This window comes from Cibotium barometz, chromosome 32 (genome assembly GCF_041138505.1).
Source record: "Cibotium barometz isolate CiBa-2024 chromosome 32, ASM4113850v1, whole genome shotgun sequence".
NCBI classification, from domain to species: domain Eukaryota; kingdom Viridiplantae; phylum Streptophyta; class Polypodiopsida; order Cyatheales; family Cibotiaceae; genus Cibotium; species Cibotium barometz.
The window spans coordinates 27,471,752-27,615,930 of record NC_141077.1 but is presented as its reverse complement, the minus strand read 5'-3'; the positions used below and the strand labels follow the sequence as shown (position 1 = coordinate 27,615,930).

The following is a 144,179-nucleotide window of genomic DNA, read 5'->3' as shown; positions in this document are numbered from 1 at the left end:
CTGACGCATGCGTGGGTATCTTGGGGCGACCGAGAGCCCCAGCATCGTATGGTCAGCACCCTCTAGGCTCCTTTGTAGGTCACCTAGCGCTTCACTCATAGGCTGCTTCCTTGGTCCCTCATCCACCATATCGGAGGCTCACCATTTAAATCAAACCGAGGCTAGTTAAGACCTTAGCCGACCTTGCTACGCGAGACGTCCTCCATTGACTCTCCGTCAGCTGTTGCAACTTTATCACTTAGGTATCCATGACCTCATTCATCACAAGATGGTCAAAATGCTTCCGCAGCATTCTTGACATAAAACAGTCCTTTTTATAGGTTTCATAAATATAGTTTCTAACGAACTCTCATCTTTCCACATGGTTCCACATCATTTCTCGTTATTAATTCACGTTGCTTATTCCACATTATTTCTCGTTAATTAATTCACGTTGCTTATTCCACATCCAGTCATATCTATTCCCATTGTCCTTCATCCATTCTCATACAATCACATCATATTACATCTTATCACATCTATCCATATCTATCCTCATTACATCACGTCACATCCATCCACATCACATCTCATCCATTCACATCTATCCAGGTCCACATCACATCTGTCCACATCACATCTCATCCATTCATATCTAATCAGATCCACATCACATTTATCCACATTACATCTCATCCATCTATTAACATCACATCACATCCATTTATATTCATTCTGATCCACATCTCATCACGTCACATCCATCCACATCACATCTCATCCATTCACATCTCATCACATCACATTCACATCCATTTACATTTCCTCACATCACAACCATTCACATCTACCCAGATCCACATCACATCCATTCACATCACTTTCATCCACATTACATCTCATCCATCCATTCACATCACATCACATTTATTCACATCTCGTTCACAGCCATTCTCATCTTATCACATCCATCCACATCACATCACATTCATTCACATCTACCCAGATCCACATCACATCCATTCACATCACATTCATCCACATTACATCTCATCCATCCATTCACATCACATCACATTCATTCACATCTCATCATCACAGCCATTCTCATCTTATCACATCTCGTTCACATCCATCCACATCACATCACATTCATTCCATCCACATTACATCACATTCATTCACATCTCCCCAGATCCACATCACATCACATCACATCTCATCACATTCACATCCAGTGTACGAATACTCTATTTTCGATACTGATAGAACTTTTCTAAGTTTCTGCCAATTGCTTGTCTTAGTTTAAGGCAGCTTTTTCTCGATCCCATTAAATCTAAGCATTAGAGTGTTGTTGAAGGTTTAAAAAGGAAAATTAAACCTTATCAAAATTGAATAGTAAAAAATCAGAAAGAGCATTTACGTATTGTATTTTCATTCCTTAAGCTTCATTAATGAGAACTAATTCTAAACTTCCATTTACTCATTGGATCCTCGATCCTCCCCAAGGATTCTAGATTCCCTTTTTTGAATAAGAATTATCCAAGTTTTCTCGATGGATATTTTCACATTCTTTCTCAAATTTCTCAAGTAAGATATATTCAATATTCTTCTTTTTGAATAAAAGATTCATGGGTTTTGCAAAAATCAATTCTACCCATATTCAATAAAAATGATAATACTCAAAATTTCACTTTTGATAAATACTCATAATTTGAATTATACCAAAAATTACTTTTTTAACATTTAACTGTTTGGATCTCGAATATCATGGGAATTCCTCTTTTTGCATAAAAATAAATTTACCAAAAATTTCTCTTTTCTCTTAATTAATTATTTATGCATAAATACTAAAAAAATAATTTTCATGAATATGATGAAAATCATTCTTTTTGCATCGGATGTGTAATCCTAGAATATGGTAGGAAGTCCTCTTTTAGCATTATGCATAAAAATAAGATATGTATTATTTTTTGAAAAATTTACCATAGCTTCGCTCTGCTATTACTAATAATTCTCAATTTTTCCTAAAAGAATAAAAGCTTGTAATGAAAATATGATAGAAGGTCTTCTTTTAAGCTTAAAATCAAACAATGTAATCAAATCATAATTTTAACCATAATTATAAACATAATTATGATTATTTCACTAGATTAAGCTAATTTAGATATTCCTCTTTTCCCAATTTATTAGGATAATCCTTTTCTCATTTAGAATGAGTTAAAGTGATTCTTATCTACTCATAAACATTTAAAAAGAAATAACCATTATTTTCACTAATCCAAAATCATGAAAATATCAATTCTTATCCTCTAGCTCCTCGAGCCTAGAGTTTAGATTTGAAATAAGAGACTATCATTGAGAAGCATCCTTTCCAAGAGATTTAGCCATAAATATGGCTACTCTTTTAGAGAGAGAGAGATTTACTTAGAGAGAGAGCTTCAGTTTGACTCAATTTGGACAAGATTTGGACCAGTTTGGCTCCCTTTTTGATCTAGTTTGTTCCAGGAGAGAGGAGAGATAAAAAATATCACATTTTTTAAATTAAAAAACCCAACCACACATGTGAAAAAGGTGCCTACCTCAAGAGTCTCTCTCTCCTTATTACAAAGGTGTTAAAAATGCATCATTTCTCCAAAATATCTCATTTTTTTTACTAATATCTCTTAATTTTTAACTAATAAACCTTGTACTTAGTCAATTCTTCATCTTATGTGAGCATTTACTCATTTTTGGTAATTTTCTTTTATCTTTGGATTTATCTCATCCCAACACTTGGATGAATCTGATTGGCCCATTGGAACCTTAATTGGACCATAATCCGACCGAACCCGTAAACTTGTCACATGGTCAGACCAAGGGGAAGAGACTTGCACTTGGATCATAGAGACCAACGCTTTTCTCCTCATCACACAAGAGGCACATCCGTTGATTCTTTTTCATAGAACAAGGACTATCCGAGATTTACTTCAACTATCATAATATAATAGAATTGAGTCTTATTTTTGGGATCCATCAGTCTAGCCTAACCCCATACAATCCCATGGGTTAGCCAACCGCCCAACCACTGTAGTGATAGGATCCATTTAGAAATCTGGTTATGTTTTGCCCCGGGTACAAGGGAAAAGAGTTCCCATGCCCCCTAGCCCACGCTTCAAGCAAACTTCAAGATAGTCACACCACTTACACACCCAGTATGAAATTGCCTGTTTCACAGATTCAGCTATCTTTAAAACAGTCTTTTAATGAAACCGTAATATTATTGATCATAATCCTCTAAAATATCTAGCTTGAATTCTAATTTGCAATCATTCCTTCACATCGGTGTACCTATGGCATCATTGGCACAACCAGAACGCTCACCACCTGCGCCTTTTTAATAGTTCCTAGCTCATAGTACCCGGAATTATAATCACATAAGAAAAATCCAGATGGACTCTCCATTGAAGATCAGTAAGATCAACCAACAGATCCATATAAAAAGGGCATGAACTCACTTGTTGAAGACCAGCAAGGCTAATCAACCAGATCGATGCCCGTGTGCAGAAAACAACTCTAAGTCCTTGTTCCATTTTCTTCCTCGACGCATGCGTGGGTATCTTCGGGTGACCCAGAGCCCGAGCACTGTATGGTCAGCACCCTCTAGGCTCCTACGCAGGTCACCTAGCGCTTCACTCATAGGCCGCTTCGTTGGTCCCTCATCCACCGTATCGGAGGCTCACCATTTAAATCAAATCGAGGCTGGTCAAGACCTTGCCCAACCTTGCTACGCGATACGTCCTCCATTGACTCTCCGTTGGCAGTTTTGCAATGTTATCACTTAGGTCTCCATGATCTCATTCCCAAGATGGTCAAAATGCTTCCCTAGCATTCTTGACATAAAACAGTTATTTAAAATCAGGTTTCATAATATAGTTTCTAAAACGAACTCTCATCTTTCCACATGGTTCCACATCATTTCTCGTTATTAATTTACGTTGCTTATTCCACATCCAGTCATATCTATTCCCATCGTCCTTCATCCATTCTCATCCAATCACATCATATTACATCTCATCACATCTATCCATATCTATTCTCATTACATCACGTCACATCCATCCACATCATATCTCATCTATTCACATCTATCCAGGTCCAGATCACATCTGTCCACATCACATCTCATCCATTCATATCTACCTAGATCCACATCACATCCACATCACATCTCATCCATTCATATCTACCTAGATCCACATCACATCACATCACATTTATCAACATTACATCTCATCCATCTATTCACGTCACATCACATCCATTTATATTCATTCAGATCCACATCTTATCACATCCATCCACATCACATCTCATCCATTCACATCTCATCACATCACATTCACATCCATTCACATCTACCCAGATCCACATCATATCCATTCATAGCACATTCATCCTTATTACATCTCATCCATCCATTCACATCACATCACATTCATTCACATCTTGCCTCACAACCATTCTCATCTTATCATATCTCGTTTACATCCATCCACATCACATCACATTCATTCACATCTACCCAGATCCACATAACATCCATTCACATCACATTCATCCACATTACATCTCATCCATCCATTCACATCACATCACATTTATTCACATCTCGTCATCACAGCCATTCTCATCTTATCACATCTCGTTCACATCCATCCACATCACATCACATTCATTCCATCCACATCACATGACATTCATTCACATCTACCCAGATCCACACCACATCCATTCACATCACATCTCACCACATCTACTCACATCTCATCACATTCACATCCAGTGTATGGATACTCTATTTTCGATACTGATTGTCCTTAATCTCCTCCAGCAATAAATCATCCACATCATCTGTAGCATTGTACAAGTGAGAACCCTTAACCTCCATGGCTTCTCTGATTCGGGGAAGATGAGGAGTAGTCGGAAGAAATGAACACGAATTGGAGCCTTTCTTAAGTAACTAGAGAAGCGGCAACTATTAGTAATATGAACATGAATTGGAGCCTTTCTTAAGTAACTGGAGAAGCAACAACTACTATTAGGAATAGTAAATAATCCAAATGAATAATAAGATATTCTACCACTTCCCCCATATTTTCCATTGATAATTCCATCGATTACCCATTGATCAAAAAATACGACTAGCTTACTCAGAAAGACATTGTAGTAATAATTGATGTAACCTCGATTTAGTGACCAACCTTGAATGAAATGTGCGGGTGGAATCCATTCACCGTGCGATAAGGGGAAAGCAATGACGCTGGAATGCACCTATCACACCGTGGATGGTATGGCCTTGAATGACTCGCACCGTGGACGGTATGGAAAGTGAGAAAATTTTGAGTGTAGAGCGTTTAGAGCGTAGCCTTCTACCTCAATAGGCTAACCCACTTTGTAATTCTCCCTACAAAATTTTGTAATGTTCCCAAATTCCTTTGTAGCATTTTCACACATTAATGAAAGCTTTTTGAGTTGTGTTACATTCTTTGTTGAGTCCAATTTTTTTTGTATGCTCAGTTTCAATGAACATTTCATTAAAAAAATATAAAAGCACTATATACACAGGAAAAAACACACACAAACACACACACACACACACACACACACACACATATACACACACATACATATATACACACATATATATATACATATACATATATATATACATATACATATATATATATATATATATATATATATATATATATATGTACACACACACACACACACACACATATATATATATATATATATATTTATATATACAAAAAAGGTAGAGCCTATAAAGTCACCTAGAGACCCTTATAGACGGCCTTATGAGCCTCAAGACCAAAAAAAAAAAATGCCATGTGCGCTACGGCGCGTTAATCGCTAGTTTGACCAAGTCAACATGTCGATTTCCGCGCCGTAGCGCACATGGTATTTTTTTATTTTTATTTTGATATTTTTGGTCTGGTGAGGCTCATAAGGCCCCTTAGGTGCCCTAACAGCCCCAAAATCTTATATATTTATATAAGATATTATATATATTTATATATATCTTATAATAGCCCCAAAATCTTATAATATCTTATGTCTTATATATATATATATATCCTATATATCTTTTATATATATATATATATATAGATCTTTCAATAGCCCTAGAATCTTATATATATATATAGGTACACACACACACACACACACATATATATATATGTATATATATACATATATGTACATATATATACATATATGTGAGTGTGTATACATCTATAAATACAACATTTTTTCGTACCGCTCTAACCCAATCTCGATTACTTTTTTTAATCACGATCTCATTTAAAATGAATCCTAAACAATATTTTCTATGAACACATGAACAAAATCTTAAAATTGCGAGGCTTGAAATGGTATATCACAAGTACGCCAGGAAAAATCACAACTTACAATGCACAACAAAATTTTTTTATTAAACTTGGAAGAGAAGTTTGCATTACATCTTTTTAATAAGCTCTTGGAAGAGCTCAGGAGAGAGAGTTCTAGAGGCTGGTTTCTGGCCTAAGCTTTGGAATATAACACTCGGCTCATTGATTCCTTGAGCCTGAGAAAGGGCACAATGGCCTAAAACTGAGCCGGGATGCTTTCCCGTAAAGCAATACAAGGCAGCTTCCCTAGCTACCAAAATACATTTATTTATGTTCGAGGCTAAGGGGTTCTCCGACAAGACTGCACTAAGTGCTTTACATTTTAGGATCTCGGCATAGGCGATCTCTGAATAGTCTAAATGAAAAACCCGCACTATGTCGGCTCTGAGGGCAGGTATGTAGTGCCAAAGAGATGCATCTCGACCCTCTGACTTTGGCCGCGTTCCTCCTACGCGCATAGCAAACTTGTCCACTTCAAAAGCAGTCTGTCAACATGTCAATATAGAAGTTAGGAAACGTGAAATGATACAACTAAAAATAATTTGCTTTACAACTAAGAAGTTAGGACATACCTCAGTTGCATCGTCACTTGCAACTAGTTGCTCATTTGTCAAGTTTATGCTTCCTTGGTCTTTGAGCATCGCCAGCAACCAAGGGCATGTATGGTTCAAAGGCAGCTACGCTCTCATAGAATTGCACATCTTGCTTTATTTCAACGAGCGCTTTGGCCACTACATCTTCCAAGGAACTGCTACCAATATCATATGCAAGCGCTTTTGTGAGGTTGTCATCTTCAAAAGAGATTTTCACTTTTCCTTTGTCTTGACCCCCAGCATTCACGGCAATAATAGACAGTGCCTCATCCTCGCGAAACCCGAGTGTCTTGGCAATGTCATCCAAAAACAAAAATTCTTTCCCATCAATAATGATTGGATGCAAAGACATGATAACAAGGTCTGGGACCTCCTCAAGTACTTCATCGCCCTCTAGAACTAGGTCCGGAACCTCCTCGAGGACATTCTCTTGTAGAGCCACCAATGCCATTGAGGCCTCCCATTGTTCTGTAACATTCTCTTCCTCAGCATGGGCCTCTTGGACCTGCTCCATTAGCTTTACTTTGCCCTTTTCTTTTTCCTTGCCACTTTCTTTCGCCACACCCTCTTGTAACAGAAGGACCAAAACCATGTCCCAGCTTAGGAAAGAAGTGCCGATGTTGCCCATTTGTAGATCCAAGAGTAAGTCTTCCTCCTCATTCCTGTAGTCCTTTTCTGTGAGGGATTTTAAAAACCTTGATAGGCGAAATCTAAAATTCTTGTCCTCCCTGAATATGTACTTTTGATGATGAGGTCAACTGGAACCCATAGGCCCTCATCACCCTCAAACATGATGGAGTACGTGCTGATGTGTTCATCCATATATTGAATGACATCTGTAAAAGCATCCGCGTGTAGATGCATTGTTGCACGCACATCAATTGCTCCCTCAAACATAGGGACGATCTCATCAATCCTATGAAGTAACTCAAGCTTTCCTAGCTGTGCAATAAGTGCGTCAAGTAGAGGTGCCATGACTATGAGTGATTGCAAGAAATAGAGAGTGTGTGATACAGAAAGGTGTGCGAAATTGAGAGCAAGTGTTAGGAGAGAACGATAATTGTCAATTGATGAAAATGAGTAAAGTATCGTTTATAAATGGGCGACCTTGTTATAAAATTTTTAAAAACTTTTAAAATTTTTAAGTACCAAATTTTTTTTAAAAAAATGGTATGCGAAAGCAAGAACGTATCCTTCCATCGCAAGGTCATTTCTAATTTACTAGTGGCTCAAGCCATAGATGCTTGTGTGACCAACCTTACACTATCACAAAAAAATAAAACTTGCACAAGACAATTGAAAAACCTTAATAAGACAGTGAGGCAAAAAAATTGAAATTGTATTTACTTCAATTCAAGATTACATATCCAGTGGTTATCTGATAGCTACACAGCCAGGGAAAGTAATTTCTCTACAAAGAAAAGATCGTTCCTGCCTTTTGCGCACTACTCTACCATTGATTATCATGGCAAAATCACCACTCAGTGAGAATCGAAGAACTAAGTAGTCACGTAAGTTGGCAAGGGACCAATCATCATTCACAGCAACATCTTCTACATCCCCACCTTGCATGGATATATGTAGCACACCTTGTTCTGTAGAGGTTGTGTTGGAGTCTAATGCCTCCCATTCTCCATTTGTAAGCTTCCATCGCCTGTAAGGAAACGCAATGGACAACTGTTGCTTGGCAATATGGTAGCGCATCACAACCTTCTCAACTATTACTCCACATCTGATGGTGTCTCCATTGTGTTGAACAACTTTTTTATCCCATGTAGGTGATAAGAAACAAGTCAGATCTCTCTCCCCCTTTGCAATCTGTAAAGTTGGGGTACGATGTGTGTCACTTGTATGGAACAGGTACACAAAGAGGTGTAGAGGTATGAAGCAGGTTATGGTTGCTTTGTGAGATCCATATGTGCACTTCATAGCATTTTGCACCTTGCTTTCGATCTGCAAACAAGCCATGGCCACTGAGGCATTGTCTGGAATTGGCCATTCAATAGATGTGAGAGTTGGCGTAGGTTTTGGAACTAATTTTCCAGTACCATTTGCTGTCGTGGGAACCACATATGTATCCTCATAGAAGAAGATGTTTCGTGCAAGAAGTTGTGCAGCTGGACACCCTCCAAAGATTAAACTACCAAGCTCCACATGGTATGCTTCAAAGGTTCCTGAAATTGCCTCCATAGGCTCCCACTCACTATAAGGGAAAAATATCTACGCAGAGGAACCCAAGAACAATGAAAGCAGTGCTCAGTATACCATTATTAGCACACAATTGATTTAAAAACAAGAATATAAAGTGGTGAAATAACTTACAATTTGCAGGAAATCGTTGACGTTGGTCATGGTCTACTAGTTTCAACTCTATTGCCTTGTAAACATGTTGGACCTTGGCTAGCTTTTTTCCATCACGATCTTGTTTGAGCTCCAATATCCGCCCTTTCCAATGGTGACTTTGTATATCAACGTATCGCTTTGACACCTTGTGGGTTCCTCTTGTACTAGGCTGCATCGTAATCCAATTCCACTTCTCGTATTGTTTGATGTTCCAGTGCCCATCCTCATCTTGACCACTGCTATAAGAGAGAGATTGAATACTGATCGGAGGCCTTCGAGCTCTAGAAGAAGACATCAGATGTATATATTAGGGAGATTATAAACCTTGATGGCAAAGGAAAATAGAATGGTGAGAAAAAAACTTAGACTAGGGAGATGTACAAAAGAGAAGGAGTTGTAGAGCAAGTTCCAAGGGCTTGGCTGTGCTATTACTGCACTTTGAAAGAGGATATTAGAGGGGGTGAGAGGAGACAATGAGTAAGATTATGAGAGCCAAAGCATTTGCAACTCAAGCTTCCATAGCTTGGCTCCACTGTTACACTCTGTAAAAGGAGGTTGGACAAGGTAGAAGGATGAAGTAAGGAAATGTAAGTGAGGATCAAACTTCCATAGCTTCTGAGAGGAGGTTGCAGATCAAGCTTCCATAGCTAAGATCTGCTGTTATACTCTGTAAAAGGAGGTTGGACGAGGAAGAAGGATGAAGTAAGGAAATGTAAGTGAGGATCAAACTTCCATAGCTTCTGAGAGGAGGTTGCAGATCAAGCTTCCATAGCTAAGCTCTGCTGTTACACTCTGTAAAAGGAGGTTGGACAAGGAAGAAGGATGAAGGAAGGAAATGTAAGTGAGGATCAAACTTCCATAGCGTCTGAGAGGAGGTTGCAGATCAAGCTTCCATAGCTATAGATCTAGGTTTCTGAGTGAAGAGAGAGGTAGATCAAGAGGTAGATAGCTAAAAGAAGTAGTCTAGAGAGTGAAAAACGCCCTGCTATGAGAAAGGGGGAAGAGAGAGCGTTTTGGAGGGAACGTGGGAGAGAGGGATAGTGGAAAGTGAAGGGGAATGTGCATTGATGAATGCATGGAAACTCGTTTTTGGACCTCTATCACTTTAGAGACCTTACTTAATGATGGCTGTAGGCTGCAGCTATCCTTTTCTATAAAAAAAAGGGAAAAAATTCATATACGTATAAAATTTTTAAGTTTTAGTTGATTTTAAAAATTAAAAAAGAGCCTATTTAGCCTATTATTCTAAGTTTGACCACTACCTTCTAGGCTCTTACAAACCATTGGTTTCAGTCCACATGTAATCTCCCTATTTGTCTATTTCTTAATCACCTCCATTAGGCAATGGCAAATTAAAGGGCCCAAAAAGACTCCATTGAGTTCCTAATGATTATAGAATTTGTTAAGAGCAAGCTTTACAAAGACGTGCAACGATCACTTCTACGAGGGGGTAGTCCCACACGGATAGTGAAAATTGTGCTCTACTACCAATAACTATTTTTGTGGAGCTTTTCAATGTCTGTGAGGCTAAAATTGCAAATACTATGCTCATTTGCAAAAATCTAGATTCTACATTCTTGGCAACTTTACTTGACAAGAGTTGGGATAGGAAAGTGCATGAAGAGATCCATTGCCAGATCGCATCACAGACAGTGAATGTTAAGTACATGATAGCAACAGAGACATTCATCATGTCATATTGGTACAAACGGTCTCGTTACATCAAAGGAGAGCTAGTTCCAATGGATCAGGACACGCGGCCAGTTTAGAGGGAAATAACGTGGTAGATATTGAAGTACATGATGCAGACTCAACCTTGCTCACAGTCATTTCAGTGCGGGAGCTATGCACTCCACAACATTTGAGGAAAGATATCATAGATGAATGCATAAATGAAATGCAAGCAGAGTTTTCTTTCTTTCACAATGGAAGAAAGGTGCAACAAAGAAGAGAAAAGATAATTATTTGCAGAGATTTGTAGAACACAAAGTAATTATCATTCCTATGTAACTTCATTACCCATGTACTTTTGATCCAAGACAATGTACTTTTTTATATTATCAACAATTTTGATTGCAAAAGACAATGTACATGATTTTTATATTATCAGTACTTATTTTTTATATTAGCAATGAAAGAAAGCTTGCAATGTATACGAGTCATCACTTTGATTTATAAGGAATTAGTGTATGTTCCAAAAACCTATCATCTACATCTCCCTCAAAAGGTAGGGGTGATATACAAGTGTGCTCTAGATTAAATATCCCCTTCTCAGGGGTATCATCTATCAACAAAGTATTATGTATGTCAATAGGAAGATGGATAATGGCAAAGGGCTTAATGTACAGCGGCACTCCCTCTTTGCTTGGATGAAACATACTGGGATGCACTTCACAAGCCCTTTGATCGTAGATAAAATAAAAGTTGCTTGGATCAAAACCTGTTTTTGTGCAAAGCACTCTGATCATATCCAAGTTCTGCTAAGCCATTGAGGACCAAATGGTAGCCTGGAAAAAATAGAGCACAAACTTGACAAAATCTGCCACTCCTGGCCTCAACATCATGCGCATATACCCTACACGAAATCTTCTCGCCCTGGTGATATTGAAAGGAATAGATTTCCTTCTAAGAAGCAGACCATTTACGTCTAGAATTATCAGTCTCTGAATTCAGAAAACATTTCAATTAGTTTGATAAGAAATGTTACAAACCTTCACTACTTAAAAATGTAGTGGGCATGTCTTTAAAGAATGTTACAAATAAATTGTCTACTGGCTCACATCAATCTTTTGAGGTGTATTTTCCACATCTCCATCTGTCCTTGAGCTCAACTCCCTCCTCCTCTTCCAACTCATTGTTTTGGTCTTCCAAAACATTCTCATCCTTCTTCTCCTCCTCACCCATATTCTCCACCTCACACTTCTCTTCCCTACCCTTCTCAACCTTCTCATCTTTCTTCTCCTCATCATCCATCTTCTCCTTCTCACCCTTCTCTTCCTTGCCCTTCTCAACCTCCTCTTCTCTACCCTCCTCCTCCTCACCCTTCTCTTCTCTGCCGCCCTCCTCCTTCTTCTCTCCTTTTCTGTCTCCTCACCGTTCTTCTCTTGCTCAACATTCTCCTCCTCCTTCCCTTGGTTGGGCTCTAGCTGAATAGTTCCATACTTGACGAGAACCTCAACCTCATCTGGGAAAGTAGGTTCGTTCTGTGGGGTCTTCCCCTCATCACATTTTTAGCAGATCATCCGTATCATGGTTACTCTATAGCGCTCCACAAAGAGGTTGTCGTGTCTTTCAATATTTGACTGTGGTGAAAGGGGAAAAAAATCATCAAGTTTAGTAGAGCATAAATTTATGATTGCTGAGGGGGAGAAATTATCAACAAGTTTTATTCCCTTGGTCCATGTAGGACTATGTTGAAACAGGTTGTCTAGTAGGTACTCTGCATGTATAATAGTTCTCTAGCCCCCACCACGAATAGCCATCTGTTTGATATGGCACAGATATTTCCTTGATTATAGAATAAAAAATGCCTTCAACAAGGCAAATAGGGCCAATAGCTGCAAGCATTCTCTTAATACAACTGTCAAGGCATACAAATTTAATAAGACACTAGAAATTGTAGAAGGACTTGGTAGAGTAACATAAATGAGCAAGACTCACAGTCTCAATTCAGAGTGTGTGCCTGGTATGGAATTCATAGCCTAGACAATCTTCTTGTCTACCTCCAAGCAGACAAGGCTCCAATGATTGCTGAAACATTAAAAACTTAAGTTATAAACAAGACATTAAATCAATCAAAATTTTAAATAATATCAAAAAATATGTATATTTACGTTGATTCATATGGAAAAATAATCGTGTTGACTTCCCTGAAGTTGCAGTAGGTAAACCATCTTCTTATGTTATCCGATGGAGTACTTTTGATCCTTAGCAAAGAAGCCAGTTGAGAATTAAGAATAAAAACTTTAGTCTGGGACTCTGCAGAGGGATCTTACACTTTACCAAACTGCCAAATAAAAAAATAAACATTAACACCAGAAATTATCAAACTTGAAGCAAACAAATACATTAGACTCAGATGAAGAAGAACTTACTTTAGACAAACATACAAAATAGAGTCAGATATCTGATCTCTCTCTCTTGCTTCAGTATATTTAGGTCCACCAAGTCAAGACTAAGTTGTCTCTCCCCATCATTCAGGGCTACGAAGACATATATACCATTCTAAAATTTTAACAATTCATGTAAATTAACAACATCTAATTCTGCAGTTTCCTCCTGGTACAACTTGTCTCTTGAAAGCTCAACCTCTGTAGGCTTCTCCATGGCCATTGCATTCTTCTGCTTCAGTGCTTCCTGCTGTAACCTAGCCTCTTGTTCAGCCCTGGCTCTTGTATTAACTTCACGTGTAACCTCTGTGATCTTTATGTCATCGCTCTGCTTCCTAAGGGGGTATCATAAGAATATCTCTCATTTTACGATCAATTATTTCGACAGGAAATAGAAGCTTCTCGAATCTCCATCTAACTCTCTTTAGAGTCTCCGAATCTTTAACCATGATGGTGATTCTGTGTGCGTGTGTAGCAACTATACACATATCATTGAAATATTCTAGAATAAAATCTTCGACTACCTCCTGAGAAGACAAAGCAAGCGTGTTCTCTTCCCACCTCATCTGAAGAGACCATTGATCACAAACTGATCTCACTAACCTCTGTAAAGGAGCCTTAGGAATACAGAGCTCAATACATTTTTGAGCTTTCCTAATCTCCCTTAAAATAGTTACCCTTTGAGAAAATCTACTACACCTGCCCTGTTTCAAAATATGCATAGGCTTTCCCTTTCTCCTCTGTTTAGCAACAGCTTTCGTACCAACATCGAGACCCTTGCCTTGCCTACGGGCAGTTCTCTTAGTCCTCTCCATACAAAAAACTACACATTTCAAAATATATCCATAAGCATATATATATATATATATATATCTGTCTTTCTCTCAAATACGCTTTATACACAAACACACACACACACATACGCATCCACATATACGCTTTACATTTCTATATAAACGCAAGTACAAGCATATGAGCAATTGGTCATGATAGCCTAAAGACGCAATGTCCCGTTTGCAAACCTCTTAGATTTTTATATTCACATCAAATGGCTACGAAGGTACAAGCATGAAAATATATGTATATAAGAATATATATATATATATATATATATATATATATATATATATATGTATATGTATATGTATATAAATAGATACGTATATATACGTACATATATATATATATATATATGTACATGTATATAAATAGATACGTATATATACGTACATATATATATATATATATATATATATATATATGTACATGTATATAAATAGATATGTATATATACGTACATATATATATATATATGTACGTATATATACTTATGCTTACGCCTTCGTAGCCATTTGACACGAATATGAAAATCTAAGAGGTTTGCAAACAGGATATCACATCTTTTGGCTATTATGGCTAAATTCTCGTGTGTGTGTGGGTGTGTATCTCTATATACACATACGCAACTATATTCGCAGCACAGCAGGTAGAATCATATAGAAATATGGTGCATATAGCCGAAAGATGCGATATTCACTTTGAGTAGCTACTAATTTAGGATCTTTTAATTTCGACTATTCGCTTAGAGTAGCTAGAATATATGCATCTAGTAGCCATTTAACGCGAATAAGAAAAAATAAGAAGATATATGCATCTAGTAGCCATTTAACACGAATAAGAAAAAATAAGAAGACTGGAAATGAGATATCATGCCTTTCGACTATCATAAAGATTTTGGTATATATATATATATAAATAGATACGTATATATATATGTGTGTGTGTGTGTGTGTGCGTATATATACCTATGCTTGTGCCTTCATAGCCATTTGATGCAAATATGAAAATCTAAGAGGTTTGCAAATGGGATATCGCATCTTCTTTCGGCTATCATGACCAAATTCTCGTGTGTGTGTGTGTGGGTGTGTGTCTCTATATACACATACACAACTATATTCTAGGTAGAATCGTATAGAAATATGGTGCATATAACCAAAAAATGCGATATTCAATTTGAGTAGCTATTAATTTTGGATCTTTTAATTTCAAATATTTGCTTAGAGTAGCTAGAATATATGCATCTAGTAGTCATTTAACGCCGCGAATAAGAAAAAATAAGAAGACTGGAAACGGGATATCGTGCCTTTCAACTATCATAAAGATTTTGGTATATTGTGTTGTATGTTAAAATATATTTAAGTATATTTCTTTACAAGTATGTCGATACAGTTGTCGTTGTACATATATGTATGTAGTAAACATACATATATTTTTATGTACAGGAACAATTGTATTATCAAATTTTTAAAGAAACAAGCATGAATAATGACTTCTTCACTCGACAGGTGTTACCCTTAAGAAATAAGGAAACAAATGTTCAGCCAAACTGAACTTGGAAAATTCTAGAACAGTTGGACTCAATTAGTGGCCTCCCTCACGTAAAAATAGACCCTTATTCTTTTGTATTCTCGTCTGTGAACTAGACCATGCAGTATTACATTAGAATAAGCATATTTTCTATTATCCCCTAAAAATCCTCTACAATTTGGAGAGATTGGAGCTTCTCTCTCTCTTCAACCTTCCTTGGAGCTTTCCTCTCAACATACTAACCAATTGATTATTTGGGAGCTTCTTCTAAGAATAGAGAAGCAAGTAAAACAAGAGATAAGATGTGACTTTATGGTTTTTTCTCTAATATTCTCAATGTTTTCACTTCTCAACCCCTCTCAAGCTTGAGAAGTTTTAAATGAATTGTTTTTCAATGCAAATTAAGCTTTCTAAAGAATTCTAATGATTAATCACAAAAAGTTTACATTCATGCTTAATTAGGATGCTTTTTATGTATATCTCTCTCTCCCCAAAAGAATGGTCATTCCTATGACCAATTCTTATTCAAAGGATGCTTCTCATTGATAAATTCTCAATTCAAAGATCAAACTCTATGCTAGTTAAGCTAGAGGTTAGAAAATGGCTTTTGTTTATGCTTTTATACTATTAAAATTATGGTAAAATTATGATTAATTCCATAAATTGGATTTAGGTCCAAATGATAGTTACTCGATCATAATCGTATTACTAAGTCTTATTCTTTTAGAAAATATTAAAAATTATCAGTAATAGCAGCGGAGCTATGGTAAAATTTTTGGAAAATTAATACATAAATCATTTTTATGCATAATGTGAAAAGAGGACTTCCTACCATATTCTAGGATTAGTCATCCTATGTTAAAAGAATAATTTTCATCACATCCATGGAAAATTAATTTTTAATGTTTATGCATAAATAATTAATTAGAGAAAAAGAGAAATTTTTAGTAATTTCATTTTTATGCAAAAAGAGAAATTCCCATGATAATGGAGATCCATGTATTTCAATGGAAAAAGAGAAAATTTGGTATATTAAAATAATGAATATTTTTATTTAAAATTAAAGAGAAATTTTATATAAATTATTTTAATAAATTTAAATGATGAAAGAGGAATTTCCATCATATTTGGAATTCAATCATTTAAGTGATAAAAGTGGAATTCTTGTCATATTTAAATTAATAGATATTTTTATTTAATTTTAAGAGAAATTTTAGTTAAATTTATTTTTATGCATGAGAAAACTTAAATGATAAAAGAGGAATTTCCATCATAATTAGAGTTCAATCATTTAAATGGTAAAAGTGAAATTCTTGGTATAGTTGGAATAATGCATATTTTTATTTAATTTAAAGAGAAATTTTAGATAAATTCATTTTATGATAAAAGAGGAATTCCCATGACAATTGGAACCTAATCCTTAAATGAGGAAAAGAGGAATTTTAAGCTTATTTAAAAAATGGATAATTATATTTAATTAAAAGAATAATCTTTCTGATATTTAAGTAGAGAAAGATTTGAATTAAATTTTAATGTGACAAAAGAGGAATTTTGCACCATAATTCCACCTAGGGAATTAAGGTTGAGAAATTAAATGGTAGAAAGAATATCTTTATATATTTTATGTGGTTAAATAACCAAATTGGTATTTACCCAAAAATAGATTAAATGGAAGAGGAGTATTTTCATTAAAACCCAATATTCTCTAATAAAACCATTTCTTAATCTACTATGGAAAAGAAAGAATGAAATTCACAAAGTTGGAATTTCCTTACGATTAAAAGTTCAGTAGTTGTTTATCTGAGAAAATCCTTGTTAGAACTAAACCGAATGATTTTGGTTAGACTACGAGAGAGGGACAGACAGTAAACCTACTTGTCCATCTCTCGATATGTGAATCAAGCAAAAACTTCGTGACCAATTCCTGTTCCTAAATACAAAGAATAGACTACCGTTGAATTAAACTAGTTTTTCTTTGACCGAAATCACCAAGAATCTAGTTGGACAATAAGTCAAATAATGGGTAGATCACCCTGATGATGAGAGATCAAGGATTCTCATTATGAAATTGGAAATTAAGGAAAAAGGGATTTTGTGGAACCAATCTCAAACTGGGAATTTTACTTGCATAGAACCTTTGTTTTCATTTAAAGGACTGTTTTACGCCAGAATGCTGGAGGAAGCATTTGGCATGTGTTTTACTAAGAGGAGGTTCGTTTGCAACAGCTGGTGGGGGAGTTGTCGAGGAATGTCGATCGGCAAAGCTTGCCGAGGTCTTGAGACCAGCCTCGGTATGGCTAAAATGGTGCGCTTCCGGTACGATGGGCGAGGATCGACGAAGCGGTCCCTGAGTGAAGTTCTAGGACACCTAAGTACGATCCTAGAGGGTTCTGACTAGGTGATGCATAGGCTCGCGGTTGCTAGGACACCCATGCGTGCATTGAGGAAGATTCGGATGGACTAAGAAGAATGACTTTTGTGAATCAAATTTTGATATTGGATCTCGTTGGTTGGCTAGCTGGTCTTCAACAACGGAGAGTCCAGAGGACACATTTTGTAATACAATGGACTCAGAATTTTGGTGGAGGATGATGATCAGTAATATTATGATTTTCATTGAAGGATTGTTTTAAAGAAAGTCAAATCTGTTATAAATGGCAATATCATATTAGGCGTGTACGTGGTATGCCTACTTTAAATTTTTCTTGAAAGCTGGCTAGGGAGCCTGGGAACTCTTTTTCTCGGTACCCGAGCAAAGCATAACCAAATCTTTATAAAGGAATCCCACCAATACAGTGGTCGGTGGGGTTGGCTAACCCATGGGCCAGTTGGCTGGATCGGGGGATTCTTGCGAAATAATTAAGATACGATTAGTTACGTTAGTTAGATTAAGTCCTGAGAAGACCCTTGTTCTGTGGGGGAGGGAATCAGTGGCTATGCCTCGTTAAGGAGGAAAAAAGCAGTGATTCTATGGACCAAGTGCAAGTCTCTTCTTTGATCTGACCATGTGACTTCAGGTTCGGTCGGATCAGTTTAACTAGTTAAGACTTTGACTCGTTAGATTAATTCCCCTGTTAGAAGATTTTACCTGGAGGAATCGCTCGTGCCTTCCAGGCAAGGGAAGTTTTTTCGGGCTCGGTTTCGGAGGAACCGCCGGACTAGTCTCTTGTCCGGACGTCTGCAGGCGAGGCCCTGAGTGTGGATCCCCGCCCTACACGAGAGGCTGACACTGCTTAAAAGTTTCACACTTCAAGTGTCGTAGAGGGTGAGAAACATTGATCGGTTTCTTTTGTGGGATCTTAAATCTCAATGCAGAAACCTTCTCTTTTTCTTGGCCTCCCATTTGTGAAAAGATAAAACTTTTAGGCTTCATATACTTGAAAAGACTCAAATGTAATAAATATATTTGATATGGAAGCCTTAAACCTTGTGCCAATCTTAAAAGTATGATTAAGGAAACATAAGCTGCTTCCTTGTGAACTAAACAAATTTAGCACCTTTTGCTTAGGGGATGGACTCCTTGTTCTGCTCACCAAATTTTCATGTCTTTGCATACATGAGACCCTCTGAGACTTTGCAAAAAACCCTATGTAATTAAATCCTTTAGAGATGCCTTGTAGCAAATTTTTGATATAGGTGTCATTATATTAAAGGGAAAAATGGTTTTTGCTCTTATATTAAAAACTTATGGAAGCCTTTAACTAAGCTTTTTGTATCCATTTGTCCAAAGGTTCTTTCCTTGCCTTGTCCTTTTTGTATCCATTTGTCCAAAGGTTCTTTCCTTGCCTTGTCCTTTTTGCGCAAGGGTCCTCCTTGTTGTTCGTGAATCTTTTTCCTTAAATTTGCCAAGATTTATAATTTTCCCTTGAAATTGACCAAAGCTTTGATATCAATATCAGGATCTTGGTACAAGGAGAAATCTCTCACCACGCATTTACCTTTCTGTCAACGGGACCCTTTTGTACTTCTTGAAGAAATAATTAAAAACTCATAAAATACATCAAAAAGTTAAAACAAAGACTTGAATTAAATTGAAATTAAATCACATAGCATAGCATAAGGCCAGAGAGATAGAATAACATCACCATCAAGACAAGGTTGCGTGCAATCTCCCCCCCATGTCGTGTAGCTCCACTTCCACGACATGAGTATTTAGAGAATTTTATTCATAAAAATAGCCCAAGGAGCTAAGAATAGATGTGCGTATAAATTGGGCTTTCTTTCCCCACTTTTAGGGTATTGCTTTACATATTTTTAACCATATAAAGTCTCCTAAGGTTTGTACATATAAAAACCTTTGCTCAAACATAATTACTAATGGGCCTTGTTATATAAAATAACTTTGTCAATATTTGCACATATATTAATCTTGTGCTCACTTGCACATTCCATTAAGCTGAATCCTGCACAAATTAAACGTATTTTTATACGATTATTAATTCATATATGTGCATATTTGCACATATATTAATCTTGTGCTCACTTGCACATTCCATTAAGTTGAATCCTGCACAAATTAAATTAAATGTATTTTTATACGATTATTAATTCATATAAAATATGATAAAATATATACATGTAACAGTCCTCCTGTTTGAGAAAGAAATTGTCCTCAGTTGTGTAAGAAAAATGTCCAAAGAACACGATTATTGATGCCATAACCTGCAAGGTAAACTCAGAGGTCCAAACATGGCTTAGAGGCACAAAGGCATGGCTCAGAGAATCTTATGGACAAGAATACCAACAAGAAAACTCGAGCGACATCAAAATTGGTGATTGTCACACTGATTATCAAATAAAAAATAACATGTACAAAAAGTTTAATACAAAAGAAAAATGATCATCATCTTCACACCACCTCTCAATCCACCAGTCTTATGACACCTCAATTGGTACCCTCGTATAGTGCGACACCTCAATCGGTACCCTCACACATCTCATGCAGTGGGACACCTTAATCGATACCCTCGCACTTCTCATTTGCTATACTCAAACACTATCCACATTAGTTAAACAATTAATTGAATACATCAATTAATCCCAACGTTGTTTAGAGATATTGACAACCCATAAATAATCAAATAACAACCACACACATGTTTGCCAGGCGTAAGTACCTCGAGAATCACCCCTCCATACGAACCAAGTGAAACAAATAGTGGAGGTAGCCACACACATGTTTGCTAGGCGTAAGTACCCTGGGAATCACCCCTCCATAAACCAACTGAAACAAATAGTGGAGGCCCACAACATACCATATACGGGCATCCCCGATATACAGCTGCATAAACGCATGAGAGGATGGCTTCATGATTGGTGTGGAAGACTAGATTTACACAAAATGCATATGCAGTGAACCGATCAAACATTAGGAAATTTCAGAGGTCATTTGGAGGGTCTTTTAGAGGAGGAAGAAGCAAACGTAACGTTAAAAAATAGCTTAATTCATTGAAAAAATTCAAATAATAGTCACGTTCACATTCACATTCAATGAGGGTATCTTTTTAAAAAATGATTGAGTACACATTCAATGCGAGTATCTTTTTCAAATGAGGTAGAGTTACTTTATTAAATACGGCCTTTTAGAGGAGGAAGAAGCAAACGTAACGTTAAAAAATAGCTTAATTCATTGAAAAAATTCAAAAAATAGTCATGTTCACATTCACATTCAATGAGGGTATCTTTTTAAAAAACGATTGAGTACACATTCAATGCGAGTATCTTTTTCAAATGAGGTAGAGTTACTTTATTAAATACGGCTTACGTCATCATTGGATAAGAAAAAGCACTTCGAAGCTAAACTTTATAGACACTTGAGTCTATACATTTCTTCTGATGGTATTTTGATGTAGAATTTGGTGCTTTTGACATCACCATTATATCCAAAGCAGCCAAAAACCCCCAAAAGGACTTTTGAATCACTTAAATCGGACACCTGGAGAGGTAGAAATGACCAAAAGAAGGGGAGAAGAGGCTTGTGCAATTTGGTGTGCATAGAGGCCTCTATTTGGAATGGATGCCTCTATGCATGCCAAATTGCCAAATGGAGGCCTCTATGCGCGCTAAATTGCACAAGCCTCTTCTCCCCTTCTTTTCGTCACTTCTACCTCTCCAGGTGTCCGATTTAAGTGATTCAAAAGTACTTTTGGGGGGTTTTGGCCACTCTGGATGCAATGGTGATGTCAAAAGCACCAAATTCTACACCAAATTACTAGTAAGTGTAGACTGTTAGGAGAGTAGCATCAAATTTTTGGAAAAGGTGCCATATGATAACGTAAGTGCCTTTTGCAAACCCGAAAAGTTGAGAGCGACTTGTAGCTAGTGCACATATTTCAATACCTTGTCAGATCCATTTTTTAATAACTTGCGATAGTTTCTTGTCAAGTACACATTTAATGAGGGTATCTTTAAAAAAAATTAGAGAGAGAAAATACGAGTTTGTGAATTTCTTACAAGGCCCTAGAAATGACCTCCAAAATTTCCTAATGTGAATGTATGTAAGACGAGTCTAAGTGTCCCATACCACATAGGCACGTTGTACATACACATAGGATGGTAGAAAGATAGAAGACATAAATGTGTATGGAGTAAGTATATGAAACCAATATGATGTCCCATATCACCAGATTAATTCCATACATCACTTCCTTCAGAATAAAAGTTTGAGGCAGAGCGACCAGTTCCCTCTAAAACTTAAATTCCGACATTCTTAGGTTGGGAGGAAGACATTATAGAAATACTTATGAAAAAGTTATATAAAAGAAAGTGAATATATATACATACCTCCATTGTTGGTGTCATTGAAATTATCTGTCAAAATAATTTTGACACTCAAAGAGGTGTAAGTTGTTATTACTTCTATGGGTAGGGTATATATAAAGTTATTAAACAAGATCTCATGAGAATCTTAACATCATAAGAATGAAAGTTAAATAGGTTATGGATATAAGGATAAGAAAATACTAACCTTGACTTGGAAAGGTTGTTTGAGGGAATGTGAGATTATAAATGAAGAATGGATAAAACACGAATGACTAGTAAAATGATTCTAACCATCTTGATTAAGTGAACAAGTCTAGATGATGAAAGATTAATTTACTTTTGAAGTTGAGATAAACTTGAATAATAAACATGAAACTTAGCCTGGAGTCCAATCTTCCACAAGAAGGACAATCACATCCAAATGTCCTAAAATATGCAATTGAAGGTTTCTTACCAGAATAACCTTCTTGAGGTGTCATATCCTTCACTACCTTTGTATGTAACTCTCGTTAAAGGATATGCACTGCAATGTTAACTGCCTCTACACACAAAAAGGATTAGCCATTCCTTTCCCTTTAAGAATACTCCATGTCATCTCCATAATTGTGTGATTCTTATGCCCTGCAATATTATTTTTCTACAGAGTATGAATTATTGTCGAATCTCTCTTGATCCCGTGCTCCTTACAATTGGCATTAAATTCACCCGTGTGAATTTGATTTGTTTCAAACTTCTCCAGCCTATTAGTCTTTGCGAACTATGCCATAATTTAAAAAAAACTCTAGCCTTATCCCAAAGTAAATACTTCCTACTGTAGTCATTATTCAGTACCATAAGGATCTGCACATGGACAAGCTCTAGAGGAGCCTTTTACAATTCTTGCTTTCTCTCTTTCTTGTTAAAATGTATGCCTATGTTGCTTTCCCATCATATAAGTCTCACATCCATCTGACATCTCAAAAAATGTTGGTAGATGTGCCACAATCCTAGTCCTTTGCATCTCTTTTAAGACTATAAAGCTTAGATCCCCAATTCTTTCATGTCATAGCTTGCTTGTCCCTTCATCTTCTTGGGCTATAAAAGCCAACAACTCATACAATTTATGGCATTGGATTCCTCTCCCTATTACTTCGGGGGAAGAACTTTGATGCACTTGTGTGCCAATTATTGGTGGTCCTCCCATCATCGCCATTCATATGATCTTATAGATTCTTTGTGTGAGATATGAACTGCTTTGTTGCTTCTTTAGAATGTTTTTCTGCTACAAGTTGATTCTCAAGGTTTCGTATCCTTGTTGGTTTCCTTGTCTCATACTCATTCTTAAGGACTTGCCATGATTTAGAAGCTGTGGCAGTATGCTATTTAAATCAAAGTTGTCACCAAATCAGTGATGTTGTGGTAAAATGCTTCAGAAGTTGTGGTAGAATACTAAATCAAGGTCATCACCGAAATATTTGATGTTGGTGTGATGACGATGGCACATAATGTATCTACATTTCTTCGCTTCCATGCAAAAACGAGAGCATGATGGATTTGTTAGATTTGGAGTAGGACCTAACTTTGTATCAACTTATAGATGTTAACCACTATTACGATTTCACACAATTCATATGATTCAAGAATATAGCTAATCTTAAACTTCCAGAGTGTCATTTGTCCCATCTAACTTTTCATTACCAAATAGTGAAGAAGAATGAACTCGAGCAGCTGCATTATTTGTGTAGGTTTGGCCCTCTCTCCAAATCTACCTTCAAATAGAAAACTCCCAAAACAAGATTGGCTAGAGCCTAAGTTGTGATACCATGTAATAAAAGACAATAGCAAAATAAGGATCTTCACAACACAAAGCACTAAATTGCACAAAGAATTGGCTTCCAAATTTGATCACAAATAGCATCCACCCATGTGCTTCGAGTAAGGAGATTTGATGGCGATCTAGACAGACTCTAGACAAAGGATATCTTGCTTACAAGCGTGTAATGAACTCAATGGTAAACAAGGCTCCCACTAGTTGGCATGGATGTAGGTCAACCATGTCAGCCCAACACCAACTTCGTACAAAATGACCAACTGACCATATCATCTGTATGTGACCATATTAGTCAACTCCAAAGGGAATTTGTACAGCTCCTATGGCTATCTGACATTGTCTGGACCCTTTATTGGGCCCTTTAACTTGAGAATAATGTGTTCTCACTTTGTTGTCCAGTGCTCAATACTGCAGTCACATGGACCTCACAAGCATACATCCTACTTGTTGGCAAAGTGTCGAGTAGCATATGCATCATACTTGGAAGAGTGCCAAGTCTACATAAGTAGTCTCCTAACCATCTAGCCACATTTGATCACCATCTAGTGTCTAAACTGGGAAGAACTACCGATGCCCGTGTGCTACATACCATATGGGGCCTTAAAAAATCGAGCACATCCATCACCCAGTGTAACAAGATGAGGGTAGAGTATCCAGTAAATGCTTTCAACATTTCTTTCATACGTTTGGAGGTTTTTGTATCAAATTTTTAGATCAAGACAACGAAGAAGAATGTGGAGGATCTATCTCATACAAGACGATGATTCTGGTAGAACATCAACAGTAAAGTCTCTCCTTTTGCTGGGTTGTAGAAGTATTCTGCAGCCCATAACTTATTCAATGTTGGTCAAGGGGATAGCACGGACCCCGGTTGAGAGTTTTTCCACATGGAACCAAATTAGAAAGTGGGTGGTTGGACAACTCAGTGTGATGTAGGCAGCGAGTGGTGCTTCTATGGCACATTATAATGTATTAACGAATAAAAATTTAGAATTTTCTCTATGGATTTGGGATGCTTTTATGATTTACATCATATCTTCTCATCACATAATTGAAGGTCTATTTCTCTTTGTCTAAAATTAGGTTATTGTCTAGTGGATAAGAAGTAGAGTGCTCGATGGATATAAGGATATATCCTTTGGTTGTAGCTTTGTAAGAACATGATGAAAAATCAAGTCTCTAGAGTGGAAGGGAGACCTTGTGTGTGTGTGTGTGTGTGTGTGTGTGTGTGTGTGTGTGTGTGTGATGAGTGATAGTGACTAATTGGGAAATACATTGTAATAGATGGAATAAGAAAAGACTTGAAATCATAGAAGAGTTCTATGGGATATTGTGTAATCTTAGAAAAGGAAGGGAGGCTTTCTTTGAATAGTTATATCTATACACGTGTGTGTGATTTCAAAATCTTGTGTACTATGTATTTTTTTCTTCAAAATTAATTTGGGGTTGTTAGAGGCATAGATGAAAGAAGGTGGCCATAGGCACATATGATACAAGGCGGTGTAGTGGGCAAGATGTGGTTTGTGATGCCGCACATTAGAGAGAGAGAGAGAGAGAGGGGGGCCTATCCAACATCACCATCCAAGTACATCTTTGGATGGGAGGATCATGGTGGTGGGGTGGCATAAGTGTGGTGCATAGTACGACGACCCATCACTTGCATTTCCTTCAAATGTCATCACCCTCTCTGTTACCCTCTTCTTCAACTATACCTACCATACCACCAACAATCTCTTTGTCGATGGAAGATCTCCATCGTCGAACCAACCAAACAAAAAGAGGCAACCCAATCTCTTCAACAACCATGAGATATATGGGCAGAGTATGCTCTTGTGCCAAGAAGCTCGTATACCCACCCTATGTACATGCCAATCAATCACAGGTGGTCCTCATGAAAACCTGACAAATGAAAGGCAAGGATCCCTTCAACAACTTTCCTTCAAAAAAGCTCCCAGATATTCACGTATACAACCTCATCACCCTCTCTAGTACCCTCTTCTTCAACAATACCCACCATACAACCACCAACCTCTTCGTCGATGGCCGAATCAATTGAGCAAAGAAAGGTAGTCCAAGCTCTTCACAACCATGAGATATATGGGCAGAGTATGCTATCATGCCAATCAATCACAGGTGGTCCTTGTGCAAACTTGACAAATGAAAGGTAAGGACCCCTTTAACAAGAGCTCAAGACACAACAATAGGAGTGTGACTATACTTCAATGACCAATACTACAACACGATTCCTAGCCCCATATGAGTAACCACATCCTACCTCAACAAGCATGTTGCTATTCAAAGTCTATCTTCCACAAGCCCTGAAGGGCCATCCAAAGTCTATCTCTGACAAGCCCTGCAAGGGTTGAGGAGTGGCCCCTTGTTGCTGATCGCTTAACCTCACAAGACAACTTCATCAAATACCTCATGGACCATCCATGCATCTCTGAATTGACAGCATCTTTAACAGCCAAGCTTGGTGATGCAAAGACGTGGTCACCTTTTAGGGAGGTAATGTTAACCAATCTGGTTAACAAGGCCTTGCCTCTCCTACTTGTGTAATATATTTTTCCATCTTACTTTTGCATAGTGGAAGCTTATATAAAACGTCACTTGAACAAGTAAAGCAACCTTACTATGTGCTAGGGGAAATCTATGTCGTCATGGATATACTTGCTCACGAGCTAGGCATAGTCGCCATGGGCTATTTTTAAGTCGTGGACACTAACCACTTGTATACTACACTTGTATATAAGGTAGTTTTGACATTAAGCAATAGGACACATCACTCCCCTCCTTGTGAGCTCTCTTCTCTCTTCTCCCTACTCTCTTGCATGAGTTCTTTTGGACCATTTCTTGATGGATACATGCTTGGATAGGAGTGGTTATAGGATCTCTCTTGCATAAGCTTTTCCTCTTCTTTTACCTCTTGCAAGTGAGATACATATTGTAGGGATTCTTCTTCTCACAACTCCATCAAGGTGGTTCAAGCTCTTACTCTACACCATATGGCTATGGAGCTCTTTGGTGTGAGACCAAGTGAAGATCCAAATGATGGGCTAGCCCACCCACAATCGAGAGCTATAAGACAAGTCCCCTAATCACACATGTTTGAGCAAGGCTATAGGTAAGGTTTGACAGAACACACATGTTTGGGCAAGGCTATAGTTATGCTTCCTAGGGTTTTGATGAAGAAGAATCTCCACAACATGAAGCAACACTGAAGCTCCTGAAGATCTAAAACGTGTACAAGGATTGTACACTTAAGCTTACAGAGAATAGGTTTCCCTTTCAGAGAGCGGGTGACCAATTGATAAACTACAAGATTTGGTTTATTTTATGAAGTTAATTTGGATATGGGGCTTACACTAGAGTCGTAGTACAGGCGACGACGTCTTTGTGAGTGTGTTGTGTACACGGACGTATATACAAATGGGCCATTATTTGATTACTTTTGATTAAGAGTGTTAACTGATTTCACTAACCATGAAAGCTTATGTTTAAGCTTGTCTCCAATTGATTGATTGATTGTGAGGAGCTCAACTTAATGGCTTATGTCTAGTGGGAATATCTAAGATTCATTTACGAGTATGTTATGTACTCGAGGCTAACCCTACGGTTGGGTTGACAAATCCTAGGGCTAGGTTGGTTAATCTATGGATTATCAATAAGCAAGCTCATTATAAGGATTAAGCCTCATAAAAGCTTCTAAGTTAATAATAAATCTCATAAGTTAATAGTCCCATATGTGTAGAGTTTATTGGCTATTGGCAAAAGCTATATAAGTGTGGATGTATTATGTGATGTGTGCACATGGGGTCCGTACCTAGATCACGAGTGCTAATCCACTCTGGTTAGTCCATCATGATGCAAACGATCTATTGATGGGTGGCCTGTTAGGGTTGGCCTTATGGGATGCCATGCCTGATTTGGTGTGGTTTGTATGGATAGGACTTTAGTCCCTATGCCTAGGGGTATCCGATGTCTCGGATCTATGGCTAGGTGGTGAGCTAGCTTGTCAAGCCCTAATTGAAAACTATCCATATACTTGTCTTGTGTTCAAGAGAGAATTTTGTCGGGATAACACAACTGTTTCCACCTCACCTTGGGCACCTAAGAGCCATGGCCCAAGGTGAGGATTCTACATGGCCCAACATTATGATGTGGTTTTACATATCCATCTAAGCCAAATGCTTCATCTCGGGCATTGTGTGTAGATAAACGTAATGAAGCACATGTTGCCTACCTATGCAAGCAATTAGCGTCAGAGCATATGGATGAGGTAGACTCCATGAAAAATTTCTTAATGTCCTTTTACGCCCAACCCTCAACACAAAAAAAGTTACCTATAAAAAGAAACGAGTTTCCTTATTTATTAATTGTGCCGCCAATGCTATAAAAATCAAGTCACCCAAACTCCAAAGGTAATTAAGGGTGGCCGACAGTTATGAAGAGCTATGTAACTATAATTTGTGCAAGGAGGGTTGACCCAAAGCGCTGTACAAGGTTGTTTCTCTAGAGAACCAAACGATTAACTCAATCTTAAACAACCAAATAGAGATTAGAATGGAAAGAGAAAATTTACCAAGCATTGCTTATCAATCCACAATAACCCTTTGCCTAGCCATGGCTTTTATACTATGTTGAAATTCATGGATCTAAGCAAAGAAAATAAGATAATGTCAAACACACCAAATCTATTCATAAAATTCTCTCACAAAGGTGAGACCATATATAGGCACAACAAAGACTCATCTCAACATCATTGCTTGCATCACATATGACCTTCCTTTACATCACTCAAATATTATCCATCCTAGTCACACTACATCCAACTCATTTAATAACTCCTAGACCTCGCACACTCACACATAAAAGCTCACCCCTGTTAGAGCTGCTTTTTCAACAATGCCATCTCAAGTTGTGAGTTATGTCCATGTCTTAACATTTTTATTTTTCCATAACCTCTCTCTCTCTCTCTCTCTCTCTCTTTCTTACTTCAATTTTCTTACACAAAATGCAGCTTGCATTCTAAGTTACTGTTTTGACAAGTCTCCTGAATTTTCAATTGTACACCTCCCAAGCTTTTGACTATGCAATTATAAGCTCTCGTTACTACAAGCTATTGAATATGTTGCAATCACCATTTAGACCCAAATGTAGTGTATTTGCACCTCATTCAAAATGCCTTTCAAGCTTAAAGTGAAAGGTTTTAGAAATGAAACTTTGACAGTAGTGTGAAAAAACTTTGCAAGCTCCTCAAAAACATTTGAAATGATGGGTCAAAACATAAAAAATTACTTATTTATTGGTTTCCACCAATGTGACTCAAACAAAAATGTTTTCACCTGCTCCCCTAACCAGAGGACACCATCTTTTCTTCACATTAATAAAACCCTTGTTGCAAAATGTCGTTAAAAATTCACGTTGAATGTGAATCATTTGGATACTGGCCAAAACCAACCTTGTACATGGGTGGAGATCACAAGAGCAATGAAAATACACAAATGACAAAGTTTTACTTACATTTTTTCAAGGGGTATTAAAGGCTCAAACTCGCAAGGTAGGGTAGCTTGGGAACCCAACCACTCCAGCAAGCCTACCAGCTGATGCCTTGTGTCTGTAAAGAATCTTAGAAGATCATGATTGCTTTGTACAACCTAAGTAGTACACACTTTCAACCAGGCATTGGGCAGTTTCAAGTATTTTATCAAGTTGGCCAAAACCCCAATAAGGTTACTGCGCTTTCATCTTAAGTTCCCTCCTGATCAAAATGCAACTTTCAGAAAGGCCTCATTTGTGCACCAGAGCTAGACTCCCAAAGGAGGATAAATGTACAGCACATAAAACACTTCACGAACAAGTAAGTTCATGCTTACGTGACCTCCCATGCAATGTGGAGTTGGAGAAAACCTCATCATTTGCACTGCCCCTTTGAATTGATTTACTGTTGTAGGTAAGGCCACCCATTGTCCCATTACTATGCTGCTGCTTGATAAGGAGTACAGTTGCATGCAACCTCAACTCCCTCCTCTCTTGCCCAAGTTACAAATATCATAATCCATGCACAAATACATTTCTTCTCATATCCTTTACAGTATCGCATAAGTTGGGATATTACAGGTGAAAACATGGCAAAGAACATAAGAGGAGTCAGCATTCAGGGGCATTCCTTGGGCCATCTCAAGAGGTGAGCACAGTTTAAGAAACCAAGTAGGTACCTCCATAAGAGAAATCAGGGAGCATTCCTTTCAAGTCCATGATTATTACCATAATCTGTACAGGGATCAAATGATAAGGCTTACGTACATGCCATTTCCCACATGATTCCAACTGCAAAACCGAACCCAGAGCTTTATACAAGCGGCCTTTGTGAGGAGATGTCATAACAGCCTCAGCTCATGTACTTCATAGCCTTCTGTAGACAGACTTGCACACGCCGATGCACCCCCCTGCAGCCAAGGCATGTGCGCAAGGACCACATATCTTGCCAACAAAATAATCATGTTCAACCCATGGTTTCACACATTCAATCACCTTTGGAGAAGATACTTCTTTATGCCAGATTTTGGCACCTTGAAATCCAGCTTTACCCTTTGAGGCTTCATGGTTAACCATCAAAAGACTTCTCTTCCACAATGGTTTGAAGCTCAGCAGTCTCTTCAGAGAAGGAATTTCTTGGGGTAAGACCCGTTCCACCTACATATTGCACAAAGGGATGCTCCAAAAGCTGACCAGCAGAAGGTCGTTTTGAAGGATTAACTTCTAGGCACCTTTTAATGAAATCCTTAGTGTCTTCGGAGAGAGTCTCAGGAATGGGAGGTGCCTCTCCATGCCCAACCTTCCACAATGCACGATGCTGTAACAGTATGTTTTGGAAAGAACTTAGTACATGCCTACAGTATGTTTTGGAAAGAACTTAGTACATGCCTACAGTAGAACTTCGTACATGCAGCAACACAAGATCCTTGCATTAGAGAAAAGATCCATAAGAGGTATACCCATTCCATGTCACCAAAAGGGGGACGCCTTGTCTCCATTTCAAGAACTGTGCATCCCAAACTCCATATGTCTGCTGGAAAGCTATACGTCTTCCTCGGGTCAATAACCTGCAAGCAACAAGAAAGCAGCAATAAGGAGCATAAACGGGTTAAAAGACTAGCACATTGGGGAAAGGGGGGAAGAGAGGAGGGGGGAATTCCCAATCTGGAAGACTCACAGCCATCTTGGTAATTTTTGTGTACAAGCATCTCTATCCCTGATATCACAGGTACGCTAGTCCACGCCTCAGAAACCTCAAGAGGCAGTCTTGCTGGATGTAGCTACAGGAACAGAGTTATCATTGCAAATGAAAGAATAGACTCTCTAAGAGCACCTCATGTTGGCATTGGAACCAAGAGACAGGGAGGAAGCAGCTTATTCAGTAATGGCATCTCCTCCTTGAATCTTGCCTATGGGTATGTTCTCTCTCCTAGCCCATCTTCAATATCGCATCTCGATTTTCCTATCTCGATTTTCTCGACCCATCAAAAAGGACACACTGCTTGCTCATTACAAATGTTGCTCCACACACCCCTTATCTGCTGGCCCTCATATAAATTGCATTAAAGCTATAGATTCACACCCAGCTCAAACTTGGTGCTCATTCCAGCCCATAGGCAGTGCAAATTATGAGGGCCCCAAATATCAATTCATTGTTATTCAATTTTACCAGCGTGGGGGGCATCCCAACCTAGACAACCAATTCCTATACAAAGGCAGGTCTTGGTCATTTGTAAACATTTCATCTCCAAGAACTAAAGTATTAATTTGCAAGGCAGCATGAGGTAGGAAGGAGGTGGACAAATGCAAGATAGAAGGGAGAGGGTGATCGCAAGATGAAGCTGTGATTGTAACATGCTTTCCCTTGTTGGTTGGGCACTAGGCGCATGGTTTCTAATAGGCCTGGGCACTGTAAACTTGCTGTTTGGAGACTGGGCAGCCTGTATGGGCTGCCCCATACTTGCCCTACAGCCATAAAAAGGCTGGACAACCTGCATGCTACCCCTGGCCTGTCCCTGGCTGCCCTACAGCCCTCCATGGCCTATCCATGGCTGGTGGGTACAGCCAGGGCCTTCCTGGCCCTCATGGGGGTGGTTTTACACTGTCCCCATGCCCACACAAGTACTTGGGGTAGCCCCATGGGCTGGCCCCTTTCCTATAGGAGACTCACAGCGCAGACTGGCACTGTTTCATGTGCAGGACGATGCACACCTGACCTTGGACTCATGTGCAGGACAATGCACACTTGACCTCGGACGACTGGGATGGAACCCTTGCTGACTCATCCCGGAATGGGCTCACAAGGGACCAGTTTACCATCCCAGGTCCTGCACCTTCTGTACAGATATGTCTACATGGCATCCAAGTGAGTGACATCCCCTTCTCCTTAACTTGACGGAAGCTGCATAGCCTCCAAATAATCCGTCATTAACGCCAGATAGTCCTCGAAAAACTCTTTGTCAAGCCATACCGCTTCGTGGGTCCCTCGGTCTTGAAACTTCATGAGGAACTGTCTGTGTCTTCGGCCTAAGCCATGCTTGAAACGGTGCAGAAGGATTTGTTTTGGAACCATAACTTCTGCTTCATCAACAATATCTAGTTCCGCCTCGTCTTTAACTTCTGAAGGGATTGGACCTGCATATGGCTTCAACCAACTCACGTGAAATACAACATGCATAGTCCAACTTTGAGGTAGCTTCAACTGCATGGAAACCTCATTGATCTTTTTCTGGATGGGAAAGGGTCCAAAGCTCCTGAAAGACAACTTTGGGCATCCCTTGCCCACCTGCTTCAACCTTTGCTTCATAATCCGAAGATAAACCCAATCCCCTTCCGAAAACTTCATATCCCTTCGGTCTTTATTGGCTTGTCGAGTATAGGCCTCTTGTGCTTTAGCCAACCTGTCTTTTACTGACTCTAAAATCTCCTAGTACGACTTCGTTACTCTGTTCGCTTCAGGTACTGAAGATGAGGTCCTGGTCAAAAACGATTGGAATGGTCTTCCAAAAGCTGCCTCATATGGAGTCCTGCCAATAGCTGAAGAGAAAGAATCATTCAAAACAGCTTGAACTAAAGACAAAAATAATTCCCACTTACCTTACTGATCGTGGACATAACACTTCAGCACATCAAAGGCCAACTGGTTGTAAATCTGTCTGGCCGTCTGTCTGTGGGTGAAATGCACTGGAAAAATTCAATTTAGTACCAAAGTTATCAAACAATGCTCTCCAAAAATGACTGGTAAACTTGACATCTCGGTCTCACACTATGGTCCTAGGAATCCCGCCAATCGGGTACCAATGCCGAATGAACAACTGGGCAACATCCTCGGCGGTCACATTGGCCCTGCAAGGAATAAACATAACAAATTTGCTAAATCTATCAACAATAGTTAAGCACTGAGTATTATGCTTACTCGGACTGGGAGGCAGATTCGTGACAAAGTCTATTGAAATATCTTGGAAAGGATCCTCAGGAATTGGCAAGGGCTGTAACAACCCTATCTTCTTTCCACGAGGAGCTCACCTTTTAACAAATATGACAGCGTTGTACATATGTAAACACATGTCACCTTATCTTTGGCCAATAATATTGCCATTTCAATTTCTCCAGAGTCGAATTCATGCCCCTATGACCACCAGTAATGGCGTCATGGGCATCATGGAGAAGGGTTGTCCTGAATGACTTCATGACACACAGTCGGCCTTCGTAGAAAAGCCAACCATCGCGTATCAGAAAGTGACATGGTCCTGTGGCATCCAATGCATGTTCCCACTGTGTACCGAATTCCTCGGAATCCGCGTACGTGTGCTTCATGTCATCTAGTCCTGTACCAACAAGGTCGAGTCTAGTGGTCTGAATCGAAGTCACTTGTCCCTTCCTGCTCAAAGCATCGGCCACTCGATTGGCCTTTCCCGGAAGGTACTCAATCATACCACCGAACTGTTGGAATATCTGGCTCTAGTGGTGTTGTCGATCACTCCACTGTGCACTTGGCATTGTCTGAATCCAGCGTAATGCTTGATGGTCAGAGCGAACCTCAAAGTCACAGCCATAAAGAAAATGTTTCCAATGTTTCAAGGCCTGAATAACTGCAAGGAGTTCACGATTGTAAACTGAGTAATTTTTCTCTACGGGCAGTAACTTATGAGACATGTAAGCTACTGGATGACCATTATGTTGTAACACACCGCCAATTGCGATGTTACTCGCATCGGTGATCACCTGAAATGGCTCGTCCCATGAGGCAAGTGCTAAACAAGGCGCTTTTGATAAAGCCACCTTGAGGTTCTTGAATGCCTCCAATGCTCGTGGAGTCATTCGAATCCGTTGCCTTCTTGTCTTCACACCCTTTAGCAGATCGGTGAGATCTGCCGAGAGGTCAGAAAACTTGTCTATGTGGGTAGAGTATACCTGGCATATACCCACAAAGGATCTGATGTCATATGTTGTCTGAGGTACTTCCCAATTGACAATCTCGGCCACTTTAGCCGGATCAAGTTGAATGCCTTCTGCACTAATTATGTATCCCAAGTAATGCACCTGGAACAAATAAAATTCCGACTTCTTTTCATTGACGTAGAGCTCGTTGCTTCCCAACAACTTAAGGACTTTCTCCACATCAATGTCATGTTGCTCAACCGTAGCTGAAAATACTAGTATGTCGTCCAGAAATATGAACACACACTTGCCAATCAAATCCCGGAACACGCGCATCATCATGCGGTTGAATGTAGCTGGGGCGTTCGTCAAGCCAAATGGCATGAGCACAAATTCATAGTGGGCCCGTTCCGTATGGAAGGCTGTCTTAGGGATGTCTCCCTCCACAATCCTCACCTGGTGGTACCCACTCTTTAAATCGAGTTTCGAGAACACCTTCGCTCCATTTAGCCTCTCGAGAATATAATCTATTCGAGGCATCGAGAATCTACTCTTGATAGTCAGCTTATTGAGTGCACGATAATTGACACACAACCGAGAAGACCCATCTTTCTTCTTGACAAATAAGATTGGTGCTGCAAATGGCGACACGCTGGGGCAGATGAAGCCAGATTGCAACAATTCTTGGAGTTGGCGGTCCAACTCCGATTCCATTGCCTTGGAAAGGCGATACGGAAACTTGCTCGGGGGTTCCGAGCCTGGGAGGAGGTCAATCTCGTGGTCCTCCGGTCTGGACGGAGGGAGTTGGGAAGGGAGACTGTTCCGAAGAAAAATCTTCTGGAACTTTTCATGGAGAGCCAAGTACTTCTCGGAAGCATTGGCCACCGTTTTGGCTGTCTGGATGTATATCATCGCACAATGTGCGCCTTTCCTAACTGCTCGCTTAGCCTACAAGTGGCTTATGAGCGGAAAGTTCGAAATTCCTGGTTCACACTTAATGGTCACTGGGGTGTTTGACACATTCCGATTGATTTGGAACGTGTGCTTGTCCCACTTGACATCAGGAAGAAACTTGTGAAACCATTGAATGCCCAAAATTATGTCTGCTCCTACAAGAGGGGCAAGTATAAAATCACGCACAAATTCTATGCCCTGAATAACTAGTTTAGCACCAAGAGCTTCATACTTGACGCTCATGGTCATGCCTGTGCTAAAACCCTCAACTTGTTTGTCAGGACGAAGCCGAGCGGCCTGTTCCGTGACCACGTCCTCCGTGTTGCTGCTATCAAATAAGACAACAACTCTCTGCCACCTATGTAGCCAAAGGACTTGAGCAATTCGTTGCAATCATACTCTTCGTCATGGGCGTCCTTTTACTTATCTTCGAGCTCCTGGCTAATAATTGCTCCAACTGAAGCATTGGGATTTGAAGAACTAGGGGCAGCCACTGGGGTCTGTGTGGGAGCTGGGCTCACCACGGAAGCTGTGGAGGTTGCGGCGGCGGTCTTTGGAGTCTTCTTAGGACACTCCCGAGAAGTATGTCCTTTTGTATGACAAAAGAAACATCTACTCTCCTCCTTGTACTGAGAAATCTTCTCAGCACTCAACTTGCCACTTGTCTTGTCTGCCTCCGCTTTCTGGTTTGGAGTAAGCTTAGACGCATTGTTCGAGTTCTTGGAGCCAGAGGCTCCCGTGCTCTGTCTTGGGAAAGACCCCGTTTGGTTCAAGCCTTTTTCCCCCGAGGCGGTAGCCTTGGGAGTAGCTGGCTAGGAAGTCTTGGGCTTGCCACCATTATGCTTCATTTTTGCACTCTGCGCAAGCGAGAGTGCGTCTTCGAAGGTGGCTGGCCTAAACATACGCACCTCCTAGTGGATTTGCGTGTCCAGGCCATACAAAAACTGCTCTTTCTTGTCCGAATCAAATAAGCCTAATTGCAAACATAAAGACGAAATTCTATTGGCAAACTAAAGGACTGGTGGCGCGTTCTGACGCGCTCCCCTGAACTCGTCTTCGAGTCGCTCAAGGTAGTGGGGCAGTAGAAACCGCTGCCTAAGGTTGTCCCACACATAAGCTGCCATACCTAATCTGGTGTGGCCATGAGCCCACTGAGTCCACGAAGAAATGGCCTCACCTTCCAAGTACCAACTGGCTAAGATCACTCTGTCAGTATCTGTCTTTCTAACTGCGGCAAAGTAAGCTTCAAACTGATGCAACCATGAATAAAGAGTTGTGGAGTTGAGTTTACCATTATACTTACTGAAGTTCATTTTCTCGAGAAAATGATTCGAGAGCGCCGCTGGTGTCAATCTGGCGTCCAAAGCAGCAAGGTAACGCTCATGTTCCATACATCGCATGGCTTCGTCATCACGTTGTCGGATCTCCAATGCACGCATCTGCAACTCAAGCAAAGAGCTCGGCTACGGTTGTGACCCCGCGAGAGGGTCCCTGTGTCGAGGATCTGGAATCTGGGATACGGAAGGAGAGGGAGGAGGAGGAGATGGAAAACGCGGCGCTGGGGAGCGGGTACACTCTTCCAGAGCCAGGATCTGCGCCTTCTGCTCTTTCAACTTGGTCGTCTGGTTCGCGATTGCTCGCATTATCTGCTGGAACATCTCTGTAACACTCAAGCCTGGTGCCCTAGCTGGGCTGCCCGATGCACTCTAGTCCCAAGGTTCTTGGTCTCTCTCGTCGTTGAAGCTCGCCATAGCCGGAAAACCCACTTCCTTTCCAGAGCGCAATCTGACCATCCACTATGTGTGTGGGAGACGTCTGGAGGCTGAAAACCAACCGTCCTTCGAGGGACAGGAGTCACTCTGAAAGGGGTAGTCCACTGGCGTCTGAAAACCAACCACATGAGCGAGAAAAAATTTTGGTTTCTTTGCTGAATCTTTGCACTTGAAGTAGGCTCTGATACCACTGTAACATGCTTTCCCTTGTTGGTTGGGCACTAGGCGCATGGTTTCTAAAAGGCCTGGGCACTATAAACTTGTTGTTTGGAGATTGGGCAGCCTGTATGGGCTGCCCTATACTTGCCCTACAGCCATAAAAAGGCTGGACAGCCTGCATGCTACCCCTGGCCTGTCCTTCAGCCCTCCATGGCCTATCCATGGCTGGTGGGTACAGCCAAGGCCTTCCTGGCCCTCATGGGGGTGGTTTTACACTATCCCCACGCCCACACAAGTACTTGGGGTAGCCCTATAGGCTGGCTTGGCTAGCCCCTTTCCTATAAGCAAACCCTAACTTGTCTCCCTAGCGCCGCGTTTTTCATCCCCTCTCCCCTTCCAAAATAGAGAAAACACTTTTAAGATAGTCCACTAATCAGTGCCCAATAGTGGGTGTAGAACTCTGTATCAAGATATGCTCTCACACACGCACTCCACACACACACACACACATCAGAGCATATATTCACACAAATCCCTTCGTACTGAGTTTCTGTCAAACCTCCGGAGATACAGCGCAGACTCAGCCATAATGAAGCCTAGCACTAAGGGAAGTAGCAAATAGAAAGAATTAGTACAACAAATAAGTAGTTGATAGGGCAAATGCACCGCTAAAGATAGAAAGAATAAGCATATAGCCCAAATAGTGTTGGTGAGAGCAGACAACATTGCTTAACCCCAATAGTCCTACATATCTCTCCCAAGAAAGAAAAAAAGAAGAAAGAAAGCTGTATTAACGTCTACTGGAGGCCGAACTCGACCTATGAGACAAATCAATGTACAACTGTGAGAGAGAGAGAAAGAAAGAAAGAAAGCTGTATTAACGTCTACTAGAGGCCGAACTCGACCTATGAGACAAATCAATGTACAACTGTCAATGTCTTCTGGATGTCCATTAAAAAAAAAGGACAAAATGAACATGAAATAAACTATGAAAGTACTGAGCTAGTGGGGGTGTGTGATGGATGGAGCACTACTGCTAGAGGCTCAGTATGCAACCTATATGCGCAGGGTATACAAGAATGCAATGCAGATCTGTCTAGCTCCAACCAGTACCATAATGGGGGTGTAATATGTGATACATAGGTGATTGCGAGGCAAAAATATCTCAGAGCATGATCTCCAAGTGTGAGTGTAAGTGAGCTAGCCGCTCCTGGATATGGTGCTGATGTCGAGCCTGTATCTCTGTGAACTCCCTCTGATGTAGTCTGGGAGTCTGGTAGCCTGGTGCTCTCGGTCTCCGTCTGGCTCGGAGGTCTGCGGCGCGCTGAAGTGTAACCCCCTCCTGTGTCAGGGTAGGCATTGGGATAGATCTCTGGAAGAAATCAGTGAGCTAGAGCTGTCGCCCACCTCTCTAAGATATGAGTCCGTAGTAGTGTCTCTCTGTGGCGCTGTGTCTCTAGCAAGAACTGGCCAAATCTACGCTGGTCTACGGACTCCATGATCTGGCGGAGTGAGGGATGTCCACTGAAGATGGTGGTGTCTCTCTCTCTAATGACACTATATGCTCTGCATCTGCATACATAATGTTCCTCACTCTCAACCTTCTCCTGGCATAGTCTGCATATCCTCTCTGCTCTGGGGATCCGTGCTGCCCTACCTGCCTCAATCTCAAGCTGGTGTGATGACACTCTAAGCTGGCCAATCACCACTCGGGCACTGTGAGGCATGTACACATCCATGTATCCAGGTCTCTGTATGAATCCATCCGCTGAGATACGCATAAACTGATCTCTGTAGTATAGCATCTTCCACAGTAGAGGCTGACTGGGTGTAATCCAAGTCTCTTGAGTGTATTGCTGCCATAAATCCTGCCGAAGGACTCTGTTCCTCTCACTGTGAGAGAGCTGGATGTGTGGTGCATGTATATCATACTCGAAAGGTGGTAGGTGATCTATGTCAAGACCATGCTAAGTGAGCCACTGTATCGTTTGTGAATACCATGATCTCCTATCTCCACTCTCTGCGAGCTGCCTGGACCCCTCAAAAGCTCTATGTGAGAGTCGATCTGATGGCATATCTCTGATCCTCTATATAAAGCAGATCGTCTGGAAGAGGGCCTCTACTAGCATAGGAGGTGCAGCAAACTCCATCCGGACAATGTCATGTGGGACGGAGGGTTTGCTGCGGATCATCCGTGAGAGCATGAGAATCTTAGGCCTCTCTATCTGAGACCATGTGGAGGTGGCGAGCCCAGGTGCCCATACTGCTGGAGTATACATCAAAGCAGGGGTGACTAGTGTGTCAAACAACCACCCCAGAATCTTAGGCCTCTCTATCTGAGACCATGTAGAGGTGGCGAGCCCAGGTGCCCATACTGCTGGAGCATACATCAAAGCAGGGGTGACTAGTGTGTCAAACAACCACCCCTTCGTGCGGGGCTCCTGGAAGTATGCCTAGTCACACTGTCTTTCTAGCATGGCCAGAGCTGCATACCCTCGTGTGAGTCTATCCCTGGCTGCCTGTGCCATAGTAAATCTTCCTGGCGGAGTCGTAAATGTAATCCCCAGGTACACATATGAGTCTACCACCTCTACCTGTCCTCCTGCTAGTGTGAAGATGGCCTGTCGTCGAACCGACCCTGAGGTGTGGAAAATCATGGCCTTGGTTTTCCCAAGGTTCACTGTAAGCCCCCTTTGTGTGCAGAAGTCATCGAGTGCATGGAGATGGTGCTGTAGTCCCATCTGCGACTCAAAGACTAGAATAATATCATCTGCATATAGCATAATGTGGATTGTGGTACCTGAGATGTCTACCCCGTCCCCACCACCGTGACCAATGAAGTCAGCCACCTCATCGATGTATAGCCCAAATAGTGTAGGAGAGAGTGAGCATCCTTGCTTCACACCTATGGTGCTAGCAATAACATCAGATAGCCCCGCGGGGCATCGTATGTGCCCGAAGACCTGCTCATATAAAGCATAGATGCCCCAAACCATCTCTGATGGGATCCCCAATGACTGTAGGCACTGGAAGAGTCTCTCTCGTGGCACCGTGTCAAATGCTTTGTGGAAATCCACAAAGTAGCACTATAATCTCTTCTCCCGCGCCCTAGCCTGGTCAATCAGACATCTCAGAGTGAATATATGGTCAATAGTGGAGAAAGCTCGTCGGAATCCAGCCTGCCCTAGTGCTCACAGTCCCTCCTTCTCTGCATATGAGCTCAACTCTGCCTCGAGCACTGCGCCATAAACTTTGGCCAATGTATGACCAATCATGATAGTCCTGTAATTGCTGGGGTTTAGCATGTCTCCTGCTTTGTGGAGAGGCACGATGGTGTGCATAGTCCACTCAGCTGGTAGGCCCTCCACTAGTGCCCTATTAAAGAAAGAAAGAAAGTTATATTAAACGTCTCCTAAAGACCCAATGGGTCTATGAGACCAAAGTGATACAATGCTATCCATGGTATGAGAGAGAAAGAAAGAAAGAAAGAAAGCTGTATTAACGTCTACTAGAGGCCGAACTCGACCTATGAGACAAATCAATGTACAACTAGTTGTCAATGTCTTCTGGATGTCCAGAAAAAAAAGGACAAAATCAACATGAGAGAGAGAGAGAGAGAGAGAGAGAGAGAGAGAGAGAGAGATTAAGTGTCTACTAAAGAACCGATGGGTCTATGAGACCAAAGTGATACAACAATGTCCATGGCATATCTCATCATGGGATAGAAAATAAAATAGAACAAAACAAAATTATCTCACCGGAGTGATACAAAAATGTCCATAGAAATCTCATCATGGAATACAAGTAGCATGAAACATGACACATGAGGAGCATCAATCCCCAATAAACCGTGTACCACTCTCCAATATATCAAGCATTGGGCTAATGAGGATGGCCGGGAGGTCTCCCTCTGCTATGTCACATGGAAAGGTAGCTCGATGGCAGTGGACCATGTCTTGGATGTGGTGGTGAGTGGATTGTGGCTGCCGTCCGGGGGTCCGGGGGGCTGTGGGCGCAAGGCACCCTGGAGTGCGCATGCCTGGTCCGAGGTAACTCCTCTTGGGCGAGGTGGGTCTGGAATAAGCCGAGGTGGATCCTCGGGATCCACTATGGGTGTCTTCCTCCTCAGTCCATAAGAAGTTGTTGATGGTTGGCTAGCGAGGGAGGGGCCAGGTGGTTTAGGCCTAAGCTCTCTCAAGAATGTGTCCTTGTGTTTGCGGAGCTGGAGTCAATGATCTTGGGGAGGGCGGGGCAGGGGGTGGTTAGTACTGCTAGAACAATGTTGTAATCAAACAAGAAACATGAATTTATAATATGACCGGTAATGAAACAAGAACCCTACGTAGCACTGGTCCGGGCAGTCAATGATCCTGGAGAGAGAGAGACAAAAAGGGGGGGGGAGGGGGAAGGAGAGTACTGCTAGAACAACGTTGTAATCAATGTGAAATTCAAACAAGAGACAACCATGATTATCATAAAAAAATATGTATTAGACTATACTATAAAATGCATGAGATAATATAATGTATATTTATATATTGAATATATTATTACAGTAGGATACTAATTTGATAGCATGTGATACTGTAAGATAATGTATATTTATATATTGAATATATTATTACAGTAGGATACTAATTTGATAACATGTGATACATATATAAAATATACCAACTCTAGCAACCAATACAAATATATATCTGTTATACGATTAATGTATTCAAAAATATATCTATCACCCACACACCCACACACCCCATATATATATATGGGGTGTGTGGGTGATAGATATATTTTTGAATATATATATATATATATATATGGAGAGAGAGAGAGAGAGAGGTATAGGTAGTTTTTTTTTTTTGGTGGGGGAGGGGGGATTCTGGTCCCTAGTGTGGTGTGCATTGCATTTGCATAGCATCTGTCTTGCTCAGTGTGGTATGCTTGTGCTTATGTGCAAGAGTTGTGAGACAAAGAGAGAGAGAGAGAGAGAGAGAGAGAGAGAAGAAGTGGAATACAAAGAGGAGGAGGAACCTCTCATGATTTCCATCATTTACGCCAAAACACGGCAGTGAATGAACAGGACGTCTTGAAGCTGCTCCAATCGAAAGATAGTGAAGAAGCCAACAGTTACTGTCTACGCCGAAGGTTTTTGTATCGTCTAGCTGTGGCCTTACATTCGTATGGAAGTTCAGCTTCAAGAACAGAATATTTGATTGAGAGGGCAGCTGAGCGGCTCGATATAAAAGTCAAAATCGCTGTATTCCCATCACTGATTTTACTTTCGTTCTCGGATCATAATGACGAGACAAGTGTGATCGACATCCTTGCAGAGAAGACAACACACCCCCTTTCGTTATCAGTGGAGCTGCTTGCAACAAGAGGTATTACTGTAAATACAGCAGGTACACTAGGGTTTCTAGCAAGTACTGCAGGTTCAGTAGGGTTTCCAGCAGGTGCTGCAGTACAATAGGGGTTCTTCCAGGTACAATAGTTTCCGCAAGTACTGCAGGTACAGAAGAGTTTCCAGCTGCCGGTACTGTAGGTACAGTAGGGTTTCTAGCAAGTGACTTGCAGGTACAGTAGGGTTTCAGCAGGTGGTACAGAAGAGTTTCCAGCCAGTACTGCAGGTACAGTAGGGTTTCAGCAGGTACTGCAGGTACAGAAGAGTTTCCAGCCAGCACTGCAGCAGGTGCTGAATTTGGGTTTGAGAGAACGAGTTTTCTTTGCTTTTGTACATGGATTTGGATGACCCGGCTGCTGCTGTTGGCGACATGGCTGCCAATAGCCTTAACATGGATCTTATTGAGAAGATGATCGAGAAGGATGTGGGTTATGCTTCAGATGCCTCGGAGCAACAAAAACGTCAAAGGCTTGATGTTGATGCAAGCTATACTCCGGTGAATGTTGGAGAGAATGCAGAGGAAAGTTCTCAGGCACCTTCTGTTAGAAGTCATCTCCTGTCTATTTGTATACACCAGGGCCTCTGTTGTGGGTGTGCCTGCCCGTATATCATTTTTCCACACTCCCCGTATTTTTTCCCTATTTTTCCCATTTTTTTCTAGTGGCTGGAGGGCTGCCAGTTGATGCCAGGAGCACTCTGAGGCTGGCCGACTGCATCTGTATCAGTCGTGGGCTGTAGGAGTGCTGGCCGACTTGTTCTGTCCAGGCGTGGGGCATCAGATGCTGGCCGACTACTATATTCAGCAGTCGTGGGAGTTTTGCTCAGTCATGGGCCCTTTCCAGTGCTGGCCGACTGCCCTCATGGGCTTGTATATATTGCCCCCCATCCTCCTCCACTTTCTCATTCAGTATCTTCGGGATCTTGTGTATAGAGAAGAGTTTACACACATCTCTCTGTGTTTCTTGTGCTAATTATTTTCTGCAGTCTACTTGCTCTTGTCTACCCAAGTTTGGATATCATTTCCGCTGCATATTCTGACATGGTATCAGAGCCCTAGGCTCTAGGAGATCTTGGGCGTTTTTTCTGAGCAAGAGGGGGAGCAACAAGTTGCTGATCGGTGGACTGTTTCGGGCTGAACGGGAAGTGAAGGTGCAAGAGGAAGGCGGGCAGAGGGGCTGGACAGCCACTTGCATATTTTCTGAAACAACTTTGCCTGTCTCACGGTCCCTTAGAGCAACTGAATGCTCCTCAAATTCCACCCGAAAGCCAGTCTTGCATACCTCATGCACTGACAAAAGATGAAAGCCCAGAGCAGGGACATAAAGAACACGGGAAGCATGCTTGCCCCCCTTGCCCCGTCGGGAATGATCTCCATCCGGCCCTCACTATGAATCGGAATAGTGGAGTTATCACCAATAAAGATACGACCTGACTGCCGTTTCAGATCCAAGAAGAAGTCACGGGATGGAGTCATGTGCCTGGAAGCACCACTGTCGAGAATCCATTCCCGAGTATCCTTTGCGGTGAAGCCAACTGCCTCCTCGCTCGAAGACAATGAATCATCGGAGTCCACCATCTCCAAGTGCACAAATGCCGGAGTCTTCGCAGCTGAGGCTGAGGACTCAGCACTCTTCCCTGTCCGCTTAGGAAACTTCCTCCAGTAGTGGCCTTTCTCGCCACAATCATTACACGATCTTTCGGCCTTCAGCTTCTCTCGTTCTAGATCAGGCTTCTTCTCGGAAGACTTATCTGGTGAAGCCTTCCCTTTGCCCTTGTTGGTATTACGGCCTTTCGACCGTTGGCCAATTAAGGCCTCCGAACCTCCGCCGTGAGGAGGGTTCGTGAAATGTTCCTCCTGGTCCAGGACCATTGGCACAAGCTCCTCCCAAGTAATGGTGCTGAGCCTGCCACTAGTGATCAACGAGGAATAGAAAGCGGAATACTGACCAGGCAAGTGGGAAAGTAACGTGATGGCCATATCTTCGGACGATATCTCTTTCCCAGCTTGAAGGACTTCCTGCTGAAGGGCCTGCAGCTTGTTAATGTGTTCCCGCATCGTCGAAGACTTTGCAGGGTTCATAACCCGCATCTGCACTTCCAAGGATATCCGCTTCATGGGTGACACCCTGTTGTACAAAGAAGCCAAGTGCTCCCGTATGCCTCTCGCCAGCGTCATGTGCTTCACATGGTTGATCACCTGTGGTGTGCAATTGAGGAATATAAACGACCGGACCCTGGCGTTGACACGGTCCCACATTTGTGCCTGTGCCTCTCAGTCCTTCCTCGTCGATAATAACTCCCTTCCTCAGCTTCCGGCCTTGGCACCCCTTTGATAATAAAATCAGCAAGATCATATGACTCCAAAACTGACTCCATCATGACCTTCCAGATGCCATAATTGGACCCGTCCAACTGTCGATCCACTGGGAACGTGGGAAGAGTCGGAATCTTCACGTGCTTCTCAGCCATCTCGAGTAAATCCGCCATCTCGGAGAGTAATCTGAAAGGGTGGGTGGGTGGGAAAAAATCTGAAAATCAGAAAATATGCAAGTGGCTGTCCAGCCCCTCTGCGCGCCTTCCTCTTGCACCTTCACTTCCCGTTCAGCCCGAAACAGTCCACCGATCAGCAACCTGTTGCTCCCCCTCTTGCTCAGAAAAAACGCCCAAGATCTCCTAGACCCTAGGGCTCTGATACCATGTCAGAATATGCAGCGGAAATGATATCCAAACTTGGGTAGACAAGAGCAAGTAGACTGCAGAAAATAATCAGCACAAGAAACACAGAGAGATGTGTGTAAACTCTTCTCTATACACAAGATCCCGAAGATACTGAATGAGAAAGTGGAGGAGGATGGGGGGCAATATATACAAGCCCATGAGGGCAGTCGGCCAGCACTGGAAAGGGCCCACGACTGAGCAAAACTCCCACGACTGCTGAATATAGCAGTCGGCCAGCATCTGATGCCCCACGCCTGGACAGAACAAGTCGGCCAGCACTCCTACAGCCCACGACTGATCCAGATGCAGTCGGCCAGCCTCAGAGTGCTCCTGGCATCAACTGGCAGCCCTCCAGCCACTAGAAAAAAATGGGAAAAATAGGGAAAAAATACGGGGAGTGTGGAGAACGGTATCTACAAGCTCTCTGCACTCTCCTCACTGACAGGCTCTCAGGTCGGAGATTTGTGGCACTTTCGTTTTGGCCACTTAAATGTGGATGCTTTGCGCCGCGCCTTCCGGGACCAGATGGTGGTTGGCTTGCCAGATGTTGGTAGTAGGCAAGGACGCTGCAGTTCTTGCATACGTGGTAAGCAGCACAGGGAATCCTTTCCGAAGCAGGCTTCCAGGCGGGCTTCGAAACCTTTGGAGTTGATTTACACTGACTTGTGTGGACCACAGCAGATACCATCCTTGGGAGGATCTCTCTACTTCATGCTGCTTGTTGATGATTGTACCAGATTCACGTGGGTCTACTTTCTTTCACAGAAGGACCAGGCTTTTGCTCGGTTCAAGGATTGGCACGTGATGGTGGAGAAAGAGTCTGGATTTCAGGTCAAGACTCTCAGGGCTGACAAAGGAGGGGAATTCTCCTCGACTGTATTCTTTCGGTTTTGTGCAGATCATGGCATCAAGAGGGAATTGGCCAATACCGGATCACCTTCGGAGAATGGAGTTGTTGAACATAAGAACAGGACTGTGGTGGAGATGGCGAGGACTATGCTGGAGCATCGTGATCTTCCTCGTCCACTTTGGGGAGAGGCTGTGGCAACAGCTGTCCATACCATTAACTGCTCTCCGACGACTTCTGTACCCCATATGACTCCATTTGAGGCATATTTTGGCAGGAAACCCGATGTCTCACACTTCCGTGTCTTTGGGAGTGACGTGTATGTACATATTCCGAAGAAGCAGAGGGGGAAGCTTGACTCCAAGTCCCGCAAGCTGGTATTTGTGGGGTATAACTCTCTTTCCAAGGGATACAGGTTGTATGATCCAGAGAGGAACGAGATTGTTGTCAGCCGGGATGTGGTCTTTGATGAGCATGTTCCAGCATCCACTGTCGAGGAGCCGCCACTTCTTGGAGATCCAGAGTCTGATGATGATTCCCAGTCTACCACTCCAGTTGATCCACCTCAGTCATCACAGGAGGTTGAGCCCGCAGCTGGAGTTGAGCCCCCGCGATCACAGGAGGCTCCACGATCTGTTCGAGTACCTAGGTGGTTGATGGACACCCTTCGGGAGTCAGGTGTCACGGAGCTACCCTCCGAGTGGACCACAGAGGACGGCCCTCGAAGATCACATCGAGTTCGAGATAAAAGCAACACGGCGGAGCTTCTTCAGGTGAACTATGCTCTTATGTCTCGTATCATGCGGGATAAAGAGCCCACTTCCGTCAAGGAAGCCCTTTCACAGGATACTTGGAGGGAAGCTATGCAGGTGGAACTTGACGCCATCGAGAAGAACAACACTTGGGAGTTGGTACCGAGGCCGTCGAAGCGGTCAGTCATTGGTGTCAAATGGGTCTTTAAGACCAAGTACGCGGCTGATGGGTCGGTGGACAAACACAAAGCCAGGCTCGTGGCTAAGGGTTATGCTCAGCGGCCAGGCATCGACTACGAGGATATCTTTGCACCGACAGCGCGGATGACCACGATTCGGACCGTTCTTGCCCTTGCTTCTTCTCAGAGGTGGCCCGTGTACCAGATGGATGTAAAATCGGCGTTCCTTAATGGTGACCTGTAGGAGGAGGTGTACGTTGAGCAACCTCCAGGCTTCATTGTTCCAGGATCGGAAGGGATGGTTTACAGGTTACGTAAGGCCTTGTATGGTCTTAAGCAGGCTCCGCGGGCTTGGAATCAGAAGATCGATTCCTTCTTTATTCGGACTGGATTCCAGAGATCGGTTGCAGATCCGAACCTGTATCTCTTTCGGGAACGCGGCATGGTCACACTCATCATCCTTTATGTGGATGATCTCATTCTCACCGGCGGTCATGTGGAGCACATTGGAGTGACGAAGGCTGCCTTGTCAAAGGAGTTTGAGATGACCAACTTAGGCTTACTCCACTTCTTCTTGGGATTGGAGATCTGGCAGACCCAGAGGGGGTTTTTCGTCTCTCAGCAGCGGTATGTTCATGAGTTGCTTGAGGCCTTTGGGATGGAGAACTGCAAGCCTATTACTTCGCCGATGGACCCGAACACAAAGTTAACCGTTACAGATCCTTGTGAGCCAGTTGATGCCTCGCAGTACCGGAAGTTGGTTGGTTCATTGATCTGGTTGCTGAACACCAGATTGGACTTGAGCTTCTCCGTGGGGCTGTTGAGCTCTTTTATGCAGACGCCATTGAAGACTCATTGGGACGCAGGATTGCGGATCTTGCGGTATCTGCAGAGTACGAAGGATCTGGGACTCTTTTACACAGGAGGGAATGGAGTCAAGCTCCAAGGTTGGAGTGACTCCGATTGGGGAGGAGATCCAGACACGAGGAGATCTACTTCAGGATACACTTTTACCCTCGGCTCAGGAGCGGTTTCTTGGAGCAGCAAGAAGCAGCTAACTATTGCCCTTTCTTCGACAGAGGCAGAGTATCAGGCTGCTTGTGGTGCTGCTTGTGAGGTTGTATGGCTGCGGAGGCTGCTTGGCGAGATGGGGTTTCCACAGAGGGAGCCCACAGTCATCCAGTGTGATAACCAGAGTTGTATAGCTATTGCTCGGAACCCGGTTTTCCATGCCCGGACCAAGCATATAGAGATACAGTATCACTTTGTTCGTGAGAAGATCTTGGCGGGTGACATCTTGCTACTTTATTGTTCGACGGAGGACAATGCGGCGGACCTCTTCACGAAGTCTCTACCTCAGGCTACGCTCAGGCGGCACTCCAGCTCCCTGGGGTTGGTTACACAGCCAGGAGCTGAGAGGGGGTGTTAGAAGTCATCTCCTGTCTATTTGTATACACCAGGGCCTCTGTTGTGGGTGTGCCCGCCCGTATATCATTTTTCCACACTCCCCGTATTTTTTCCCTATTTTTCCCATTTTTTTCTAGTGGCTGGAGGGCTGCCAGTTGATGCCAGGAGCACTCTGAGGCTGGCCGACTGCATCTGTATCAGTCGTGGGCTGTAGGAGTGCTGGCCGACTTGTTCTGTCCAGGCGTGGGGCATCAGATGCTGGCCGACTGCTATATTCAGCAGTCGTGGGAGTTTTGCTCAGTCGTGGGCCCTTTCCAGTGCTGGCCGACTGCCCTCATGGGCTTGTATATATTGCCCCCCATCCTCCTCCACTTTCTCATTCAGTATCTTCGGGATCTTGTGTATAGAGAAGAGTTTACACACATCTCTCTGTGTTTCTTGTGCTGATTATTTTCTGCAGTCTACTTGCTCGTCTACCCAAGTTTGGATATCATTTCCGCTGCATATTCTGACACCTTCTCCGGAGTTTGCACGTTTGCTGCAGATCACTGGTGAGCTTCTACAAGAATATGTGAAGGCAAATAGCGTGCAAATGGCTGCAGTAGATAATAGTGGTGTGGCTGATGTATGCATGGAGACTCCTTTGTTGCTACAACAGCTAGCAGATTTTCATGATCGTGCTGCTATCTTTTTCTTTACTGGGCGTATTCCATTGTTGCCTCGTCTTAGAGCATGGCTGGGCCGCTTGGTGTCGCCTGAGGCACTTGAGGAGATTTACGATGGTCCGAGAGGCTTTTATGAAATACTTTTTCGCACTTCAGAAGCTCGTAGGGCAGTCTTGGAGCAGGTGCCACTTTTTTTGAATGGGCGGTTGGTTCGTGTGGTTCCGTGGAAGCCTATGGCAGAGTACCAAGATATGTTGCGCCAGGCTTGCCCAGTTTGGGTTGAAGTGAAACAATTCCCACCAATGTTTTGGCGTGTTTTACTAGGTCTCATGCGAGGTGTCGGTGATGTCTTGGTGGTGCCTCGAATGACATCTAGAAACCGAAATCGTCTATGCATGTTGTGGAATACTGGGAGACCTAGGCCGACACATTTGCGTGTCAATATGGCTGGGCTGCAACCTTTAATGTATGAATTGAGGTGGGATACATTTGCTGGCCACTGTTTCAAATGTGGTGAGATGGGCCACTTTGTCTGCGAATGTCCTAAGAAAGAACAAGTTGTTGCTACAAAGGATATCCTTGATGGGCAGTTGCCCGTGGAAGATGAGCATGATGCTCCTTCACATGATGCCCAACACATGGATGTACATGTGGATGTTCAGAATGAGGTTGAGCAGCCATGGGTGGAAGTACGTGGTAAAAAGACAATTTGTTGCCCCGCGGGGGGATTTCTCAGATGCTATTTGGCGGGGGCCTTTGCGTACTCATCAGGGGCCCTTACATACATATGCTCGTCGCCCTTTGGGTTCAGGTGCCCAGCAACAGACCAGGATTGAGAGGCCGGGAGGCCAACTTTCTTAGGGTACAGGGCCTCTTGGGGTGGATAGAGTAGAACGCTATCCTATTAGAAGTCGCCTAACAAAAGAAGCACAACAACAATTGCCTCGTGTTTGGTTCGAAGGGTGAGGTCATCTCGCCATGGGATGGTCATTACCCTTTGACACGTGCTCGGGAACTCCAAGGGCAGTCTGAGATCACAAATACCATGTCTAAAAATGCAATGCTTCAAAAGGTTCGTGATTTGGCAGACTGTCCTGGGCCTAGTACACGGCCTTGTTGATTCCTTTTCTGGGAAGGCTTATGAAAATTGTACAATGGAATGTAAAGGGTATTTCTTCGCGCCAAAAGCAGTTCAGGCTTTGGCGTACAACTTTTTGTCATGGTTGGGATGTTTTGTGTGCAGTTGAACATAAGCAGCATAAGTTGGCTGGCAAAGCCTATGTATATAAGGGGTTTCATGTTTTCTACAGCGGACATCCTGCTTCGCAGTCAGGTGTTATGTTTGCTGTTCGTTCGCAGTTTCAGCCTTCTCTTGTGATTCAAGATGTTCATGGAAGATTTCTAGTGATACAGATTGTTTGGGATGATACGCCTTTATGGTTGTTAGGGGTGTATGCTCCAAATAATGCTCGTGCACGCCGTTTGCTGTGGAATGACTTGTGTGCTCTTTCAATCTCTCATCCTGGCTTTGTGATGGGGGACTTTAATATGTGTGTCTCCAGGGAGCAAGCCACGTCGCCTCATTCTATAATGGATGGCCCGGAGAGAAAGGCGTGGGAAGCTTTTGCAGCAAGGTCGCTAAAACAAGACATGTGGTCTTGGTTGCATTCAGATGAAAGGGGTTACACTTATGCCTCACAACAGTTTCGGGGCACTTATGCTAGATTGGATAGGATGTATATTTTACATCAAGATCTCTTTTTGCCAAAGGTTCTTACTATGATGGTTGATCAGCAACAGGTTTTGTCAGATCATTGGCCGCTTGTGTTTGAAATGGTCTATCATCCTGTGGATGCATATAAAGGCTTGTTGGGACGCTTGCCTTTGCGCTTAAATCACACTTTTTTGGAGCATGAAGTTTTTGATGTTTATATGCGTCAGTTGATACGACATTTCTCCACAAGAGTGTCCATGGCTGATTATCATGCTTGGCCAGTGTTCCTTACCAACACTCGGAAATTAGCACGGCATTATGGTCTTGCTAATGCCTCTATACAAAAACAGCATGTGGCTCTTCTTGAGTCGCTTTTAAAGGGCTTGCAGGCGTTCATGTTTACTGACTCTATGGATGCTGAAGTTGCGGATGCCATAGAATGGCTGAAAAAGGAGCTATCTAGGGTGCAGGAAGCACAATATGTTCGCTTTAAACTACTTGCACGTCTTGATGCTTTGCAGGATGCTAACTGTCAATCTCATCGCTTCTATGATAAGTTGCATCAAAAACATATGCGTGAAAATATTGTTAGGCTGATGGATGCCAAAGGCAACCTTGTTACTCAACCTTTTGAGGTTATTCAGCATTGCATCAAGTTTTATGAAGATTTGCTTGCCCCTCGAGAGGATGTCTCACCGGCTGTCCTGGCTGCAAGGGAGTCATTGTTTGCTGAAGTACGACATCAAGTTGACCCTGATGTGGCGGTTCAGCTTGATGCTCCTGTTACTCAAGGGGAAGTGGAAGCTGTTCTCTCCAAACTTCCCATGGGAAAGAGCCCTGGTTGGGATGGTTTGACAAATGAGTTTTTCCGAAAATATGCTGATCAGCTTACAGAGCCTTTGACGCTTATTTGTCAAAGGGTTTGGGATGAGGGATATATGCCTGCAGTTGGGCATACTTCGTTTGTTGCCCAAAGTCCCTTCGCCTACTTCTTTGGCTCAATGGCGCCCGATCTCACTTATGGGTATTATGTATAAAATCTTTACAAAGATTTTTGCCAATCGCTTGCAGAAGGTGCTTCCTACTCTTGTTCATCCATATCAATATGGATTTGTGCATGGTAGGAATATTTTGCATAATATTCTTAATGTTCAAATTGGAGTGGATTATGCCAAGGCAAAGAAGCAAGAGATTGTGATGGTGCAGCTGGATCTTGAAAAAGCTTTTGATCATGTCAGCTGGTCTTTCCTTTCTCAGTTAATGACAGCCATGGGCTTTGGTCCCAAAATGGCTAATTTCGTGCACTTACTTGGCTCTGGCTCTATCACGCGGATTATGCTCAATGGAGGACTTTCGGATGGTATTTCTCTCACTCGTTCTCTTCGGCAGGGCTGTCCTCTTAGCCCTCTTTTCTTTGCCATTGCCACTCATCCTATGTTATCTCGCCTAGATGCTATGGCATCGCATGGTGAAGTGGTTGGTTTGCATCTCCCTCATAGCAAGCAATTGGTTACTCAAGCCCTTGCGGATGACACTTTTATGTTTCTCAGGGCCGAAAAAGCCAATATAGATCGAGCAATGGAAGCTTGGAATAATTTTGCATTGGCTTCTGGGCTGAAAATAAATTCAACAAAATCAGCCCTCATTGTATCATAGTCTCATGGGAACGCCGTTCCATTGGTGTGGAACGGGGGAACGTGGAGGAATGGAACTTGGGAACAGCGGAACGTGGAGGAACGCTTTTTTAATTTTTTTTTCCATGAATCGCGAAGCGGCACCCCTTACGTTTTTTTTTTCCACGTTCTGGCCGCCGGCAGCGTAATAGCGCATCCTTCTTTCTTTTTTTTTGAATAGAAGGGTTACGGATGCCCAAAACGTTTTGGGCACCCTTTGTATTAAAAAAAAAAAACGGATACCTGCAAGTAGCGCCGCCGCCGACCCCTTAAAAAAAAACATGGGGAAAAAAAAAAGATTATGCAACGTTTTTTTAAAACGTTGAAAGACGACCTGCCAGGCTGCCCTACAACGTTCAAAAAAAAACGTCAATATCAACGTTTTAAAAAAAACGTACCTCTCTGAGAACTTATAAAAACCTACAGAGTGCACACTGCAGCTGCAAGTACAGTGTGCATAGCCAAGTACAATCTCTCTCTCTCATTATTCATAGCCAAGTACATTGTACAATCTCTCTCTCTCTCTCTCTCTCTCTCTCTCTCTCTCTCTCATATAATGCCTCCTAAGGGAACCAAGAGAGCCAAGAAGAACGAAGCATGGACATGGTGGGATGAGGTGGATATTCTTGAGGCCAATCAAGGCGGAGGAGCTAGGAAGTGGAAATGTCGCTATTGTGGCAGCACCAAACATGGGGGAGTCAACCGAGTTCGAGGTCACCTAATCCATGAGCCGGGACAAGAAATCCAACCATGCTTGTCAATCTCAGCTGAGAAAAAGAGAGAGCTAGAAGCTAGGCATAATGAAGTGATTTTTCGTGCTCCTCCTCCAAGAGCTATGGCTGCGAACCCATCATTCTTTACTACTCCTTCAAGCAACTTCTCCACATCCGTAGGCTCTTCTTCCGTGCATCAACCACCACCCCCCAAAGGCACGCAAAGAACTCTTGCGGGTTCTTGGAATCCATGCAAACGAGAAGCCGTGGATGCAGCTATTGCAAGGTTCTTCTACCATGACCACATCGCTTTCAATGTGGCAAGGTCCCCTTATTTTCGGGAAATGGTTCGTCTCATTGCTGAATTTGGACCAACCTACACTCCCCCTTCTTCGGAGAGCCTTCGAACCACGCTTTTGGCAAAGGAAAAGGAAGCTGTTGAGCAAGCCATGCAAAACGTCAAGGAAGGGTGGCAACGCAACGGTGTGATGGATGGAGTGATAGCCAATCTCGATCCATCCATGGCATCATCGCATACTCTCGAGGGAACACATTTTTTGTGTCTTCCCATGATGCCTCTCCAACGGGCAAGTATGCCGACGTCATCGTGGAGGAATGGGCAGAGGCAATTGAGCAAGTGGGTCCTCAAGATGTGATCCAGGTCATTGGTGATGGGGAGGCCTCAAATCGAGCTGCAGGCGACCTTCTTTTGGCAAGGTATCCACACATCACATTCACTCCATGCATTGCACATGGCTTGAATAATCTTCTGAAAGACATTGATGGTCTTTCATGGGTAGCACCATGCATAGCGAAGGGAAAAGACATAGTTTCATTCATCACTCGGCACACATTTAGCCTCTCCGAGTTTAGGAAAAGATCCCCAAACTTGGATCTTAAAAAATATTCGGAAACTCGTTTTGCATATAATTTTATTATGCTAGAGAGGCTAGTTGCACTCCATAACATTCTCAAGCAGCTTGTAGTGAGTGATGAGTGGAGCACGTGGCCCACTGCCCGTAGCACACAAGGAACAACTTGTTACACCCACATCATGGATGCTCCTTTGTGGGTGAAGATTGAGCATGTTGTCAACATTACGAAGCCCATTATCTACATGCTGCGTATGGTGGATGGGAAAAAACCTTGCATTGGCAAAGTTTATGAGGGCATGGACAAGATGGTGGAGCGTATCCTTTCTTTGGAGCCCGACACAACAAAAAAGGCAGAACTTCAAAGTTTGTGTCAAGCAAGGTGGGACCGATATCACTCACCAATGCATGCAGCTGCATTTGTGATTGATCCAGAGTTTCAAGGCAAAGGCCAGGAATCGGATGAAGAAGTCACAAATGGCTGGGACAAAATCCTTGCCAGATTGGTGCCTGATGCTACGATGAGAAGCAAGATTAGAATTGATTTGGGGAAAGTACAGAGCAAAGACAGGTAATTTTGGTTCAGCAGATGCCCAGCAAGATAGGACACTTATGGGAGGTGCTCTTTGGTGGGAGAACTACGGATCGGGTACTCCAGAGCTACAACGGCTTGCAATGCGCATTCTCAGTCAGAATGCAAGTTCTTCTCCAATTGAGCAACTATGGAGTGTTTTTAGCCATGTTGCCTCGAAGAAGAGAAATCGGCTACTCACTACCAGAACAAATGACCTTGTGTATGTGTCAGCCAACTTGCGACTATTAGCCCAGGTTGCTAGTGGTGACTTTGACCATGAGAGCTTCATAGATATGGAGCCACAGTCTGAGTCGGATGATGACGACCCTCCACCTCCACCTCCACCTCCACCTGCATCGATGCATGATGCATCTATGGATGATCTAGCTGACATCTTTGCACCTATTTGATATCACCTAGGACTTTAGGTTTCTTTGTTCTTAGCTAACTAGCTTTCACTATGTGGCTGTACATTGTACAAGCTATTGTACTTCTGGTTTTCTAAATATGAACAAGGTCATTGAGTTTGCTATCAAATTCTTGTCTTTTTTTGTCTACTTTCAATTGTATATTTGTCTCTTTTTACCTGCTTTTAATTGTATATTTGTCTACTCATGTGTATTGAAATATGATAACGTGTCGTTCCGGATCCCGTTCCGGATTGCAAGGGGTCCCATTCCCGTTCCGGATTGGCCCCTCGTTCCCATATCCGTTCCCGTTCCCTGGTGACTATGCATTGTATGCACAGAATTTGATCTTGAGGCATTAGGGTGGCAAGGCCGTGTGGTGCATACAGGAGACATTGTTCGTCATCTTGGATATCCGGTGGGTGTGGATGTGGACCCCCAAGCGCTTCTTGCTTGGATTTCTGCTCGGATCTCCGATAAATTTGTGTATTGGAAAGCTCAAGGGTGGCCTATGCATGTGAGGGTTAAGGTAGCTCAGGTTATTATGCTTAGCATGATTTCCTATTTTTTGCCTTTGCTACCTTGGACACACAAATCTCTCATCCGTTTGGTTGCTCCCATTCGGTTTATGCTGTGGAAGAGGCAAGGAAATATTATGGGTCAAACATGGATAGCTTGGAATCACATTACGACGCCCAAAAGAATGGGTGGGGCTGCTTTACTGGATGTCCGCTTGCATATGGTGGCGCGTAGGTGGGCGCTTTTTCAGGATATGTGTTTGCAGGAGCAGCCTTGGGTATTCATAGCTCGTGACTTGATTGAGTTGGAGGGATTGTCACATGGGCGGACACGTGTACAGGCTTCATGGTGGGACATTGTGAATGCGGCTCATCCTGTCCGTATTCGCTCATCACACATTTTATCGCATATTCTCCTTTCTTGGCATGAAGTTCTACTGTTGGCTCGGTGGGATCCTGGTCATGAAAGACTACTTTTGAACTCTTTGCAGTTCGAAACATTTGTGGAGTCGCGTGTCATTGTTTGGCCAGACAGAGATGCTTCACGCATACGACTCAACCGCATGGTCAGGCTAGGCTTGGTTAGAATCCGAGATGCTGTGATACCTGGTCGTGACAGGCCATATTCGTTTCGTCGTATTCGGCAGCACTTTAGGGTTCCTCGGACATTTCAGCCACTATGGGTTGACATCATGCATGCAGTTGAGCCTTTTACTCCATTGCCTCAGCCATCTGCAGATCAGCCTTGGCTTGATTGGGCACTATGTAAATCTGGTGACTTGATATCACTCTCAGCTAACCAGGTCTATCATAAGCTTGTATCAGAGAAAGATTGGGTTTCAGCCAAGGCCAATAAGGTGTGGGGATTGCATAAGTCTAAATCATGGTGGCAGAAAACTCTTATGCGTGGTTGGTAATCTAAACTCCCTTACCAAGGTAAGGTTTTCATTTGGAGGATGTTGGTGGGAGGGTTACCTACACGGGATCAGCTGAGCCGTCGTAAAATTACACTGGCCTCTTGCTTCTTCTGCATGACATGCACTGAAACAGTTATGCATCTGTTCATGAGTTGTCCAGTGGCCCGTCAGATTTGGTCTTTTGTCTCTCGCGTTTGGGAGGCAGTAGAGAGGTCTACTGTTTCGGCTCATCAGTGGATATTTGGGATTTGTCCTCAAGTCATTACTTCAGACAGTCACCTTGTGATATTCCATTTCCTTAGATGGACAGGACTTTGGCATATTTGGACTACACGGAATGGGTTCATTTTTGATTCCTTGTCTGGAATACATGGGCACATTCTACGTATCCGCGGTTTGCTGCTTTGGCAGTTTTCTTCTCTTCTCTCAGCTCAGCTACTGGATGCAGATGTTATTTCGTTATGGTCTACGGCGGCTCGGCTGGCTCATCTTTGATGCTTTTATCTGGGATGCTTATTTGGCTAGGAGGCTTTCTTATTAGTGTACAGGTTTGCATGGTCACGATCCTTTAGAGGATCTTTTGTCATGTGGCTGATGTACATTTTACATATAATATAAAACACCATTTCACGAAAAAAAAAAGAAAAAAAGAAAAAAAGAGAGAGGTATATATATATATATATGGAGAGAAATGAAATGAAATGAAATGAAATGAAATGTTATATTAACGTCTTCAAAAGGCCATAATGACCTATGAGACCAAAAGTTACATCATGGTGGATCTGATACAATGTCTGGATAAAAAACCCCAGAAAATGAAAAGAGAGAGAGAGAGAGAGAGAGAGAGAGAGAGAGAGAGAGAGAGACTGACCTCTGGAGCCATCCAGTATGCACTTCCCTTGCAGGACTTTAGTTCATCCAATTGTGAGATCTATAGAGACATTGCAAGCTTTAGAGGGACAACAAAGTATCAAGCAAGAGAGTATCAACCCTTTAGGTGGCAACAATGGGGGGGGGGAGGTGGGGAAGGAAGCAGGAACCTGTTTTGACAATCCAAAATCTGCAAGCTTAATCTTTCCATTGACATCCACCAATATATTAGCGCATTTGATATCTCTGTAAATAAGAACGCCAGAATGGATGTGTATGCATTAGTCTATGCCCCACCCTTTATGTCCAGAACTCTAATGAGTGTACTACAAAAGAGAAACATCAGCAAATCTACAAAGAATATATAAACAACCTGTGCATGATTTTTCGATCATGCAAATACTTCAATCCACTCAAAATCTGCCGTGTGTATAGCCGTATTTGAGAATCAAATAAATCATACTTTTGATAGAGAGAAGCAAGTGAGCCTTTAGTGACAAGTTCAAGGAAAATATACAGCTTGTCAGGTTCCTGTGAAAAACAGTCCATTGAAAGAGTTATGATTCTAGTCAAGGCATGCATAAACCATGGACCAGAGCCATGGCATACCAAACACAGCCCTCCAGTAGGAGGCTCTATTATGTGTCAAAAAGCAGCAGATTAAAAAATAACTTGAGGACAACCCGGCAGTGCTTACCAATCTCTAACACACCTCCACCTACATCTCCTTCACTTTCTGCCTTTGGCCCATTGCTCAGCCAATCCATGCAGCAATTTTTATCTTTTATTTTGCGAGGAACACTCATTTTTTTTCACCTCTTTGTGGAGTGAGGAGGAGGGGTAGGCCAGAATTGAAACTGCTTGTGCAACGAGAAAGGTCACTGCCTTATCCATCCAGCTATTTTCCCCAACCCTCAATCCATACAGAAATTGGATAAAATCATGTGTAATAGATTAACATTATCCTCCATAATTCCCCTACTATCAATTCCCTTTTGTCTAAACAACAATGCCCAAGTCCAAGCCCACCACGAGAGCGTCACTCCATGAACCAGGGTAACTTCATGCATACTTTTTTCTAAACACCTCCACAAAGCAGAGTCCCATACAGAACCTTAGAAAAACGAGAGATTCAAAGAAAAAAGGGGAAGGGGAAGCGAAAGGGGGGAAAAGGGGGGGGGGGGGGGGGGGGGGAGAGGGGGGAGGAATTCAATTAGTAATCCGTGCTCAATCAAGGTCAACATACGCAGCACCCATTATATGCCACACTAGGTGTGTTGCCCATGATAGCCAAGATCCCAAACGATAAAACCACCATCCAAGTTCTTCAATTGAGAGAATAATTGCACTTATTTCACACAAAAAGAAACACTCACCTACGCTCTCTCTCGTATATGTGAGACATGGCATAAGCTAGTGCCCGCTTCCGCACAAGGGACCCTTTGTTGGTCATGCCCATCACTCATCCCCGTCCCTCTTCGGACAATCCCACGTGCCCCCACCTGGGCACAACAGAGCCCTCTCAGCTGGTCGACCTGAGCCCTTCCACATTTTTTTCTCTGTCGATTTTAGATTTTCCCCAATTTGGGGCAAAACTCGATACATAGCCGGGTTTACCATACCTAGACGGGTTCCACTAGGAGTCAACTTTCTGAGACAAGACCTGCACATTAGGAATACGTGGCTCGGGAGGGGTAGCTGCCCTTTTTAGACCCCACCTCCGACAAATTCTCAACATTGTCCACAAGGACGAGGACGCACAATATCTTTGGGTGTGGCTACTACAGCTTACTGGGGACAGAGTCATCCATTATATGGAGATATTATGGAGTTCTCACAGCTGGGGAAAGTCCTCCTGCTCGAGGAATTCAATGCCAAGACAAGGAATCACCAGGTCCCACTACTTGATCTAGGCGACCCTATCAGACTACACGAGTTGGACATCACACCGACACGGCTACAAAGATCATCACAGGACCGTGAGGAGGTCGCTGTGTATGGGAGACATTTCCTAAAGCTGGAAGCTTAGATGGTAGACATTTGCTTCTGTCCCCCTACCCGGAGGTCACGGTGTATGGGAGATAGTTCCTAGAGCTGGGAGCTGCATATGGTAGACATTTCCCGCCCTCACATCACAGCTCACCAGCATTCTCCGCACATCTGCTACCGCTTCTTTCATTTGCATGCGGCAGTCTACCACCAAGCCACCCTACCCCAAAACTGTTGGTATGATGAATGCCCAGCCACATGCTCCCGTCTTAACCATGAGGTATGCATTGGGCAAATCACGAAGCGCCAAGTGCAACGGATTTCTCAGCGCATAACCCAACGCAAGCAATAGGAGTTCTACGCTTAGAAAGATGATGAATTATACCGACTCTTCATAGGGCTGAGCTGCAAAAAGGCTTGGAGGAAACTCCAAGAACATCGCCCCCCCACACCTATCACCTACCCGGACACATGGCACTCCTATGCACGCTCCCTCTATCATATCCCCCATCAACCACCTCTACCCCCACCTCCAGATCCCCGCCCCACCACCTCCACCTTCTTCACAAAGGGTAGGCCATCTGTAAACTACGTAATAAGAGGGCACAGGATCACGAGGGACTCACTGCCAAGTACATCTCACATGCTGATGATACCCTGGCGCCCCTACAACTGACCCAAACAAGTAGTTTCAATCCTGACTTCACATAACAAGCTTTGCTAGGAACAACTAACCTTTTGAGTACCAAGATATCGAACAATGTTCTCATGTTGAAACTTGCTCAACAGCTCAATTTCCTGGAAAAAATAAACAACAAATCTTATCATAAATGTAATGCCTAACACTTAAATTAAAGATAGTCCAACATATGTTCACGCTAGCACAGAAAGAAGTCATTGCATGCAAAGTTCAAGTTAAACAAAAATTACCTGTAGCATTGATTAAAAGATAGTAAGGACACCCATGCACCCCAAATGAGCAGCCCAAGCTGTAGAGAGGCACAGAGGCAGACCCCAAATACCTCACAACCCACCATCACAAGTTTCTTGCATCCCGACCAAGGATGGAGGCCCTCGCCGACGACCATGAGATAGGCTTGACTTGGATGCCCCTCAACGGACTAGGCAGCACACACAAACAGCACATGTACCATAGGTGTCAGTGGTCACCCCCCCTCTCGGGCGTTTCCCTGGACAGAATGATCCAAAGCAGCGAGCGAGATGCCCAAGACCCACTAGTCCAAGGAGATGCTCCACCCAACAGCTTCAGATCCAATAGATCCTCCAGAGTTGTCGGAGTGCCCCTCCACAAGCAGTGGATGTGAAGAGCCTCTGTACAATCAATGATCTTGAAAACCCACTTTGATCCCCTTACATTGTATCATTGTTGCATTGTAACACTACTACAGGGCTGTTGTTTTTCTCTCAGATCTAATTGGGTTTTTTATCATGTTTTTTCCATGATTCTATCATTTCATGGACACATTATGCAGATGACATTGTCTTGATCTCAGATTCAGCCGAGGGTTTACAGAGACACTTGGATGCAGGGGAGAGGTTTTGCATAGAGAGAGACCTTACCGCCGTCAACCTTGGCAGCCCAAGGTCATGGTCTTTTAACCCATCGTATAATATTGCATCACGACTATCCTTCTTGTACAGGGATGTCCTTGCAGAGATTGTCAAGAGGTATGTATACCTTGAGGCTCGGAGTGATCTTTATGAATCCCCGCTTTTGCATGACCATGGCAGCCACTGACCGACTAGCCAAAGGCCATGCATCTACAGAGGCAATGTTTATTGGGTATTTGGAGATTCATGTGTGAAACAGCCCTTTTATATGTTTGTGTGTGAACCACCTCTTAGTATGTGTATATGTGCCTATGTGTGTGAACAAGCTCTAAAGGCTTGATAATATGTGTGTGCGTGTGTGTAGTAAGCAATGATGTCGGCACACATGCCATGTGTCACTCCTATAGTGTGTGATTGACTCAAAAGATAAGGCTCTAAGCCTATAAAAGGATTGAAAAGATAAGGCTCTAAGCCTATAAAAGCATTGTACTTGGTCAAGGATTTACAACACCACCATTAATCTAGTCAACATTGAGTCGTGCAACACTCCGAGTACTCTCTCTCATAGTGAGAGGAACAGAGTATTGAGACAGGATCTATGGCAGCTCTATACACGAGAGACATGGATATCGCCTACACAGCCTCTTCCACCGAAGATGCTATACTACAGAGATCACTTCATGAGTATCACTGATGATGGATTTATAGAGAGGCCTAGATACATGGAGGGCTTTTTACCACACGGCTCCCGAGTGGCTATTGGTCAGCTCAGAGTTTCATCACACCGATTGGAGATTGAGACTGGCAGAGCAGCACGGATCCCCCGAGAGGAGAGGGTATGCATATTGTGCAGAGAGGAGGTGGAGAGTGAGGAGCATTATGTATGCAGATGCAGAGCATATACAGCCATCAGAGAGAGATATCCCATTTTATTCAGAGAGCCACATTCCCTACGCCAGATCTTTGAGGCAGCAGACCAGCGCATACTGGGGAGATACATTCTAGACATACAGCGCCACAGAGAGACATTATTACAGGCTCAGACAGCTCCAGAGGGGGGGCGACAGACACAGATTACTACATTTTTTCAGAGATCCATACCCCTCCCAGCCCCTACACGGCAGGGAATTACTCTCCAGAGAGCAGAGACACTTAGAGCCCGCAGGAGACAGAGGACACCTGGCTTTCGGACACCACGCCTATACCAGAGAGAGATGACAGAGATCAGAGCTCAGTTTCACAGAGAGGGTGCGGAGCGATTGGCTCGCTTCAGAGCACACCCAGGCATGTTCTTCAGGGAGCTGTGGACACCCCCTTCACTAATGTATACCATTTTATACCCCCAGTATGGTACAGGATGGAGCTAGCTAGGTTGCATATCATGATTGTATACTCCATGCATATAGCTTTGCATTCTCCTAGTAATAGAGCTCCATCCCCTGCACACCCAGATTCAGCTTTTTTATTCAGTACTTTTTCATTTTGTTGGGATGACAGAGGATACCCCATACATGTACTCCGATTTGTCTCATAGGCCGAGTTCGGTCTTTTGGAAGACGTTAATAAAATCTTTCTTTCTTTCTTTCTTTCTCTCTCGCTCTCTTCGCACCCACCTGCGACTTGCGCGCTGCGCTGGTCGGCTCCCCTTATCCCACCCACCTTTCCTCAGGCCCCCTGCTCGCGCTACGCGCCGGTGGCCTCTCCCTGTTCATATCCACCCGCTCGTGCTGCTTTGCTCGGGAGCCAAGCATCCTCTCGTTATTTATAACGGGATGCTACAGTGGCCGGGATCAGGAGGGCTGACATGCTTCCCACATGGGGGTCATACAAGGACCGGAGGCACGGTGGTAGACTACATTATGGGGTCTTTGGAGGCATCACAGCTTGTCACCTCATTCTCCATTCCACCTCGTCCTATTGGGGCAGATCAGCCGGATCACCAGTATCACCAGCCCCCCACATACCGACGCCACACACTACCATTTACTTCACATGACATGGCAGACATATACACTGGCAGAGTAGAGGATGGGCTCCTACTCATGGATCCCCTGGCACCTATGGATACCATTACAACCCAGCTGGCATCACTCCTACACACGACTGCATTACAGAGCTTCCCACATCGTGTCCACTCAGGAGAGCCTGCGAGATCTGGGACTATGCCCCAGAACAAATGGTATGATGACGAGTGCACAGCCATATACTCACAGCTCCGCATACAGAGAGCCTTGGGAGCCATCACAGAGCAGGAGTCGAGGAGAGAGATGAGGAGACTTACTCGCTGCAAAAGGCGGGCATTCGCAGAGATAGAGAAGCTAGAGATCTTTCATTTCTTCATGAGTTGAGATAGCCCTATCTCATGGCGGCACTTCAGAGAGCCTCGGACACCGACACCTATTTCAGACCCACAGACATGGCACACATATGCAGAGGGCCTATACCACGCCCCACAGCAGCCACCTATACCTCAGCCACAAGAGCCTCGACCTACCATAGCTAGCTTCTTTACCCACTCGATGGTAAAGGAAGCTATCCGCCGCCTACAGCATGGATGGGCCACCGACCATATGGGCCTGCAGGTTGAGCATCTCATATATGCAGTAGATTCTTTGGCTCCTTTTCTTGCACACCTGTTTAACAGGGCACTAGCAGAGGGTTTGCCTGCGGAGTGGATGATGCACACCATTGTGCCGATTCACAAAACAGAGGATATGCTCGATCCGAGCAACTACAGGACGGTTATGGTTTCCCACGTGTTGGCCAAACTCTATGGTGCAGTGTTGGAGCAAGAGCTTAGCTTATATGCTGAGCGAGCAGGTTTACGCTCATCAGGGCAGGCAGGCTTCAGGAGAGCTTTCTCTACCACTGACCATGTATTATACACGAGAGACATGGATATCACCTACACAGCCTCTTCCACCGAAGATGCTATACTATAGAGATCACTTCATGAGTATCACTGATGATGGATTTATAGAGAGGCCTAGATACATGGAGGGCTTTTTACCACACAGCTCCCGAGTGGCTATTGGTCAGCTTAAAGAGTTTCATCACATCGATTGGAGATCGAGACTGGCAGAGCAGCACGGATCCCCCAAGAGGAGAGGGTATGCAGATTGTGCAGAGAGGAGGAGAGTGATGAGCATTATGATAGTTTATTGTTGCTTTTTCTTATTTCATCCATGATGAGATTTCATGGACACTATGTACACATCATTTTGGTCTCATAGACCCTTTGGGTCTTTTGAAGACATTAATATAACTTTCTTTTCCCCTACTACTTTATGCAGATGACATCGTCCTCCTTTCAAATTCAGCCAAGGGGCTTCAAAGACAGTTGGATGCCTTACAAGACTTCTGCACTCAATGGGACCTCAAGCCCCTAGACGTCGTGGCCACGATCCCCTCATCAACTCCAAATCTAGGACATGCTCCATCGCCATCGTGCTACCTTTCCACATAACGTAGCTGAGGGAGACCTCTCGGCCATACTCATAAGCCCCATGCTTGATATTTTGGAGAGTGGTATACCATCTATTGGGGGCTGATGCTCCTCTCATGTTTCATGTTCCTCGTATTCCATGATGAGATTTCCATGGACAGTTTTGCATCACCCCCTTGACATAGTTTTGATTCGTTCTATTTGATTTTCCATTCCATGATGAGATATGCCATGGACATTATTGTTCAGTTTGGTCTCATAGGCCCATTGGGTCTTTAGTAGACACTTAATCTCTCTCTCTCTCTCTCTCTCTCTCTCTCTCTCTCTCTCTCTCTCTCTCACACACACACACACACACAAGGGAAGGAGAGAGCCCATTGCTTTCTCTCACTTGCCAAATCTGGTCAATACTCATCAACAATAGTCAAAATGAATCAAAACTGGTCAAAAATCGCTGGTCAAAAGTTGGTCGATGCAGGTCAATTCTGATCAAACCTGAGCGGATTGATTAACACATTCAACTTTGGTCAAACCTGCAAAAAACTGGTCAAACCTGTTGAGATCTGGTCCAAAGCAAGCCAAAACTCATCAAAAACTCTGAGGGGAGCTTATAGGATCACCTTGGAGTCCAAGGCATCAACCCACACTAGAGATGAGGCTGCAACAATAGATAGCAACTCTCTTAACGCTGAAATTAACAAGGGAGTAGCTCTTTTTCTTTATTTCCGAGAAAAGATCCTTTCATTAGTTATATAAATAAAAGCCCACTGGGCTACAAAACCCCTCTCCTGCTCATAAGAAGGCAGAGCAGAGATCCAATCAAGGCAGCTAGGGAGACTCTCCCTAGGTGCAGAAAAGTACAAATAAAAGTACAAATAGCTGAGAGGCTATATCATACAATAGGAGGGGGGAAGATCCAAACAGGTGGCCTGTAGTGCCAGCGGGGGGTACCCGCGTGTAGAGTATAGAAAAGGCCATTGCGCCAAGTGGTGTGGAAGGCCTAGCGCCGCAAGATCGCTCGATCCGAGTCGCCCCGGATGCGGTCATACTGTCCTCGTAGGGTGTGAATCAACTCCTGCCAGATAGCCCGAACAGTCTCTGCTGGTGGCTCCAGTCTCCCCTCAAAGGCTCTGAAACAACGGGCTCTCCAAGTGAACCATATGGTGAGGCTGCTGAGGAGCTCCCATCGCATATCCCTCTCCTGTGTCCAGCCGGCTGTCGAGAAATCCAGTGAAGGAACAAGGCAAGGATGGCCCCCAATGAATCTGATGGCCTGGCTGTCCTGCTCCGTCTCGTATCCCAGAGCTGGCCCTGACGAAGTCGACCAAGCAGCGGCTCCCCACGTATACAAGCCCTCTGGAGAGAGGGGGGCCAAAATGCGCAGCATCCTCAGCCAAATCTGCTGCGCCTGTGGACAGTCCCATAGGCAATGTCTCTGTGTCTCCAATGGGTGGCCGCATCGGACGCAGGCCGGCGGAAGGCCACTATAGACAAGCCATGTGCCAACTGCAGAGCCTCTGTGGGCAACCAGCCACTAGAAAGCCGAGATCCTGCATGCCTATCTGCTAGCCCAGAGCCTGATCCAAAAATCCTCTAGGAACTCCTGTAAGAGTCCCTGAAGCCGCCAGTGCTCCGATGCAGCTGGAAAGACCGTCCTCCTCGCAGTCAAAATATGCCGCCCCAAACGAACAGTGTACCGGAAAAAGGTGATCTCTATGGCCTCGGAGGACGCATAAGGATCATGCCACTCGTACTCGCCAGGGTCCCACTGGAGCCGGGCCAAGGAGCGCACAGCATATGCCCATATGCGCCAATCAGAGTCCACATCTGCAGGGTCTGGATCAATATGCCACTTCCGAGAAGCGGCGGCCACTACCCGTATCCTCTGAAAGATGCACTCTGCAACCAAAGGAGACCCCGCCTCCACTCTCTAAGTCTGCCCTCATCCTGTATCTCATAGTAGAGGCATCTACCATCCTCAGTGCAAGCTCTAACAGCAATCAGGATCTACAATTGTGTAAAGGCTCCCATCCACCGTGGGGCCGCTGGCTCGAAAGGTGTGAACCACTCCTCAGTGAGTGCCTCCTGAATGTCATCCCTCATAATCAGCCCCCCTCTGAAGTGACTCAGCCTCTCCGCCTGGATCTCCTCCGGAGACTGCAAAAGGCCTGCCAATCTCCAAAACTGCGCACTGGGCCTGCTGCCAATGGTCCCCAGGCTAGACGAGGCCGAGAACCCAGCATATGACCCTGCTCTGTGCGTACCGCGAGGCTCCAGATGAGCGGCTGTCTGGCCCGCTCCTCCTCACAAGTGGGAGGTCTCTGAGAAAGCCCCGTTCTTAGCAACTCCCAAGCTCGCAGGATACTCAAGGCAAATCTGTCCTCCCATCCTCTACTGAGGACTGTCCTCATCTCTGTGAAGATCCACCGAATCTCTGGTGCCCAAGTGTCCCCTGCTGGGGGAGCTCTAGCCTGCAGCTGCTGAAAAAGAAGCTCCTTCCAAGGCTCATCGCCTGGAAGCAGCCCCCGAACAATAAGCTTCCCCAACAAGGCTCTACTCTGATTAGCTAGATCTATAATGCCCAAGCCCTCTTGATCAGCCTCTGTACCTGGCTGATGCAAGAGCTCGAGAAAATCCAGCAAGACGTGATATAGCACATAGTCGCTAAAAGCACCTGATTTGTCACCACCACCCTCCCAGCCAAGGATAGCCGAGCTGTACTCCAATATAAAAGCTTCTTCCGAATGCTCAGAAGAAGCGGGGCGATCTGCTGCTCAGGTGACAAATCAAGTCCAATCTGGCATCCCAGATACCGCATTGCTGTGCCAAGAGGAATCCATCCAAAACCTGGGTCTGGGCTCCATGCCGGAGCGGGAGCGCTACTGATCCAAAAAGCCACTGTCTTGCGCCAATTGATCAATGCTCCCGAAGCCACACCAAAAACCTGTAGCGACTGCTCTGCCCTCTGTAGATTGGCCTCCTGGCCATGTAGAAACAATCCCGTGTCATCAGCAAACTCAGAATCGAGCAGGTCCTCTCCCCGGACCGGAAGTTGGAGTCCTCTCAAACCAACCTCCTCTGCTGTCAGATACATGCTCATAGCCTCTGCAAAGAAAAGAAAAAGGAACGGGGCGAGAGGGCATCCCTGACGGACTGATCTGGTCAACTCAAAACTCGGCCCCCGTCCTCCTGCCATCAACACCTGGATACGAGCTGTGGAATATAGAGCCGCCACTCCTCGAATCCAGTCTGGCTCAAAACCCAGGCGAAGCATAGTGCCCTCTAGAAAACCCCAATTGACTCTATCATATGCCTTCTCAAAATCGAGAAGCATAACGACCAAGTCCTCACCGAGAAATCTAGCTCGGGCTGTCGCCTCCCAGAAGGTGAAAATGTTGTCAAGGATACTGCGCTCCTTGACGAATCCTATCTGGGTAGCATGAATCAAATCCCCAAGGAAGGGTTGGATCCTCAAACTCAAGGCCTTTGCTAGGACCTTGTAGACAGTATTGAGGATCCTAATAGGCCTCCAATGCCGAATATCATCTGACACTCCCTCCCCAGTGAGGATAAGAAAGATCAAGCCCTCTGAAAAACTCTGTGGCATCACCCCAGTGTCAAAAACATACTGAAAACCCCTGCGGAGGCCTCGCCCCAAAAGGTCCCAATAGCGCATAAAGAAGGCAGGTGTCAATCCGTCCTCCCCAGGGCAACTATGACGCGGAAGGACCCTCAAAGCCTCAACAAGCTCATCCTCTGAAAGGGGCTCACCCAAAACTGTGCGCATACGATCTGTGACCCTCCTCTGCACATGGGCCCACACAGTCTGTCTCCAAGCATCACGTGCCTCCGTGGCTGGCTCCGCTGAAAGCAGGTCTCTATAGAACTCAGTGGCAATAGCTCTAATCTCCCCGGGCTCAGTGGCTAACGATCCATCCTGCCTCCTGAGCTGGCGTACTCCTGCTCGAGCATGGCGGGGTCCGGTGATCTCAAAAAACTCCCCAGTCACTCTATCACCAAGCTGCGTCCACTGAGAGGCCTGGCGATGTTAGTAGAACTCGTGTCTCTGCTCCTCTGCCTCTCTAACCTCCTGGCGTGCCTGGCTCAGCTGGGACGCCACCCACTCACATGTAGGCTGCTGCTCCTGAAGACGCTGGAGCGAAGCAAGGCTACGTCTCAAGCGACGCTCCCGCTCTCGTGTCTCTCCCAGTCGTGTCAAGGCTGTAGCGTGCAAAAAAGAGCTGAGCTCGATGAGTCCCTGGGCACACTGGCCTGCTGCATCCAGGTCAAAGCTCTGGCTATCATGCCATATCCTCTCAATGTCCTCAAAAAGACGGGGGTCTGTAAGTATCCTCTCTGGGATCCTCAACTGCAAGCTGGTCTCCCGTGTCCTCTTCTCGAGTGTCAAAATAACTGGCGCATGGTCTGAAAAAGAGGTGCCAGCAAGAATGCCAACGGAGCCACCACGCTCCCCGAACCTGTTGCCCACATAGAAGCGATCAATTCGTGAAAGATTAGTCCCTCCCTGCCAGCGATCCAACCGAGAAAAACTAAGACTGTCCTGAGAACGGGAGAAAGCCTCATGCTGCCATGCATCAGTGATCCGCACTGTCATACAAAATTGCTCCCAAGCTGCAAGCTCCGTGCCGTGCACTGTAACATGACTGCCTCCCACCCTATCGGCCGGGTCCTCAAGCATGTTGAAGTCTCCCCCGACACACCAATGTGCGGCCTCGGGCAATGCATCTGTAACAAGGGTCCAGAACTCTGCTCTGGCACTAGCATGATTGGGCGCATAGACATTGAGCACACCAAAATGCTCATCGTGCATCCTCAGAATAACATACTGCGCTCTACCAGGCACAATGACCCCGCGATCCACAATGGCCTACGGCCATACATCCGCAATGACCATACATACTCCTCCCTCCCCACCCAAGGGGCCAAAACCTGCAGACCAAAATGTGTCCCATCTACCAGGCATCACCGAACCATATCTCCGAATCCTGCTCTCACTCAAATGGTACTCCTGCATCATCAGAATATCAATACTGCCCCCAACCAGGCATCTCTGAAGCTCCTGCCTCAAACAACCACGATAGCGTACATAGTGTGCGCCGCCAAGGCCCTGTACATTCCATGAGATGATCCTCATGGATGACCTGCTGAGGTGGAGGCTATCTCAGCCATACGGCGGGCCTTCGCAAGCGGCTTGGATGGAGAGTAATCCCCATCCGAGCGGCTACGAATTTGCCCACCCGGTGTGCTGCAAGAGTCTCGGACCAGGCGCCAGTGGCTGTGTCCCATAGCGACTGTCTCCCGCTCGGAGAGAGACACCTCATGTATGCATACATAGCCAGGGTCTCGCGCTAGGTTCCCGGAGGCATCTGCACTCCCGGTATCAAAGAAATGTGCCAACTTCCAAATGAATGGGAGAGTTAATTGTTAGGGTTTCATGTGGGAGACATACACACAGAGAAGAAGGGAGAGAGAGAGAGAGAGAGAGAGAGAGAGAGAGAGAGAGTTGTGGGGATAAGTCAACTCATGATATGAGTGTGTGACTCCCCTATCACACATGTATATTGCACTAGTACACATAGTGCACTTAGTACATTAAAAGTACTAAGTGTACTATGTACTAAAACTTATGGGCTTGTACACACTATAAGGGTGCGCATAATGCCTTTACCCCAACAACCTCCCACTTAAAGGCAAAGTGCCCTTAAATGAAGGAAAAGAAAAAAATCAGCATGTACATGATAATATACAAGGCCATATCAAGGCTGAAACTGGCCTCATCCAATGCCCATCAAGTGTTTGCAATGAGCAAACCGCTCCGGAGGCAAACTCTTTGTCAACAGATCAGCCGGGTTGTCATCCGTATGAATCTTAACAAGCTGAATTTGCTTGTTCTCTATCACTCTGACTGTCACAATGCAACAATGGAATATCCCCTGTATAACCCAAATCAACCACTAACCGAGATAGCCATAATGCCTCCTTGCAAGCCTCTGTGGCTGCAATATACTCGGCCTCTGTAGTAGATAAGGCAGTGCACTTTTGCATCCTGGATATCCATGACAAAGCACCTCCTGTGAATGTAAACACATAACCGGTAGTAGACTTCCGGTTATCTAGATGACCGGCATAATCCGAATCCATGTAACCATGCACTAATGCATCCTGTTTGCCAAAGCAAATGCACATATCCTGTGTGCCCTTCAGGTATCTCATGACACCTTTCACTGCTTCCCAATGCTTCTTGCCAGGGTTGGCAATGTATCTAGAAACCACTCCCACTGCAAATGCAATGTCCGGCCTAGTAGCAACCATGGCATACATGAGACTGCCACAAGCTGAAGCATACGGAATCTTGGCCATATCAGCCCTGCCACTATCTGACTGTGGGCTGTCCATAGCACTGAGTTTCACATATGGAGGCAAAGGAGTACTAGTTTTCTTCCCCCCATCCATATTGAACCTCTGCAAAACTTTGCCAATGTATTCCTTCTTAGACAAATACAAGACATGTTGATTTCTGTCCCGAAGTATCCGCATACCCAAAATGTGATTTGCATCACCCAAATCCTTCATATCAAAGGTTTGATGCAGCCTCTTCTTCAAGGCATCCATCTCCTTACAAGATTTTCCGGCAATCAACATATCATCAACATACAAGATGAGGATCAATAGACTGCCATCCCTGTTTGAGCCCATAAAGACTCTTTTTCAGCTTGCATACAAGCTTCTCCTTTCCATTTACTGCATAACCCTCTGGCTGTTGCATATATATCTCCTCATGGAGATCACCGTGAAGAAAAGCAGTCTTCACATCCATCTGAATCAAATCCAGATCATCATGAGCAACCAAAGCTAATACAGCTTTAAGTGTGGTCATTTTGACCACTGGAGAGAAGATCTCATCAAAGTCCACACCATATTCCTGCTTGAAGCCCTTAGCCACTAACCTGGCTTTGTATCTTGGCTTTGCATCTGGTGCAACTTTGAGCCTGTAAACCCACTTGCATGGCAAAACCTTCTTGCCTGTAGGTAAATGCACCAACTTCCATGTTCCATTTTTGTGCAGAGAATCCATCTCTGACTTCATGGCACACTCCCAAAGAGCCTTGTCTGCCCTCTGTAAAGCCTCCTTATAACATGAGGGCTCCCCACAGTCAGTGAGCATCAAGTAGTCAACCCCTGGAACAAACCTGTCAGGGGCTCTGGAGGGTCTTGTGGACCTCCGTACCCAATGACCATCATTTGCAAGTTGCTGTCCAGCCTGCATATCACCTATTGGTGGCTCCTGTTCCATGCCATAAGGCTGAAAAATCATGCCCGGTATCTCCTCTAACTGTGGGATATCCATAGGGATATCTTCTGCCATCTCTGGCTATCCATTTGGACCATTTTCAGCACCATTTAAGGGCTGGTTTTGCTACTGTAATGGCTGATTTAAAGCCCTTGGTTGTTGTCCATGATGTCCATCATCATCAAAGATGACTCTGCTAGGCTCCTGTTGCCTTGCAGGCTCCTTATACATGCATGTTTCATCAAAAATGACATCATTGCTGCGTATAATCTTTCTATTCACGGGATCCCAAAGTCTATACCCCATTTCACCTCTGTCACCATATCCTAGGAATATGCATTTGTGAGACTTAGGATCAAGTTTGGTGCGCATTTCCCTGCGTATGTGCACGTACGCAACGCAACCAAACACTCTCAAGTGCTTGTATGACGGAGGCTTCCCTGTCCATACTTCCTCTGGCACTTTCCCACCAAGCCTCGTGTTAGGTGACCTGTTTATAAGGTGAACGGCTGTCATAACAGCTTCAGCCCAAAAACCATGAGGTAATGCAGCATGTGACAACATAGAACGGACCTTCTCCTGAATGGTCCTGTTCATCCTCTCTGCTGTCCCGTTTTGTGGAGGATCATAAGGAGTAGAGAGCTCCCTCTTGATGCCTTTAGCATCACAAAAGTCCTGAAACTGTTTGGACATATACTCTCCACCATTGTCGGAACGCAAAGCCTTCAATGTTTTGCCAGTTTGATTCTCAACAAGAGCAACAAACTTCTCAAACACTGAGAATGTATCACTCTTCAAACGAAGAGGATAAACCCACACCTTGCGTGTGGCATCATCAATAAAAGACACAAAATATTTTGCCCCTCCCAAAGAAAGCTGAGGCATCTCACATACATCTGTATGCACAAGCTCTAACTGAGCATCTTTCTGTCCAAGAGCTTTCTTGTGGGGGCACTGTAGTTGCCTACCATATATACAATGCTCACAAAACTGAAAACTAGAGAACTTTAGAGAAGGCAAGTAACCAAAACGAGACAATTGCTCCATTCCTTTGACACTCATGTGTCCCAACCGGCTATGCCACATAGAGATTTCCGGCAGCTCGGTTGCATTTACATTAGCATGGTGACAAACACCTGCATGCATGAAGTAAAGAGTGTCCACCTTAGAGCCTCTGGCAACAACTAGTGAGCCCTTACTAATCTTCCACTTTCCACGACCAAATGTGGTAACATAATTAGCATCATCAAGCTGTCCAGTAGAAAGCAGGTTCTTCTTGATCTCAGGCACATGCCTGACATCATGGAGCATAAGCTGTGAGCCATCTGAAAACACAAGCCTCACATCACCTCTGCCAAGAATCTTGCATGCATGGTTATCACCCAAATAAACTACTCTTTCATTGCCAGCAGTATACCTGACAAACAAGTCTCTGCAACCTGTGACATGAAAGGAGGCACCTGAATCAATGATCCATGAGTGCATTGCATGACCATCTCCTGCAAGAAGTGAATGGGCATCAAGTGAAGACGTGAATAGGACCTCATCCTCACTGTCACCTGCATGTGACACATTGACTTCTTCAATCTTGACTCCACTTTTGCCCTTTGGCTTTACATCTTTGGCTTCATCTTTGTCTTTGTCTTTGCCTTTTCCCTTTTCCTTTTGATCATTTTTCCATTTGTAGCATTGCTTTTTGATATGTCCTTTCTTGCCACAATAATGGCATTCCAAGTCCTTTTTGGAGCGGGACTTGCTCCTTCCCCGTTCTTGGATTTTACCCCTTTGCTGGGATCTCCCACGTGGATTCATTGCATTGGACTTTCCAACAGAGTTGTTTTTCCTGTTCATCTCCTCTTGAAGAAGAGCACCCTCCACATCTGCATATGACAGCATAGCATTTGAATTGCTAGTGGCTGTCCTGAATGTGTCCCAACTCTCTGGCAAAGTGCATAAGAGAAAAGTGGCTTTGAACTCATCGTCCATTGCCAACTTTTGATTTATAACTTGGCTGACAATACCATTAAACTCATTTAGATGGGCTGCCATAGACGCCCCTTCCTTCATTTGAAGACCTATGAGTTTCTTCAACCAATACACTTTGCTTGAGGCACTTTGCTGGGCATACAAGTCCTGCAATCTTTGCCACATTCCCCAAGCTGTCTTCTCTTCACGAATGCTGAAAAGTAAAGTGTCTGACACAGACAACATGATGGTGGATCTTGCCAGCTCATCCATATCTTCCCACTCTTCAGCAGTAAGAGAAGCGGGCATTACACCCCTTTCTTTGATAGGCTTGTGCTGCTTCTTCTGGAGCAACACATTATAGCACTGGGTTTGCCAAATATCATAGTTATGTGAGCCTTCAAGCTTGTTGATGTGAAGCAATGAAGAGCTCTCACCTGTGGTTGCCATAGCAATATGCAACCTGTCAATGCCTCACTCCCTGCAAAATGTGCAAACACTGCACCAAAAGCACACAAAGTGCTCACAGTTGTTCTCCCAAAGTTTATCTCCCACTGCGGAAGCACGAATGCAACTTTTCTCCCACTGTATGTGATGAAATCACCAAAATCTGGTTGCTGCAGATTTAGGACAGCACCTTAAATGTGCTCTGTTCCCCTTCCAAAGCACTGTACAACAGTACTAAGTGCTCACCAATGATGTACCAAACCTGTACCGGCAAGTACAGCAGCTGAAATTGAGATTTTTGCTCACTCAAATGATTCAAATCAATGTGCAGCCATGCCAAAACTTGTACAAAGCTGTACCAAATCTGTACCAGCAGGTACAGTAGCAATAAATGCTCTCTTGGCTGTCCAAATGAGTGAAAATCAGACTTTTACAGTCCCGAACACTGCATACAACAGTCCCGAACAGAAATTGGGCAAAAGCCCCTTGACTGCAAGCTGATTTCTGAGGATTCAAGGCATAAAAGTCTTGCCTGCTGTTTTGCTAAGCTCAACAAGCATAAAATCTTGAAAAGCCCCTTGATTTAAGATCAATTTCTGATCATACATAGTACATTAACGCACATGAAGGCATCCAGAGTCTTCACAGTGCTTCCCCCTGGCCACATATACATCCAGTACATAAAAACCCCTTGATTTACAGGCACCTTGAGTGCTTGACAGGCATCAACACGTTGCCCAAAGCATCAAATGCGAGTGCCTGCATGCAAATCAACCCAATCGGCACAAAAGCCCCTTGATTTGCACTGCAATTTGCTGCAATTTTGCCTGAATGTGCGATTTCTCACATCATACAGCATGTATGAATGCTTAATTGCACAAATACATCAAAAGCCCCAAATTTTGACATCCAATTTCCTGCAAATTGATCCTGATTGTGACCAATGTCACCCAATTTTGCCAATTTTGCTCAAAAATTGAGCAATTCGGCACCTGTACCTGCTCAATTGATTGAATTGATAAGAAATTTCCAAAGAATTGAAGCAAATACCTCTTAATTTTTGAATTTCTCTGAGATTTGCAGACTGAATTTTGTTGTTGCAGGAGAAGGGGGGGGGCACGTCTGATGCTGATGCTGTTGCTGCTGCAGTGTGTTGATGCTGATGCACCTGCTGCTGTGCAGGTACGGATGGCTGGGCAGCCCACGTCTACGCGTTTTGCTAGAAGCGCACGCATGCGTACACCTGCAAGCGTGTCGTGTTCGCCTGCGTATGGACGCCCGACTCCTCGGCTGCACGCGCTGGTGAAAAAGGCCTATGACCTCCCACGTGTGCGACGGAGAGATCGCCGTCGTCGCTTAATGTTGCGCCGACTTCGCCTATTCACAAGCAGTTCGAGAGAAGCTCCGCCAGCCTTACGCTTCGCCCCCTTCCTTGTGCGCCACCCAGTCGCTCGAGCTCGCCTTCACGGGGACACGTAAAGCTGCCTCCGCCTAGTAGCCTTACGCTTTGTGGCCAAGCGTCTACACGCTTCCCCACGATGTCCACCTGCCGTGCGCTGTTGTGCGCTTGGTGTTGCTTCTGCTGCTGTGGGCGCTGCTGCTGCTGCTGTAGGCGCCTGGCTGCGCCTGGTTGGCTGGGCAACCCGCTCAGCTGCCTGGCTGTTGGCTAGCTGCGCTAGGCAGCCTGGGCAGCCTTAGCTGGGCTGCATGGACTGGGCAAGGCAACCAGTTGGGCAGAATGGACAGTGCGACCAGTAGAGAAATCAGCGCCAAGAGGGAGAGGATCAAGACAGCTACCTAAGCTCTGATACCAGTTGAATGGGAGAGTTAATTGTTAGGGTTTCATGTGGGAGACATACACACAGAGAAGAAGGGAGAGAGAGAGAGAGAGAGAGAGAGTTGTGGGGATAAGTCAACTCATGATATGAGTGTGTGACTCCCCTATCGCACATGTATATTGCACTAGTACACATAGTGCACTTAGTACATTAAAAGTACTGTCAAATCCCCACGGATCCCCTCGTGATCGATCTTGGTTCGAACTCGAATCCTGCAAACAAACGAACAAACAAACAAGCAAGGGGGTGCAGGCCTGACTCACCTCCCAACCATGACAGCCGTGGGCGAGCCCACAGTCTTGGCTGTCCCCACCGAGCCACGAGCTGAGCTAACTAGGTTGACGTACCGACCAATCTCCTCCTCGCGACGTCCCATACCGCCACGAAGCTGCCCTCGCGGGCCTCGAGATTGCTGCCGGCCTCGGCTTCACAAAGCAAGTGCACGTCTGCACTAGATCCAGGCTCCAAGACCATAGAGCTCTCACAAACTCGCGAGACTCTCTATATTACAATAACTAACCTTGGCCACCCTTTTATAGGCTCTTGGCCGGTCATCCGGCGTCCACACTTGGCCGCCCGCCCGTCCATACTTGGGTGCCCGCCCGTTAGTATATCCCTAACTCAGCTCGTCAATCAGCTTGCCTAGTTCCAAGCTTTCCCAAGCCTCGAAACTAGTCTTGCATGCGTATAGCACACGGTAGATACCCACTGTGCACATGACATACTCCCCTTCCTCTAAGAGCTCACTCCTGAGCTCACTAAAAAGCCAGGGTAATCTCTCTGAAGAGAAGTCAATGTCTCCCATGTAGCGTCCTCCTCAACATGATCCTTCCACTTGATCTTGTATTCTGTGATAAGCGTATGACGCAATCTTCGTTCACGAAAGCCAAGAATCTTTTTAGGTTCGTGCTGAACAAATGTCATATCCTGGACATCTATAATTTCTTGAGGAGTAACTAACTGATCTGCTCCACCCAGTACTTCCTTAAGTCTACTGACATGAAATACAGGATGAACTTTCACATGAGAAGGCAAATCCAATTCATATGCAACTGAACCAATCCGTCGTGTAACACGAAAAGGTCCACAGTATCTAGGGGATAATTTCGGAGATCGACCTGTCCGTAAAGTCTCGGAATCTTTCGGAACTCGCAAATACACCATCGTTCCTTCAGAGAACTCTCTAGGTGAACGATGTCTATTAGAATAAAACCTGTCGCGGTCTTGAGCACTTCTAATAGATTCCTTTGCAACTTGTAACATTTCCTGCATATCTTGCAAAAAATTACGTGCAGCATCATGCTGAAGTCCTGAGAATCCTACTGTTAACAGGTGATCTTGGTTGAAAACCATACATAAGCATGAAAGGACTAAACCCTGTACTCGTATGCTTAGTACTGTTACATGCAAATTCTAACATAGGAAGATAATCCTCCCATGAACTCTGTCTTTTGGATACATATGCTCGAAGCATATCCTCCAAAATCTGATTCACTCTTTCAGTCTGGCCATCAGATTGAGGATGATCAGAGGAACTCAAATTCAAAGTTGTTTCCAACTTCTCAAAAACAAGTTTCCAAAAATCACTCGTAAACTTAGAGTCCCTATCCACTGACTATGTCCTGCGGTAACCCGTACAGTCTAAACAATTGCTCGATAAACTGCCAAGCTAATTGCGTAGCTGTAATAGTCTTCCGGGTCGGTAAAAATCTAGCCATCTTTGTCAAGCGATCTACCACAACCCAAATAGAATCGTGGCCTTGATGTGTTCTTGGCAATCTGGTAATAAAATCCATGGAAATACTTTCCCACTTATTACCTGGGATTTGCAAAGGATGCAACAACCCAGCCTGTCTAAAGCATTCAGCTTTATTTGCCTGACAAATCTGACACTTGAGAACATAATCTTCTACATACCCTTTCATCTTCGGCCAATAAAAAGTGTGTTCCACTAATGATAGCGTCCTGTGTACCCCAGGGTGTCCAGCAGAAGGGGGCGTCGTGACACTCCCTCAGAATCTTGGACCTAATGTCCGGGATCTGTGGTACACAAATTTTGTCATTACGGAATAGCAAACCATTCCGAATCATCCACTGACCTCCTGCAGCCTGAATGGTAGACTGCGCAGTCACCGAGTCTTGGTCAATCAATGAGCTCCCGTCCTGGATCTTCTGCCAAAATGGACCAAAATAACTATCAGTCCTGCAAAGCCCTCTCAATGACTGAAATAAGTCAGTAGAAATCTCGGTGAACGACAAAGTATTCACCTCTCTAATCCGACTAAGCGCATCTGCAATATTATTCATGGACCCTTTCCGATAACGGATCTCAAAATCAAAATCTTGCATTAACTCTGCCCAACGAGCTTTCCTGCCTCTCAAATCATCCGCATCACACACATACTTGATTGACTGATGATCAGTCAATACCACAAACTTGGAGCCATATAAATAATGTCTCCAAACCTTGAGAGCATGAATCACAGCATAAAGCTCCTTCTCAAGGGTTGGCCAACGAGATTGAGTGTCGTCTAGCTTTTTACTTTCAAAAGCAACCGGTCTACCATCTTGAAATAAAGCAGCCCCGATAGCATAGTCACTGGCATCAGTTTCAAGAACATAAGGCCGCCGACTAGGATCAGGCAATGCTAAGATAGGTGCTTCCTTGACTTTATCTTTCAAAAGTCTGAAGGCCATATCCAAATCGTTATTCCAAGTGATAGGCTGATTGGACTTACGTCCACGACCTTTCAATAAGTCGGTCATCGGTAGTGTGAGTTGAGAGTACTCCCGTACAGATTTTCGAAGAAAGACAACAAAACCGAGAAAAGAACGAAGTTGTTTCACTGTTCGCGATATAGGCCAGTCCAAAACCTTCTGAACTCGGTCATAGTCAATGCTCAATCCATCTCTAGTGATCTTGTGTCCCAAGTAAATGATGTCGGTCATAAAGAACTCACATTTACTCAACTTGGCATATAGTCGATTCTGTCTTAAAAGAGATAAGACAATCGTGAGGTGTCTGACATGATCCTCAAGAGTACGACTATAAATCAAAATATCATCCAGGAACACCACCACAAATTTTCCCAAATGTTCACGAAAAAGATCGTTCATCATTTGCTGGAAAGTGGCTGGAGCATTGGTTAACCCAAAAGGTAATACGAGAAACTCGTAATGGCCATACCTAGTCCGAAAGGCGGTTCTTTCGACATGCCTTTCATGAATACATATCTGGTGATAGCCAGTACGTAAATCGATCTTCGTGAAATATTTCGCTCCTGCTAACCGGTCAATTAGGTCATTTGATCTAGGGAGAGGATAACGGTTCTTAATTGTCAGCTTGTTCAATCTTTTGTAATCTATACACATTCTCCAAGTATTGTCCTTCTTTCTCCTAAGCAACACAGGTGCACCCCCAAGGTGATTTACTTGGATGGATCTGGCCCATCCTCAAATAATCTTCGAGTTGTTTAGCCAACTCATCTTCCTCAGCTTGGCTCATCCTATAAGGTGGAATACTCACAGAATGAGCACCAGGGATCAAGTCAATACGATGATCTACTGCCCGTTCAGGTGGTAAACCCGATGGCAATTCCTTAGGAAATACATCTTGAAACGAATCAAGTATCTTCTGTAATTCTTTGCTTTCAAACACACTTAATTCATTCACATCCATGGAAGGGATGAGAAAAGAAGAAAGTGGAATCAATACACAATGGAAAGCGGTATACAAAGAAGAATCCATTATATTTCCAAAATCAATAGTATTTACAAGAGGTCCCTGAGAAGGATGAATACAATCACCTAAAATACTATACTTGGTGTCCCTATGCTGAAAAGAAAAAATATGACTAGACCAATCTATCTGGACATCAAGAGTCTTAAACCACTCAATCCCTAATAACAAGTCTACATTTTCCAGATGCATAACATAGCATTCCAGAGTATCTTTGTAGTCCTGAATCTGGATTGGAAGCATCTCCACCTTGCGATCCCAAACTTGTCTTCCCGCAGGTAGACATACCTCATAGGTACGGTCGCTGAGTGTCGTATCAAGACTCAATTTCTGCACAAGTTTGTAGTTGACAAAGTTATGCGAACTGCCAGGGTCTAGAAGAATGTGAATTTTATGGCCATTCACTTCTCCATAAACTCGGAGAAGATCATGCATGCCAAATACTTTAGAATTGAACAGACAATCAGAACAAGTACTAGGGCGAGAAAGTACAGTAATTGACGTACCTGTCAAAGACAACTGGTTAGCTGCCTTCGGCTTGGTTCCTGCGTTTGACTTGGTACCCTTTTGCTTCGGGCACTCATTACGCATGTGTCCTTTTTCTTCGCAGATAAAACAACGTCCTTCTTTCTTGAGCTTTAAAGCCCTAAGGAGTCGTTTCTTCTTCGCTGGTGTCGAACTTGTATTCTTCGAAGGTTGGTCCGAAGACTTGCCTTCAGTCGTGTTAGCCATAGGTGCGGAGAACTTTCTTTTATGCTTGTTCCCCTGCTCGGTAACGGGTTTCGACTTGGAAGAGACCATCGTATCATCATAGATACGAGCTGAATGAATGGCGTCGTCCAAAGTTTTACATTTGTTATTTTTAACCTGTAATCGGTACGAGTCGGGTAAACCAGTTACGAAAAACCCCAAAAGAGTAGTGGGATCCATCTTTGTAGCCTTCATCTGCAAGTCACGAAACTTCTGGAGGTAGACCTCATAAGTGAGGTGCTGCGAGGTCATGGTCAAAGCTGAAAACCGGGCAACAACATCGTAATCATCCTCTTTCTTGAGGAATTCTTTCTTGAAAATATCTTCAAATTGTGCCCAAGTCGTTGGCTTAGGGTTCAGTTCCTTCCACCAAAGCAAAGCTTTGCCGGACAGGAAACCTGCTGCTAACTGTATCTTCTTTCCATCATCATATGGATGAAACTGAAAGTGAACTTGCCACTTGTGTAGCCACGTGTCCACGATCTCCTTGGTTCGCTGCTTTTGCTCGCCCCCGAACGGTTCCGGAGTAATATTGGGACCTAAAGCTGAAGCCAAGGTATCCATTCCCGAGAAAGTAGAGAGGGTAGTGGTCAAGAGAGTGATGGAGTTCTGCAAAGCCTGCATCTGGGCTGCGATTTGTGCCTGACGTTCCGTCGAAGAAGCTTCGAGAGCTACTTTGAACTCTTGGAAATCTGATTTTGACACAAACTCGTCAAAAAGATCGGCATCGGTTCCTTCCGTAGCCGGCAAGCCTTCGCGTTCCACGAGTGGCTCCAACTCTGATTCTTGGGTCGACATCGTGAAGAGGGTACGTGGAGAGAAAATTTAGTCTTTGCACAACAAAAGTGCGTGAGAACTTGAGAACTCGAGAGATGTGTGGCAAGAAGCCCACTAGAGGGGTTTATAAAGGTTTCCCAAAAGCCAAAAAAACTCGAAAAGCTATGCTTAGCTTTTGCTTTAGCTTTTGTGTTTTTTGTTTTTTTTTTTCTTGAATATATATATATATATATATATATATATATATATATATATATTTATATATTTATATATATATATATATATATATATATATATATATATATATATATATATATATATATATATATGGATATATATATTCGCTTTTTCTTTAAAAAAAATAAACACCTTTGGAAACCTTGGAGAGGGGAGGACTTTTAAACCTTTTTTTTAAAAAAAATTAAACTCCCCTAAAAAAAAACAAAAAACGAAAGCAATAAAAAATGTATGCTTTCCTTGCGTTTTTTTTTTTTTCCGCTTCCCTCCTAATCTGGTGGCGTCACCCCGTCGGCCATCTCACATGGCGGCTACTGGCGTCACCTGCTTTCTTGCGCCATCCTGCGCCTGCCGTTGGCTGCTGGAACCCCGTCGGCTGCTGCTGCTGGAAGCCTGCGCTGGTCGCCTACAAGTCATGGCTGGGCGCCTGCGTAGGCCTGGGTGCTGCCCGCCTGGCCTGTGCGCCGGCCTGGCCTGGGCACCAGCCCAACGTGCCTAGCCTGGGCGCCTAGATGGGCCTGGCTGCCTGGCCGCCTGGCTACACAGGCACGTGCGCCTACCTGCCAGCCGTCGATAGCATACCAACGTCCCCGCCAGCGCACAAACCTGGCCGCCTGTAAGCGATCCAGCCAAACAATCGAACAGCACAATCTCTTGCTCTCTCTCTCTCGTGCGCCAAAAAGCTACGAAAAGCATTATGCTTTTTTTTTCTTTTTTTTTTTCTATTTTCTCTCCCTGCAAGTTATGCGACTGCACACAAGGTCTCTTCTTTGCAAAGCAATCAACCCTATTAAAACTACCATCTCCCATCATCAACATGGGTTTCTTTGATGAAGAAAAAACACATACAAATCTGAAAACTGCAGTATGCACAGAAAAAACAGCAAGCTTTTTTTAACACATACCGTACTTCGACCTCTTCTTCTCTACCTACCGACTTGCTCGTTCACGAGGTATGCTCTGATACCACTGTCAAATCCCCGCGGATCCCCTCGTGATCGATCTTGGTTCGAACTCGAATCCTGCAAACAAACGAACAAACAAACAAGCAAGGGGGTGCAGGCCTGACTCACCTCCCAACCATGACAGCCGTGGGCGAGCCCACAGCCTTGGCTGTCCCCACCGAGCCACGAGCTGAGCTAACTAGGTTGACGTACCGACCAATCTCCTCCTCGCGACGTCCCATACCGCCACGAAGCTGCCCTCGCGAGCCTCGAGATTGCTGCCGGCCTCGACTGCACAAAGCAGGTGCACGTCTGCACTAGATCCAGGCTCCAAGACCATAGAGCTCTCACAAACTCGCGAGACTCTCTATATTACAATAACTAACCTTGGCCACCCTTTTATAGGCTCTTGGCCGGTCATCCAGCGTCCACACTTGGCCACCCGCCCGTCCATACTTGGGTGCCCGCCCGTTAGTATATCCCTAACTCAGCTCGTCAATCAGCCTGCCTAGTTCCAAGCTTCCCCAAGCCTCGAAACTAGTCTTGCATGCGTATAGCACACAGTAGATACCCACTATGCACATGACAAGTACTAAGTGTACTATGTACTATAACTTATGGGCTTGTACACACTATAAGGGTGGGCATAATGCCTTTACCCCAACACCAGAGTTAGCCTATCACGTCTGTCATCTCCAAATCGCTCACATGGTGAGAAAACTCAACTGCCTGTGTCTTCAAAATACTAAGAGCGAGATCCAGAGTCCACTCCCGGTCGCAAAGAGGGAAGGAGAAGGCCACCGTTGAATCAAGTGCCTCCTCCCCAGGGGCCGGAGGTATCACCACATGAACTCTGATGGGTGCTGGCTCATGGGGGCCCTCCGCTCCAAAAAGGCGTGTAAAGGAGTAGTCGAAAGCCTCCGAGCGCTGTCTAGTGTCGAGACTACTTAGCCGACTGCGGATAGAGGATATCCGTGAAGCACGAATCCGCATGGTAGGTCTCCTCTGCGGTGCATGAGCAAGGTCGGTGCTCAGTGCCCGCCGGACTGCAGGTGAGCGCCAGGGTACTGCCAGTGCCTCCCGGGGAGCTGAGGCGAGCGGAGGGGGAGGAGGGGGGGGAGAAGGGGGTGGGGAAGGAGACGCTGAAAAAGCGGGAGCGGGAACGGGAGGAGGCGAGGGTGGAAGCAAGGCGGGAGGGGAGGGCGGGGATGGGGGGTGGAGGAGAAGGGAGAGGTGTTGGCATCTCCTGATCCTAAGTCTGCGCTGGGGTCTCCTCCTGGAGGGGAGCAAAGCTGTTCCTCACTGGAATCCAATGATGCTGAGGCTGTGTCTGCTGCTGCATCGGTCTCTGGGCATGCTGCTGTGGCTGTCTCCCTCTACGGCGCCCCTGTCCAGGCTACCAATCAGAGCTCTCTGTGGGCTGAGCAAGTGTCCCGGAGGCTGCCTACCGAGCCGCATCTGTGGGCGGGCCATCGGAGGTCTGCCGCTACTGCGGTGAAGGTCGGGGTCTCCTGCGAGGGCAGGCCTTGGCCAGGTGGCCGACCTGCCTGCATATAAAACACTGGTTCGGGAGCCCCGAAAACTCCACTCTCTGATCGATCCATGCCCCCCCTATCCTAGGTAACTGAATGACGTTCGGAAGGGAGGAGATGTCAGGAACCAAAACTCTGACCGAAGGAAGGTGAGCTGCTCTAGCCACCACTGAAGCTGCTGTGGGGCCAGTCTCAAGCACCGAGCCCACCAATGATCCTATCCTAGAAAGCAGCGGAAGGTACTCGCGGCGGCGAAGTCCAAGAAAGCAAACTGTGACATGGAATAGGCGCTCTCCCTGCTCGGCCGCTGCTGGGTCGAAACCATGCTGCCAATGTCTGAAGAAGGCCCGAGCGCCCCTAATGTCAAGGGGACTCATGGCTAGGACCTGGGCCACGCTCTGGGCTGTCTCAAACTCAATCTGGTAGTGTTCGCGACCCAGTAACTAAACGTCCAGGATCTTGCCGACATCTGCAAGAAGGCGGGCCTGGAGAAGATCCCAGATCTCCCCTCTGCTGGGGCGAGTGCCAACTATACGGCAAATGGTGGAATGTGCCTGGAGGCGTTCCACCTCTGCGGCGAGGCTCGCTTCCTCTTCTGGCAAAAGAGAAAGCCTGATGGGGGTATCCTCAGGGGCGGGCGAGGGGGCTGCGGAAGAGTCCCTCTGAGGTGGGGCGGGAGGAACCTCCATCAGAGTCTGAAGCTGAGTTGAGGGCGAAGCGAAGACGGAGGGTCCTACAAGAACCAGCGGAGCGGGGAGGGGAAGAGGGGGAAGGGCGGAAGACAGAGGGGGAGGGGCGGAAGACAGAGGCGGGAAACGGGCGGCGGGGAGCGAAAAGGGGGCGGGAAAAGCGCGAAAGGGGGGCGGGGGTAGGTAGGGGGTGGGACGCGGAGGAAGGGGGGAGCGGGGGGCGTGAAGGAGACGGGGGCAGGCGGGCAGGGGCGATGGGCGCGAAAGGGGGGGCGGGGGGCGCGAAGAGCACAGGGGCGCGGAGGGGGGGTGCGAGCAGGCGGGGAGAGGCGAAGGCTCGAAGGCGGGGAAGGGGGGTGTGAGCAGGCGGGGAAGGGCGAAGCGAAAGCTTCAGCGAGCAACAATATGCCGAAATGGCGGGAGTAGCTCTTTTTATATTTTGAATTTGGTTTTTTCCCCCATTCTTTTCAATTTTTAAATAAAAACGATAAACATAAGCCCATGCTGCTTCTTGGATCTACATTTATCAGAATCAAGCAACAAGAGACTCAAAACATTCCTCTTTCGGAGCTCTTTCATTTGGCTTAGCATTAATGAAATCTGCCTTTTTTCTTTGTGCACATGTCTAGTGACAGAGATAAGGGCCCACTAACACACACCTCCATATGAGAGTCATGTTGCTCCCTTTCGTAGAAGACTTCTATGTTCAAGAAGCTACTGGTTCTGCTCTTCTGGCTTGTAAGACCTCATGGTGTTCTATATGGTTCACTGCCCTCATGGTTTGCTGGCCCTCTGGTTCTCTCTTTATGTTGCCTTTTGTTTTTATTACTCAGTGTTACATAAATTCTCTTTTCCAGTGGTGGGCCGGCCAACCGAAATCCCTCTGAGGCTTATCACTCCCTCTCTGGAGAACCTCCCCCCACAGCTAGCTATCCCATGCAGGACCACAAGCTTGTGTGTGTGAGCTAGAAACGCATACAACTTTGACATATTGATGTTTTATCTAGCCTTCTTAGTGTTCTTGAACATATAAAATGAATCAAGCGCAACACGTGACCATATTTTAAGGCAAGTCAGAATACCTGTTCAAGCTGCAAAACACATTGCTGAGCCCTGCTATCATTTTCTGATAGAGAAACTTCTTTAACTGCAAAATACATTCCATCCCTGCCACAAAAAACTAGAGATTACAGATGTAATTACAGATTTTCAACACAAAAAAAGTTGGTAAAACCTTTTCTAAAGGCCTTCTATTTGTAAGCTTTTATGGTTGAGCTGCACAGTTAGCATGACAGCAGGCTATGCAGGAATGTACATTTCCATGGTGTATTGTGTGTGCAGAGAGATAGAAAGAGAGTGAGATGTGACAAAGCTTCAAGAGATAATGTTTGCATGACTCAAACGATATATATATATACCTAGATGAATCCAGGAACATGCCCAAATTCACCTTTTAGGAACGTGCATGTTATATACTCATGGTAGTCAATCCACAAAACTATATAACTATCAACTTCATTATGCATAGTATGGACTAGATACTACGACATCCCCACTAACGTCATCAGTGCCCAATAGTGGGTGTAGAACTCTGTATCAAGATATGCTCTCACACGCGCACTCCACACACACACATAAGAGCATATATTCACACATGATGATTGTTGATTGATTTCTTCAATGAAGTACATGCACCTTTATAGGTTACAAAGGTTGCCTCAATGACATCACTGCACACACAAATATCTAGATATTATTAAAACCCCTCCAAGAGGTGGTTTTCACAAACAAACTAACACTTACACACTATGTTGACCAAGTACACGACGACTGCATTTCCACGAGCCTAGGACGAAGAATTGGCCTTTTGACACCCTCCTCACACAACCTTGATGTATGGAGAAGCTTTCTGGGGCCAGATTTATCTAATGAGCATTGGCAACAAGTTGAGAGGCCCCAAGTCATGTTGTTCTCCCGTATGATCCACAGCAAACCATCAATCCCACACAAGATTATCCATGCAAAGTTTGCTGCACCCTTGACGGTAGTGGATGCACTCTTACAAACAATCACGTACCTCCATCACATCACTGAAATGGATCCCCACAGGTACCCAAGGCTTGCCTTGGAGTACTTGAGACAGCTAGCAATTGAGGGCCACCCTGGAGTATGGTATGCCTGAGTGTTATGTACCAAGCACCAACCCTTGGGGTTAGGGACTAATCTAGCAAGGTTAGGGAAGCCTTGGGATTAGGGAAAGCATGCGTTCAAATTTAATAAATCCAAGGTTATTGGCTATTTATGATTAGATTGTTATTTATGAAAGCAATAAGCACTATATAAGTGACTCTTGGTTTCTTGCTGATTCATTGTGGTCTAGACCTTGACCAAGAGGCTCACTCCTGACATGGCGGATCATGGGTAGTCTTTGCCGAGGGCCCCTGTGTGGGCAGGCATTGGTGGCATGGGACGCCAAGGCAGACTGGCATGGACTTGTGGGAGTGGTTCACCACTGGCTCGGGGGATGTAGAGGCATCATGTGGTGCAAGTGCTGTGAGCAGCAGGCAGCTGTCTAACATGACTGGATATGCATTGATTGATCTAGGTGCCAAAAGCAACCAAGGTTGCGCAAGACAATAGCCTTACTTGGGCAAACCAACAAAACTGATGTGCGCAAGGCTGTAACCCTGGACCAGGCCATACAGGTCTGTACTGAATGGCGCTGGTCAACAAGCCATACAGCAGCAGCAGCAATTGGCCATACAGAGGCTAAATTGACCATACATTGGGTAAGACCAGCGCATAGGGTGTAACATGCGGAAGCATACAGACAGGATTATACTTCAGATAACGAATATTTAGCACCTTGGTTCCAGATGATTGCACAATGTAGCGAAAGTAAGAGAGCAAGAGAGAAAGAAAGAAAGAAACTTTTATTAACGTCTTCAAAAGACCACTAGGGTCTATGAGACAAAAAAGGTGTTACAAAGTATCCAATTGTTACACTAATCCTGGTAAAACAGAAAAATAAAACACTGGAAAAAGACTACTAGCTACAAATACAAGTAGCATCCTCAGGAATACAATAACATGATGACCCAAGGTCCAAGGAACATCAAGCTAGGGTGGCTGGTGGAGAGGTCTAATCATCATCCTCAGGAACTGTGTAAAGGGGGAAGAGAGAGAGAGAGAGAGAGAGAGAAAAAGAAAGAAAGTTGTATTAACGTCTTCAAAAGGCCAAAATGACCTATGAGACCAAAAGGTTACATCATATCCATGAGGTACATCATCCTGGGTACCAAATAGTAATAAAGAAAGATAACAAAAATCTAGAACTGATCAGGTACATGAGTAGAGAGCTCTCATATCACCCTAATGCATCCCTCATGGGCCGCTATGACATGGTGCTCAAAGAGAGAGAGAGAGAAATGAAATGTTATATTAACGTCTTCAAAAGGCCAAAGTGACCTATGAGACCAAAGTTACAACCATGTGACATCTGATACACTGTCTGGAAAAGAAAAGAAGAACTGAAGGTAAGTATCTAGCCCTACAATAAATCAGTAGGGAGCATCCCGAAGCAGCAACTAGGGAGAGCGGGAAGCTAATGCTACTAGTCAAAATGGGGTACATGAGTACATGGATACATGAATACATGAATATGGGGGAGTACAAAAGTGACACTGAGTACAACAGTATATGGTTGGAGTGGTAATCATCCTAGGAGCTCTAGCATGGGTCTTTGCCGGATGGCCTGGATATCTGCCATAGTGAGATGCCTGGTCGGACGAGCCCGATGCCTCGCGATGATGCTCTGAATCCTCCGGTGTAGGCAACGTCTCCGCCGATGTGAGGATCCGCGAACCCTCGGGCGTCTAGATCTACCCAACTGGATAGCTCTCTCAACTAGAGTCCCACAGGGTGCCCACTGCTGGGCTGTTGGCTGTGTGTCCTCCCGAGTAGTCCCTCTAAAGAAGTCAGTAATCTGTCTCTGTGTGGACTCCCTGCCAGTCGGGCGTCTGCTCCTGATAATGGACTCTCTGAGCCTGCGGATCTCCAGGAGATAAAAACCCAAGCATCGCTGATCACAATAGTCCATGACTCTAGCCAGTGGTCCAAATCCCTCTCTCAAAAGGCAATGGTAGCGCCCTCGAATCTCATAATATGCTGTGCAGCGAAAGATGTAGTGCTCCGCCGTCTCTAGCTCTATCCAACAAATCTGACAAATCCTGTCCCCTGGAGCTATGCCTCTAAATCTGCCCGTCTCTGTGCGGATCTGCCCAATGGCGCACCTCAATCCATGAGACAGAGAGAGAGAGGTATTAACGTCGGTAGAATGCAACACAAGGGCATATACGACCAATAGTGGGACTTGAACTCGGGTGGATCATGGGCTTAATAAGGGCCCTCGCACTAGCCAACCTGCCCCACTTGTGGGTGGCAATAAGGCACAGTACACCCGATTGGGTCCCAAATACCTCTACAAGGCTCCCACCAAGGATGGTGTATTTGCTTTATTGAATGATGAGAAAATAACGCAAATCTATAGATCTTCTCGTGGCTCTAGACTTTCAGCCTGTAGATGATCTGACTCTTGGCCTTCAACCTTCACCTTTGCTTTAGGATTCCCTTTGGCTGTCCTGGCCCTTGGAACGCTTCAGCACTTCATGAATTGTAAGATGACCAGATGAATTTCTAGACAATGCTTATATAGCACCTAAATCTACTGGTCGGTGGATCCATACAGGGGTCGGCCTGTTTTAATGCTCCACGACCTCTTTATATTCCCTAAAATAGGCACCTTTTTCTCATTTGTGCTGGCCGCCTTTTCCTACTGCTGTCCAGGCTGCTTAGCAGCCATTGTGCCTTGGCCACACTGCCTAGGCTGCCTGTGAGGCTGACAGATAGGCTGTCCAGGCCATCTAGGCCTAGCCAACAGCCCTCCAGGCCATCCAGGCGTAGCCGCCTTGCTGCCCAGGCCCTCCAGGCCTGGCTGAAAGCATGCCCAGCCATGCTTGGCTGTTGGGCGTTGGCCATGGGCCTCCTTGGCCCTAAAGGGTGAACCACAAAGGTTGTTAGTAGTCATCTCCTGTCTGTACCATAGTGCTCACAGTGGGCCTTTGTTGTGGGTGTGCCCGCCCCAGAGCTCTTATCCTTTTTTCCCATTTTTTCCCGTGTTTTCCCTATTTTTACTAGTCGTGGGGGGCTGTCTGTACTGGCCAACTCATACTATGCTGCCTGACTTTTCATGTTGCTGGCCGACTGGATTTTTTCCAGTCGTGGACACCTTTGTGGGCTGTAGGCATGTTTTCCACTGGCCGACCTGCTGCCCAAGGTGGTATATATAGCACCTTGTCCCCCCACACTTCTTTGTATCATCTTGTACCGGTTTGCAGTTGTATATAGAGAGTTCATGGTGGTATATATAGCACCTTGTCCCCCCACACTTCTTTGTATCCTCTTGTACCGGTTTCCAGTTGTATATAGAGAGTTCATACACCGCATCTGTCTGCCCTCAGTTCAGGCTGAGTTTGTCTTTTTTGTGGGCACATCTTCAGCGTGGAGTTCTGCATTTTCCTGCTCTCGGTTGTTTGTCTCATATCCGCTGCGTATTCCGACATGGTATCAGAGCTCGAGGTTGCGTGAAGCCCTTGGAGATATTAGAGACCTTGTGGGACTGCTGAAGACCTTGAAGACCTTTGGAGAGCTTGTGAGAGTATCGGGACTGTTCATGATTGGTGCTGATTGGAGACTTCGGTGGACTGTACGGGACGTGGAGAAGCGAGTCAAAGCAAGGAAGGGAGCTCCCTCTTCAAATTTTTTCCCACCCACCCTCCCTTCACAAGACCAAGATCACCCCCCGAGATGGCAGCAGATTTGCTTGAGATGGCTAAGAAGCACGTGAAGATCCCTACTCTCCATACATTCCCGGTGGATCGACAGCTGGACGAGACCAACTACGGCATATGGAAGGTAATGATGGAGTCTGTCATGGAGTCTTATGACTTGGCTGATTTCATTGTGGTTGGTGTTCCACGGCCGGAGTTGGAGGACGGGGAGCTTTTACCCTCTACTCGGAAAGAACGGGAGGCTCAGGCACAATTGTGGGATCGTGTCAATGCCCATGTGCGTTCTTTCATCTTCCTTAATTGCACACCACGGGTGATTAATCATATCAAACATATGACGTTGGCCAGAGAGATTTGGCAACATTTGGCTTCTCTGTATAAAAAGGTATCACCCATGAAGAAGATCTCCTTGGAAGTGCAAATGCGGGTGATGAATCCTGCAAAGTCTTTGGACGATGCGGGAGCACATCAACAAGTTGTAGGCTCTTCAGCAAGAGGTTCCTCGGGCTAGGAAGGAGATATCTTCAGAGGACATGGCCATCCCTTTGCTGTCTCATCTGACCTCTCAGTATTCAGCTTTTTACTCCTCTTTGATCACCAGTGGCAAGCTCAGCACCATCACATGGGAGGAGCTTGTGTCTATGGTCTTGGACCAGGAAGAGCGTTTTACGAATCCTCCACAGGACGGAGGTTCTGAGGCCTTGACTGGCCTGCGGTCGAAAGGCCGTAGTAAGGGCAAAGGAAGTCTTCACAGGAGAAGTCTTTTGAGCAGGAGCCCGACTTGGATCGTGACGCCTTAAAGGCAGAGAGGACCTATAATAATTGTGGCGAGAAAGGCCACTATTGGAGGAAATGTCCTAAGCGGAGCACCGAGAAGGGTGCAGATTCCTCAACAGTAACTATGAAGATTCCAGCTTTTGTGCACTTGGAGATTATGGACACAAATGCTTCATCTTCTTCGAGCAAGGAGGCGGTTGGACTCACCACTACGGACACTCGAGACTGGATTCTAGACAGTGGTGCTTCCAGACACATGACTCCTTCCAGAGAGTTATTACAGGATCTTCGAAGGCACGCAGGTCACATACTGATTGGTGACGAGTCCACTATACCTATTCACAGTGAGGGCAAGTTAGAGATCGTTCCTGAAGGCAGAGGGGGGAAGCATTCCTCCCAGGTTCTTCTTGTCCCATCTCTTGGTTTTCATCTGTTGTCAGTGCATGAGGTTTGCAAGACTGGTGTACGGGTGGAGTTTGATGAGCATTTTGTTGCTCTATGGAGCAAAGTAACAGGCCAAATTGTATGGGAAGGCGGAGTGGAGAATGGGATCTACAAACTCTCAGCACTCTCTCTTACAGGTTCTCATTTAGGTGATGTGGCAGTTTTGTCATGACCACTTGAGTGTGGATACGCTACGGCAGGCTTTCCGGGACCAGATGGTGGATGGCTTATCAGATGATGGCAAAAGGCAGGAACAATCCAGTTCTTGCGTTCGTCAGTTAGAGGAGCCTTTACAGGTAAACTATGCTTTGATGTCTCGTTCAGCAAGCTCTTTCCAAGGGACTTGTAGGAAAGCCATGCAAGTGGCAGATGGTGACTTGCAGGAGGAGGTGTCTGTTTAGCAGCCTCCAAGCTTTGAGGTTACAGGTTCAGAGGGGGTGGTTTACAGGTTTCGGAAGGCCTTGTATGGTCTTCAGCAGGTTCCCAGGACTTGGCATACCAAAGTTACAGTTGATGCATCCTTGTATCAGAAGCGGTTTGGTTCATTGATTCGATTGCTGAACACCAGATTGGACTTGAGCTTCCCAGTGGGGCTGTTGAGTTCATTCATGCAAATGCCTTTGAAGACTCATTGGGATGCAGGATTGTGGATCTTGCGGTATCTGCAGGGTATGAAGGATCTTGAACTCTTCTATGACACTAGAGGGGGAACGACGGATGGAGTCAAACTCCAAGGTTGGAGTGACTTGGATTGGGGCGGAGATCCAAACACGAGGAGATCTACATCAGGCTACGAATTTTCCCTTGGCTCAGGAGCTATATCATGGAGCAGCAAGAAGCAGCCAACTATTGCCTTGTCGTCTACAGAGGCCAAGTACCGGACTGCTTGTGGTGCTGCTTGCGAGGTGGTGAGGTTGCAAAGGTTACTTGGCGAGATTGGGTTTCCACTGGTGGAACCCACGGTCATCCAAAGTCACTTTGTTCGTGAGAAGGTTTTTGCTGATGACATCTTGCTAGAGTTTTATTCGACAGAGGACAATGCGGCGGAGCTCTTCACGAAGTCTCTCCCTCAGGTGATGCTCCAACAGCACTCCACCTCACTGGGGTTGGTTCCGCATCCGGGAGCTGAGAGGGGGTGTTCGCAGTCATCTCCTGTTTGTACCATAGTGCTCACAATGGGCCTTTGTTGTGGGTGTGCCCGCCCAAGAGCTCTTATCCTTTTTTCCCATTTTTTCCTGTGTTTTCCCTATTTTTATTGGTCATGGGAGGCTGTCTGTATTGGCCAACTCATACTATGCTACCCGACTTTTCTATTGTTGGCCAACTGGATTTTTTCCAATCGTGGACACCTTTGTGGACTATCAACTTGTTTTCCACTAGCCGACCTGCTGCCCAAGGTGGTATATATAGCACCTTGTACCCCCACACTTCTTTGTATCATCTTGTATGGGTTTCCAGTTGTATATAGAGAGTTCACACATCTCTGTCTTGTGCATCTGTCTACCCTCAGTTCAGGCTAAGTTTGTCTTCTACGTGGACACATCTTCAGTGTGGAGTTCTGCGTTTTCATGCTCTCAATTGTTTGTCTCATATCCGCTGCGTATTCTCACAAAGGTTTCCCCCAACTTAGGCAAGGGATACAAACCCTTTTCTGGAGTAGCCCCAAGGGCTGCCCCTTTCTTCTACATGCAACTACTCAGATGCCTGGTATCTGGCTACAAACCGAACACCTGTCATCATTCCAAAGGGTGACTCACAGTACGAAGTGGCGCTGCTTCATGTGCGGGACTTGCACACCTGACCAAGACTATGTACGGGACTTGTACACCTGACCTTGGATGCGTACAATGGAACCCTCACTGACTCGTCCTAAACTGGGGCTCACAAGGGACCAATTTCCACTCCAAGTCCTGCACCTGCTTGTATAGCCCGTATGTCACCATTTGGCCCCTTCACCAGTCTTGACCAATGTTTCACACACTGAGCAGAGCCAAGGAGTCCATGGGGATTTTCCACAGAAGAAAGCTGGAGCATTTACCGGCAAAGTTTGGCCTGAAAGATGGCTACAGAGCATAAGCAGCATGGGATTTTATTCATCAAAGTGACTTGTAAAGTTTGTAAGTCAGTGTGCTCACACATCATTAATGACGGAATGGACATATTATTTTGGGCATGTTTATGTGGACAGAAGGAGGCGCCTGGGAAAACTTGGACTACAAGCTTGGAAAAAGATTAAAAGTTGATATTTTGGGCTAAAAGGAAAAGCACGGCTATTATTAAGCTAGTCGACTCTTCTTGTGCTGGCCGCTGGTGTTGTTTTCTTGCACTGGCCATACAACAAGCAATAGCTTTCATCTCTCTTCAATCTTGATGTGCTGGCCGTACAGGTGCTGCTTGCTGGTCGTACAAGATCTGGCCGTACAACGACAATTCTCTCTCTCTCTCTTCTGGCCTTGTCATGGGCAGATTTTGGGGCTGTTTTGGAGGAATCTGGGACGGTTTTGAGAGCTCATCTGGGGCTGATTTGAGGCTCCTTTTTGGGGTTGTTTTGGCGCGGAGTTCGGGGCTGTTTTTGGCTCCGTACCAGGTTGATTTATGGATTGTTTGTGAGCTCATTCATGGACTGTTTTGAGACGGTTTTCGGATGGCTTTTGGTGCTGTGTTTGTATCTAGGCACTAGATAGGTATCTGGGCAAGAGATTTGCTCATGCTTTGTGGAAAATCCGGTGTTTTATGCACCCGCACCTTGGTTTATTGTAAAATCTTCTCTCTCAATAAGGAAGTTCCTAGGGGAGCGGGGGGCGCGTTCAACTCAGTGCAATGTTATTGTATTGTTTATGGTTCTTCCGTTATGTTTCCATGCTCTGTCTCGTATTTGAAGTGTTGGTCTATTATTGTTCCGGGCCCCCCTAACTAGTTTCAATGGTATCAGAGCATAGGCTTTCTCAGAAGCAAGAGGCTTCCTTCCAACAATGAGAAAGAGAAAAGATCAAAAGTGGGGACTACACTAACCAACAGTTTTGCTATTGAGCTGCAATAGACAGCTTGGTCTAAGGATTTAAGGATTCACAGATTTTGTCCTCGGAATATGGAGTTGGTTCTATGTGCCCAAGTTCAGCACTCTTTCCATATGGATATTGTGGATTCTATAATCAAGGTTACAGACAAGTTATATGGAGCTATATCTCAAGATATCTTATGAGGAGATAATTCTTTTGGCTTCATGACGTACCTGGCAAAGAAAAGCTAAGTATACTTTGAGTTTTGCGAAGTTGATGATTTTTCGCAGTTTATTGCAAGTGTTTTTGGACACTTAACCCTGCCCGTACAAGGAGAATTGTGTGTTGTTTGTTTGCCTTGAACTGTTTCAGGTAAACATTATGGTTAAAAGCCTGGTTTATATGGTTTTTCATACGGATATGTTCAACGATTATGGATTGAGTTTTTGGCATATCTTTGTTTGAGGATTTATACATATATGATGGTTTGGCGCATCTATATAGTTATCATTGGCTCCTTTTGCTTAGATGGAGCATGTTTTTGGCTCCCTTTATTTGGGATGCAGTGGACTCATGGAACTCATGGATATCTCATGGATCGAGGATTTTTCTATGGATTTCTTTTATCGGCCGAAACGCCTGTAAAACTATCTTTCGTAGACATGTTTATGGACGACCAGGATATTTATGCATGTGACTCATTCTCATCTTATGTTCAACACTTGAGCCCAGCTCTCCTTCCAAGTCTGTGATCAGAAAATCACCACGGAGTGCACGTGGTAGAGTGAACTTAAGCCCACCTCTCCTCAAAGGTGTGTGGTCGGAGTACCAACACGGAGTGTATGTGGTTGAGTGAAGTTGAGCCCACCTCTCCTCCATAGTGTATGCTCTGAGCACCAACATGGAGTGCATGTGGTAGAGTGGACATGACGCCTCGTTGGCAGGGGACTTATGTCTATGCCAAGGGTCATGTGGACTACATCTTGTTGGCAGGGGACTATGTCTACGTCAACTGTGGATGTTATCTTGGATTCACCCACGGAAGGGTGGTAACCCTAGTGAGTGATTTCCTGAACTCATGGAAGGGTTGTAACCTTGGTGAGTATTTATCAGCACTCATGGAAGGGTAGTTGCCCTGGTGAGTGAAGCCTTGTGGAAGGGGAAACCCTAGCAAGCATGTTTGGTTTCATGGAAGGGTCGTTGCCCTGGTGAACCATATGGACATGTGAAGCATGTTTGGCTTGGGCATGCGTATTGTCAAATCCCCAAGGTCTCCTAGTAGAGCAATGCCGAAACAAGACCCGAAACCTGCAAAACAAAGCCATAAACTATGAAGGGGTGCAAGCCTGACTCACCACCCAACCATGATAGCCGTGGGCAAAGCCCACAAGACCTGGTTGTCCCCGCTGAGCCACGAGCTGAGCTAACCAACAAGACGCACCGACCAGTCTCTACCCCATGACGTCCCATACCGCCACGGAGCTACCCTCGCAGGCCTCGAGACTGCTGCCGGCCTCGGCTGCATGAAGCAGGTGCACGTCTGCACTAGATCCAAGCTCCTAACCGCATAGCCTCACGAGACTCTGACTAACTGACTGACCTTGGCCACCCTTTTATAGGCTCTTGGCCAGTCATTGGGCGTCCACACATGGCCGCCCGCCCGTCAGTCCATCCCTAGCCCAGCTCGCCAATCTGCCTGCCTAGCTCCAAGCTACCCCAAGCCTCAAAGCTAGTCTTGTGTGCGTGCTGCACACGGTAGATACACTCTGTGCACATGACATACCACCCTTCCTCTAAGAGCTCACTCCTGAGCTCAGTAAAAACTCAGGGTAATCCCTCTAAAGGGTAGGCAATGTCTCCCATGTAGCGTCCTCCTCAACACGATCCTTCCACTTGATCTTGTATTCTGGGAGTAGCGTATAACGCAACTATCTTTCACGAAATCCAAGAATCTTTTCCGGTTCGTGTGGCACATGATTTCTTGAGAAGTAACTAATTGGTCTACTCCACCCAGTACTTCCTTAAGTCTACTAACATGAAATACGGGATGAACTTTCACATGAGAAGATGCAAGTCCAATTCATATGCAACTGAACCAATCCGGTGTTTAACCCGAAATGGTCCGTAGTATCTAGGGAATAATTTCGAAGATCGGTCCATCCGTAAAGTCTTGGAATCTTTCGGAACTCGCAAATACACTATCATTCCTTCAGAGAACACTCTCGGTGAACGATGTCCATTAGAATTAAATATGTCTCTATCTTGAGCGCTTCTAATAGATTCCTTCACAACTTGTAACATTTCTTGCATGTCTTGCAAACATACAGTCGATTCTGTCTTGATATAATCAAGACAATCGTGAGGTGTCTAACATGATCCTCGAGAGTACGACGTAAACCAAAATATCGTCCAAGAGCACCACCACGAACTTGTTAGCACATTCATCCCCAAATTCTGCTCTTTTATGGTGCCCATTTGGTCCCTTTTGCATGGCCCTTGCTCGTGGGCTGGCCACCCCTTTTTCTACTATTCTTCTGGCATTTTTCCCAGTCTTTCTGGCATTTACCAATCGGCCATGTCCAGTAGCTCCAGTCGGCCTGTTTTGCAGCTCCAGTTGGCCAGCATTCCCTTACTATAAATAGTGGGTGCTGGTCTCTCTTTTCTCATTCAGTCTTGTACATATTTTGCTCCCTCACTTATGAGACTATCTGTGTCTCTTGCTTGGGACTGTTTTGCTTCAGTATATTCAGCATAGTTCTCTGCATCTCTCTCTCTCTCTCTTGAACTCTCTGTTCAGCACATTCTAGTGCCACTTTGCTTCTGCTCTGTGCACTCTTTCATGGTATCATCGCTCCCGGTTTAGCAACCTCTTTGCTGCCCCAGATTCAGCCCTGTTTTCAGCACCTTCTTCTCTGCGTCTTTTCCCCCAGATCCACAGCCTTGCTGCTGCGTTTTCTGGACAGCAACGTCTGGTCACTTCTCCTCTAGTTTTGGCTTCTCCAACTGCAGCCATCTCGCGTTTTCTGATCAGCGTTTTTCCCACTTGGAGATTGGACAATAGGCGGCCTGTTTTCTACAGGACAGCAGCCTTCTGTGCTGCGTTTTCCTCTCCAATGGCCCTTTCCCCTTTGCAGAGGGGGCTTGTGGTATTGCAGGCTTTGGTGGCACTCTTGGTACCTGTGGAGGACACTTCTTCTTCAGAGTTTGTGCATTTTTTGAGATTGAGCCCAAGCTTTTGTGATGGCTGCACCGACTTCTCTTAATATGTTTGCTGAGTCTGCCAAGTTGGATGGTTCCAACTACACCCTATGGAAGGTGAAGGTGAAATCGGCCTTGCGTGGCATGGATCTCTGGGATTGGCTTGTTACACCAGCCAATGCCACCCCTCCCACCCTTGCTTCCGGTGGTGCGACTCAGGCACAGATTGATATTTGGCAGTCGAATGATCGACGCGTTTTCTCCTTTCTGATGTTGAACTGTCAGGATGTTGTTCTCTCTCATGTGCGGACAGCAGATGCTGCACATGAAGTTTGGAAGGCTTTTGCAGATCTCTATGAGATTAAGTCTCCGGGTCGGATTTTGGCGTTGCAAAAGCAACTTACGAACTTATCAGTTTCTGCCTTTCCATCTTTATCTGCTTTCATCTCGAAGATGAAAGATCTCCAGGATGAGCTTGCTGTTTGTGGCAAGGACATCTCCACTAAGGATATGGCTATTCGGCTGCTCTCCAAACTTCCAGAGAGGTTTGATGCATACTTTCAATCTCTGGTTTCTTCTCCTCGTCCTGTTCCAGTTACTTGGGAGGAAGTTCTCCCCTCCGTTATGCAGATTGAGTCTCGCTTTGAGGAGCAGACTGGCACCTTTGGTGGCCCTGATGGAGCTTTGGCAGCACGAGATAAAGGGAAGAATCGACAAAAGAAAGGAAACGGGGGTTCTGACAAGAACTCCAAGGATTCCGACAAGGATAAAGACAACAAATCTTCAAAGAATAAGGACATTGAATGTCATTATTGTGGCAAGAAGGGTCACAAGTCACCCCAATGTCACAAGAAGAAGCGTGATGAAGCAGCAAAGAACTCTTCCTCAACGGCGGTGTCTCAACCCAAGAAGAATGATGGCATTCTTCTCTTAGCAGGTACTCGGCGTATACTTGCTCTTGTGACTTCTCATTCACGGTCTTGGATTGTTGATAGCGGTGCTACTGCTCATATGACACCCCATCGAGATTGGTTCGAGGACTTCACTGCCAAATCAGGCGAGATCACTCTGGGTGATTCTTCTTCTGTGCCAGTGCATGGTCATGGCACTATCCCCATCTTCTGTTCTGACGAGGACAAGAGGTACTTCTCTGACGTTCTGTATATTCCAGATTTGGCTTTTAACCTTTTGTCAATGAGTGCTCTTACAACTCAGGGTGCGGAGGTGCTCTTTTCTCGTTATGAGTTCACATCCCAGTTGTGTGGGAGAAACAGGAATTAGGGTTTAGAGATCATTCATGGGAGACATACACAGAGAAGAACAAGGGAGAGAGAGAGAGAGAGAGAGTTGTGGGGATAAGTCAACTCATGAGGCATGAGTGTGTGACTCCCCTATCACACATGTATATTGCACTAGTACACATAGTGCACTTAGTACATTAAAAGTACTAAGTGTACTATGTACTATAACTTATGGGCTTGTACACACTATAAGGGTGGGCATAGTGCCTTTACCCCAACAACCTCCCACTTAAAGGCAAAGTGCCCTTAAGTAAAGGAAAAGAAAAATCAGCATGTACATGATAATATACAAGGCCATATCAAGGCTGAAACTGGCCTCATCCAATGCCCATCAAGTGTCTGCAATGAGCAAACCGCTCCGGAGGCAAACTCTTTGTCAACAGATCAGCCGGGTTGTCATCCGTGTGAATCTTAACAAGCTGAATTTGCTTGTTCTCTATCACCTCTCTGATGAAGTGATACTTCACATCCACATGCTTCGTCTTTGCATGAAAAACAGGGTTCTTTGCCAACTGGATGGCACTCTGACTGTCACAATGCAACAATGGTATATCCCCTGTATAGCCCAAATCAACCACTAACCGAGATAGCCATAATGCCTCCTTGCAAGCCTCTGTGGCTGCAATATACTCGGCCTCTGTAGTAGATAAGGCTGTGCACTTCTGCATCCTGGATATCCATGACACAGCACCTCCTGTGAATGTAAATACATAACCGGTAGTAGACTTCCGGTTATCTGGATAACCGGCATAATCCGAATCCGTGTAACCATGCATTAATGTATCCTGTTTGCCAAAACATATGCACATATCCTGTGTGCCCTTCAGGTATCTCATGACACCTTTCACTGCTTCCCAATGCTTCTTGCCAGGGTTGGCCATGTATCTAGAAACCACTCCCACTGCAAATGCAATGTCCGGCCTAGTAGCAACCATGGCATACATGAGACTGCCACAAGCTGAAGCATACGGAATCTTGGCCATATCAGCCCTGTCTCTATCTGACTGTGGGCTGTCCATAGCACTGAGTTTCACATATGGAGGCAAAGGAGTACTAGTCTTCTTCCCCCCGTCCATATTGAACCTCTGCAAGACTTTGCCAATGTATTCCTTCTGAGACAAATACAACCCATGCTGATTTCTGTCCCGAAGTATCCGCATACCCAAGATGTGATTTGCATCACCCAAATCCTTCATATCAAAGGTTTGATGCAGCCTCTGCTTCAAGGCATCCATCTCCTTACGAGATTTCCCGGCAATCAACATATCATCAACATACAAGATGAGGATCAATAGACTGCCATCCAAAGCTTTCTTGGTGTACAAGCAGTGATCTATGTCACTTCTCCTGAATTTCTGTGATTTCATGAATGTATCAAATTTATGATACCATTCTCTTGGTGCCTGTTTGAGCCCATAAAGACTCTTTTTCAGCTTGCATACAAGCTTCTCCTTTCCACTCACTGCATAACCCTCTGGCTGCTGCACATATATCTCCTCATGGAGATCACCGTGAAGAAAAGCAGTCTTCACATCCATCTGAATCAAGTCCAGATCATCATGCGCAACCAAAGCTAACACAGCTCTAAGTGTGGTCATTTTGACCACTGGAGAGAAGATCTCATCAAAGTCCACACCATATTCCTGCTTGAAGCCCTTAGCCACTAACCTGGCTTTGTATCTTGGCTTTGCATCTGGTGCAACTTTGAGCCTGTATACCCACTTGCATGGCAAAACCTTCTTGCCTGCAGGCAAATGCACCAACTTCCAAGTTCCATTTTTATGCAGAGAATCCATCTCTGACTTCATGGCACGCTCCCAAAGAGCCTTGTCTGCCCTCTGTAAAGCCTCCTTATAACATGAGGGCTCCCCACAGTCAGTGAGCATCAAGTAGTCAACCCCTGGAACAAACCTGTCAGGGGCTCTGGAGGGTCTTGTGGACCTCCGTACCCAATGACCATCATTTGCAGGTTGCTGTCCAGCCTGCATATCACCCATTGGTGGCTCCTGTTCCATGCCATAAGGCTGAAATATCATGCCCGGTATCTCCTCCAACTGTGGTATATCCATAGGGATATCTTCTGCCATCTCTGGCTGTCCATTTGGACCATTTTCAGCACCATTTAAGGGCTGGTTTTCCTGCTGTAATGGCTGATTTACAGCCCTTGGTTGTTGTCCATGATGTCCATCTTTATCAAAGATGACTCTGCCAGGCTCTTGTTGCCTTGCAGGCTCCTTATACATGCATGTTTCATCAAAAATGACATCATTGCTGCGTATGATCTTTCTATTCATGGGATCCCAAAGTCTATACCCCATTTCATCTCTGTCACAATATCCTAGGAATATGCATTTGTGAGACTTAGGATCAAGTTTGGTGCGCATTTCCCTGCGTATGTGCACGTACGCAACGCAACCAAACACTCTCAAGTGCTTGTATGACGGAGGCTTCCCTGTCCATACTTCCTCTGGCACTTTCCCACCAAGCCTCGTGTTAGGTGACCTGTTTATAAGGTGAACGGCTGTCATAACAGCTTCAGCCCAAAAACCATGAGGTAATGCAGCATGTGACAACATAGAACGGACCTTCTCCTGAATGGTCCTGTTCATCCTCTCTGCTGTCCCGTTTTGTGGAGGATCATAAGGAGTAGAGAGCTCCCTCTTGATGCCTTTAGCATCACAAAAGTCCTGAAACTGTTTGGACATATACTCTCCACCATTGTCGGAACGCAAAGCTTTCAGTGTTTTGCCAGTTTGATTCTCAACAAGAGCAACAAACTTCTCAAACACTGAGAATGTATCACTCTTCAAACGAAGAGGATAAACCCACACCTTGCGTGTGGCATCATCTATAAAAGACACAAAGTATTTTGCCCCTCCCAAAGAAAGCTGAGGCATCTCACATACATCTGTATGCACAAGCTCTAACTGAGCATCTTTCTGTCCAAGAGCTTTCTTGTGCGGGCACTGTAGTTGCCTACCATATATACAATGCTCACAAAACTGAAAACTTGAAAACTTTAGAGAAGGCAAGTAACCCAAACGAGACAATTGCTCCATTCCCTTGACACTCATGTGTCCCAACCGGCTATGCCACATAGAAATTTCCGGCAGCTCGGTTGCATTTACATTAGCATGGTGACAAACACCTGCATGCATAAAGTAAAGAGTGTCCACCTTAGAGCCTCTGGCAACAACCAGTGAGCCCTTACTAATTTTCCACTTTCCACTATCAAATGTGGTAACATAATCAGCATCATCAAGCTGTCCAGTAGAAAGTAGATTCTTCTTGATCTCAGGCACATGCCTGACATCATGGAGCATAAGCTGTGAGCCATCTGAAAACACAAGCCTCACATCACCTCTGCCAAGAATCTTGCATGCATGGTTATCACCCAAATAAACCACTCCTTCATTGCCAGCAGTATACTTGACAAACAAGTCTCTGCAACCTGTGACATGAAAGGAGGCACCTGAATCAATGATCCATGAGTGCATACCATGACCACCTGTAAGAAGTGAATGGGCATCAAGTGAAGAAGTAAATAGGACCTCATCCTCACTGCCACCTGCATGTGACACATTGATTTCTTCAATCTTGACTCCACTTTTGCCCTTTGGCTTTACATCTTTGGCTTCATCTTTCTCTTTGTCTTCGCCTTTTCCCTTTTCCTTTTGATCATTTTTCCATTTGTAGCATTGCTTTTTAATGTGTCCCTTCTTGCCACAATAATGGCATTCCAAATCCTTTTTGGAGCGAGACTTGCTCCTTCCCCTTTCTTGGCTTTTCCCCCTTTGCTGGGATCTCCCACGTGCATTCATTGCATTGGACTTTCCAACAGAGTTGTTTTTCCTGTTCATCTCTTCTTGAAGAAGAGCACCCTCAACATCTGCATATGACAGCATAGCATTCGAATTGCTAGTGGCTGTCCTGAATGTGTCCCAACTCTCTGGCAAAGTGCATAACAAAAAAGTGGCTTTGAACTCATCGTCCATTGCCAACTTTTGATTAATGACCTGGCTGACAATACCATTAAACTCATTTAGATGGGCTGTCATAGACGCCCCTTCCTTCATCTGAAGACCTATGAGTTTCTTCAACCAATACACTTTGCTTGAGGCACTTTGTTGGGCATACAAGTCCTGGAATCTCTGCCACATTCCCCAAGCTGTCTTCTCTTCACGAATGCTGAAAAGTAATGAGTCTGACACAGACAACATGATAGTAGATCTTGCCAGCTCATCCATATCTTCCCACTCTTCAGCAGTAAGAGAAGCGGGCATCACACCCCTTTCTTTGATAGGCTTGTGCTGCTTTTTCTGGAGCAACACATTGTAGCACTGGGTTTGCCAAATATCATAATTATGCGAGCCTTCAAGCTTCTTGATGTGAAGCAATGAAGAGCTCTCACCTGTGGTTGCCATAGCAAAATGCAACCTGTCTCAATGCCTGACTCCCTGCAAAATGTGCAAAAAAAAACTGCACCAAAAGCACACAAAGTGCTCACAGTTTTTCTCCCAAGCTTTATCTCCCACTGCGGAAGCAAGAATGCAACTTTTCTCCCACTTTATGTGATGAAAACACCAAAATCTGGTTGCTGCAGATTTTGGACAGCACCTTAAATGTGCTCTGTTGCCCTTCCAAAGTACTGTACAGCAGTACCAAGTGCTCACCAATGATGTACCAAACCTGTACCGGCAAGTACAGCAACTGAAATTGAACCTTTTGGTCACTCAAAACAGTGTACAGCCATGCCAAAACATGCACAAAGCTGTGCCAAATCTGTACCAGCAGGTACAGTAGCAATAAATGCTCTTCTGGCTGATCCTGATTGTGACCAATTTCCTGCAAATTGATCCTGATTGTGACCAATGTCACCCAATTTTGCCAATTTTGCTCAAAAATTGAGCAATTGGGCACCTGTACCTGCTCAATTGATTACTGTACTTGCTCAATTGCAAATCCCAAAAAAAAAATTGAAGCAGAATACCTTGTAATTTTCTGATTTTTCTTCAATTTGCAGGAAAGGGGGGTGGTGATGCTGCTGCAGAAAATTTGATGCTGTTGCAGAAAAGGGAGGGAGGCTTCTTGCTGATGTTGCTACACGCTCAGGCTGATCCAAACGCTGCAGAGCTTTGTGGACAGCAGCACGGAAGACCTCAAGAGGGCAGTCGCAGGCACAAGGTGCACAAGATGTAGAACTTGCACCTTCCACGAAGCGCCAGCAGCAGCTTTTGAAGATGCCCTCTGCGTGTGGACCTCCAGTGCTGAAGGCCTGTTCCGCCTGGCTGCTGCAGGCGAAAAGCCACAAGGTGTGTAATCTTCACGTCGGGTTCACCAACGCATTCGCCTGTTCCGCCTGGTAGCAACTCGTCGCCAGTCCACGCTCACACGCTGCTTTCGCCTAGCGTATGTACGCCCAGCGTTACATGCCTTAAGTCGACGGGCTCCCTTCGCTAATGGCCAGGCGCTGCTCTCGCTTCAGTGACGCTTAGCGTTTAACACGCCTTCGCCTCCTATTCGCCTAGGGTTTCGGCTCGCTGCTCACGCTCGACGCCTCCGCTAATAATTCGTCTAGCGCCAGCCGACGACTTACTTCTTCGTTCGCCTTGTGGATGAGACTGTTTCGCCTAGCGCCAAGCTGGCCTAGAATTCGATGGACGCCCGCTTATGCTGCCTTGGCTAATGCTACACGTAGCTCTGTCTCTCTCTGCAACTTACGCAGGCTGCAGCTGAATCAGGTCGACAGAGCTACACTTTCCTACGTGCAACACAGACAGTTGTAGGCGCCTAGCTCCACCATCATGTTGGGAGTATACTACACATGCAGAGAGCTGCAGATTGGCTCTGATACCAGTTGTGTGGGAGAAACACGAATTAGGGTTTAGAGATCATTCATGGGAGACATACACAGAGAAGAACAAGGGAGAGAGAGAGAGAGAGAGTTGTGGGGATAAGTCAACTCATGAGGCATGAGTGTGTGACTCCCCTATCACACATGTATATTGCACTAGTACACATAGTGCACTTAGTACATTAAAAGTACTAAGTGTACTATGTACTATAACTTATGGGCTTGTACACACTATAAGGGTGGGCATAGTGCCTTTACCCCAACACCAGGAGTTTCAGCAATATTGCAAGACACATGGCATTCGGAGACAGCTTACTACATCATATACTCCATCACAGAATGGAGTTGCCGAGAGGAAGAATAGAACCATTCTGGAGATGGCCCGTGCTACGCTTGAGCATTCTTCATTACCTCGACGTTTCTGGGCTGAGGCGGCTTCCACTGCCGTCTACATTCAGAATAGGTCTCCTACTGCTGCACTTCCCGACAAAACTCCATATGAGGCTTTCCATGGTGAGAAGCCCTCCGTTGTTCATTTCCGGATATTTGGGTGTACGGCGTATGTTCATGTGCCTAAGGAGCACCGCTCCAAGTTGGACTCAAAGTCTCAGCGCATGACTTTTCTCGGATACAGCACTATGTGCAAGGCATATCGTCTTTATGATCCTCAGGCCGGTAAAGTTGTTGTGAGCCGTTATGTGGTGTTTGACGAGACTCCTACATCTTCAGAGGGGGGTGGTGAGCTTCTTCTTCCTTCACCTCCATCTCCGCCTCCTCCTCCTCCTCCCGCTGCTTCTGTTACACCTTCAGCTGAGGATACTCAGTCAGATGATGATGACCCTGCTCCTCCTCCGGCGAGTTCGAGCAAATCTGTACCTAGTTGGTATTATCAGACAGTTCGTGATTCTGGGTTACGTGAGCTTCCTTCTGCTCCTCCGCTTGGTTCTCTTCGGCGTTCTTCCAGAGTTACAGGGAAACAAATTCATGAGGGCAACATGTTTGTTAATTATGCTCTTATGTCTACAATCATTAATGGTCCTTCTGATCCCACTTCTGTAGACAAGGCTCTTTCACTTGGCGTCGTGCTATGTACGCAGAGCTGGATGCTATCGAACGGAATGGCACTTGGATTTTGGTGCCTCGGCCTCTGCAACGTAAGGTGATTGGTGTGCGTTGGATTTTCAAATCAAAGTTCCGAGCTGATGGCAGCTTGGACAAGCACAAAGCGAGGTTGGTTGCCAAAGGTTATGCTCAGCGCCCTGGTGTCGACTTCGATGAGACCTTCGCTCCGACGGCCCGGATGACTACCATTCGCACCGTTCTTGCACTTGAAGGACATCATAGATGGCCCGTTTTCCAGATGGACGTCAAGTCGGCTTTCCTGAATGGAGAGCTTACACAGGAGGTTTATATTGATCAACCACCAGGATTTGTTGTTCCGAGCAAACAGGATCATGTGTACCGGCTGAAGAAGGCTTTATACGGTCTAAAGCAGGCTCCGCGGGCTTGGTACCAGCGGATTGATGAGTTCTTTCAGAAGCTCGGCCTGTGCCGTTCTCATGCAGATTCGAACCTTTATATCCTCCTTGAGAGGGGATTGATTGTTATCATTGTGGTCTATGTTGATGACCTCATCTTTACAGGTTCTTATTTTGTGCGGATCCATTCTCTTATGGATGCTTTGGAGACAAAGTTTGAGATGACGGATCTTGGCCTCTTGCATTACTTTCTTGGCTTTGAGATTTGGCAGACCTCGACGGGCATTTTCTTCTCTCAGCAGAAGTACACTCGGGAGATTCTCGATAGATTTCACATGACTGGGTGCAACCCAGTATCTTCTGCTATGGATATTGGTGAGAAGCTTTCTTCACTTGATGCTTCTCCAGGGACTGATCAGGGACAGTATCGGGTTCTCGTCGGTTGTTTGGTATGGTTGACCTACTCCTGATTGGACATATGCTTCGCAGTCAGTTTATTGAGTTCCTTCTCATCCAAACCTCGTCAGCAACATTGGCGGTGTGCTCTCAGAGTTCTTCAGGACTTGCGTGGCACTCTGGATTTTGGCATCTTTTATGGCCAAGGACGCACTCTTGTTGGATGGTCTGACTCAGACTGGACTAGAGATCCAGATACACAGCGTTCAACCACTGGTTGTGTTTTTTCACTTGGGTCTGGAGCCATTTCTTGGAGCACTAAAAAGCAGCCTACTGTGGCGCTTTCCTCTACCGAGGCGGAGTACCGTGCAGTTTGTTATGCTGCATGTGAGGCGATATGGTTGCGGAGATTATTGAAGGAGCTCGGCTGTCCTCTTACCGGATCTACTCTTCTTTGGTGTGACAATCAGAGTTGCATCGCCATCGCCAAGAACCCTATGTTTCATGCTCGTACGAAACACATTGAGATTCAGTATCACTATGTTCGTGAACGGGTTCTTGCTAGAGATTTGCGTTTGGAGTATTGTCCTTCCGCGGAGAATGCTGCAGATTTGTTCACCAAGCCGGTTTCTCAAGCTTCCTTGGCTCCTCATCTTCGGATTCTCCTCTGGTAATCTACACACATTCGCCAAGTGTTATCCTTCTTTCTCCGAAGTAACATAGGCGCACCCCAAGGTGATTTACTTAGACGGATCTAGCCCATCCTCAAATAATTTGCGAGTTGTTTAGCCAACTCATCTTCCTCAGCTTGGCTCATCCTGTAAGAAGGAATGCTAGCAAGTTGAGCACCAGGGACTAGATCGATATGATGATCCATTGCCCTTTCGGGTGGTAAACCCGATGGCAGCTCCTTAGGAAATACATCTTGAAACGAGTCAAGTAACTTCTTTAATTCTTTGCTTTCAAACACACTTAATTTGTTAACATCCATAGCAGATACGAGAAATGAAGAAAGTGGAATCAAGACACACTGGAAAGCACTATACAAAGAAGAATCCATTATATTTCCAAAATCAACTGTATTTACAAGAGGCCCCTGAGAGGGATGTATACAATCACCTTGAATGCAAAACTGGGTATTCTTATGTTCAAAAGAAAAAGAATGACTAGACCAATCTATCTGGACCTTAAGAGTCTTAAACCACTCAATCCTTCAGAGGTCTTGTGTTTGGCTTATCGTCAGTCACACCGTAAGTCTCTTTAAAGATAATAAAGCAAATACTATCTCGGTAACGGATAGGGGGACCCTTCAGTGAGTAATTCGGGACCCCATACGGTGTACAGATCTCCTCTCTCTCCCTCATATCTCTCTAAAGTTTGAAGTATTAAAGTGGATTGCTAAACTCGCGAAACTCAGGATAGAGAAGACGGTGTGAGCATTTGTGTGCCAGGATCCTCCAATACGAAGACTTCCACTGCATGTTACATCATCATTGGGTCACTGAGAACTCGAGAGCACTGCTACCATTGAGTATCTCTATTCAGCATTGTATAATTTCCATGTTAGTAATACATGGTAGATTAGGTCATCCCTCTCTCCTATGTATTGAGCATGAAGACGAATCAATTTGAACATGGGTTTAAGTCTTTGATTAGGTGCTAATCACAATCAATGAATAGCTTCCGCAGGTACCCATGTTACAATAGTATCAGAGCATCGGGTTTTGACGACAGAAAGGCTACAATTTTTTTCTCTCATTAAGGTGTGGAGATCCATCCCGAAGAGCCCCATCATCATCTGCGTTTTCACTCAGGTTTGCGTTTTTTTTCATCAAGGCTGCGTTCTGCAAGTCCTGTACCAAATAGCTCTTGAGTGTGCAAGGGCCGCTCAACCAAAGGGCAAGAAGGAGGGCCAAACGCACCAAGTAAAAGGCGGACAGAGCAAGCAAGCAAGGCAGTCCATTGGTGCTTCAAACGCAGCCAAACGAGTGGAAGAAGGCGCACCAAAAAGTTCTAGTGGTGGGCACTCAAAGGCCAAATCTAGGAGAGTATAAGGGCACCTAGATTCAAAAAAAACACAGCCTATGCACGTTGCAAACAACACACAATACAACACAACAAAACGTAGCAGAATGGCACTTAACAAAAATTTACAACCAATTGGCCTTCGACATGCTGAAGTGTTATGTCCATGATCAGCAAGATAAGTGGGAATCATATTTGCCTTTTGTTCAAGCAATTTTGAATGATTCTTTTTCTTCAGCTAACCAAAACCTCATCTTCAATCCCTAAAGCGAAAAAATTGATGAAATCTTACCAGGAGATCTTGGAATCAAACAAAGACAAGCTGGCTAAAGCGTAGGAGGCCTACACTTGACAGGCCAATAAAGATCGAAGGGATGTGAAGTTCTCGAAAGGAGATTGGGTCTATCTTTGGATTATGAAGCAACGGCTGAAACAGGTGGGCAAGCGATGCCCAAAGTTATCTTTCAGAAGCTTCGGACCTTTTACTATACAAAGAAAGATCAATGAGGTGTCGACGAAGTTGAAGTTACCTTTGAGCTGGACTATGCACAATGTGTTCCATGTCTGTTGTCTAAAACCATATGCAGGTCCAATCCCTTCAAAGATTAAAGACAAAGCGGAACCAGACATTGTTGACGAAGGTGAAGTGATGGTTTCCAAGCAAATCCTTCTGCACCGCTTCAAGCACGGCTCCAGCCGAAGACAAAGACAGTTCCTCACGAAGTTTCAAGACCGAGGGACTCACGAAGCGGTGTGACTTGACAAAGAATTCTTAAACGACTATTCGGCTACTATCTGGAGGCTATGCAGCTTCCGTCAAGTTAAGCAGAAGGAGATGTCACGTGCATCCCGCACTTGAATGCCACGTGGGCATATCTGTGCAGCAAGTGCAAGACCTGGAGTGGAAATTGGTCCCATGTGAGCCCCAGTCCAGGACGAGTCAACCAGGGTTCCACTCTAAGCGTCCAAGGTCAGGTGTACAAGTCCCATACATGGTCTTGGTCAGGTGTGCATTGTCCTGCACATGAAGCAATGCCAGCCCGTACTATGAGTCTCCCTCTAGAATGATGTCAGGCGTTCCAGGTGTTCGGCTTGTAGCCAAATACCAGGTGTCTGTGTAGCTGCATATAGATTGCATGTAGAAGAAGGGGTAGCCCTTTAGCTATCCCAGAAAAGGGCAACCCTTTCTTGTCAAGGGGATACCACTTGCAGTCCAACCGAGGGGCCATGGAGGCCCATGGCCATTGCCCACCAGCCAGGAAGGCTAGGGCATGCTGTCGACCAGGCCCAAGGGGACCTTGACAACAAGGTGGCCAGCCTTAAGGCTTGGCCAGCATGTGAGGCCTGAGCAGCCCAATTGGCTAGCCTCATGGCTTGGCCAGGTTGTGGGCTAGCCCATGGGCAGCCAGCCCAGGTGGGCTGGACAGCATGCGCAGGCCAGAGCACAGCATAAGCGGTTAGTTTTAGGTGTGAAAAAGCCCATCTTTAAAGGGGCTTATTTTCAGGTCGTGGGAAAAATATCAACAGGCCGACTGCCTTCATGGACCCACCAACCAGCATAGAAGGGCCTATAAATAGCATAGGTTGTTTATTCATTAGGCATTTTAGCATTCACAAAGGGCAGAAGTCTTCCAAGGGCCAGGACAGCCAAGGGGAGAGCTCTCAGCCGAGGTGTAGGTGAAAGGTCAAGAACCAAAATTTGCATCCTTCTAATAAGCAAATACATCATTCATGATGGGGACCCTACAGAGGGTATTAAGGACCCAATACTCTCTCTCTCTCTCTCTCTCTCTCTCTCTCTCTCTCTCTCTCTCTATATATATATATATATATATATATATTTCTGCACTTGTCGGGAAAGATTGCTGAATTCTGTCCATTGAAGTTACCGATTCTACCCATCAAGCCTCCGCATGTTACATTGGAATCAGAGTGTTCTTCAAGTGTGTAGATTCAGCCAAAAAACCCCCAAAAAAAAAAATAGATTGTGTGGTTGGTTTCTAGACTCCAGAGGACCACTCCCTTTTGGTGTGACTCCTATACCTAGAAGGACGGTTGGTTTTATAGCCTCTGGAAAGTCTCCCACACGCATAGTGGATGGTTTATTGCGTTCCAGAAAGGAAGTGCATATTCCCACTATGGCGAGCTTTGACGAAGAGAGAGAACAAAGAACTCCGGAACAAGAAGCACCACGCAATCCTTCGAGGATGGCAGACATGAGTGTGCACGAGATGTTCCAGACGATGATGCAAGCAATTGCAAACCAGAACACCAAGTTGGAAGAGCAAAAGGCACAGATCTTGGCCCTCGAAGACAGAACCCGTATTCCAAACCCTTTTTCTCCGTCTCCCTAGTCCCAACTTTGCTCCCCCCACCTAAGCCCTCCTCCTTCCTTCCCTCTCCGCCCATCTCCGCATTTTTATCCAAGCCACAGCTTCTAGCTCAACCCCTCTAAGAGGAGGTTCATACACAAACATACTCACTCACTCATAAGAGTGGGTTCACACACATACACTTATGCACTATGTTGACCAAGTACACACACAACACACCTTTGCAGCCATTCACACACACGCACGCACTAACGTTAGATCAAGTACACACTGACCATAACAACCATAGAGATAAGGCCTTGCTTCCAACAAGAGCACCCTCTATGTTAGAAAGAAGAAAGAGCATTTGCTTGTCATCGTCTTGTATGTTGATTACATGCTACTCACAGGCCTAGATGTCGATCAGACTTCAGCCTTTAACGCTGAATTACAGGCTTCTTTTGAGATGTCAGATTTGGACCCGTTGCATTACTATTTGGGGATTATGTTGAAAAATTCAGAAGATAAAAAATGGTTTGCTAAATGGCATGCCCCACACCTCCTTACTCCCTCAAAGGATCTGCTTGTCAATGAAGCATTTCTCAAGTGGCCACGTTTAACAATTTGGGAATCCACAAAAATAGATCCAAGTACCACTGCTACACTTTGCACATAAGCCCCCACAACCAAAAAAAGGGAAGAAGGGGGGAGGGGGGGACAGCTTGGTGCAGGTAATTCTATATCAATACCAAAGTAGAGACCAACATAAAATTAGTAGGACATACACATTGGATTCAATCTTCAACTGCGCACACTTTGAAAAACACTTACTCAGACATTCCCTCGTATACTGTTCCGAACGAGCCACTACCTAGCATCTCCAATTTTCTCCAAGACTGAATGCTTATAATGTTAGCACTATGTTCTGGAGTTACAGGAGTCGTGTTCCCTCCAAGTTCCCTTGTTGGAGAAAGGGTATACTCTTCGGCAGAAACTCCATGCTGTTGCACTGCCTGAGATACAAAGACAAGTTCTTCTCTAGAGTTCTCTTCTAAGACAGAAGCTTGATCGTCTTCTGAATCGCTTTGAGATGTGTCGTCGCTATCACTTGGCATGGCCTGGTTGTTGCCATCATTTCTATGTTCATCTGGCCCAAAACTAGCCAGCAGTTCATGAGTTGAGAGCAGACGAAGAGGTAATTTCCTACAAATTGGAGGTGGAGGGAGTAAAGTTTGTCGTTTCACTTCTATTGTTGTGCAGGGTATCTGCTCTGTATCTCTTGAAACCCTGCAAGAATGTCCACCACTTTTGGAATCACGGTTTTATCAAAATATAAAAAAAGCGTGTGTATTTCCTTAGCATCCTTTCTGCTATGGTATAGAATTGGCACCAATATGCACCTCTAAACCCAGCTATCCAATCACCCGGCAACGGACAGGATTCCTTCCACGCTGTGTTCACAGCTTGTGGAGTCACTGTTCGGGGGCGAATTGCGATGAGTCGGATGTATTTTCAAAATGATTATCCTGTTTCGAGAAGTCACTACCTTCTGCACGCATGCATACTTCCCTTCTGCTGGTGAAAAATGCAACCCTTCCCATCCCTCTTACTTGTGAAAAATGCATGCATTATCCAAGTAAAATGCATACCTTTCTCTGTCATGACCTGCCCCATCATCGTCTTCTTGTCGCACCACAAAAGGGCCTACGTTGCCACCATGGCGGAGCGGCACCTGGTCTTTTGACATGTCAACGGGTCCGAAAAATATTTTCTCCCCTGCAGGATTGCTGGTGTCCAAAGAGAAAGAGTCGCTAGAGGAAGAAGAAATCGAATTGGAAATTAAATTGAGGCTGCGGGGGCTGCTGAACTCCCCGCTGCCTCCTCTGCCGTCGAAAAAACTGCCCTCATCCGGTGACTTGGAGCGAGCATTGTGGTCTAGAGTGAAGCGGTCGAGGGAGCCAGACCTTGCCTTCCCGGCTTCCCAGGCTGCCGGCGATATGCCGAAGGCATCGGCGCCACCGGAGATCCCCAAGTGTACACAAATCCTATCGATCTCGCTCTCACTGTCAAGACCGAAAACTCGGAAGCTCTTGGAAGAGTCTATATCGAGAGCTCTGAAGTGGGCAGGCGAGCGGGGAGAGTCGGAGGGCTCGTAATCGAAGATCTTCCTGGCGTTGCGCCTCTCGAGTTTGGGTTTCCGAGGCGACGATTGTTCGGACAAGGAAGCCATTGTCGGCATGAATGTCGTGAAGCTTCAATTGGCACCGTGATCGCCTGTGGATGACCATGAATTCTTCTCTCTCTCTCTCTCTCTCTCTCTCTGTGTCTCGCGCGCGAAGAGGTGATCGAGGGCACGGTCTGTGTAGCGTGCACAGAAGAGAGAAGAGGCTTCTTTCTCCTCCGTGAGTGCCAGTGCTCTATCTATTGGTTTAATTTGGTATTTGTAGGTATATATATATATTCAGAACATATTTAATGGAAATTTGGTATTTGTAGGTATATATATATATTCAGAACATATTTAATGGAAATGAGAAAAAACATTTTGGTGCCATATATTTAGATTTATATATGTTTTTTTAGTACATTTGTTAGTTATAAGCTCGCTTGAGAGACTCCCAAGTTTTGCTAACCACCATAGTCAACATGAATCAATCTCTACCATTCAATTTTTGACATTTTTTCCCTTTTCTTGATTGTTTACACAAAAACTAAATGTCATGCATATACTGGCCTTGATTGCATACTATTGTTTTTTTAAAGTGACTTGACAACTAATATTGAAAATGATTTCAAGTCACTTTGTGTATCTACTTACAGATGTTCCCTGGAGGGACACGTAAGTCCTTCACATGCATGCTTTAAAAAGGGAGAAGGGCTTTAAATGAGATGAAAACAAAGTGCTAACATGTCTTCCATGTGAAGGCCAAATCTTGTAGTTTGTCAATTATAATAATTATGTGATTAAATAATAAAAACTCCATTTGCAAATGAAAACAATTTGCACCTTGTTTGGTTTTAATTATATTAAAACATGAGAATTATTGTAAGAGAGAGAGAGAGAGAGAGAAAATAAATTTTCACGTGTTATTTTTCATAGGACCTTAAGTATATAAAAAAAAGAAGTATTGCCTAGCATTTTAAAAGGGTGGACCAAAAAACCATGCGTGTGTGTGGTAAAATATAAAGTGCACATGCCTACATTAATTGTACTTATATCAATAAAACGAGTTACTTTGCACCTATTTTAATAGCCCTTAGGTGGACCTTAGCGTTGATACAAGCCTCTACAAGTTTCTCTTCCTCTTTGCCTTGCTCGCTCCCCTCTTCCCCAACCCACCCCTCCGCCCTCTCAGAGCACCAACCCCTCCTCCCACGCCCCCTTTCCTTCCTTCCAAGTAACTTCACACATTGCCAACCCTCCCCCTACCACCTTCTTTTCTCACCCTCCCAAGAAGCGATAAATAAAGGTAGAGATACTCAAGGAGATCCTCTGCATATATAAGAGTGTGCACACACACACACACACACACACACACACAAGCGTGGGTGAAGCTTGCACAGTTGACTTTGCAAGACATATCAATCAGCAATGAAACCTACAAATGAGTGCTTTAATCAAGAGAACCGAGAGAGAGAGAGAGAGAGAGAGAGACAGAGAGACAGAGAGAGAGAGAGATATTAACATCTTCAAATGACCGAAAGGATCTATGAGGCCAAAAAGGTAGTACAATGTATACATGATGAGTACTAAACCGTAGAAAATAAGAAAACTAGCTACATAAGTTAAAGGGGGTTGTTAGTTTGGTGAGCTTGAAGCTTTTGAGCTTTGGGCATTGTTTAGGAGGCTATTGTTCCCAAATCGTCAAGGTTTGGGCATAACCATACAACATGGTTTTGCTATAAAACTACAAAATATAACTTGCGTTGGTGTTTAGATCATGCTTTGAGCTCTATACATTTTAACCCTCTTAGTTAAATTCAACATATTCAAGGGTGGCAGTGTGTGTGTGTGTGTGTGTGTGTGTGTGTGTGAGAGAGAGAGAGAGAGAGAGAGAGAGAGAGAGAGAGAGAGAAAGGAAGAGGGAGAGCGAGACAAAATGTATGTGTCCAGTCTTGTATGGTAGCCAAGGATCCACCAACAAGCCTAATGCCCACAATGAATATGCAAACTCAAATGCGACACTAAGAAATGACCTCACAATGTGCGTATGTGTATGTGTGCATGAGAAGGAGAGACGGAGAAGGGGGAGGAGAGAGAGAGATGCTCATGTGGAGAGTGTTACAGGTGGAGAGTGCACATCTTTGAGATTTTGTAGGAGAGAGAGTGAGAGAGGAAGAGACACATTATTTGCCTTCTAATAACTATCAATCAAAAATATAATAACTGGAGAGTGTTATAGTGGAGAGTGCATGTCTTTGAGATTTTGTAGGAGAGAGAGTGACAGAGGGAGAGTGTTATAGTGGAGAGTGCATGTCTTTGAGATTTTGTAGGAGAGAGAGTGACAGAGGGAGAGACATTATTTGCCTCCTAATAACTATCAAGCAAAAATATAATAATTGTGCACAATATATGTGAGCATTGTAGATAGTACTTAAAGAATGGAGCATGTTGAAGATAATGATCAATTCATCTAGATATCAAAAAGACATATTTCACATAAATAGCACAGTCTGGCATGTCCTATATAGATCGATAAAGTTGTACAAAACTTTGCAAAAAATGCAACGTCTCATTGAGAAGTGCACCAATACCTAGATAGCCTGATTACATAACCATAAGTAGTAGCCAATACAAAAATTGCATAAGTATAGGGGTGCTTCTCCAAGATCCGAAAAACTACCTATTATAGAACAGTGATACTCCATTTACTCAATTGAGCAAACATTCTACAATAGCTTCATCAATTTATGCACTAAAATACTTATTCTATGGAGGCAGGGGTTCTCATTTAGAATACCTTTTAGCTCATCGATCAATGTGTAGCAGTATATTTGCAAGGCATATACTTCTCTTTTTGGATACTCTAATACACAAATCCTCACATGTGTATGATGGGAAGCGACTTATCACTATATTGTGGCACTTATCCTTTGCCATAGGGCTTACTATTATGATTGTATAGATCACACCTTTTCCATTTTTGAATTTTTGGATCTTCTTTACCATAACTTCCATTTACCTTGCTACTGCAATTCATGATTGGTGTTTGCTACATAGCTGCATTATATAGCCCCAGAAATCATTGTAGTTCTCTTCCACTTGTCTTGATGTTTCCCCTTGTACATTACAAGAACCGATTCCCTTAAAGACATATCCTGTTTTAGTTAGACCTTGCACTTCTAAAGCATATGTATCTCTTACAATATCCCATTCACTAGAAGCTAGTCATGGAATTCCAATTATTATCCTCATAAGACTTCGAGAGTGATGGACATCATCCACACAGAACAAAAAGTCACATTCTTTAGGCCCCACAGGTATGTTCCTCCTTACCTTGAAGCTTAGAGCTTCTATGCCCACTATTTATCCAACCATGTACTAGAAATTAGCTTATTACATTTGTTTTTTGCTTCTTGCAAGAGCCCACTTGACCTTGCTATTTGCCCTTGTTCTTCGAATCTCCCAATGAACATCACTAATGTCCACCATCTCATGGACTATGAGCTCTTCTTTATGTCCTACGTGTCACATACAAATACTCTAGATGATGGCTATCATTGTCCCCAACCAAGATGCTAGAAGATGCATCTCTCTTTTTGTGGATTGTTTTCACATCGCCATGAAGGCTTTTTCTCTTCATTGCTCCCCAATTTCTCTTGCAACAAGTTACAACATTTCTAGGTTTAGTAGGCTCTTCATGCTCTTTGAGGACTCTACTTCTAAGATCTTTAAGCCATGGGCCTCAGCCCAAATATTGCCCTATAAAGAGTGAATTATATTGAGATGATTGTAGCAAAGCAGTAGCCATATCGGTCATACATGTAGCATATAGCGTGATTTTCTTCTTTTGCCACCATAAATAGACTCTATTCATGGCAACTAGCCATCTACCATGAATAGACTCTGCAAGGTTGGTTATGGGGATCATCCACTCCCTATAAGAAAAAATGATATTAATCCCACTTTAAAATGTATTTATTGTAAGTTAAAGAAAAAAAAGTACACAATTCAAATACACCACACCTTAACTATTAAAATCTATTTTGTAATATCAAGAAAATAAAGGCATACAATTCAACTACAACATACCTTCACCATAAATTATCCCTAGTGTGACATTCTTACATTCCACCAAGCAAGCCACATTTGTAGCCTTGGAATCCTAATCTCAATTGCATGAGTCGACCACCAACTTTGAAGCCTTTTGAATTTTGTTGATGTTGCTCCTTGTGATTGTGCATTTTTTCATTGTCGGCTCTAGAACTTGGACCCATTGTTGACATTTTAAAAATATAACATTGAGCTATGTTGTCATCATCCAATTGCCAACACACTATGAATATACCATATATTGATCTTCTTTTAAGCTCTAGAATGCTTGAGTAATCATCACTTCCAAGCCTTTATGCGGCATGTTCTTCTTCCATCCGAGATCTAAATCTACAATAAACGGCAACAAATATAAATTTAGAGATAACAAATTACATAAAATATATACACCTGGATATATGTCATGCATATCATACCTTTTCTTATTGTGTAATAGCTCAATAGATTTGAACAACTCATGTAATTTCTCCTCTGATATATTTTCTACTTTGTTTGGATCTAAAGTCGGTAGCAATGATTGCATGATAATGTCCTTCATGACACTCTGTTGTAGAGATCGTCAGCCTCCCTCCTAATGATGGGTCTTGATGGGCCTTCTCAGCTATTCTTTTTATATCCTCATTAACTGCATAGGTTGGAGCAGCTTGCAATGGATGTTGGTCATGAATCCCTAGGTGGATAACACAATGTGTGAATACTTTACCTTCAATCTTTGGGATGATGCAGTAGTAAATAGTTATATACCATGCATTAACCTTACTTAATGGATGCACACAACACCCTTCTTCTTAACTTGCCTCCCACACAAATCTCTCAACCATTGATTGTTATTCCTCTCTTCACTCCGAACAAAGGGCATTGATGATTTGAGCATTGAAAATGTCCTCGCTATACCTTGAAAAACTATATGAGTATCATACACTTGAGGAAGAACATCCATCATGACACATCTCTGACCTTATCAAAGCATCCTCTCAATTTAGATTTCAATGGAAAGTCATTGATTGATACAATATAACTTGAGCTCCACATATTTTGGCTATTCTCAATCTTCACATTTTGAAGAGGGGATAGCTTTACATTCACTTATCGACTCAAAGACGAGATTTCTTCACATTGCTACCTGAATCTAAAATGATTATTGTTTATTCTTCCATTTCTTGGTGTCTCACAACACCTGTGGCTCTAAGATCCTTACCAATTACACGATTAAGATCAAATGAAGAGCCATTATAAGATTTATTGTTATTTAGAATAATATTGATTCGTTCAATATTATTTAGAATAATATTGATTCGTTCACCTCCTTTCTCCTCAAAAACATCTTCTAAACACAATTAGCCATCCTTAAATCCTAGACGTTCATAGAGTGCTTAAATGCGAGTCCTCCCTCTAGTTTCATGACAAGCTTTTACTACCATGTGCACTCTCAATCGTAATTTGATGGCTTGAAAATATATTGATTACTCAAGTCTGTATCCCTTCAAGAAGTCAATTCTAGTTATAACTTTTTATTGTGTATATATTCATTATATTAAAAATACTCCCAAATTTAGTGCAATTAATTGATTTGAGATCAACTTCCTGGAGGGTTATGTCGACAGAACCCTTAGGAGTTATAAAAATATAATTATTATATGCTTATTTTCCATGATGAAATTTAAAGTTTTATATATATATATATATATATATATATATATATCATATACCCGTGATAAAATTTAAAGATCATTTTTATTACATATATATATATATAGTAGTTCCAAATAATTCAATTTCTTATAAAATTGAAGAACTTTTTATCCAGTCGAATGTTTTTTCAATTTACTACTTAAATGTGTTTTATTGCTAAATAAATTGAACGTCAAATGCTTGTAAATTGAATTAACTTTAATGGTTTTATGCTTTTTCTATTTTGACTTAACATTTGATTTGATTATCTTTTCCTTTTACTGTTGCAAATTCTTTAGAATGCCTCTTATAAAGAAAACACTTTCCACACAAGAGGTGGTGGTAGGAGTGGTAGGGGAAAGGATAGAGGAAAAGGAAAGGCCACCATAAGTAGTATCAATGCTATTGGTGGTGTTGGTGGGGACGAGAATGCTAGTGGTGAAGATGAAAATATTGAGAGAGAGTTGGAGAGGACTTGGGTGATAGTGATCAGCATGACAATCCAGATTTAGTGGATGATGACCTCAATCAAAAAGCTACTATAGGTCAATAGCATGCTGAGGATTTATTATTTACACTAGCTATGTTTCCTAACTCGTCTTCTTTAGCTATACCATTATGTAGATGCCAAGTCAACACTAGGGTTTGTCCTTTGAGGTCAAAATTAAGGGACCCAAAAGGGTTAATTAAATTAGCTTTGAGAGCTTCACCTTAATAAAAAATGTCGAGTAAGATTTATAGTGCTTAATTAAATTAGTTTTGAGAGCTTCACCTTAATTAAATTATCTTAATGTTAAAAGTAATTTATTACATAATATGTTTCTTTGTCTTATGATAATGTTTTGTCCATGTAGGTTCTTAGTGTACTCAACCCTAGACTAAAGGATGAATGGATTGGAAAGATTTGGGGGCTTTACCAATTGATTCAAAATCATCCACAGTATCACATTGGAGAACCTCTATCAATTATCCATTATATGTGCTGCTGCCTGCTGATAACTTGAGGTTGCATTGGTTGGTCTTGCTTCGAATGGATGCAAGTGTTAGAGTCTCTATGGCATGCCAAAGAAGGGGGACAAAACTTTTTCTAGATGGGTAACAAAGGAAGTTTGGCTTCACCAACTTTTTGAGGAAGCTTAAATCATTCTGGCAAACATGCTTTCACTACGTGTGGGCCCACCACTTGTGGGCCCACCACTTGTGTTGCCACCACATATAATGGATGTGTATAGGATGGACATGTATGCTCTCTTCAAGAAGTGCATGAAGATTAACCAAGAAGATCACTCAAAACAAGTGGACATTTTACAAGATAGGAAGCGTTTTTACAAGCATGTCTTCTTTGTTTTTATTCCTTGCCCATGCGTACATGTGCAAAAATTCTCTCTCTCCCTCTCTCTCTCTCTCTCTCTCTCTCTCTCTCTCTCTCTCTCTCTCTCTCTCTCTCTCTTTTCTCACCCTCCATCCCTCTCACACCTCACCTCACCTCAGCTCTCTCTCCCCTCCCCCTCTTTCACCCTCTATGTTATCTTACCTCTCCCCCTCGTGCACCCTCTATCTTGTCTCCTCTTCCCTCTCTCTATTCCCTCTTGTCTCATCCTCTCCTCCTCTTCCCTTAATTCGTATCTATGATATGAGAGTACTTTGCTAGACATATATACATGTTTACTTATTGTGTGTTCTTATGCCAAATACCTCTTAGAATATATCATTACTTATATTTTTGCCAACACACACACACACACACACACACACACACACACACACACACACACACACACACACGTATGTATGTCCCTCAATCTCATATGTCAAATATAACATTGAGCATATGAGCATATGGAATTTCTTCATCCTTGGCAAAGGTGAACTTGATATTGAGCAATCCTATATTGAACTTGATATTGAGCAATCCTATATTGAACTTGATATTGAGCAATCCTATATTCTCAATCTCATATTTGACCAACCTCATATGCTCGAATATAACGTTGAGCATATGGAATTTCTTCATCCTTGGCAAAGGTGGACTTGATATTATAGAGGAATAACATTCTAAAGATGATTAAGGAGGAGGAGATTGTGAAAAGAAAAGAAGGGGAATCTTTAGAAGTCTCTGTGATGGTACTAATCTTCACATAAAACTTTTCTAAAGTAAATTGACCACTACTATCCATGGAGAGGGAAACAATTCACTATGGATTGAGAGAAAATCGATTAAATTTAGGTTGTTCTTCCTCTTTGGTATTTTTGCCATGGTGGATGTAACACCATGGTTTTGTGCATGTAGAAATCCCATATGCTCAAATTTGGGATTAAGCATACGAGATTCCTATTACATGTATAAATTTGGTGTTGTATCCTTGGGTTAGAGAGGGTAAACAATATAAAGTTAATTGTTTCCTTCTCTCAATAAATAGTTGACCATTTTCCTCTTTATAGAAATTAGGATCGACAAGAACAACCAACTAGGAAGAACAACACTATAGTTAATTGTTTCCCTCTCTTAATCTATAGTTGACAATTTCTCTCTCTATAGATTGTTAGGATTGACAAGAACAACCAACTAGGAACAACGCTAGGGTCTTGAAGAGCCCAAAATAGAGGAGATGAATAAGAAAAGTACTTTAAAAAGTGAGGCAAATTTTTTTGTGTTTGATTATGTTTTGTTATACTTGTATCGTATAATTTTTGGTTATGAGAAAGATTACTACAAATTCCTCTTAGTTGAAAATCTATATGTACCATGGACAAGGCCAAATGTGAGTCTTATGGATGACTTTGACAAGGTAGGTTCCTCCTCCTCCATGGCATGCACTACTGGTGTTAAGTAATGTATACATCAGATATCTTGTAACCTTCAAGAACCATCCTCTCAAGAGGATCCCCGTTGGATGTCTAACAAGTTTTTTTGTAGTTACCCAGACCTCATCCCCTCTTATAACCAAATAAGCAACTGAGGTCACTTGTTGCTAACCCACATGGGGATGGATGTTAGTGCACTATCCTTCATGACCATTGAGGATGCCTGAGAAATCATTGTGTCATGTGTATGGCTCATGGGTGATTCCATTATTTTTGAACACATGGCATACATAAGAGTGGTACTGGAATAAGTGTTGTGGAGTGGTACTGTGTGAAACACCACAGTTGTCAGGTGTATGTTTGGGCCTAAATCATTGTTAGTGTGTGATTTATATTTAGCTTTGTGTAGCATTAACGTGATTATCTTTATGAGTAGGTGAAAGAGAGGCACATGTGTGATATTAAGCGCATGAAAGAGAGGCACATGTGTGATACTGAGCGCATGTGTGTTGTGATGATGGTTGGTAGTATTGGATGTCTGATGGTTATTTAGCTTCTTTGAGTGTTATATTTGTAATGCAATTTATATTCCATGGTTAGCACATCGTAGATGTGTAGGACATATATATTTATAGTAAATGTAGTGCAGACCTTTTTGCCAAGCAAAAGGGGAAATTTTCTTCTAGGCTATGTTTATTGATTTCCTAAATAGTCAAGAATAGTGCTTAGTTAAATTCAAATTATTCATCATAATAGTTTCAATGACTGATATGAAGAAAATACATATTAGACCATTCACTATTAAGACCTCAATGATGCACATATGTTTTTTGATTGACCACCAAAAGATATATGTCACTTATTGTCATTTCACATTGAGCCTATAGATTTTATTATATATAAAATTACTTCAATTTTTAATAAGTATCTTCATCTCAATACCAAGAAAAATTAATGGGTTGTCTGTGAAGGATACTTGTGTTGGTTTCCGTGAAGGATACTCTTTTTGATATCCGTGATGGATACTTTTAATGATATTTATCTATTATGGATAACTTATCACAATTAAGTGTTGAGAGGGATTCTATCTATGAGACAGATACTCTATCCTGACTCTTTTCACTTGCTAAAATTAAATATGCAATTGAGCATAGTTGCAACCCAAGCAAGTGGTGTGTTACGGTAATTAATTCATTAATTGTTAGGTGACCCAACAAGTGAAAAGAATATCTTGGATGTTCAAGCTAAGTTAATTGTGAGTGCATTCGATCAACGACAACACATGTGAGACGTGTGGTGTGAGTTTGATTATGAGTGAATCCGATCAATTCTGTGACACATGCAACGCGTGTGAAGACATTGTGAGTGAATCTAATGTGGGATTGAATCCAATTAATTATGTTTCACATAGTAGTGAATAATTGAGTGTGAATCTAGATAATGTTCACCACTTGTCATTATTATTTTTGTGAGTGAATCCAAAGTAATTGTGATCTAACATTGTGGACTGTCTTTGAGTATCGATCATAAGTTTGGGATAATGAAGGTGGACATTGGACATAATTATCTAGCTGTGCACATGTGTGTAAATAATTAATTTTGTATGGTTTGGCCCATTGTACATATGTTGGGCAAGGTTTATTTTTGATAAGATACTTTAAAAGCATTGGACTATGGTTCAATTTTGTAAGATAAGATACTTTAAAAGCATTGGACTATGGTTCAATTTTGTAAAAAGCCCAATTTTAGAAAAGCTATGCTATTTATGGCTCCAAGGGCTAAATTTATGAAATATGATTTAAATATCGCGTGTGGGAGAGGAGCCACACACGTCGGGGGGGGGGGGGGGGGGGGAGGATTGCACCCAATCTTGTGTTCTTTGATTTTTATGCTCTTGAGTTATGCTATGGTGTCTATGGTTTATTTTCTATATAAATCCATTTGTAGAATATTAAAATCTCCATGTACCAAAGGTCCTGCAAACAACACTACCCTTCATGACCATTGGGGGACACCCAAGAAGTCATTGTGTCATGTGTATGGTAGTGACTCATGGGTGATCCTGTTATTTTCAAATGCATGGCATACATAAGAGTGGGACCAAACTAAATGTATTGTGGGTGATATTGAGTGAAACACCACAGTCGTCAAGTGTACTTTTGGGACTACATCATTGTTAGTGTGTGATTTATATTTTGGCACTATCTTGGTAAGTAATTTGGTTCTTGGTGTGTAATTTGGTTTATTCATAGCTTTGTGTGGCATTTTGTGAGGTATTTGTGGGTGAGTAACTTTTTTAAAAAGACACAAGTAGTTTTTGTGGGTATTTTTAATGTAAAGCAAGTAAATTTTTGTGGGTAATTTTTATGAAAAGACACAAGTAAGTTTAATGGGAAGACACAAGTAAATTTTTAATAAAAAGACGCAAGTAATTCATTGTGTTACCTTGTGGCTATAAGACTTGTGGACTTGGGCATAGGTATACACATAGCTCTTATTTTTGTGGGTTGAGTGTAAGAGATCTTTAATGGGTATGACTAGTAATATAATGTTAGGGGATAGCATGTATACTTATAGCTCTTATTTTTATGGCAATGGGTATGATTTAGTAAGATAATGCTGGGAGATAGCATGTATGTGGTGCTACATGGAATGATTCTAGCCCAAGGCTGTGCTTTCTAGGGTGAATCCCTTAGGGATATTAGCTTGAGGTAGTGGAGAAACAACTATACAAGAATGGTAGTGGAGATACAACTATACAAGAATGGTGGACATGAGAAAAGAAAATTATTTTTCCTCTCAAGGATGCGTATGCAGATGTAGCCTTGGAAGTGTTCGTTCTTTTTGTGAAGTCACAATTAATTTTGAATCAATAAAGCACAATGCTAGAGAGTTAGCATTGGTGTTATGGCACACCTAGGGCATTGTAGTAGTAAATTCTAATAAATACTCATGAGGACAGCTTCAAGATAATTTGAACCAACGAAGCATAATCCTAGAAGCATAAACAAAATGTCATAATTTCAAGCATAATTTGAACCAATGAAGCATAATCCTACAAGTATAAACAAAATATCATTAAAAAAGTCTAAATAAAAGCTAGTAGTGTTTCTATAGGTATATTACTAAATTTTTGTCATTGTGTATTACCTTGCTTTATCTCAGCAATGCTTTAAAGGCTTAAGTATCTTCACAAACATCAGGGTACTTTATTCAATCCCATACTCCAAGTAAAGCTACATAAGCACATTGTTCCCTATATCTGAAATAATGTGAGATCACAAGAGAAGAGATCAATAAATAGGAATTGACATTTTTCTTTCAATTAAGCTAATGCATTATCTCCATCAAATATGGATGCCACATAAATAGCTACTATCGACGATGAGCTTGCAAAAAATACTGCCAAATGCCCTTTTTAGCAAGATCATTAGAAACAATACCACCAATATTGGTAGTAATGGTGGTACTAGTTGATCCACCAATAGCCATTGTGGATGGGGCATGAGATGAGGCATAGGTTGTGGTATAGGTTGAGGAAAGGGGGCAGACAGTAGGTCTACCTTATGTGCCATATTATTAGTGGTGTGGTAGTGACTAGGCTTATATATATCTATTTGTCTATCTACCTATTAACTTATCTAACTTCTTATCTACATTTTGATAGTTATTGTTGTGCCCAACAGCTCAGTGGCGGCAGAAGGCGCAGCCAATCCACTCCACACGTCGTGAGCACCACCTCGGTATCGTAAGTGTGGAGGTGGCGAACTGTAACCACTAGAGAGCCATTGCCAAGAACTGTAACCACTAGAGAGCCATTGCCAAGAACAAGAAGTCTCAGCTTAAAAGGGCGACTGATCACTACAGATAGGGACACATGGAGATAGAAAAAAAGAGAGATAGACACTCAGATATAATGAATGTATGAAGGGTAGCAAGCATAAACTGAAGAGGAGTTTGAGGACTTGGTTGAGCGAAGAAGGCGAGAAAGGAGACAAAAGAGGAAGCCCAAGAAGAGTGTCCTCACTGAAGAGGATGATTCAAGTGACTCCTCAGTGGCGGTGGTAAAGAAAAAGAAAGACAAAAATAAGAAAACTGGGAAGGCACAAGCAAGCCTCGGAGAATTGATGCTGCAAGTAAAGCAACTGATGCAAGAAATGAAAAAGAGCAAAGGCTCAGATTTTTGGAAAAATGTATTTTGTTCCCAATGCAAACAGGAAGGTCACCTTAAGGAGGAATGCATTGTGCCACCAACTTGTACCATTTGTAATATGTACAATCATAGTACATGGAACTACAGGTACAACATGAAAAATAGAGCTCAGCATGGAAGAAGTGGAAAGATGACCCCCAAGAATGGGAAGATATGAAAATAAAGGCTGCAAAAATTATTCAGGAAGAAGAGGCCAAGCACGAGCTAGCAGTTCCACAACCTTCACATGCTACTATTATCAACAACAGCTTGGACACACCAAAGCAGATTGTGTCATGAAGAAAAAGCATGATGATGAAAGACAAGCAAAATTGATGCAGCTCAAAGAAAATCGGCCAAGCACCAACATGATGCAGGCAGATGACATTTAGATGGAGGTTCATGACATCTTAGCAGTCACAAGGGGTTAAAGCTAATGAATCTCGTGTAAAAATAACTCCGCTAGATAATCAAAACTTTCCCAAAGCTCGTGTGAGGAGGTAGTTGTGGACTGGAGACAACAAGAAAAGGTGAGGATCCAAACTACTAAGGAAATAGAGAGAAGGCACGATAAGAAAAAGAAGGATGAGTCACGCAAAATCATCATAGATCTTCCGAAAACAAGCAGAAGCAAGCGTGCACCTCAATGAGGAATGCTTGGAAGAAAGCCAAAAAAAAATGCCGAATGGTTGTAAACCAATGTACTGTCAATGCTGCTGGATAGACACGTCCGACTGAGATAAGTACTAGACTTATGTCCGAGATTTAAGGCCAAGATCCTCATGGCAAGCATTGAAGGACTGAGCAAGGAACTGAAGCACTCAATAGAAGAAGGAACCCCGAAATGCAACAAATATGCAAGCCGAAGAACCACTAGCATCTAGAGATGATTAAGTGGCCAAAGTCACAATTCAATTGAACAATGTACTCATCAATGATGCAGTGCTGGATGGAGGATCCAGAGTGAATGTCATCACTGAGAAAACTGCATATTGATATTGGATCTCAAGTGGGAGCCCATTCCATTCAACATAAGAATGGCAGATAACAGGGTAGTAGTACCTAAAGGAATCATAAAAAATGTCCCAATGAAAATCAAACAAGTTGACTTCAAGGTCAACTTAGTGGTTTATCACCACAGAAAACCACACCGGGTCTTACCAGTTATTGGGAAGGCCTTGGTTGAGAAATGGCAAGGTAAAGCAGGACTGGGGCAGGAATAGAATCACCATAAAAAAGGGAAAACGAAAAATTCATGTTGATCTTTCCGATGCAAGGGGATTAGTAAAACCTACTCAAAGGCCACTCCATGCTGAAACATTCAACATGTCAGAAGGCTTTGATGATGATGAAGAGAACATAATATTCTGTGAACACCCGGACTTGATGCCCTTATACATGTTAAATGTGAATGAAGTGATAAGGCATTATGCAAAAGCAAAGGTTGAAAACACGGAAGTAGCAGACAATCACATGAAGAAAAAAGAAGCAGATTTTGAAAAAATAGAGGGCTCAAAACTGAGACAAACCCTGTAGGAAAAAGCCTCGGAAGAAATTAAACGGGCATGGAATCTCAAGAATAAGAGATCCAGGAGGAGATTGGGTGCAAAAGAAAAAGAAGAACCAAGAAAACAATGCCGCAAAAGTAAGCCCGAACAAACTACAGGAGGTAAATCTAGGGATGGAAAAGAAGAAAAGCATGTAAAGATCAGTCTCAAACTGGAAGAAGAATTCAAACAAGAGTTGGTATCCTTGTGAAAGGAATACCAAGATGTCTTTTCTTGGTCATATGAAGACATGGAGGACATCGACCCTAAATTCTTCCAGCATAGCATCAACTTAAAAGAGGGAACGATACCTATGAGACAACAAAGGTACAGAATGAACCCCAATTATGCAAAGAAAGTCAAAGAGGTAATTGATAGACTACTGAGGGTGGATTTCATCGTGCCAGTGGAAAAAGCTATCTGGATATCTCTGATCGTAGTGGTCCCCAAAAATAATATGAAAATCAGAATCTGTGTGGACTACTGCAAGCTAGAATGCCAACTAATTCAAATCCCTTTCCACTTCCGTTCACGAACTCCTTGCTGGATGAGGTAACCAGAAAGGAGATGTATTCTTGGTTTTAGCGTGTACAACCAGGTGAAGATGGATCTAAAAGACAAGGAGAAGACCGCATTCATCAGCACTGAATGGGGTGTCTTCGTTTAGCAACCGTCATGATGTTTGGCTTAAAAAATGCACTTGCTACCTTCCAAAGAATGGTGCAAGAGATTTTCTATGACTACCTGACAGATTTCATGAAGGCTTTTGTGGATGATTTCAGCGTGTCTGGAGATAAGGCAAAGCACATTTATCATCTGAGGCTATGTTTGTAGAGATGCAAAGATACAAGGCTGGAGTTAAATCCGGCCAAGTGTGCTTTTGCAAAAAAATCCGAAACATTGTTAGGACACATTGTGTCAGCCCAAGGATTGGCTATAGATCCGGCTAAGGCAGAGGCCATATCCAAAATGTCTGCTCCTTAGAACATTAAGCAACTTGAAAGGTTCCTTGGTAAGGCGAAGTGGCATGCTAGATTTTTGAAATATCTAACACATGTAGCTTACCCATTATATGCACTTACCGAGAAGGATGCAAGGTATAAATGGAGTTCAGAGTGTTAGAAGGCATTCCAATGGCTGAAGAGCATGGTGTCATCTGTAGCAGTGATGATCAATCCAGAATGGAATCTAATGTTCCATGTGTATGTAGATGTGTCAAACAAAGCAGTGGGCAGTACACTGATGCAGGAAAAGCAAAAAGGTTAGATGTGTATGTAGATGTGTCAAACAAAGCAGTGGGCAGTACACTGATGCAGGAAAAGCAAAAAGGTTATGTGTAGCCCATCCAGTATGTCAAAAAAGCCCTCACAAGGGTGGAAAGGAACTACAACACAACAGAGCGTGAAGCCCTTTCAATGATCTATGATGTGAACTAGTTCCGACACTATCTCTTGGGAAACAAATTTGTTTTCCATGTGGACCATCAAGACCTCATTTATTTGGTGAACAAAGCTTTTCAAGTGGGAAAAATGGCAAGATGGATGCTCCTACTTCAAGAATTTGAGTTCACCATCCAGCACACTTTCGGAAAAGATAATGCAGTGGGTGGACTTTTTGTCCAGACTAGATTCCGGAAAAGATAATGCAGTGGGCAGACTTTTTGTCCAAACTAGATTTCGGAGAACCTGCTCTGGATGGTGTAGAAGATCAACTCCCAAATACCAACTTATTCATAGTAGGAGCAGCCAAAGTGGAAGAAAACTGGTATTATGATATGATGCAGTTTTTGGAAGATGGGACTTTTTCAGAAGGGTACACTGTTGTAAGAAGAAGAGAATTTCCCTAAGAAGCAAAAATTTCACTAGCTCTACAAAAGAGGCATAAACCAGATCCTACGTAGATGTGTCCTAGATCATGAGTAGCAAGCAGTGCTAAGAGAAGTATAATGTCGTATCATCGGGGGACACATGGGTGGAGAAATAACAGCCTGAAAAATTTTGCAAGCAGGCCTATGGTGGCCAATGGTCATGAGGGATGCCAACAGTGAAGCAAAGCAGTGTGATGTCTGTCAGCGGATGGGTCAACTAGAGATTCTGATAGATTGTCCATCTCACCCATACTGCTGCTATCTCCATTCATGAAGTGGAGATTAGATTTTGTTGGACCAATCAAGCCACCCACAAAAGGTAGCAGATGTGAGTATATCATTGTGGCTACTGACTATTTCACCAAGTGGCCAAAAGCTAAAGCTGTAAAGAGCAACTCCACAGAAGAGGTGGTGATGTTCCTCTTCAAGGACATCATTACTAGGAATGGGTTGCCGGTGGAAATAGTCAATGACCAGGGCATGCATTTCATGAACAAAGTAATGAAAGGGTTGATGGAGAGATACTTGATCTATCATAAGAAGTCCTAACTCTATTACCCATAGTGTAACAGCTAGGTGGAATCTATCAACAAAGTTTTGACCAAAATTCTCAAGAAAATTTAGAAGCTAAATGCTGCCCTGTGGGAATTTCGCACATCCTACAAAGTCTCAATTGGGCAAACACCATTCAAGCTAGTTTATGGGTTGGAGGTAGTCATGCCTATGGAATTTGTGGTACCCAGTCGTCTGAGAGTGGCCATTCAAGTAACAGCACCACCAACAATAGCCAATCGTCTGAGAGTGGCCATTCAAGTAACAGCACCACCAACAATAGCCAGAAGGCTAGGAGTCCCCCAAAACAAGTGCTTTTAAAAAGGGAAAACAAGTAGAAAATGAAGATCAGAGTCTGGTACAAGCACTGAAGGCTAGTACTTGGAAAGTAGAACACTGGGAAAAGGAGCTTAAGAAGTCACCAAAAAGAAATAAGGCGTTGCAGGACGTGACACCCTCCAAGGAATATGTAGATATATTGAGAGAAGCTCTCCAAGACAAAGACAAGGCCAAAGAGCAGGGAGAGGAGTACAAACAAAAGCTTGAAAGGAGCACATAATTTGAAATAGACACCATCAATGAGCTGAACGCACTAGAGTTGGAAATGCAACGCTGCATGGAGAATGAAACTCAACTCAGAGAAGAAGGGCTTGAATACTGGGAAAATTACAAAACTGCTCTCCAAATGCAAATAGAGGAGGCACGACAAGTGGCAGAAAGGGTACAATAGACCAAGAAGACAAGGCTACAGTGGAAGCTAGAGCTAAGGGCAGCAAAGGAAGAAATGGCTAGACTCCAAGGAGAACTCACAAAGGTAAAGGCCGATACAGAGCTAGCCATAGAAAGCACGAAAATGCTTTCTCCCAGAGTTCCCAGAAAGGAGCACGGAGAGCTACTGGTTGAGATCCAAAAGTTGCATGACACCGACCAAGCCCTGCACAAAGAAAATGAGCACCTGAAAGACCGATTGGTCAACAGCTCAGCAACTTCGTGGGCTAGCTTGGACAATCCATTCTTTGAGGCTTCACATGTGATGTTCTCTAAGCTGTTGAGAGCTAACAAAGAGCTACTGCCATATTTTTAGAATGCAGACATAATAAGATCCATGCTTACCGCCGCAGGAAACCTCTTTCTCTGGAACACCCATGCTCACAATTCTTGTTCACATAGACGCCGAAGGGAAGGAGGATGCTTCCGCCTAGAAGGCAACCACCTACAAGTGCCAGTGCCTGGAAGTGGGGCACCGAAGACCTGGAAGCGAAAAAGATACAAAGCTCACCTTCAGATGATCCAACATAATATGAAGAAGCTATACAGGAGGTTGAGTGCAGGCCCATACCAATGGGGGAAAAGAAGATTCTAGGGTAAATCCCACTCAGACCGGTGGTAAAAGTTTTTGATCATCAGAAGACACCATAGATCGATAATAGGGGTCTGGGTTGCTCAAAAGAACATGCACAAAAATTAAAGAGGATGCAGACGCACACCACCTACTCCGATGATGTATACATCCCGGATCATACTCCCCCAAAAATGTTCATAAGATTCAAAGAAAAATTTGTTAGGGAAACTGGGTTTGGAGGAGAAGCTCAAGCACCGGGTGTGCCAGGTGTGTCACCTAGCAGCTCAGTGGGGCAGCAAAAGGTGCAATCAACCCACTCCACATGTCGTGAGCACCACCTCGGTATTGCATGTGTGGAGGTGGCAAATTGTAACCACCAGAGAGCCGTTGCCAAGAACAAGAAGTCTCAGCTTAAAAGGGCGACTGATCACTACAGATAGGGACACAGGGAGATATGGAGATAGACAGAAAGAGAGATAGACACTCAGATAGAATGAATGTATGAAGGGTACAATTATTGTATGCTCTCTAATAGTTGATAGTCTGTGTAATAATGAAGCTTGTTATAGAGATGGTACTCAGAACGTGATAGTCAGTGTTGGGTAATTCCTATGTATTAGTCAGCAATACTTCTGGAATGTAATCAATAGCAATCTTGCCATTTCATCATGTTTCTGTGTTACTCTCTGCACTATGTGGATTAAGTGTGCAGTGTCACTGTGTTAATGAACATCCTGTGTATGTGTGAGAGAGTGAGTGAGATATCTAGTGGAGAGATGAGAAGTGAGAACTGAGAGAGTGAGAGTGAAGGTTTTCTTTAGTAGAGTGGTGTTCTATGTGTCCCCATGACCATTTGAGAGTTGGTGTTCATACAAGGAAACTCTGGTGGGTGATTGCACGTCTCCCACGGCATTGCCTAACTGGTTTGTCACCCCAGACTGTTGTCTTGCCATTCCACTGAGAGGGAAATCAGCGAGAAACAGTTATTTATCTATATATATATCTACCTACCTATATACCTATACACATGGCTATCTATCTATCTACCTACCTATATACCTATACACATGGTTGTCTATCTATCTACCTATATATCTATACACATGGTTGTCTATCTATCTACCTATATATCTATACACATGGTTATCTATCTATCTATGTACCTACCTATATAAATGGTTGTCTACCAAAATATCTATGTATTTGCCTATCGTCTATATATATGCATAATGTGTGTTTATATATTTAACTATATATTCATATATTGTATATTGTTAAATATAAAATAAAATAATAGTTACTATTTTATATATCTACTTATCTATGAATCTATTTACTTTAAAATATCAAATAAACAAATACCAAATTTAACTACTTATCTATCTACCTACCCATATATCTACTTACCTATATATCTATTTACCTGTGAATTTATTTACTTAAAATATCAAATAAATTTATACCAATATATCAAATAAATAAATATCAATCTACCTAGTTATGTAGCTACCTACCCATATATCTACTTACTTATCTATGTACTAAACTCTCTATCTCATAGTTTATATCTATCTTGTTTATACACATTTATAATTATCAAATATATGTCTACACTTATATACATCTATCTATCTATCTATCTATCTATTTGTATAATCTATGTATTCCTTTAGATTTTGTTTCACAAGTAAAACAACATAGAGTACTTGTCTCTCTATTATCAAACACAAACACTTAGTGGTCTTTAAGATGGGGACTCCTAAGTAACTTGTGTGTTTCGAGGTAAAGAGGGTTCTTGGGTGGTTGAGGCTCCCTCACTCGGATGTTTGGGGCATACAACCATCATATTTCCCTCTAAAGAACCCCCCCACCTAGCTTGTGCAAGGGTTTCAACTACCTTGTTAGGCATAAATCCCATAGCACATAGATGCATGTGGTGATGTGGAGGAGGTCTTTGTTGCCTTCCATGGCTACATGCTACTTGCAAGCAAGATGGATGCATCCACATCAAAGCCCACCACCCATACTAGCGGTCCGGCTCCACACCCCAACAAAGGGGTCCTTAGTGTGATAGAGCTCAAACTATTTTGTGGGCTAGATGCCCCTGATCGAGAGTATCACATCCAAATGTTCAGAAAAATATTACACTTAAGGCTTTTAGAATCCCACTTAGTCCTTGAATCTAGAATATATAAATAAACAATCACATCTAAATGATCCAAAGGTTTTGAAATATTACACTTAAGGCTTCTTTCTAGAATATGTTTGTTGAGGGTCATCTCCTTCATTGCCTTAGTGTCACTCCTATTGAGTATATACACTCTGTGTCAACTGCCTTGGCCCAAAAGGTATTCAACATTCCTTTCCCCCTTTAGCATACTCCAAGCCATCTTAATAATGGTGCAGTTATTTTGTTCCATCCCTCTATTTTATTGAGTATGAGAAATGGTCAACTTTCTTTTGATCCCATGTTCCTTGCACTAGTAGGCATTGAGAATTTACTTAATGTAAACTCACCACCCCGATATATTAAAAAATTCTTCAACTTATTTCTTATCTCATCCTTGAGATTAACTTATGCTTTACTTAAATTTTTTTATGCCTAGACTTCTACATTTGTTTTGACGAAGACCACATATAGCTCAGTGCTCTAGTACCTATATAAACCTTGGCAATAAATTTATACAGATTGTTGACCTAGATTTCTTTTGCATCTCTTTCAAGAAAAAAAACATATATCTCAAGTGCTCTAGTGCCTATATCAACCTGGATAATAAATTCATATAGATTGCTGCACTTGTTTCTTTTCCAACAATTCCATTGGCATCCAAGATTAATGTACTAGCCTAATTAAAGTGAATCCTCAAGTCATAGTTCATAATGGCCATAACAAAGAACAAATTTTGCTTGGTATTTAGTACATAGAGGACCTCCGCACATTGATATTTTTTGATAGCACCATTACTTGAAATAAAAGAAATATTAGTGCTTTTTGCTAGGAATTTGCCATCCTTCTAGGATGGTTTCACCTATTAGCTAAGGGAAATATACTAGTCCACATTATGACTAATTGGTCATGTGTCGAGATGCTCCTCCAGAAACCATCGAGAGGAATGCTCAACCTTTGCACAAATATCGTTAATTTCTAAAAATATCTCCAAAAATTACACTTCAACAATGTTGCTTGACTCCTTCTTTGATGGCTTTAAAATTCCATTTTTCTCATCTCCTTTGCTTATTTGGCTTGCATGTGGCCGAACTTGTCATAGTAAAATCATTTGTTCACCATCTTCTTCTTTCCACTTAAAGAAGATGATATCAAATTCCTTTCCCTTACCTTTCTATTCCATCTCTCTAGCCTTTTGACACATCTCTTCTTCTTCTTCCTCTTCCTATTCTGCTTGAAAAAAAGGGGTTACTAACAAATTCATTTTCCCTACCTTTTTGTGCCATCTCTCTAGCCTTTTGATGCATCTCCTCCTCCAAGAGTATGACACTAAAGTCATATGAGTGTTCAATGAAGTGACCAAGCCATCATACATCTGGGACATTATACATGAGTGTTTAATGAAGTGACTAAGCCATCATACAACTGGGGCAAGCCATCATACATCTCTTACTCCAAGAGTATGATAATGAAGTGACCAAGCCATCATACATCTTTTGGGACAAGTTTTTACTACACCTTCATCCTAGATCTTCACTTAATTTGTTGATGCTAACATTTGCCACCATTTGGTCTCTCAAATTCTTAATTCTTGTAATAAATTGGATTCTCCATTAGAGAACCTTTCTAACTGATTCTCAAGGTTATAAATCCTTGCCGAATTCGTTATTTCATACTAAAGCCATCATACAACTAGGGCAAGCCATCATACAACTGGGGCAAGCCATCAAACATCTCTTACTCCAAGAGTATGACACTAAAGTCATTTGAGTGTTCAATGAAGTGACCAAGCCATCATACATCTTTTGGGACAAGTTTTTACTACACCTTCATCCTAGATCTTCACTTAATTTGTTGATGCTAACATTTGCCACCATTTGGTCTCTCAAATTCTTAATTCTTGTAATAAATTAGATTCTCCATTAGAGAACCTTTCGAACTGATTCTCAAGGTTATAAATCCTTGCCGAATTCATTATTTCATATTAGCTCCATAGAACCACCCATGCCTCTATTAACGGTAGTCTCTGCAAACGGTAATAGTCATATGCTAGAATCAAATTCATGACAAAATTAGTGACATTAGTGATAATGCCACACATAAATCCATATTCTTTCTTCTCCATGCTAAAATAAGAGTTGGATCTAGTAAAATTATTTGAGTTGGATTGTTGGCAGATATAGAGATAATTTCGGGCCTTGCATCAATGAGTGCTTATCTCCCATATCTCATCAGAGTTTAAAAATGGACCTCAACTTGAGATTTCAGAGTGTATAGTTGGTTCCATCAAACTTACCAAACGATGTTGATTGAGCCCTTGTGGCTATGTTATTTGTAGGATAATCCATTTTCCTAAATTTGTTACCAATGGGCCACTTGCCAAAAAGCTTTATTTGGTATGATACCATCTTCAAAAACCAAGAGTTACACACTAGAGATGATGATGATGGTTAGCCAAAAAGCTTTATCTAGTCTGATACCATCTTAAAAAACCAATAGTTACACACTAGAGATGATGACGATGATTGGCCAAATGTGCCCATCAACCATTGATGGTGGTGGTAAATACCTTGTAATTATGTTATTTTTGTAATTTCCTATCAAAGAGCCACTTGCCAAAAAGTTTTGTCTAGAGGCTATGCTCTTATACCCTCTTAGGAAATCAAGAGTGTGAGATGGAAATAGTGGTTACTTAAATGTGCCCTATGTGTCCAAACTCAAATAAGGGTGATAGTACCCACCACAATGCACAAGCTCACATGGGCCTAAAGAGGCGCTAGCATGCTAAGATAGTGTTGTCCAATTTTTCCATAAAAGACAAGCATGGGGGAGTTATAGATAGTAGGGCCCCCCTTTGTACTCTATATGCCCTTTCATCTTTGCCTTTGGGGGATTACTTGAATTCCCTTTTTCCATCTTGCAATCTCCATTACCCCTGTGAGATTTGCACCTCCAACACCCCCCTTTAATTAAGCACGGAGGGAAGCGAACTAGGATCATGAACCTAAGCTCTAATACTATGTCAGAATATACAAGTGGGCAATTCACATAAATTTCAAGATCTTCCACAAGATAAAGAGCTGAACGTAAGAGAAATGGAATAATAATGGAGTAATATTGAATTTGCAAATTAGATTACAAAGTGATGGCATCTGACCATCCACGTGCTCTGGCAAGGAGATTTGATGGTGATCTAGGTAGACTCTCAAGCTTAGGATGCCATACAACACTAGCAAGGGTGCGTAAAGCATTGAAGACAAATATAAACTTTACAATCTCAATAGGCTAGAGAAGGATGCCAAAACCTATCTATATTACCCAAGGTTGGCTGTATCATACATTGGTCCATGTTGACCACCCTATAACTAAGGTGGATTGAATCGGTGACATGGATAGTATTAGACTAGGCTAGATGGATTGAACTCAAATGTGATAATGTTAAACTAGTCCACATGGATTAGACTAACTAGTCACATCGACTAGTCGAGATGGATTGAATTGACTAGTCACACTAACTGGAATAATATTATTAGACTAGTCAAGATAAAATGAATTAACTAGATGGATTGAACGAACTAGTTAAGATAAAATGAATTAACTAGTCTAGATGGATTGAACGGACTAGTCACCCAACTGGGTTAATATTAGACTAGTCCAAATGGAATAAATTGACTAGTCTAGATGGATTGAACCAACCACATCAATACAACTAGTCTAGATGGAATAAATTGACTAGTCTAGATGGATTGAACCAACCACATCAATACAACTAGTCCAGATGGATTGAACTAACCACTTCAATATAACTCTAGATGGATTGAACCAATCACATTACTTGACAGGATAATATCTGACTAAACAAGAAACCATAGGTCTTGGTGCAGCTTCCAGGTTGATCCAAGATCATCAAGGTACTCTACAACTATGGATTGAACCAATCACATCACTCGACAAGGATAATATCAAGGTGCTCTACAACTATCGATTGAACCATAGGTCTTGGTGTAGCTTCCAAGCTGATCCGAGATTGTCAAGGTGCTCTACAACTAGGGATTGAACCAGCCGCATCACTCGACAAGGATAATATCATACTAAATAAGAAACCATAGGTCTTGGTGCAGTTTCCACGCTGATCTAAGATTGTTAAGGTGATATGCACAACTATGGATTGAACCAGCCATATCACTCAAATAGGATAATATTAGACTATGGATTGAACCAGCCGCATCACTCGACAAGGATAATATCATACTAAATAAGAAACCATAGGTCTTGGTGCAGTTTCCACGCTGATCTAAGATTGTTAAGGTGATATGCACAACTATGGATTGAACCAGCCATATCACTCAAATAGGATAATATTAGACTAAACAAGTGACCATAGGTCTTTGTGTAGTCGATCCAAGATTGCCAGGGTGCTCTATGACTAAGGACAAAGTGTCCCAGGAGGAAATGTATCATAGTCTGGTATATTACAAGATTACTATATTACTACTAAATAGCAGACTGCTATATTGTATTCCAATTAGGTGCTATATAGTAGTAAAATCCGATGCTATATAGTACTTAAATTGGGTGATAGATTGCATTCCAATTGGGTGTGATATATAGTAGTCAAATTGGGTGTGCTATATAGTAGTCAAATATGGTGCTATATAGTAGTCAAATTGCATTCCAATTGGGTGTGCTATATAGTAGTCAAATATGGTGCTATATAGTACTTAAATTGGGTGATAGATTGCATTCCAATTGGGTGTGCTATATAGTATGCATGAGTGCTATATAGTAGACAAAAATCAAATTGGGTGATAGATTGCATTCCAATTGGGTGTGCTATATAGTATGCATGAGTGCTATATAGTAGACAAAAATCAAGCATTAGAGCTCATCTAGAAATCATAAAGTAGGCATGAGTGCTCATATTTTAAAGTCATAAATCCTACATATAGGATGCATGAGTGCTATATAGTAGACAAAAAGCAAGCATGAGTATAATAGTCATAAAGGAGGCATGAGTACTCATATTTTGCAGTCATAAATCCTACTATAAAATTGCTATTAATTGCTATAGCAAGAGACTGCTATAAAGTAGTCATAGAGTATGCATATGATTGTTATATGTTACTGCTATATATAATAGTATATATGGAAGTAGCCATAATATGGAGCATGAATGACTATTGTAGTCATTAAGTAGGCAGCGCTACTATTTGATTGCTCTAAAAAATAAGTAAGAAGATTATCATTAGTTTGGTATATGTTATATAGATAGCATGCATGACTAATATATATAATAATCACTAGTATATGACTACTATATATAGCATCCATGAGTACTATAATAGTCAAAGCAAGCACCATATAATAGTCACTATATATAGTAGTCGTATGATAGTGGAATGACTACTATAATAGTCAAAGTAAATGCTATGACTAATATATATAATAGACTATATAATAGTTATATGGTAGTGGAATGACTACTATAATAGTCAAAGCAAGCAAGAGACAACTATAAAGTAGTCATGCACTATACGACTACTATAATAGTCGTATAGTGCATGATGACATGACCACTATAATAGTCAAACACAATGCATGACTTCTAAACAAGTTAAAGCAGCCAAGAGACTACTAATAAGTACTATAAAGTAGCCATAAAGTGGGCAATATACTTCTATTTGACAACTATATAGGAGCATGATTGCTTTATATAGCATGCATAAATGCTATAAAAGTCAAAGAAAGTAAGAGTCTACTTCTATTTGACAGCTACATAGGAGCATGCATGCTTTATATATCATGCATAAATGCTATAAAAGTCAAAGCAAGTAAGAGACTACTATAAAATAGTCAAAGAGCATGCATATGGCTATTATTTACTACTCTAAAGTGAGAAGAATGTGGGGGAGAAGATGACCTTAAGCTCCTTGGCAAGCAAACACACACACACACATAAGAGTAGACAAGCACCAAGAGAGATGGATGGCTGAATTTTCTCCTATATCTCTTCTCTTCTCTACAACCATAAAGATATAGAAGCACACAATATAAGGGAAAGTACTCTCCTACTATAACATACAAAGGTTGTTCCATAGTGTGAACCGACTATGTGAGCTAGTGTTATAACTTGGCCATAACTCTAGTACACCAAAGTGGCTATCACCACATAACCTATAAACCATTGGTGGCATATCTCCCATACCAACCATGCCAGTGGTGTAAGTGCAGAAGTTATCATTGCCTAGATGGGTCATCAATGTTTACAGCACTAATTGAGCTCAATATCTTAACACTCCCACTTGAGCTTAACTCCACACACTACACTCCAAGTAAGCTCCTTAACTTTTGGAGCTTCTCTGTGCCTAATGTGTTTATGAAGATGTTAGCCATATGATCCTCTGTGCTAACATATACTAGATCCACATTACCTACTAGAATCTTTTTCCTTACAAAACAATAATGCACCTCAATGTGCTTTGTCCTAGCATGATTGACTAGGTTACTGTTATATGCTACTCATGTTGTCACAATAAATGACAATGGCCTTATCCATGGGCTCGCCCATATCACCAAGTAGCTTTTAAAGCTAAGCTACCTCATAAGTTTCCATAGTAGCACCCTTGTACTCTATCTTTATACTTAACAAGGCAACTATCAGCTGTTTCTTATTGCTCCAACTCATTAAAGCCGTTGTTGGTAGATCTCGTGTCTGTGACACTACTAGCCCAATCAATATATGTATACCCATGAGCTATATCTCTTTGCCATACTCATAGAAAAGTCCATAATCAATAGTGGACTTTATGTATCTGAGAATCTATCTAACCAGATCTAAGTGTGGCTTTCTGGGGACCTACATAAACCGACTCACAAGTCCAACAACGTAGCTCAACTTTGGCCTAGTATGGTCACGTAGATCAAGTTGCCTACTATACACATGTACATAGTAGGGTCCTCCAAAAGCTTACATGTATCTATGAAAATCTCAGTGCTCTACTGTAATGGCATTGAAATAGGCTTACAGTTAGTCATACCACTATACATGGACAACATTTCCAAGTTGCCTCTGTAAATAGGTGTTCTTACCACCTCTATACCAAGACAATACCGCGGCTCACCTAAATCTTTTATCTTGAACCTCTGCTTCAAAAGCATCTTGACATCATGTATGTCAGCATCATTATCACCACTGAGATAATTAAGTTATCCACATAAATTACCAACAGCATGATCCCTATATCTGTCTTTTTCACATAAAGTGAAAAATTTGCATATCTAAAATCCAATGGAAAAACAAGATACTCCCCGATCTTGTTTAACCATGCTCTGGGTGCCTGCTTCAAGATATACAAGGCTTTATATAACCTAGTCATAAAATGTGGATGTGCCTCTCACTCTCATAGCCTGGGGGCTACATCATGTAAACTTCTTCTTGTAAATCACTATGTAAGAACACATTCCTTACATCTATTTGATGTAAAGGCCAACCCTTTGCTATAGCCATAGCAATTAGCTCTCAAAATTATCATTCTCACAACTAGACTAAATGACTCCTTGAAGTCAATGCCATATGTCTGTGCATAACCCTTGGTAAACCAACCTTGCCTTATACCTATTCATAGATCCATAATGTAAGTCATGCTTGACCTTGTACAACCCTTTACATCCAATTTCCTTCTTATCTTTAGGCAAGGTCACTAACCCTTGGCAAACCAGTCTTGCCTTATACCTATTCACAAATCCATCTAAGTTATGCTTAACCTTGTACACCCACTTACATTCAATTGCTTTCTTATCTTAAGGCAAAGGCAAAGGCACAAATTCCCATGTTGTGCCTTATACCTATTCACAAATCCATCTAAGTTATGCTTAACCTTGTACACCCACTTACATTCAATTGCTTTCTTATCTTAAGGCAAAGGCACAAATTCCCATGTTGTACTTATATCAAATACTACCACCCCCTTATCCATGGCATCTTTCCACCATTTTAATTTCCAAGTGCCTACTCAAAACATGTGGGTTCTATCTCTTGTATTGCTTTAACCATGTAAGCATAGTGATGGGTTGTATATTCGTGTTTCTTAACCTGTCAATGGGGTATCTAACTCGAGTAAACCTGCATACACGGATCACTATCAAGTGTCCTCAAAATAGTCCTAGTTCTTTGTGTGCACAAAGAGTAACCACTAACAAAATGCCAAGGTCCTCTCATCAAGGCTTAGTTTAAAGCCACTAGAACCATCCATAAAAGAGTGACCAACTAACAGATCACAAAAGGTTAATCTAACTTTTGATTCCCTTTGTGTGATACATGTGTACTAGCACCTGTAGTACCACGAGATGATGCATCTACATTCCCTTGCATGTGTCCTCAACATGAGCTAACACTAGATTTATTGTTAGAGGACTCTCCAGGTCCACTAAGCACCTTCTATGATTATTGCTCTACATGTGGGGTAGCATCATTACTTCTTACATTTGCACCTTTAATTCTCTTCACTGGTGTATACTAGCTACTTATCTCATCAAAGATAACATCTCTCCTAACTCGCATCTCACGAGTGGTAGGGTTATAACATCCTTTCTACTCCAATGAAGATGTATTTCTCTGCCTTTGGATCCAACTTAGTTCTCACTTCATTAGGAACATGCACATTTACAATACATCTAAACACTTTTAAGTGAGACATATCTAGTTTTATGTCTATAAACTTTTGCTCAGGCATCATACCATAAAACAGATGTTGATATTGGTGCAGTGGGGAGTCATATAATGTAAACAGCAAGCTCTACTACTTCAATCCAAATCAATTGGGCATATTCTTTTGAAACATTAAGGCATAAACAACTTCTACAATGTGATTATTTTTCCTTTCTTTAACACCATTCTATTGGGCGGAGTGTACCTACATGTGAATTTCCTCTTGATTCCTTTCTTTCTCAAGAAATCATTGACTCATTGGAGAAATATTCTCCCCCACCATCAATATCTATAGTGACACCTATCCCATGCGTAAACATGGATGCCTTTGCCTCATACATATTAACATCCAAAGTAAATATCCTACCGTTTCTATTATCCTTTGCAACCAATCTTGTAACCAAGTGGCCTTGATTCTTAAAGTCTTCCACAAAGCACCCTTGAGGATTGAACCTCACTTTGTAAACCCTGCTCAACCATATATCCCATAGAAACCAGGTTTTTCATAATGCTAGGAACATGAAGTGTTGAAATGAGTGATGCTAGAGTGCCAAGTCACCTAGCCAAGTTATCCCACATGAGCTATCATAGCTTTGTTGTACTCTCCTCATATAAAAGAGGACCATTTTCAAACAATGAAAAATGTAGCAAGCTCTCAAGCCTCTCTATGAGTACAAGTCTCAATCTTGTAACCTAATTGAGATCGAGTATTAAGCTATATTAGCTTAGTTTATTCATTATGTTTGGTATTAGGTATCACCCACCCTAGCTTAGCTTAACACTAATCACATGTTAATTAGATTAGGATTAGGATCTAATTAGATAGTTGATTGCCATTAGGGAGCTTGATCCATGAATTTCAACATGGTATCAAAGCTTGGTTTAAGCTCCCCACCATTAGCTTATCTTTAACTCATATTATTCTAACCTCTTCATTAATCACTTAATTAGCTACTAATCTCATCTTATCCTTTCTTTCTCTTTGTGGCCCAAAGTTCACAAGCTTGCCATTGACCATTCTCCTAGCCATTTATCTCCAAAATTTGTGCACATGTTTAGCAACTAAAAGCTACTAGTGGCTAAGAAGAATTAGTCAAAATCATCTCCTACAGCCCGAAAGCGGAGCTAAAATGCCGGCTGATCTTTTGCTGATTTCTCTGCAGCTACTAACAATTAGCCCAAGCCACTTTAGGGCTACCTTAGCAATAGTATAAGCTACCCACAAATGTAATCT

General features: G+C 43.3%; 1 protein-coding gene across 1 annotated transcript; it reads right to left on the bottom strand.

Moving 5' to 3' along the window:
• Window positions 1-29,682: 29,682 nt before the first annotated feature.
• LOC147620037 (mitogen-activated protein kinase kinase kinase 9-like) lies at window positions 29,683-114,266 on the bottom strand. The gene is made up of 9 exons (XM_086772174.1): window positions 113,471-114,266; window positions 112,653-113,108; window positions 86,271-86,355; window positions 60,677-60,739; window positions 58,326-58,483; window positions 58,123-58,198; window positions 57,954-58,013; window positions 31,417-31,524; window positions 29,683-31,274 (listed from the first exon to the last, which is right to left on the bottom strand). Exons 1-9 carry the CDS (start codon window positions 114,058-114,060, stop codon window positions 31,026-31,028), a joined length of 1,845 nt encoding a protein of 614 aa, XP_086628300.1. The 5' UTR covers window positions 114,061-114,266; the 3' UTR covers window positions 29,683-31,025.
• Window positions 114,267-144,179: the final 29,913 nt, after the last annotated feature.

Bases quoted from the DNA above. Each gene is read 5' to 3' on its own strand.
- LOC147620037 (XM_086772174.1), bottom strand. From the start codon at position 114,060: ATGCCGACAATGGCTTCCTTGTCCGAACAATCGTCGCCTCGGAAACCC. The intron at 86,356-112,652 runs GTAAGTGTTTTT...TTTTTGTGGCAG, and splicing joins GTATACGAGGGAATGTCTGA to GGATGGAATGTATTTTGCAG. The intron at 58,199-58,325 runs GTTGTTTATATA...TCTTATTTACAG, and splicing joins GATCGAAAAATCATGCACAG to AGATATCAAATGCGCTAATA.